Genomic DNA, 144,179 nt, shown 5'->3' on the forward strand with positions numbered 1-144,179 from the left:
CCCGCACTCGGTTCAATATTGTGACTTATTTCAACCATCCACTTTATACACCTACTATGAGGAGCCTAGGTACGAGCCATCGACTTCATACACATCCTATGAAGACCAAAGGTATGAACCTTCTCCCTCATACTCATATTTTGATGAACCAAGGTATGAGCCTTCATACTCATACTTTGCGGAGCCAAGATATGATCCACCACCTTCATATGCTTATTATGAGGAACCATGGCGTGAACAACCCACCTCATATGAGTATTATGAAGAACAAATTTACGACCCTTATCCATCATATACTTACAATGAAGAACAATGGTGTGAACCATCTACTTCCTATGAGTATTATGAGGAACAAAGGATCGAACATCCGAATTCAAGCTTTGAGGATCCCGATCCTTATTCTATCACCGACATAGCCAATAGGATAATAGAAACAATTAAAACTATCGAACGTTGCATACTAGAATCTCGCGCTAGGGAAGAGGAGTCCCGCGCAAGAGAAGAATTAAATAAAAAAGAGATAGTTGAAAATATAAAAATGGAAGAACAAGTAAGTGAAAAACCGACACATGAGTTAAACAATGAAAATGGTGAGTCCGACAACGTTAAAATTCAAGAAGAGTCTAATTTTGAAGAAGTTAATCTCTTGTCACCTTCTTTCGAAAATCATTGTTCAGTACCCACTCATGCTAAGTTTTTAAAAGAGTTGAACACTAACACTAAAATTGACGAAACGGTAAGCATTAAGTTAACAAATGATCAAACTTCGCTAATAAAAGAAGACCCATTTGAAATCAACATTACACCGGTTCCATGTTTTTTTTCAAAACTCCTTTATTAGTAATATCACAATTGATAAAGATCTTTGTGTTAATATAATGCCGAACTACATTTTCGAAAAATTAAGTATTAGTGATTTTTCTCCACTTCAAATACCCATTTTTCTATCCAATCGGAAAGTAATAAAATCAATTGGTATAGTTGAGGATGTCTTGGTCCAAATAAATCAAATGGTAATCCCAACCGACTTTGTCATCCTTGATGACACTCCTCTAGTGTTGGGACGACCATTTGTAAAAACCCACGAAGCTTTGAAAAACTGGAAGTACAACAATCTATCTCTTTAATTAAGGGCATTTAAAAAGAGTATTGATCTTGAGCGTTCAATGAAATATCTATTCGGCAATATTGACCCCCTAATTGAAGATGAAGATGAACCACCCGATACAAAAGAAGAAATTGACCACTTTGGTCGTCATAGAACAAACTTTTATGGTTCTTGATCGGAAGGAGCAACCTAATAAGGAGTCTCCTAAAGACCCACCTCTTGAGCTCAAAGAACTTCCTAAAGGTTTGGAATATGCTTTTCTAGACAAGGATGGTAAATCACCTGTAATTATTTCATCAAAATTAAGTAGTTTAGAAAAAGAAAAATTAATTAAGCTTTTGAAAAAACACAAAAACGCGATCGCTTGGAAGCTTGTAGATATTAAAGGAATAAGCCCTTCCATGTGCACGCACAAAGTTTTAATGAATGATGACTATAAATCGGTAATACAACCACAACGTAGAGTAAATCCAAATGTCCAAGAAGTGGTTAAAAACAAAGTCATCAAATTACTTGACGTCGGACTTATTTACCCTATCTCCGATAGTCCTTGGGTAAGTCCCGTCCAAGTAGTTCCAAAGAAAGAAGGTATGACGGTAATAACTAATGAGAAAAATGAATTAATACCAACGAGAACCGTCACATGATGGAGGGTATGTATAGATTATAGGCGATTAAATGAAGCAACAAGGAAAGATCACTTTCCTTTACCCTTCATTGATCAAATGTTAGAAAGATTATCCGGTCATAAATTTTATTGTTTCTTGGATGGTTTTTCAGGTTACTTTCAAATCCCGATAGCACCCGAAGACCAAGAAAAGACAACCTTTACATGTCCCTATGAAACTTTTGCTTATCGACGCATGCCATTCGGTCTATGCAATGCCCCCGCAACCTTCCAACGTTGCATGGTGGCCATCTTCCATGATATGATAGAAAAGACAATGGAAGTCTTCATAGACGACTTTTCTATCTTTGGAGATTCATACGACCAATGCCTCGATAACCTTGAATGAATGCTATCCCGATGTGAGGAAACTAACCTCGCCCTTAATTGGGAAAAATGCCATTTCATGGTAGCGGAGGGAATAGTACTCGGTCACAAAATCTCGAGCGAAGGAATGGAGGTTGATCGAGCAAAAATAGACACTATTTCTCGATTACCACTCCCATCCTCCGTTAGAGCTATCAGAAGTTTCCTAGGGCATGGCGGATTCTATAGATGATTTATCAAGGACTTTTCTAAAATCTCAAGGCCTCTAACAAAATTACTTGAAAAAGATACCCCTTTCATCTTTGACAAGGATTGCAATCAAGCGTTTCTATCACTAAAAGAAATGCTAGTCAATGCACCTATCATGATAGCGCCTGATTGGAAATTACCTTTCGAAATCATGTGTGATGCAAATGACTTTGCAGTTGGAGCTGTCTTGGGACAAAGAAAAGAAAAGCATTTTCACCCAATTTATTATGCTAGTAAAACACTTAACGATGCACAAGAAAATTACACAACAACAGAAAAAGAGTTACTAGCCGTGGTATTTTCTTTTGATAAATTTCGTTCTTATCTTGTTCTTTCTTAAACAATAGTCTATATAGATCATGCAGCCATTCGATATCTCTTCAAGAAATAAGATGCTAAACCACGTTTGATTCGGTGGATTCTACTCCTCCAAGAATTTGATTTGAAATCAAAGACAAAAGAGGAGCAGAAAATACCGCAGCGGATCATCTTTCACGCTTAGAAGACCCAGCTTTGGAGGCAACCAGGGATGAGCAAATCAATGAAAAATTTCCAACGGAGTCCCTGGAAATGGTGGAATACGAACCATGGTACGCCGACTATGCTAACTACCTAGCTAGCGGTATAGTCGCAAAAGGATGGCCATATCATCAAAGAAAAAAATTCTTTGCCGATGTGAAGCATTGTTTTTGGGAAGATCCTTATCTTTTCAAAATGTGTGCCGATCAGCTCATCTGCCGATGCGTACATGGTAGTGAAGAAATAAGAATTCTCCGCCATTGTCATGAAGGTCCATACGGAGGACATCATGGTGTCGCTAGTACCGCACGAAAGGTATTTGATTCAGGGTTTTATTGGCCAACCATTTACAAAGACGCCCAAAGTCTTGTCAAGACATGTAACGCTTGCCAAAGAACAGGTAATATTTCTTCCAAAAACGAAATGCCATTAAACGGCATTCTTGTTTGTGAAATCTTTGATGTGTGGGGACTCGACTTTATGGAACCCTTCCCACCGTCAAAAGGAAACAAATGTGTACATGTGGCGGTAGATTATTTGTCTAAATGGGCCGAGGCCGAGGCAATTCCAACAAATGATGGAAGAGTCGTAGTAAGATTTCTGAAAAAAATATTCTCTTGTTTTGGAACACCAAAAGCATTAATAAGTGATAAAGGTACCCATTTTTGCAACCATCAACTTGAAAATTTTTGAACAAGATATGGGGTCTATCACCGGGTCTCAACGGCATATCACCCTCAAACAAACGGACAAGCCGAAGTAACAAATAGAGGTTTAAAATGAATACTCGAATAAATCGCAGGGTTAAATAAAAAAGAATGGGCCGATAAACTAGATGACGCTATATGGGCTTTTCGAACTGCTTATAAAACAACAATAGGTACAACCCCATATAAGCTCGTCTACCGAAAAAATTGTCATTTGCCAGTAGAAATTGCACACAAGGCCTACTGGGCAATTAAAAATGTAAACTTGGATTTAGAATTTGCCGGTAAAAATCGATTTTGCCAATTGAATGAATTAGACGAATTAAGGAATTATGCATACTCTAACTCCGAAATTTAGAAGGAAAGAATGAAAAACTTGCATGATAAACACATTAAACCTAATGAATTTCGAGTAGGGGATCAAGTTCTATTGTTTAATTCACGACTTCGATTATTTCCAGGTAAATTAAAGTCTAGGTGGTCAGGACCTTTTTCCATCACCCATATTTTCCCACACGGTGCAGTAGAAATTAAATCTCGGAATGGAATTCCATTCAAAGTCAATGGCCAACGGCTGAAACTCTATCAAGGATTCATTGAGGATGAGGAGGAAGAAATCTCGCTTCAAATGGTCAAAGAATGAAAGCATCAGCATCATACCTGGTAAGTTACGAACAAGCGGGTTGACATCTAAATCGGTAAGTCTTCTAACCAAGTTTTTGGGAAACAGGGCACTCACACGAGCACATAAAAAAAAATTAAAATTGCCCGCCCACGGGGCCGTGTCCGCGCAACTGTCGGGATAAAACCCCCTTTTCAACACAGTTTCTTCATTCCACACGCCCCGTTTCCCCGAAAACTCTCTGGTTCAGGCGATTTTTCTGCAAGATTTCAACGTCTCCTCTACTTCTAACAACATCAAGGTATGATTCTATCATTATTAGTAGTTAGATTAAGCATTTGCATGTAGTTTAACATCAAGATTTGAGGAAAAATCTAGGGTTCTTCAACTTGAACCCGGATCGAACCTCAAATTTTTGCATAAATCTGTTAGCATTAGTTTAGATACATGTTATAGGAAGTAAATCAACTTGTATTGTGTGTAGATTTGCCCGATTTCTCACAAAAACCCCAAACCCTTGTTTTTGAACCGAAAAACATAAAATTGAAGGGGTAAACGGTTTATTTTGAGAAAAACGGCACTTGGGGTTTCATTTTCGGGGAAAACCGGCCCTACTGCACCAAAAATTTTTGAGTTTTAGGGGCCGGGTCGAAAAATGGGAATTTATGTAAACAGACGCCTGGACTTGGGGTCGTGCTCGCTGAGCATGGGGGTGTGTCCAGCCAAAGTCAGTCCAACTCGGGGCGTGTCCGCTGAACACGGGGGCGTGTTCAGTCGACTGTTTTCAGTTTTCTCTGAAATTTTTACTGTTTCTTAATAATTATTTGGTGTTTTCTTTCAGATGACCAAGAAGTTCACCTGATTCAATGCAAATGAGTTGGATGCTAAAGCAAGATACGATGTGCTAAGAACTAGGCCGGAGGAGTATCCACGACAAGTATGCACGGAGCTTCTAGAAACAGTAAACCAGTTGGACCGTTTCAACAACCTTGTCACCGGCCCATTACGAGCTGCCCTTTGCACTCGGCTTCATTCTGTACATGAATACAACATGGAGTTCTACAGCATGCTCGTCTTCAACACAAGGGCCAAGCCGTTTGACAATGAAGGGTTGGAATTTCGCTGTGGAGGAACCACATACCGAATCTCAATTGCTCAATTTGGGGCTTTGGTAGGGTTGTACTCGGAAGAAGATGTTGAGGATGAGGAAAACACCGGCGGTCTCCGCGTGATCAAGGAAAGTGACCGCCAAGCTGCTTGGGCTCAAATAGGAGAAGGCCACTACAACCCAAGCCGAACTAAGAGTACCCTCTTGAGAGACCCTCTTTACCGCTACATCCACAGGGTCCTCACCTACTATCTTCGTCAGAGGCACGACAGTAGCGGTGTTGTAGGTTTGCGAGATCTCCTGGTCCTTCATTGCATCCACAACCGGGTCAACCTTGATGTTCCATACCTCCTGCTCCGAAACATGCACTTGAACCAGCTCGCTACTCCCCCGACTCTTATCTTCTTTGGAGGGTGGATATACCGCCTCTACAAACACTTCGTGAACATGCCAAGGTCCTTCCACAAGGGGCCATGGTCGGGGAGAGTAGACATGGTCATTTGCTGCTCCATGAACTTGATTAATGAAGCAGATGATGGGACAGTCAGATTCCAAACGGTTCAAGGCCATGCATGGAACCCGCAAGAAGCACTCGTCTTACACGCTCCACCTATCCAACCTCCTCCTCAGTACCATTACCAGTACCACGGTGATCTGGGTCAATCCTCCTCACAAGGAGGCGGTTTTCCTAATTTTCAAAGCTTACATGATTTATTGCAGGAAAACCTCATGTGCACCAGGAACACCTACAATATGGCTAGTAACACATATACCCGGGTCGGAGCGATAGAGAGAAACATCTCCGATATACAGGATGATATCGAGAACATCCGAGAGTATATGGCGGGCCACGGAGGTGGTGATGATGGTGATGAAGACGAGGACATGGATTAAGCGGGAGGAGTAGAAGGTAGCATCCCACGGATGGAGGTCCCACAGGTTAACCCCCTTTTCTCACGAACAATTTCCGTCCTGCGTGCCGCTTTTTAAACAATTTACTTTCTTTAACTCTTTTTAATTACTTGCATTTTCTTTTTTTTAGTGATGTGGATGATTAACTTTGGTAATTTAGGTTGTTTGTTATTGTTGGTGTGGTATTTATTAGTTAAACAGGTACACACGAGGCTTAGAGCACTAAATATTAGTGCTACTAAAGCCGGGACAGGGAAACCGAAGCCAGAAACCTGTTTTTCACCTTTGCAGTTTGTCCACACAGGGTCGTGTCCAGCCAACACGCCCCGGTGCCCATTGCCCCAGACCTGCTGTTTGTCTAAATTATGCAGATTTTTGCCAGACACGGGGTCGTGCCAAGCCAACACGCCCCAGTGTCCACCTTCTGTAAGTTCTCGTTACTGGCAATCTGACCACAGGGGCGTGTTCACCCAACACGTGGCCGTGTCCAGATGCCCAGTAACATAAAAATTTGTTTTTAAACGCACTTTTACCCATTTAATCAACCTAAAAACTTATTTTTGGGACACATTGAGGACAATGTGTAATTTAAGTGTGGGGGGGGGGATGCTAAAACCTTGAATCTTGCAAGTCCTAATTACAAGCCTTACACAAAACTCTATTGGAACCGCTAATCACCCCAAATTTTTTCAAAAAACTTTTCATTTTTTTACTTGTCTGGGTTTAATTCGGGAATTTCAAGTTCTAAAAAGGTTATATTTTTACAAATTTACAACCGATAGCGTCGTGATAAAAAGAACCAACATAACAAAATTATGAAACGGCATGACAATTCTAGTTAAAATTTGATTATATATACTTGATCACATAAAAACCCATTCCCACAAAAAGTGAGTTTTGAGTCTTTATTGAGCATACAAATACACATCTTTAAACTAAATGCTCATTTTTCGTTTCTTGTGTGAATAGCCGCTTGGTTTCTTACGACTCTAGAACTTGCCACGTCGATACATTCCTGGTCCTTACCAACTTAAACCCAAGTAAGTAAATGATGGAGGCATTAGGACTAACCTTTTTTTATTTCTACACCATTATTTTTCTTTTTTTTACCACCTACCCAAAATCCCCCTAGTTAACCCCTTTGAGCCTAAAACTTTTCATTTCTTAACCCAAAACAAACACCCTTTACCCACCAAAACCTTTTTTCATTTTAAATCCTTTGTTTTAGCAAATAGCTCGGTTTTTCATATGACATTCCTTATAAAAAATGATGATGATAATGAAGCCAAAAGAAATAAACAAACAAGTCTATCAAAAAGAACTTTGTTTGAAAAATTGCTTCATTGGAATAAAAAGTCATAAAAATAAAAAAGTCTTACGAAAACCGACGCTTTTTACGCCTTTCGCCATTTTCTACTAATCACTAACCCAACTACCTAGCTTTAACCCAAGCCTACCCTTTCCCCAAAAGTCCTCTTGATATTTACAAAGGTTTATAGTTAAAAAGGAGGAGGATTGATTGTTTGGCAAGCATATGGTAGAAGTAAGTTCTATGCCGCTCTCGAGTGTTTCATAAAAATACAACTTCGGCCGAGTGTTGAGTGATCTCCCGTGAGGTATGCGAACTTGTATATAAATGGAATTTTAAAGAGGCATGTTATGCCCAAATAAGTAATTTATTTTATGTAATGTTCTAAATAAATCATGACGAATAGGATTGTAAATAAAATAAAAATAAAACCTAATAAAAATCTTGGAATCCCGACACTCTATGACAAGCCCAAAAACCTTCTCTTCTACCCATTCCATTTGGGAGTGTAAAGTCACATTATAAAGAGTTTTGCTTGAGGACAAGCAAAGATTCAAGTGTGGGGGTATTTGATGTGCGTAAAATGCAACATATAAATTACATTAAATGTGGCATAAAACTAACCCCTTTTTTAGTACTAATGTTGGAAAAAGTGTGCTTTTGTCTTCCTTTTGTATTTTTAGGATTAAATGAGCTCAAATGAACAAAAGAAGTAAAAAGGCAGCTAAATCTAACAAGAATACAAGAAAAGGAACAAACGTGGCATGCCCGACCCCTCGACAGCATCCTCCCAAGCAAAAACAAGAGAACAGAAGGTTGAACACGCCCCATGCTCAATGAGCACGGGGGCGTGCCCAAGTGTCTGCAGAAAAGACAAAGTTGTAGAAGCTTCTATCACCCACCACGGGGGTGTGTCCAGCGGACACGGGGCCGTGGTCAACTCTAAGATTCGCAGAATCTAGGCAAATCTTGATAGTACAGATACGCTTCTACACACGAGGTCGTGCCCAGCGACACGGGGGCGTGGTCAACTAATGCAGAAAAACTGCAATTAATGAAGAAAGAGAAGATGGGTGGACACAGGGCCGTGTCCGGGCTTCTGTGCAGACTATAAATAGGGGTGTTTGGCTCATTTGCAAACCATCCCTTGGCAAACCACCTCTCTCACACTTCACCCACCCACCACCACCATCATAACCCACATCTACCACCATCATCCATCATCCACCATAGAGTGTGTGAGTAGTCTCGGGATCCAAGATTGATCGTAAAAGTTCTTGACAATCAAATGCCATGTTTGCCTAAGTCTCTTACATCACTTGGTGAAGACAAGTGTTTAGTGTAATACTTTTTATTTTTAATCTTTTCGCACTTTTTATTTGGTTATGTATTAATGACTTTAATAACTAGCTTCTTATGTTGAAGGTGAATCTTTCTTATCATTTGTCCGTGGTGTCTTGGCATTATTTTACTGTCTATATAAAATAAAAGATTTTCACCATTCATATCTCCACGGTCTATATGGAGATATGTTGCCTACCTGGTCGGGGGTTAAGGGAATGATTTGGTAAGAGTCTTGCCTTGTTCAGTGTATAGATCCTGCAAGGACCTCCTTCAATACCCACTGGGGATGGCGGGGGTCCGAACTCCTTGACCCCCTCATATGTAAACTACTATTAAAACTTTAACCCGGCTATTTAGGATTGTATCCCTGCTGACTCAAACTACTTAGCCGAGGGTAACGTCACCTTCAAAAGAGGGGCCTACAACATTACGCATTAATAACTTAATTAATTATCTTTCAATAATCCAACCCTTTAGGATTGTATCCTTGCTGACTCAAACTACTGGGTTGAGGGTAACGTCACCTTCAAAAGAGGGGCCTACCACTATAACTAAGATAATCTCTTAAAAATTGCAAAAGTGCGAAAGTAATCAAAGGTTACACTAAAGGCGAGCCGGATCCAAGTGATTCATCTTGTCTATCTGTTTTTATTTTTATTTTTATTTTCAGCATTTTAGTTTTTATTTTCTAGTTTAAAACCTTTTTCTAAATTTTTGATTTGATTAGACGTTGAGGATAAACCGGTATTAAAAGTTATTGTGTCCTTGGACGACCTCGGTATCTTACCAACACTATACTACGCTCACGATGGGTGCACTTGCCCATATGTGTGTTTGGTGTTAGTGAAATATCGTGTTTTACAAATTTAAAACTTGACTAAAGTGGTTAAAAAGGGCTAAAAATATATATAAAAATATATCACACCACACGCGCATCACACTGCTGCACCAGATGCAACATCTGCTCCTACTCCCATTGAGCTTTGGAGTTTATTTCAACCTCTGCTTCACCAACAAAGGGCATATGCTGATTAGCAACATGAAATACAGCTTCAAAAGATCAGAAATATGATGGAAGCTAGGTTCATGGATACACAAGCAGACATAAAGGCAATCAAGGCCCACTTGCTGAAAATCACTGATTTTGCTTCTTCTACTATCATCTTTGTGGACAACCCACCACCAGCTGATGCCAAAAAGGGGGAGAAAATGAAGCGGCTTAAGAAAAAGGGATATGAAGATGGTTTGTACATTGCACCAGACAAATCCAGTATGCTTGCAGACATCCCTAAACCAGATGGTTCTAAAAAGGTTGATGTGACGTTAAATGCCATTGCTGATGAAAATGCAAGGGTGAAAAAGGATAGAGATGCAAAGGGAAAATCAAGGTTTGAATAGGAGAAGAAAGTTTCTATGGAAATGGAAGTGCAGGGTGTTTCTGAGCCCAAGGATGAAGAAAATCCCGAGCCTAAAAGAAAACAGCCCACTAGAAAAGTGAGGCAACCCAAATCCACACCTCCCAAAAGCTCCACACATCAAATCTCCAAACCAGCAGATGTTAAAACACCTGTTGTATCAACAGCTGTTGGTACTTCAGTGGTTTCAACATCTGTTTCACCAACAACTGCCACCACTTCAACACACACTCAATCCACTGCCTTACCACAAATCACATCACCACCAAAAACATCCTCATTACCACCAATACCACCTGCCAAAAAGCAGAAGACTACAGGTGACACATCATCTGTTGTAATGGCAACAGTGGTTGAAACACCAGTTGTTTCAACAACTGTTAGTCAACCATCTACCACTCAAATCACCACCACTCAACCCACCAAAATACCACCAACCTCTCCAAAACCTAAAAGGAGAAGGATAATTCGGAATGATGACCCTTCACCACCACAAACATCCACACAACCACTGTCCCTTGTTACCATTCCAAATCCTGTCCCACTCTCTTCAGCACAAGTCTCAAATTCAAACACTGCCATTTTTCCTGCAGGAGTCCAGTATCCATTAGTTCTTCCAGCAATTAGAGAGGAGATCAAATCCTTCTACTCTGAAGATGACCCTGCTAAAAGGAACTTGCCATCTGTTCAAGGATATCCAAGGCCTAATAACATTGAAGAATACTTGAAGTTAAAGGCTCAACAAGCAGAGGATATCTCCAAAAGAAATACAGAAGGAAAATCTGACAGAGAGATTCAAAGATACTACCAATATCTACTAACCCAAGTCAAAACTTTGGAGCAGTTTTCAAAAGATCTCTGTCAAAAATTATTAGAAAGAGCTGATGAAACCTTGAGGAAAGATTATCTTGATAATATCATGGCTTACAAAAAATACAAGGGAGAAAAGTACCAGTACAAAGAATGGACCATCAGTGAGCTAGAAAGTGAAACAACCAGAATTCAAGATATGATCAAAAACAAGGTGAAGCAGACTCCTCCTATCTAGGCAAAGTTTAAGAAAAATGTACCAGAAAGGACTCTGCAGCTGAAGAGAATGAAAGAAGAGTTAATAACAGCTAATTTTGGGTCAAGGAACCAAGTGACAAGGTGGTCAGAGGATAAAGTGTTGGCCTCTTACAAAAAGCTGGAAGAATTAAGAAAGAAAAATCCTAATGTTCCACAAAAGCCTGTTTACCCTGAAGCAGTGGTTCCAGCTAAGCCACAAAAGCTATAAATCAAGAGATCCACTGCTCCATCTGCTGCCATCCTTTACCAAACAAGGAAACAAAAGCAGATGGATGCAGAAACAGCAGCAGATAAAGCAGCAGGGGATTACCTTGTAAAAATAGGCCTTAAGCAGATGATAGGAGAAAAACTTGAATTGACACAAACTACAAATTCAAAGGGCAAGTCAGGGAATTATTGATGAGGCAATAAAGATTCACAATATAGACATCATTGATCGAAATGAGCCTGACTACTTTGGTGAAGGTTGAATAGGGATGTCTGTATTGGAAAGTTATTGTATAACAATGTCTATTTTTGTAATTTTCGTTGAATTGGTGTGAATTCTTTAATACTACACGGGAAATGTGATATTTGGGTTTGTGTTTTACATTTTATAGCAGAGTTAAGATTATTAGGTGTGTTAATGTTTGCGGTTATATAAGAAATTTTATGTACTTGTGAATTTGGTAAGTAACTGATTTGACTTTGAAAGTCAAAGGTGAAAGAAACATGGTTGACTTGACTGTTAGCATTGTTGGTAATCCTGATTTGCAGTAAAATACACTTTGAGCTTTTTTTGACCCGTTTAATATGTTATCCTTTTAGTGAATTTTCTTTTCGAGTTGTCCCATCTAAGATAAAACACACGATTAAATCAAATGGTCAAATTGTTAAGGGTCTTGATGATTTAAGATGCTAATTGTGTGTCGTCTATTAGCTAATTATTTGTAATTTATGTTAATAGTGTTTATATGTTAACAGATGTTGACCAAAAGTCAAACAGATGTTGACGAATAGTGAAACAGATGTTGATCTTAAGCAGATGTTTGGTTTCAGGCCAAATATCTCTTTATGGGCAAACATCTGTTTAAGTTCAAACATTTGTTTAAGGCCAAACATCTGTTTATTGCCAAACATCTATTTATGGCCAAACATCTGTTTAAGGTCAAACATCTGTTTAAGTCCAAACAACTGATATAGAACGCCAAACATCTATTTAAGCCCCAACATCTATTTAAGTCTAAACAAATGTTTAAACATCTGTTCAAAACACTGTTCAATCTAACATGGGTTTCCATCCGACTGTTGACTAAAAGTCAAACAGATTTTCAAACCACTGATTGAGTTATTCAAATTTCTGTTGAATACTAAATGAGATGTTGACCAAAACTCAAACTGGTGTTGACCAAAAGTCAAACAGATGTTGACGAAAAACTAAATGGGATGATCCGACCCGGTTACATGGGATATTTTTAAACCTTCTAACTTTTTAAAGATCCTCACAAAAATCTCGGTTCGTTTCTCTCTCCACGTTTCTTTCTACACTTTCTCCAAGAAACTCTGTCATTTTCTTCGATTTCTTCCGATCTTCATCATTATCATCTTGTATAATAATAAAGGTATTGTTAAATAATCTGCTTTGTTTTGTGTTTTTTCATGTTTATTCTTTTAGTTTTGAATTCCATAGCCGATTATGGTTCTTGCTATTTTAATGAACAAGTTGTAATTGACGGTGGTGTATTCATGTATCTCCCTGTTTTTTTTTAATCCATTGTTGGTTATGATTGCGTTTATTATTGCGGCTTATACTGGAACAACTTCTGATAGTCCTAATTTTTTTGTATATCCGATTACTATGTAGTTATTATGCATGTTATGATAGACATATATGATTCTAAAAAAAGTGATATGCATTTCGTGTATCTACCATTTGTCTTATCCATTGTTGATTTTATTGGATTTTACTTTGCTCATGTATTTATTTTATTCTGATTTATGATATAAAATTTTGATCTTTACTGTTGTATTCTCATTTGTATTTGTAAAGTTATTTATAAAGTTATTGATGTGATTCTGATATATGATATAAAATTTCAATCTTTACTAATGTATTGTCACGTTTATTTGTAAAGTTGTTTATAAAGTTGTTCATGTAACGATGTTATTCTGAAGTATAATATAAATTTCCGATTTTAACTGATGTATTCTCATGTGTATTTGAAAAGTTGAACTTATTTTGATTAGTAGTTGGTATACTGTTTTTAAGTTTTTGTTTGGAATAGACACAAGTCACTATCCTGTTTTTCTATAGAATTTATTCATGTTGGTGCACTACATCTGTTGATTCCGTCTAAGGGTCTAGGATCAGATCTTACATTGTATTGTATAGCATAGGGCACGTTTTATGAGAAAACGGGAGTTTGTATAGGTTTTATAGGCTAGGATCGCTTATAGGGTCTTGAGATGTCTGGATCGCTTATTTGGCATCTGGGTCGCTTATGTGGACTGACCTGGACCGCTCATATGTCAAATGTCATATGAGCGGTTCCAAACCACTATATATAGGTGTGCTTAAGCGATCCTGAAGGGTGATTGATGGTATTCCACGCCGAAGCTCTGTCGGTGTGAAGATCGAGCTGTAAAACGTTTCAAATCAGTAAAACAAGCAGTTAGGAAGAAGAACAAGCTATATCTACTTGCTTTTCTTATTATTCCGCATCTGAATTGCAAGAGTTAACCTCTGAACGACTCGTTCGGGTCTGCAATCGATCCTACAAGTGGTATCAGAGCTTGGGAGGAGGTTTTCTGCAGATTATAGCCGGATTTCATTGTTTCTTCTCATTTCTACACCTTCTTTTCTCATTTCCGGGAGATTTCACGGTTGAAATTCGTTCAAAAACTCACATACTGTGCGCAATAGTACTTAGACAAACCCTTGGAAGTTTCAGGTCGAAATTTAGTTTAAAAACAGATCAAATCATGTTCGTAATATGGACCGCTCGTAGTGACGTCACTGTGAATCGCTTTTAGGTCATGTTCTGAACCGCTCATACGTACAAATTTTAATTGGTTCGCTCGAATTTTACCTCTGGACCGCTCCAAAATTAATTTCTGGATCGCTCGTAGTACATTCTTGGACCGCCCGTAAGACAGAATCTGGATCGCTCAAATTTACAGTTCTGGACCGCTCCAAATCTATTTCTGGACCGCTCGAAAAGCATTTTCTGGATCGCTTATATGTTCATTCAGAATCACTTATTTGGATTATCCTTGGTTCGCTCATTTGTCATTTGTCTTGAAAATCGTGTTAAGTCAACATGAATTCCGAATTTTACAACGCATTTGCAACATCGACTACTCCAGCCGCAATTGCTCAAGTTATGAACTTAGAAAATGAGACGGGAACGACTCAAAAGCCCCCTAGATTGATGAGCATTGAGGAGTAATATGGGTGGAAAGATAGGTTTGAAAACTGGGTTCAAGCAAATCATCTTAGATCATGGGAGTGCATATTGAAGAAGTACACATTACCTAGAACAGAGTTGCAAGTTATTAAAGAGATATCCGAGTTTACTGAGCAAGAACGAGCAATGTATAGAGCCGAGAAAATGATGATTAGTTTGTTACAGCAGGCGATTAAAGAAGATATTCATTTTGTTGCAACACGACAAAACTGCTAAGTCTATTTGGGATGCATTAAAAGTAAAGTTTGAGGGAAGTGAAAATATGATCAAAAGTAAGAAAGCTTTGTTAAAGAAAGAGTTCGATTTGTTTAGTAGTTTGCCGGGAGAGGATACTAAAAAATTAATCGAAAGATACTGTCACTTGGTGCGATCATTATCGATGTTAGGAGTTGAAAAGGTCGAGAGGAATGGGTGGATAAGTTGGCGGATGCGTTACCTCAGAAAGAGTGGGGAACGTATTTGATGATCTTAAAGAATACTGGTGTGTATGATGGGCTGACAATTTCACAGTTTATTGAGAAAATTGAAAGTCAGGATCTTGAGCAGCAAAAGATCGCTAGAATGAACAGTCCGAGTGGTCAACAGGATGTGAAGATGTATTATCGTGGTAGTATTCCAGCGACTGAGTCTGAAAGAAGTCCGAAAATTCAAACCGCTTTTAGTGCTGGTAACTCATCTGAGAAAGCTGATCAGGGTTCTAACAAGAGTAGCAGCGGGTTTTCATCGTTTCCGAGTGTAAATCTAAAAGAGACTAACACTAGTTTTTAGTCTCAGAGTACAAAAACTGGAAATGGATATGTGATTCAATGCAACATAGCTCTCAACCTTCCAGAAGGTCAAAGCTTTTCTGAAGACACTGCGAAAGATCATATGGCACTTCTGGGTTCAGTTCTGTTATCCTATGAAGGTCTAGTGGCTGGTCGGATCGGAAATCCTATGCTCACTAAAGAGGATTACGATCAAATAGACGCTGAGGAAATGGAACTTATGGATATCAAATGGTGTCTTGCAAGTGTTCTTCGTCGGGCTGAGAAATTCAAAACCATTACCGGGAGAAATGACTTTTTAGATGCTCATGTTTCAACTTTAGGTTTTGATAAATCTAAAGTTACTTGTTTTCGATGCAGGGAGAAAGGCCATTTCAAGCGGGAGTGCAAAGGAAGAGAAGCTAGCGGAGCACAGAATCCATTCGGGAAAGATGATTATTATCGCAAAGCTATCTATCAGCAAGTTGGACAATCCCAAGAACCTCAGACTGCTCATGGGAGAAAGATTGAAGATCCTAAGAGAGCATGTTTGGTAGATTTCAGCTGGAGTGATTACATATCATCTGAAGCCACAGAAGCACGCATTATCGATCAAGATGATGAGAAACTACCTGAAGGTTTCAGTTGGGATATGTTTGTGGATAAAAAGGGAGAGTTCAAAGCCTTCATTGCCAAAATTGTCCGAGAACCAAATTTGTTTGCTACTTGGATGAGATCTATCGGAGAGAATGTGAAAAGTGAAGATGAAAAGTCTGTGTCATCTGATGAAAGTTCAGACAGTACTGATAAACTTTCAGAACACTCTGGAGATGTTTCAGATAACTCAGATGATAACATACAAAGTGTAGATGAACTTGAGCAAAATGAAAATGTTCCAGAAAAGGAAGTTGTTTTTGACAAAACACCGTCTGATTCTGATATATCAGATGGTGATTCTGATAAATCTGTACACTTTGATAAATCACCTGATAACAGCAGCAGTGATGATGAGAAAGAGAAACACATAAATATTGCAAAATCTCATTTGTCTCCTGAAAATTTTCATTTTTATTTTGCAGAAAGAATGAAGAAACTGAAGGAGATACAAGTTGCAAAAGAACAACAATCTGAATCTGAAGGTGATGTTCAGAATGTTGAAAGTGCTAATGAGAAGGTTATCAAGGTAGAGAAAGAAGTAGAAAAGGTGATTGAAGTAGATAAAGTGATTGAAGTTGTAAAAACAGTCGAAGTTGAAAAAATTGTTGAAGTCGTCAAGCCATGTGAGAAGTGTTTGGAAGCATGCAAAGAATGTGCAGCAAAAGATGACATCATAGCTGAGTACGAGAAAAAGAAAGAGCAGTTATTGTTCAATCTCAATTATGTGAAAGAATCATACGACGTGTTGAACAAAACAGTAACTGGTCTCCAAAAAACAAACTCAGAAGAGAACAGGCGCTGACAATGATGAATGCAACTTTAATGTCGAAACAAAAAGCTATAAATTTTTACATTGAAGAGAGTGCCAAATGGAAGCAAGAGTTGGAAACTGAAAAGATTGAAAATGAGAGAATTAGGAGGTTATTGTTGAGTTATTCTACCTCTGATTATCTTATTGATCGTGTTTATCCAACTGTTGCAGGTATGGAAGCTTTTCAAGACGAGAAGCAGAAAGAAAAGAAAGACTGTGGTAAGAAAACAACTGTTAGCTATAACAAGTGTCCGCCTCCAATTTGGGATGGGTATTCACCTAGGAAACCAAATGAGGAGCAACTTGCAAAAGCAGTCAATATAAAGCTTAAAATCGACACAACTGATGTCTTACCAGAAAACATTGATGTGACGTTTACCTCATCCGATACTGATCATGAGTCTGAATTAATCAAAAAGGTGGTCGATCAGGTGTTGGATACTGATGAGGAGACAGAGTCGAAATCTGAGTCTGAAAGGCCAAAGTCGTCAGTCAACAGTCAAAATTCGTCGGTTAAACGGTCTTATAGTAAAGAATTTTTATTATCAAAGGCAGATTTGAATGATGAAACATTCGAAGTTGTGTATACTTTGAATGGTTCTGACAAATTATATTACAACAAAGAGTTTCCGATAATGAGTATCAAAACGGAATTAATCAACAAAACTTTTAAACTAATAGAGGTTAATATTCCTAAATTAAAAGTTTTGAAAAGTTTTGATAAAACTAAAAAATATACTTCTAGAATTCAACAACGTATAAACAAGAAAAAAGGTTACAATTCTGGTTCTGGTTTTTCAAAGAAACCTAATCAAAATCGTAGCTACAAAAAGAAAGGTTTAGGTTTTATTCCACCAGAAAATCACAAAAATGAGAAAAATTCTAAATCAAACACTGAATTTGTATCAGGTGGAAGCTCGGAAGATGAACAGCAGAAACCATTTTGGAGACAGTCTAACAAAGAGTTTCTTGCTGAGAGGAGAAGGAATGGAACTGGAGTGTTTCATCCGTGAAATACTCAAACCTGTTTTAAATGCAATGAAGCTGGTCACATTGCATCGGATTGTCCGAAAGATATCAAAGCAAAACAGGGAGCTTCTCAGAAGTTGAAAGAAAAAGTTGTTGAAAAATCTAAAATTTTTGAAAAATCGAAAAATGAAGTTGGGGAATGTTCAAAGAAAGTGTGGGTTGCAAAAAAAGGTAGAAGAAAAAGTCGGCGATGAATCTGGTTCCACAAAGCCAGAAGAGCCACAAGTTGTGGAGAAAGTTTCAATGAATGATGATGTTTTTCCATCACTAAAGTTTGAGGAAGTTAAAACGAAAATTGGTAAAATTGAAATTTCAAATCAGTTTTATGATGATGAAAAAGAATTTGATGTCGAGAAAACATTCAACGGAAATGTTAAGAAAATATTTGGGAAAATGTTGAGTGGGAAAGCTAAAGGGGTAAAAGATTTTTACACAACTAAAAAGGCGACATACAACCCTACAGCTGAAGAGTTGAAAGCCCTCAAATTTGAGAAGACTTGGAGGGAAGTTTGTTTCCCAGAATAGTCGAAGGACTATGCCGGAGATCCCAAGTTTATATCGTGGATCAGGAATCGGCATCATTCTAGTTTATGGTTGTTTGAATGATTGTGATTCATGTTTGGATGTTTTTACAGGTGAAAGGACTATGCCGGAGCTTCCAGGTGGGTAATTGCGAAGCAGGAATCGGCATTTTGATTGGTGAAATGGTGATGTAGATGTAACATTCCTACAATTGGTAGTTTTTTGGATATCTACAAGTGGTAATCTTGATCCCACAAGTGGTATTTGTGGTTAAATTTTGAGATGCTTGGATACTTTGAAGTAATTACATTTTCAAGTGGTACAGAAGGTTATTAAATGCAAATGGTAAATCAGGGACATTAAATTGTACTTGATTTACTATTCATGATGAAAGATAGACAAGATGATAAACCACATCCCCATTTTTTAATTGATAATCCTACAAGTGGTTGTTATCAACACAAACTCATTTTCCGGAAAAATCATTTTTTGATTAAAACAAACTTAAGTGTTTTGAGATCTAAAATGAGAAAATGGTTTGTGATAGGGGAAGTTCAGATTGTTTATGCTTAGTGAATGGCGATTTGATGTGGTTCAGTGTCAGTTGTCAAGTTTATGTACAGTTTGTTTTTATATTTCTAGTGGGTCAAGAATCTAGTTATTTTCAAATTTCCTTTGAAATGTGTTTGCATTTTAGGGGGAGTAGGGAAATTTCAGAAAATCCAAAAACATTTGAAAATTTGAAAAAGCCAAAAACATGATAAAATTCAAAAATGAGTTTTGTTGCGAAAAAGAGGAAATGATAGTACATCAGTGGACTATCACGGCACGCTAAAGAATTGAATAGTCTACAAAGTGTTAAACAATCTTACTGCGGATGTGTCAGTAGTTTTTCGCACATTTAGTAAATTGAAACGAGATATAAACCTAATTCAAACTTGCTTGATTCGTGGGTAACTATTCTTGAATATATGGGTAACCCCCGAAATCTTGTTTGAAAGGTCCCATATTCTGAGATACTAGGTCTTTATACTCAGTGATATCTGGGGTATTATCCCGGGACTTCTGCTGTATGGAAATACTGACCTAGTCCCCGGATAATACTTTATGCAAATGCTTGAAAAAGCGTCGCCCTCAGCATGCTGATGAAACAATAAAATTGATAGTCGCTGCTGTTGAAATGCAAAAAGATCCTCTAAAGGGGACCCACCAAAAGTCGAGCCGTCATCTCTCTGCTGAACGGAAGTTCTGACCTGAGCTGTCACGGTTTCGCACCTAACCCCTTTACAGATATCAGCTGTGGTATACTCACCTGTAAGACTGAATATTTGGGATCTGGATACAGGAGTATATTCAAGTGGAGTGATACACAATTAAGTTTAAGTCTCTAAAACATTAATATCATATCTCGAATCGATTGAAATTTGTGTTGAGAATTTAAGAGGACAAACATACTGACAATCTAGGTAAATTGTTTAGAGCTTAAAATGAAATCAAGCTTAACGGTGTTGATGATTTGTCTCATAAACTGATATGATCCTCTTGCACGAACTCACAAAAATATTGATTGTAAATATTATATTTCTGTATAATTTTGTTTTTCAAGTGGTGTCAGGTAATATCTCTCAGAAAATCCAAAAAGAGTTTGTGTGTGTTTTAGCATAAATTTTGAAAAAGTCAAAAAGATTTTCGACAACTGATGTTGGAAAACTGATTTTCAAAATTCCAAATGCTAAACATGATGAGCAGAAGTTGAGGGGGAGTGTTTGTGTAAATCTAACTGTATTTGTTAAATCTAACCTTCTTCAAGTGGTTCATCATAAATATTTGAGAGAAAATTATTAGTGCATAGTGATTTGAAATGTGGGTGAAAGAAATTTATTTCTGGGTTGAGATTGTGCAGGTAGTCAAGTTTCGATCCTAGAAATCAATTCTGAAAAATGAGTAGAGTCAGATTCTGTTTCTGAAGATCACGTTTATTGTTGATGCTGATGAACTTAAGGAATCAAGAGATCTGATCAAGAGAATTTGAGTGTTTTAAAGCCAGACAAAGATCCTAAAGATGTTACTGAAGAACAAATGAATGCCAGTAAGTAAGTCGAGAGGGGGAGTCTGAAGATTGAAAAAAGAGAAAGCCCAGAGTCTGATCAAGACTGAAGATGTGAAGACACAGCTTTGAAGTCAAGGTGTGTTGGCGACTCCATCAACATCTGAGGGGGAGTCTGTTGGTGCACTACATCTGTTGATTCCGTCTAAGGGTCTAGGATCAGATCTTACATTGTATTGTATAGCATAGGGCACGTTTTATGAGAAAACGGGAGTTTGTATAGGTTTTATAGGCTAGGATCGCTTATAGGGTCTTGAGATGTCTGGATCGCTTATTTGGCATCTGGGTCGCTTATGTGGACTGACCTGGACCGCTCATATGTCAAATGTCATATGAGCGGTTCCAAACCACTATATATAGGGTGCTTAAGCGATCCTGGAGGGTGATTGATGGTATTCCACGCCGAAGCTCTGTCGGTGTGAAGATCGAGCTGTAAAATGTTTCAAATCAGTAAAACAAGCAGTTAGGAAGAAGAACAAGCTATATCTACTTGCTTTTCTTATTATTCCGCATCTGAATTGCAAGAGTTAACCTCTGAACGACTCGTTCGGGTCTGCAATCGATCCTACAATTCAGCTGATGATCCTCAATGTCTATTTGTGATACTTAATCGGAAAAGTAGGATTTTAGTTTTAATTATATGATTTGCTGTAAAAAATATATATATTCCGATATGATAAGAAATTACATCTATTCTCACCTTTTCGATGTTGTCTATTGTTATTTTGATATATATTAGTTGTATCATCTTTTATTTACATGTATTGCATACCTTAATGGATTGTATTCATTTGTTTCTTAATGTTATTGATTTTGATTCTATATGATTGATACTGTTACAGTTTTACGTGAAAATGATTTATGGATTTCCGTGTTACCTTGAAGACAGTAAAAGGAAATGTTCGGTTAGTAATTTTATCCGATCTTAGTTTAACACTTAATTTTAATTTTTTGGGTATGATATTTAGCAATAAAAGTGTTCCTTTTATTTATGCTTAGATTTTGCCAAAACAGTATCAAAATTGGATTCAACAGTTTAATTATCCAACTGGAAATTCAAACATCCGGACCACAACTGGAAATGTTTTTAAAGTCAAGATCTATCCTCTAAGCAATGACAGATACTATATCTCTAACGGTTGGTATCACTTGGTAGACAGTTTGAAAATACCTTCATATTCATGGTTGATATTTCATTATGAAGAAGCATTAGAAAGTTTCAGAATATTGTATTTTTATCAAGACATTGCTCTTGCTCCTTGTGAAGAATTTTACTACAAACCATCTGGTAACGAAGATTATGTGGTATGTAACTTCAAATATTATTTATCATGTAATTTTTTTGGAGATACAGTTGTTTAATTGTTGTTTTTTATTTGTTTACTTAATTTTCTGATATATTTTTACTAATGTACTATATAATGTGTTTTATTCTGATTGTAGAGTATTAATTGTTCTTTTGTTCATCACAAGATGTTAAACACTATTCCTTCATATCCGGTTCTTATTAAAGGATCTGAAAACCAGAACTGGTCTGTAAGGATGGAAGATATCAACAATGAACTTTACATAACTACCGGATGGAAGGAGATAAAGAATGAGTTGTCATTAACTACTGATCATCTCATTGTCTTTGAGATGATAGATCTTCAGACTTTTCATATCACGGTTTTCAATTGTGCTACCTGTGATTTAGTGCTTCCACCGGAGGTTTGTGCTGTTGTTAAAGAAAAGGTGATAGAAGAGATTGTCTTGAGTTCAGATACTGAAGCTGTACAGGACATCGTTAATGTCAATGAAGGTGGTATGGTTGTTGTGAATGAAGATAATCAGATCGTACCTATTTCTTTCCGTGTGAACGGTCATTTTGTAAGTTTGTGATGATGGGTTTACTAATATAATACTTTAGTCAGATTTTAAAGATGTGTTAATTGTTTGTTTATTGAATTGTTCGTTGTTTGTTACATCGCCTTTTTAAAAAAACATGTTGAAGATCTTGGACTGAATCGTAAGATGGGTTTGAAGATTGTGGACGTGGCAGGTGATGTTTGGAATGTTCAAGCTGCTATAGGTTCATCTCGAGGTCAACCAAGATATTATCTGCAAGGAATGAGAAAGTTTGTGAGAGATAAATGCATGGCTCCAGGTCAAGCATTTACACTTAACTTTGTGAAAGGTAAAAAGCTTTTTATGTTCGGATGAATGTTCGTGGGTTGAAGAAGGCAAATGCAGAAGGATACATTGAACCAAGTTTTTGGGTTATAGTTTAGTTTTGAAGTTGTGATTCTAAAACTATATATGTACATGTAAATTATTAGGCCCATGTCTAACGGAAACAATGCGGAGATGTAAGCTAAAGACAGTATACTCGGTTTGACTTTTGGTCAACATCCATCTGATTGAATTTTGGTCAACATCTCATTTAGTATTCAACAGACGTTTGAATAACTCAAACAGTGGTTTTAACATCTGTTTGACTTTAGGTCAACAGTTCATGGAAACCCATGTTAGCTTGAACAGTGTTTTGAAGAGGAAAACAGTCCTAAAATATAAGAAGACAGTGGATCTGGTTGAACATCTGTTTCACTTTTGGTCAACAACTGTTTGACTTTTGGTCAACATCTGTTTGCTCGATCAGATTGGGTGTTAAAGTATAGTTCTTTAAGTCATTGTTTTGTTTTCTTGAATTCTATGTAATTTTGTTAAGAAGTACAAGAACAAACATTTTTACAAAATCCCAAATCACCCGATCATGTAAGTGCATTGAAGTAAAATTGGAAATGATGTTATTCATGTGGTCCTGTTGTGCTTTTGTTTGACCTCTAATATGGGTTTATGATCTAATCCGGTGATGTGAAGACATTGTTGTTGAATCCAATGAGATGCTTGATGTAATGAGTTCGTATTAATAACAAGTAATAATTGATATAACTAAGTTTCCCGAGCCCGGGAAGCAATCCCGGGTAAAAACCTAGTTTATGTATAAATAAAATTGTTATGTAATGTCATTATTTAAAGGTGTGGAGACAACAAAGAGTGAAATGTGTCAAAAAAAGATTTTCATTTATTAATATAGGAAGATTTTTGCATATATCTTTTTCTCCATGAGTAAGCAAGTATACATGTATTTTTTCATATCTCAATGCTGATACTACATGAACGCCACTCAATTGTTAATTAATTTTTATTATGGCTCTAGCATGACTTTGACTTTACTAAATCCATAACACATAGCCTAATACAAACATGTATAATGGTTAGAATAATCTTAGATCGTGACTAATATTTGATGGTTCTTAGTTTAGATGGTGACTAATATTGATATTTTTCAAGTTCTAGATGATGACTTTTTATTCGATCTTCACTTAATGGAAGGAACTCAAAAGTAAATCCTGTTGTCCGATCAGCCCAATCATTTTCAGCTACACCAGAAGACCCGTTTGTAATGTTTGACAGATCGCAAGGGAACAACTATCAAGTAAATAATGGAGCTTCTGCAGCTGATGATTATCTAGATTCTCTTTTCAGTCAGTGAAATACAAGATCAAACTAGAGCTCTAGAACTGAGGATTTTGTGTAAGATTAAATATATTATGGTGTCGTATTTAATCCAGTAGCCATTATAATTATTTACATTATATAGATCAAAATATACAACAACCTATTAAATAATTAGTTTGTAATTGTTGATAGACCATATTACCCTTATTAACTAATTAGGTTTCCTCTTGGGTGCATATATAAGGAGACTAATGTAGAGGTTATAAGGTTACACAACCTAATTACTCAATAACATCAATCTCAACCTCCTCTCCATGACCGAACACCCTATTTGGTTTTTATCATCACCATCATTAGATTGCACCCTAAGGAGGAACCAAATCACCTTGACAAGCATGTCGACCTCGATGGTCACTTACTTGATTCTCTGCTGGTCTGTCTGCAATCACGGGTATGTTTTCATGTTTTCCATTATGTATAAAACAGAACTGGTCAACATTTTGTGTATGATGCTCTTTTAAACAACAATGTTGTTCCTAAGAAACAGAACAAGGCAGTGAGCACAAAATAGGCATCCTCAAAAGCAAATAGTATTGATGACTTCTTTTATCTTTTTTGAATGGGAGTTGCCCCTCCACAGGAGAATTCCAGGAAATTGAAGGGGAAAGCGAAGAGAGACGAAAAGCAAGATACAACCACCACATGACTCTATATAGGGTCACGGAGATTGCTTCGGAAGGATAACAATCGAAGCTATGGCATTTTAGCTTCATGCATTGGTATAAATTTAAATTTTTTTCTCGACAATACACTTATAACCTATTACTGATCAAACAAAATGGCATTCATATGTATAAAATGGCATGGAACATCAGCAGGAAGGACTGCAAAGATTGTGGTTAATGGATCAACTGGGTTTCTTCATCCTGCAACAAAAGTAAGGTGACTCCGCTTGCCACAAACATGCTGAAACTAGCTACACATGTCTAGGGATGGGTCACACATATGTTTTCAGATCATCATACGGCTTATAGAATTTTGATGCTTTGAAGGATATTTTGCACAAAGGTAAATTTCATAATTGATCCTTACTTTTAAATGATGTAGGGGCTATTTGGGATTGCTTATGAAAAACAACTTATTGACTTTTCCATCTCCTTTTTCAAAAAGTCACTCTCTCTTAACTTTTTCATTTCTCCTTTTGAAAGCCTTAAAACCTCCTTTTCAACCCATTATCCAAACATCATTTTCTAAAAAACTCCTTTTTCAAAAAGTTAAAGTCAACAAGTTGTTTCATAAGCAATCCCAAACACCCATGTAGTGTAATTAGATTACCCTTTTGTAGTTTGATAACACTGATTTCCTGCTTTTGATCTGATTGTTACTTCACCTGTTCTGTAATAGGTGTTGTTTGTACAAAGAACATAAAACACAAACGAATGAAATCACAATATAAGAATGCAAGATTACTTATGATAGGAATGATAGGAGGTGCACTTGAGTACGATAATTACAAGATCAACTATCTTTTATTGAGACACTACTTCAACTTGTTTATTACTTTTCTGTTGTGCTAAATCCATTCCTATATGGTTTTGTGAACTCTGTATCTTATTTTTCTTTCTATTAGGAAATGGATCATTTGAAGATGATTGTTTCAAGAATTGAAGCGCACTGTCCAAATGTGTTGTTGGTGGAAAAGAGTGTAGCTTCATTGGCACAAGAGTATCTCTAGGCCAATGTGAGCTATTTAGATTTGAAAAAGTCTCAGAAGAACATGAAACTGTTAACCAATCTAACAATAAACCTTTAAAACTTTGATGTTTTTGAGGGTTGTCCTAGGCGTTTGGGTTGCATGGTGAGCATAATGTTCAACTTTTTTTCTGGGCCCAGCCTAATCATTGCGTAACTATTCCATGTGAAAAGTCAAGGGCCACCATATTCAGGCATTGAAGAATGCTAAACTTTAACTGTCAACTCATCTTTCATCTTTTGGAGAAAACATTTGTTGGAGTTGTATGTTACTTGTGATCTTCACTCCTTAAGAGTCATGTTATTCTAATCTTTTTAATATGTTAAACTATGAACTGTTACTTATAACTTTGGGACCCATTTTTTATGTGGTTTGATATGTAGCCTAAGAAGGCATATCAAGAGGCAAAAGATTTGGAGGTAATTGCAGTTTTATATTGTTTCAAACCTTCATTTTTATGTGTTAGGGATTTGAGTTCCGGTTCGCTTTGTGGTAAGCCATAAGCTTATGGGTTTCTAATGTGGCGTGGGCAAAAGGGGGTCAACCATTGCTAGAGGCCTTACATTTTATATTTATAGTTTTTTTTTTTATTTTTTACCAATAGCTCTTAATGTTAAAATGATGATTATGTGTATAGCATGTTACCCTTAATGGGGCTAGTCGATTTGGTTGCAATGGGCTTTTACCAGATTTGTAAGCTTATTATACTAACATAATTGAAGATCTGTTTTTCATTTATGTTTATATTTGTTTTATTAAAAATAGCGAGGAATGCTTCTAATGCTATTGGTCTCATGTCTTCGGTGAGATCTAAAATGCACGATGTATTACAGTTTAGTGTTGGACAGATTTTGCGGAAAGACTTCAGAAAGTAGTCTACAATCTGTGGGAGTATATTCTTATCTTTTTTTCGTGTATAGAATTTGTTTTATGCAAAAATAATGATTATGTTTATAACATGTTACCCATTTTTCTTTGTTTTATTATGTCGATTTTATTGTAGTATTCTCGGATCAGTGATGAAGATGTATTGCTCTTTAAAGAACCATGATAAAATGTGCTAAGATGATAAAATGTGTTAGGATGACGCTGGAAGACGTTTTCCTATGTTGAGTTCAGATAAGGGGATAAATACAAGATTGGAAATTCAATGAAAATGGAAGTAAGTTTACGTGAAAGAGGGTTTAGGCAAAGTTATTTTTACACAAATGGGTTATGTGTTTATATCTACTAGTTTCGTCTTTAGATACTAACTTTTTTAACAGGTTTAGGTTTTATGGTTTCAATTTTGTAATATCTTTGGGTACTAAGACCAAAATTATCAATATAATGACTAAAATACCCTTCCATTCTTTTTAATCAATGTAACACCTACGGGCTGTTTGTTTACCTCTTAATGAGGCTCTTAATGGTTCAGACATCTTACTGGTTCAGCACTTAATGGTTCAGACTGTTTGTTTCACGAGAAGATGTCTGAATGGTTCAGACATTTGCCTCTGAATGATTAAGATTTATACAAAGTCTGAATGGTTAAAACCTCTAATCTGAATTGGTCAGACATTTGCTTCTGAACGGTTAAGTATTACATAGGCTCTTAATGGTTCAGATCTCTTACTGGTTCAGCACTTAATGGTTCAGACCTCTTAGTGGTTTAACACTTAACCATCCAGATGTTGCCAAATAGCCCCCTAATTTTATTTAAATTTAAATCAATTTTTTTTATTTTCATCTTTTTATTATATCTCTTAATTAACATAAAATCTATTTATTTTATTATTTTTTATTTATAAATATAAATTAAAAAAGTCAGAAAAATCCGCTCCATTTTTTATTTATTAATAATATTACTAAATAATACTAGATAAATATTTAACTAATATTATGAATATATAAAAACTCTTTAAAATATAAATTAAATAATGAAACAAATGATATAATAAGTATCTATTAAAATCCATAGCAATCTTGAAAATACACGAATATAATATCTGAAAATTAGTTAAATTAATATATCAAGATATGTAGCATCATCGAGAAAAACTGTTTAAAAATAACTACAACTAATTTAATATATTTTGTAGTAAAATCGTAAAAATGTATAATCTAATCTGATTTGTTTCTCACGATCAATTACTTGGCACATTTTGAGACGGTGTGATTAAACCATGACGTCTCTATTTTATTTGTATATCTATGTGCTTAGGAAACACTTTAGTTCCGATGAGATACAGTCTTTAATTGTTATTTTTATTTGTTTTATATTATTTAATCCCATATATTTAAAATTGCAAAAATTAAAACTAAGTTTTATACATTAAACAAGTGTAATACACGGAGTTTTAACCTCATATCGTAATAATAATTTATTTGCACATTACCAACTATTATTATACTTATTGAATTTTTAATTATTTAAGATTTTGAGCAACTTCTATCGTGCTAAATTATTTATCATTTCTTAAAAAATTATATATAAATATCTATATCTATACTATATAATAAAAGAAACCAATTTAGGGACACTTGTCATTATTTTAGACTATCATTAGTTGTGGATAATTATTATTTAATTTAAATTTATATTATTAAATTTAATTAGTTGATATCACGATTGAATATATATATTATATTTAAAAAGTTAAAGTAGATAAAATTTACATATATTATTTATAATTACAGGATTTACGTTTTTTTCTCTTTTCTAATTAGGTTTGTTTGTATATGCTTCATTTTCGAATTGACGTATGCCCACCTGTAGTGTAAAAGGACGAGATAGGTTGACCACTTCATTTATTTTCGTTGAATCTTATTTTCTTCCGTGTGTATCATTTTTTTTTGTTAATAGGGTTTTGGTAAATGAAGTTAAGATGCATTATGTAATTTAAAAATAGTAAGACAGATTTTTTTATTGTTAATTAATTGAATAAAGGGTTAAGATTGATTAGAGAACTAGGTTAGAACCTCGTGTATTACACAGGTTAACTAAATGTAATTTTATATAATAAACAATGAAAACAATACCGAATAGTTGCAAAACATGAACACATTATCCACAAGTAAAGCTATCTATCAATATAATAGTTAGCAACCAAACTATTCCTAAAGTGATATAAGTAATTAAACTGAGTAAGAGAGTATATATAAACAATATAATACTTTAGGCTTAGGGAGTTATGGAACAGTGCATTAATTTCATTAACGTTTTATGTAAGTCGTTTGGGAAGTAGGATGACGCCAAGACTTTTTTTTTATAGTTTATTCAATCCGTGTAATGCACAAGGTTTTTAAAGATATGACTTTTTATTATATAGTATATAAAATTGCATTTATTCAACACATACAATACAAGGGATTCTTAAACATATAACTTTTTTTATTATTCAATATATAAAATTACATTTATTTAATCCGTGTTAAATAAGGTTTTTTAAAAATATATTATTTTGTATAAAAATAAATTTGTTTAGCCCGTGTAATACACGGGGCTCTAACCTAGTTTACTTATAAAAAAATAAACGTCAAAAAAGGATTACGACCACACAAAAAAAGTGTGACAACACGCTTTTTGCCACACTTTCTTTTTTCAACTCAAGTGTGACCAAAGGTCGAGTCATCGTAGGTATCATACGACCACATTATGGTTTAGTGGCTGTAGCAACTTAAAAGTGTGGCTAAAGGGTACTACTATTTCTTGCTGGAATCAGACAAAATTGTGGCTAAAAGGTAGCAACGGCCACTTAAGTTTACTTTACATGTGACGGTTTCTATTATATGGTCACATATATTTACTAAAAAGTTTGTTTTAGCCACATCAATTAAAAAAATGTGTGACAAAAAAGGTTGTTAGAATCAAGCATTATGTTCAGTGAGTGTGGCTAAGGGGTAGCAACGGCCACATAAATTTATCGTAAGTGTGACTAGTTCTATTATGTAGTCACATGAATTTATTGTAAGTGTGTCGAAAAAGCATTACTAGACACACAAAACACTTTTGTAATTTTAAGTGTGGCTATTATCTAACATTTGGTCACACATAGTTGTTTTTCCCATGACGTTTGGTACCATCCTGTCACACAAATAAAAAACAAAATGACTATGTTGTGGCTAATGGTTACTTATAGCCACACGAAATTGTGTAATTTTAGGTGTGGCTATTGTTTAACCTTTGGTCACAAATATTTTTTTCCCATGACGTTCGGTATCCTTTCGTCACACAAACAAGAAACAAAGTGACTACAGTATGGATAACAGTTATTTATAGCCACACGATATTTTGTAAATTTAAGTGGTGGCTGTTGTCTAATTTTTGTCACACATAATTTTTTTCTAGTAACATTTGTTATTCTTTCGTCACACAAAAAAAAAAAAAAAATGACAAAAGTGTGGCTAATGGTTATATATAACCACATATATTTGTGTATCTTTAAGTGCAGCTATTTGCTAACTTTTGGTCACACATGTTTATTATCATTCAATGTGGCCATTTTTGTGTAATAGGCCATTTTATTTTCATTTTTTTTGTAAAATTAAAACAGTAAACTTGAGACAACCGAAAAACAAAATAATATTAAAGATAAAATCCATACATAGGTTTTCAATTCAAATACTGAAGACAAACTTTTAATAAAAATTTATCTACAAAATTTGCAATAGGAAATGACTATACACATAAACTGTAAACTATTTCTGTGCTGATTTTTTTTATTACACCACAGTAGTTGATGTTGATGATGAAACTGTTGCTCAAGTTGATCTTGAAACTACTGCTCATGTTGATCTTAAAACTGCTAGGAGACATAAGTAAACAAATGTTGATGATGAAACTGTTGCTCATGTTGATCTTGAAATTGCTGCTGATGTTGAAACAGGAGACAAAAGTAAACATAAACTGTACAGAAGCAGTCTGTCAACACATAATGTAATAACCAACACTACAAGATGACTTAACTGTATTACAGTATCAGCTTGAACAAAATAAAGCAAGAACCTTATTATGACATGTATAAGATTATAGTACCTCTTCTAGTGTTGTATAGCGAAACAAGGTTTCTATAAATTATGCACTATACCCTCAACAATAGCTTGCCATCTAGCAACTGCTCCAACTGATCCATGGGGTTCAGATGTTTGATAGCAACTGCATCTCATGTGTTCAGATCACATACAGGGTACCGAATAAACTGTAAATCAGAACATAACATCCCGATTTGGGATAATAAGAAAAGGATATCTGATTCAAGTAACAATGAATACTAATCAAATTTTGAAGAGAATTTTACAAGATATTACATGCTATCCATATTCCAGTTTTGATGGCCATAGCACCAGCGCTTGATAGCTTCTTGTGGCAGACATGACACTTGAAATGCTTAGGCTTCTGGTGCTGAACCAAGATCTTCTCACCATCGAATTATTTGTCGCAATAATAACACCAATACACCATACATTTGACGATACTCTCTTCTTCTTCCCCTGTGATTGTTATATTTTTCAGCAAATCTAACAAACAAATATATGCAATGGAACAACAAATACATAAGATTACCAAATTAAAAGATGCTTTTATAAAAAAAAAAATTAAAAAAAAGTGTACCAATGGTAGGGATGGTAGTCACAATCTCCCTACTTGGGCTTGTACAAAATGATTGTCTTACCAGCAACATCCAAGCCCAGCATCAATATACCCATTTCTTTCTTGGTGAAAAGCCAGCTAAAGAGTTTGGTAGTAAATGTAAGCCCCATTGTCTGATGAGGACCCCTGCACATAAAGTCATATCAGTCATACTTTACGGCTTTTAACCTGCTTGACACCCCAACCTAACCAATTTTCCACCTCTATGTAAAAGATAATGAGCTTTAGAGACAAGGTCGTCCCTAAAAATCCTTAAAAATTATGTTATGTCCGTATTTGCGTCTAAAAGAAATGACATCCAAAAGGCGCTAGAAACATAAACTTCTAAAATGCACAAATCTTTCACAACTTAAAAGGGTAAAACGCTAGTAACATTAACACATGATTTTGAAAAAATTTGGGCATGACCCGTTCATAAAATGCGTAAATCCCTGTTTGAACCATAACCAAGACAAATACCATTCTACAAGATACTATTGAAACCAAACATCGAATACAAAACAAACTGCGTCTACTAACAAATTGTACAAAAAGTTATTTTGACCCAAAACATTAGTATCAACTAGCGGAAGCGCTTGGCATCACATATGAAGAACACGTGCTCGCTCCAATTCGCCGAGTCGCCTAAATTGAGGATTTACCTACATTTGACAACAAAGCTTTAAAAAGTTAGTCGTTATACTTGTTTGCTTATAAAACCGTCATTTTAGTTCCATTCGTGTACATACTTTCATTTCTCTTACGCATTCGATTATCCAATTAAATGGGCATGACATATACTTTCATACAACTAACCCGTTAGTAGGTGGTGACGACCAAACATGAAATATCGTATAAACCAAAACGTCCATAGCATAATCTAACCTCTTAAGTTACTTCAACCCGATTATCCTTCTAACATTCAACCATTCCATTACTATATCAACACTTCGAAAGTCCGACATTCATAACCTGCACTTTTAAACATACTCGATAATAACTTGGTTAGCAAACCCGTAATCTCAACATATTCAAGTACTACATTTTCGTAAAAAGGTCGCCAACCATTTATATGCATCTATTTAACTACAACACAATGTACGCCTTTCGCATAATTATGTACATGCGTGTATATATATATCCTATATACACATCACGCATACTAGTTTCTACGACTTAAACTCACCATGACTCCAATTATTCATACCTACATACCATCCTATTCACTTAACTTAATTAACACACCTACCTAATCATCATTACATACATCTATCATACTCTTATACAAATTACATGAGACTTAGACTTGGGTTTATAACTTATAATCGTCAAGGGAACACTCGAAATCATGTTTGGGAGGCCCACCGTAGTCCACGGATAATATACCTATGCCTACGATGCATAAATCACATAAATAATATTTTTCACAGAACCTTCACCCGGCCGTGTCAGCTCACCACCCGGCCGTGTCAGCTCTGCACTTTTCCTAGTCATTAATTCTTACCGAAACGGACATAACTCTCTCATTTTTCATCCGTTTTGCGTCACGTTTCTTCCTATATAATTGTAAATTAACATTCTATCATGTGAACTTGAAATCCAACATCCGAGTTAAGGAATTTCTTAACTTATACATGTTTGGCTTATTATTCGTCTACGAATTATTCAACCCGTTCATGCATTTATCAAAATAATCTATTGATTTGACCTCAACTTCATATGAACTTAATAATTAAACATTATATTACTTAAATAAACCAAGAAGTGATTATGGAAATCACTTACCTTACGCATCCATATTCGCTCTCGTTTCCTCATGTCCTCGTGACCCGTTAGCCCTTTATGCTTCCATCCATCTCGACATGATCCCTATACTTTTATTTCGTTGCATCCAAATTCTTGTTAGCATACAAAATTATACATATGAACGATCATATCAATTTACATTTCACATTCGGCTTCATTAACATTTCAACTAGCATATGGTACTACCTTCTAATGCGTGTTTCTTACTAAATCATTTCATCAAACTAACAACATCATTCAAGATTAACTAATTTAGTACTATTCTTGAACCCAACATTATCCTTACTAGAAAATCCACATATCATACAATGACACCACTTTCACCCCTCGATCACAACTACATAATCAACTAAATGCATTAGGAGTGCCATATCTTTATGCATAGAGTACAAGTTCATCATACTAACAATCAACTTTTTCCACATGATTTCTATTTTAAATACACATTTCGTGTTAGTTTGATAACAAATATATTATTACTTCCCTCTATACTTATTTACCCACAATTTGCATACAATTTTTACATATTGTTGTCATTTAGACATTTCATCAAACACTTGGTGTGCATACACCATTTAATGCACAATGTACAACTATTTCATGCTAAATCTTTAAAGTTCTTACTTCCAATCATCAACACAACCAAAACATTAAACTAGCTTCATACCATATTCCACCTAACTTGCAAGAGTTCATCTTATACAACATAATCAATCAAATTTACACATGATTTGAACATGGGTGATTCACCCATGTTACTACCTTCACTATCAATGGTGGTTTCAACTTTAATCATCAAAATTACTTAAAATCCTTCGTAATTCAAGTCCTATTTGATGCTTCTAACACATATTCATGAGTAATTTCACACAATTTCGTGGATTAAACATAAACCCACTTTATACAAGATCATAAAATCTGAAATTACAACTTACCACATGTTTCATATAGCTTTTTGATGTAGAATCTCTACACATGCAAGAGAATTAAGGCTGGATTTTGCTTCAATTCTTCAACATTTCATCATCATGAGAAACCCTTCTTGGCCCTTGGCTTGCATCGACACCAACATCAGACTTATGTCTGATGTTTGTGATCTTCCACTACTTAACCAAACTTTATTTAAAAGGTACAAGATTAACCCTTGTAGTTTTGATAATTTATTTATTTCCTTCTTGTAACTAACATAGAAAAACAAACTAGGTTAACTAATCCTAGTTAAGTTATTTCACACATAATTCTAGTAAATGCCTTATTTATCAACTATTAGATTTTGGGGCGTTACAGTTATTTATCCTCACTTGTTTTATTGAGTTTTCATTTTTGGGGCGTTACAAATTCCTAGGCCGAGCGACTAGAAAAAAGGGCCCCTAAGTCACAACCCAGCTGGCTCATCTACAAATCTGAACTTGAAAGTTGAAACTATTTATAGGGAGCGTGAAAGGCATTAAAAACAAATTTGAGGAAATAAAGCTATAAAAACCAATTCACATGTGCCATCAATTATATATATAATACATGATGCTAACGCCTAGATGAGAAGATAGTAAATAAAGTCCAAAAAAGCCACATCAATAAGGAATATGTATATATTATGGACATCAATTGTGACAACTGTCAATTTTCCGTGTATCCGTACAATAATTAAACAGCAATGCAGATTTCAAGGAGGATATATGTATATATAATACATGATGCAGATTCCGCTGTCGTTACTGCCGCAAATTCAACTGCTCTAGAATCTTCCAAATAAATTCAAGCAGCAATGCAGATTTCAAGGAGGATAGATGGGTTTTAGATTTGGAAGTTATTGGGTGTGTAGATGGCAGGAAATGAAGTTACTGGGTGATTTTTTTTATATTTTTATATAATTCTGATTAATTGTTATGTAGTTTTTTGTGTTTTTTGATCCGGAAAGCCACTTAGCCAAGGCTGGTTAGTGTGCGAAAGGTTTTAATCGCAGTTTAAGTCATGAATGAAATCTTAATCACAATGTTACTTTAGAGGATCCTTCTCGATTTTTTGAATGGTGAAAAAGTTTCGGGCACGACGAAGGTACTGGTAGTTTGACCGTTAACTCATTTGGTGATTTTTATTTAATGCAAACTTACAATATATTTTTATTGGAAAATGTAGGGAGGGTCATCACTATTTTATGATCTATCAGCTCTGTACGATCAAGCTAGAAAGGTTTGTACAAGCTACCTCATCAATGATTCTAGAAATTTTAGTATATTGTGACATATATTTATCTTTTATAGGCCACTATCCTTCAAAAATTGGTTCTTGGCTTGGAGGAATCACTTAAATGGAGAGGTCGATACCCTCGAAGGTACAACTGGATCCTAAACTTTGCACATTGCATCCCATTTTTGTGGAAGCTCAATGTGATATATTATTGTTTTAAATTAAATCTTATAGATTTTTGGACGTCGTCCAATAAAAGATTAGATCCTAAAATTTATATAAGAGTTTTCTATATGGTTTCGGGTTTGAAAGTTAACTACAACAAAAGCCACGCCTTCGAAATAGATAAGGAGGGGAAAGAGGAGGCACATATGACATAAATTTTGCATTGTAAAGTGGAGGCACGATTCAATAAGAAGTGTTAGATTTGAAATGATTAAATAAGTTTCAAATTAACAGAAATTAATATTTCTGAAATAAAAGATTTAAATCTTAAAGCAAAACCTAAAAAGTACACTTCAAGAGTACAACAACAGTTAAACAAGAAAAAAAGGTTACAGTTTTGGTTCTGGTTTTCAAAAGAAACCAAACCATAATGGTAATTTCAAAAAGAAAGGATTAGGTTTTATTTCACCTGAAAATTATAAACATGAAAAAACTTCTAAAACAAATATAAAATTTGTTGCAGGAACAAGCTGTGAAGAGGAATCAAACAGCTTATTTTGGAAGCAATCAAATAGAGAATTCATTATCCAAAAGCAAGAGAGAATGGGGACTGGAGTTTTTCATAGAAAGGAGACTAGAATCTATTACAAGTGCAATGAAGTTGGTCACATTGCATGGAACTGCTCTCAAGCTACAAAGACAAAACAGGAAGTCTCTAAAAAGCTCAAAGAAAAAGTCATTAAGAAAAATGAACCATCAACTGAAAAATTCAAATTTTTTGAAAATTCAAGTTATGAAGTTGGTGAGTGTTCAAAGAAAATTTTTTACAAAAAGAAAGCCAAAGACAACCAAATGTGGGTTGTTAAGAAGTTTTCTGAGAAATTCGGCGATGAATCTGATTCCACAAAATCAGAAGAGCCACAGGTTGAGGTTAAAGAAGAAAACTCAGTGCCTTCAATGGATGATGTTAATTTTCCACCATTGAGGACTGAGAATTTTAAATCAAAAGTGGGGAAGGTTGAGATCTCAAATCAATTCTATTCTGAGAAGAAAGAATTTAATGTTGAGAAAGCGTTTAATGGAAAGGTGAAAAAGATTTTGGAAAAATGATTGAGGGTAAAGTTCAAGGGGTTAAAGATTTTTATGCAACAAAGAAGGCAACTTATAACCCAACTGAAGAAGAGTTGAGATTACCCAAGGCTGGTCAGGCTTGGGTGGATATTTTCTTTACTTGAAAAACCTGACTTGTCGGAGCTCCCAGGTTGGTAAGAGTGGAGCAGGAATCGGCATCATTCTTTGTATCAGGTTTGATTGGTTTGTTTTACAAGATTAATTAGGGACATTAAATTGTACTTGATTTATTTTTCCTACATGTGGTTAAAGAAGAACAATATGATGAATTCCGAACCTACAAGTGGTTTTAAAATCAACAAAACTTATTTTCCGGAAAAACCATTTTGATTAAAACAAACTTAAGTGTTTTGAAATCATAATGGGAAAATAGTTTGTTGTAAGGGGGAGTTTTGATTGTTTATGCCGAGTGGATGGCGAATTGAAATTTCTTTAAATATGTTTGCATTTTAGGGGGAGTAAAAATTTCTTTAAATATGTTTGCATAATGGGAAAACAGTTGTCTCTTTGCTTGTACAGTTTGTTTTCAAATTTCTTTAAATATGTTTGCATTTTAGGGGGAGTAAAAATTCCAGAAAATCCAAAAACATTAGAAAATTTTAAAAAGCCAAAAACATGATAAAATTCAAAAAGAGTTTTTGTTGTGAAAAAGAGGAAATGATAGTACATTAGTAGACTATCACAACACGCTAAAGAATTGGAAAGTCAAATGTGATAAACAATCTCACTGCGGATGTGCCAGTAGGTTTTTATACATTTAGTAGATTGTTTTCGAGATATAAACATAAATTTCAAACTTGCTTATATCGTGGGGAACATTTCTTGGATATATGGGTAACCCCCGAAATCTTGTTTGAAAGGTCCCCTTTTCTGAGATACTAGGTCTTTATACTCAGTGATATCTGGGGTATTATCCCGAGACTTCTGATTTTGCGGAAGCAATGGCCTAGTACCCGTATAATACTTTATGCTTGCTTGAAATATAGCGCCGCCCTCAGTACAAAAATGATGAAACATTGAAAAATGCTAATCATGTGCTGTTGAAGAAAAGATTCTCTAAAGGGAACACACCTAAAGTCGAGCCGTCATCTCTCTGCTGAACGGAAGTTCTGACCTGAGCTCTCACGGTTTCGCATTAAACCCTTTACAGATATCATCTAGGTATATTCACCTGTAAGACTGAATATTGGGATCTGGATACGGGAGTATGTTCAAGTGGTGGGACACGCGAATAAGTTTAAGTTCTTAAAACATTAATCTCGTATCTCGAAACAGTTGAACTTTGTATGAAAATTTAAGTGGACCAGTATACTGACAATCTAAGTGAATTGTTTAGAACTTAAAATGTTTAAAGCTTAACGGTGTTGATGATCCTCTTACACAAACTCGCAAAAAGATTGTCTGTAAATATTTCTTTACTGCATTTCATTAAATACAAAAATCCAAAAAGATTTTAGTGTGTTTTAGCATAAATTTTGAAAAATCCAAAAAGATTTTAGACAACTGTAAGACTGAATTTATGTACAGATATCATTGTAGTACACTCACCTGTAAGACTGAATATTGGGATTCTGGATACGGGAGTATATTCAAGAGGTGGGACACATGAATTGAGCTAAGTTCAAAAAACATCTTAATCGTATCCTGAATAGATTGAAATCTGTATGAGAATTTAAGATGGATCAGTATATCGACAATCGAGGTGAATTGTTTAAGTCTGAGCATGTAATTAAGCTTAACGGTACTAGTAATTTGTCTGAAAAGCTGATATGATTCCCTGACACGCTCGCCAAAAATAAGTTTGTATATAGTTCAATTTCTTCATTTTTCTGCAATTTAAGTTTTCTGCATTTCATTTCTTAGTTTAGAACGCAATATAAAATCCAAAAAGATTTTATTTCTGCTTTATTTTTGACAAACCAAAGTAGAGAGTTGATTGTTGGATTCTCAGAGATTGAAGCAGTTGCAGGAAAGTTCTGAGCTGAAGAATGAGGAGAGCTTACTTTGTTGGAAGTTTGAAATGCTTTCAAAGTTAAAACAAGTTCATTAAGTTGATGCTTGTTACATTGTTTTTAGAAAATGTGAAAATGTTTTTACAAAATCAGTTTGATTCGTCAAATGATCAACCAAGGTCATTAAATTGAACTTGGTAGATTAATTGAGTATCAGGGTCATTAACTTGGACCTGAATACTTGAGTGGATTTCTAAAGTTGATTGAGTTTGTGATTTTTTTTATTGAAAAGATAGAATTGTAATGTTATTGGTTGAGTAACAGGTTTGGACTTTATCATTCCAAAAGGAAACTAATTGTCAAAGCTTGAATCAGATCAAGACATCAGATCCCAGCATACTGAGAGGGGGAGTCTGTGAAAAGGGGGATTCTGGATCAACAGTCAAAGGGAAGATAGAAGTTAGAGCCAGTTTGTGTTCTTAAACCTGTGAAGATAGATTGAATGATTTGAAGACAGAGAGTTGGAGAAAAGACCAAGACTGAAGACTTAGGAGCTGAATACTACGTCAACATCCAATGGGGAGTCTGTTGATGCATGGATTGTCTGTTGACTTCGTCTGCATCTCGTCTTAGGTCAAGATAGGTCAACATAGGGTCTAGAATGTCAACGTTAGATTTTATGTAATAGATCCGCTTATATGAACATGTGTTAAGTTCAGGTCCGCTTTTAGGGTTTAGATATAGGTTCGCTTGAGTGTCATTAAGTTGGTTCGCTTGTTTGTCAAGTTGGGTGGTCCGCTTATATGTCATGTCCATATAAGCGAACCAGACCACACTATATATACTTGTGTAGTTGTACGTTGAAGCGGATCTAGGAATTTGCTTGTGTAACGAAACTCTGTCAAATTTACATCAGAAAGAAATAAAGGAGAAGGAATTGAATAGGAAAAGCTGTGTAACTTCATTTACGTTGATTCCGCCTTCGTACGTGAAGATGAACGTTCTCTACTGACTATTCAGGGTCGGAACACGGTCCAACAAAGAAAGAGAAAAGAGAGCAGTCAGACTGATAAAGACTGAAGACATTGAAGACTCGACACTTAAGACTCGTCAACATCTGAGGGGGAGTCTGTTGGTGCATACGTCTGTCGACTTCGTCTTGTATCGAGTCTTGCTTTGTTCATGGCACGAAGATCAAGAAATCAAGTCAAATGCTAATTCCGCTTGAAAGGGTATCAAGTAATTCCGCACGGAATTACTTTGTAATTCCGTTTGAGTGTGTTAATTTCGCTTGTATGTCTAATTCCGTGTGAAGTTGTAATTCCGTTTGGGACGTTTGGAGCGGAATTACCATGTCTATAAATAGGTGTGATTCCGTGTCATTTGGCACGAAATTACTTAGAGGATTTCCGACGGCGAAGCTCTGTCGAAGTGTCGTCTTGCTGTAAAACTGTTTCAGATCAATATAAACGACAGTTAAAGTGTATATCTAGCTGAATTCAACTCCTCATGTCTGTTTCCGCCTTTCATGTTGAGTAGAACACCTCTGATCGACTCATTTCGGGTTCGCGCACGATCCTACACAATGGCAATGGAAAAACGACCCGGATAACTCATTCTTGGTTAAAACAGTTGGAGTTGGGAGAAGATGGTCGGTGTGCCAGTAATACTAAAACATATATAAAACAACAACTGTCGTGTATGAGGAAGTGTTTAATGAGTTGTGATTTTTGTCTTATTTATTTCTTTTAATTCGGTGTAACTTTATATTCACGTTAGTATTTCAACGTTTATTCAATTAGAAGTTGTGATTTTTATGCTATTAGAAGAGAATTTTTGTTACAAACTAACGCTTATGCAAATCCTTGGCTTACGATGTCACGGGTCAAGCTACTAAACTAATAACTACGTTCACCACGACCTAAGCTTCATGATTATAGAGGGTAATATAGAGGGTAATACTCACAATAACAATATAGAGGGTTGGATGTGACCCTATAAATGTAGGTGTACTTTATTTTATCTAATTTTTTTTTCTGTTATAGAGATTCCAATGTGATGGTATTTTTTTTGTTTCCTCTATTATTTTCTCTATATAATATATTATAGAGGCTCCAATGTAAATGCTTTAAATATAGATGCGTACTTTACATTATTGCTTTTGTATTTTTTTTTTTTTGGCTCTTTACAACAAGAAAAAGTTTAAGAAATCGAATTAAAAATTTATGGTGGAGAAAAGGGAAAGAGGATACTTTAGAGGTTAAAAGTGTTATTTTTATACTTTTATTTGCTGTAAATTAAATTTTTCTATCCGGAAATTTTCCGGTTATAACCTAGTATATATATATATATATATATATATATATATATGTGGGGATGGATCATGAGAAAACTAGTTTAAATGAGAAAACCAAAAAACTAACTAAAAAAACCTAAAAAAATACCAATTTTTTTTTACAATTTTTTAAAGAAAAATCGCTACTTTTTATATATGGAAAAAAAATTTCAAAAAAAAAAAAAAAATTTGTTGTACTGCACATGTGCACTAATACGGAAAGCCTAAACCACTTAACCCACCCCCACCGACACCCCCCAAAAACCTAACCCCCCCCCCACCCCCACCCCTCAAAAACCTAAATTCACCCTCCCACCAAAAGCCTAACCCCCCCCCCACCCCCCAAAAACCTAAACCCCCCACCCCACCCCCCCCCCAAAAAAAAAAAACCTAAACCCCCCTCCCCCCACACCCAAAAACCTAAATTCACCCTCCCACCAAAAGCCTAACCCCCCCCCCCCCACCCCCCAAAAACCTAAAACTAAACCCTAAACATAAACCCGAAAAAAACCTAAACCCCCGAGAGAAGGGGATGGGGATTGGATTCGATTTTTAAACTAAAGGAATTCAACTTCTTTATATAATAGAAGTGAATTTTACAAAAGACCATTATAGCCCTTAATCAATCGTCATGGATTGCTCCAAGAAGAGCGTCTTGCCTATTGATAATTCTGTTATCAACAAGGGCCATTTTTATAGGAAAATTAATTCCATCTCTAAACTGTGCTTTTAGGAGGATTTTAACAACCCAACCAATTCTTCCCTACACGGCCTCCTGCCTAAACGGTACTTTTTATGGCTCCAGGGCTCCAGGTTTTGCAAAAATCTTTAAAGATAAACAAAGGGATAAAAAGGAAACTGGTATTTATTCATAACTGTTCTTCCCTAAGGAAGAACTTCTTGATATTTACATAATATTCTCCTTTAGCAAGGAGATTACTCACTAACACTCATACTAGTTTACAAAGGAAAAGTTGGAAAAGGAAAATGATACGAGAGAAGGGGATGGGGACTGGAAGGTATGGTGAGACTCATCTCCAAGGGAATGGGCCGCCACGTAGACCACCACGTAAGAGGGTGTGAGGATGGGCCTAAAGGGGATAGTTGTAGTAATTTCTTGATTACTAACATTTTTATAAATATCTCCTTAAGCATTTTTATAAACAACTGTTTTTACAAACAAACACAAACAAAATCGATTAACCAATATCGAAATCAAATGATTTATACTATCAAACGAATGATTCTTGAAATCAAAAATTTAGTCAATAAAAGACTACAAAAATGGATATAAAATTGCTATTTCCAAATCAATTCGGTTGGTCACTTGGAAAAATCAACTTAAAGATTTACTTAGTCGAAAAAAGAGGAAAAATCCAATCCCCATCCCCTTCTACTACCTTTTCCTTTTTATCCCTTTGTTCATCTTTAAAGATTTTTGCAAAACCTGGAGCCCTTGAGCCATAAAAAGTACCGTTTAGGCAGGAGGCCGTGTAGGGAAGAATTGGTTGGGTTGGTCACCTGGAAAAATCAACTTAAAGATTTACTTAGTCGAAAAAAGAGGAAAGGTATGGTTTATTCTAAACTGTTAAATTACTTCGAAATATTTATATTAATATCTCCTTAAGCATTTTTATAAACAACTGTTTTTACAAACAAACACAAACAAAATCGATTAACCAATATCGAAATCAAATGATTTATACTATCAAACGAATGATTCTTGAAATCAAAAATTTAGTCAATAAAAGACTACAAAAATGGATATAGAATTGCTATTTCCAAATCAATTCATCGACAAATTAACTCAAATTTGTCAATTCAAATTTGTCATCTATCGATTGGTATAGTAATTTCTTGATTACTAACATAGTCATCATATGTTGACTTTTTTGTTCAATCAAACAATCGTTCATAATTGTCCAAAGATTCCATACCAATCGATAGATGACAAATTTGAATTGACAAATTTAAGTTAATTTGTCGATGAATTGATTTGGAAATAGCAATTCTATATCCATTTTTGTAGTCTTTTATTGACTAAATTTTTGATTTCAAGAATCATTCGTTTGATAGTATAAATCATTTGATTTCGATATTGGTTAATCGATTTTGTTTGTGTTTGTTTGTAAAAACAGTTGTTTATAAAAATGCTTAAGGAGATATTAATATAAATATTTCGAAGTAATTTAACAGTTTAGAATAAACCATACCTTTCCTCTTTTTTCGACTAAGTAAATCTTTAAGTTGGTTTTTCCAAGTGACCAACCCAACCAATTCATCGACAAATTAACTCAAATTTGTCAATTCAAATTTGTCATCTATCGATTGGTATGGAATCTTTGGACAATTATGAACGATTGTTTGATTGAACAAAAAAGTCAACATATGATGACTATGTTAGTAATCAAGAAATTACTACAACTATTTGCTAGTAACCAAAAAATTACTACGACTATTGGTGTAGTAAATTTAAAAATTGCTAGAACCCACCCCTCAAAAACCTAAATTCACCCTCCCACCAAAAGCCTAACCCCCCCCACCCCCCAAAAACCTAAACCCCCCACCCCACCCCCCCCCCTAAAAAAAAAAAAACCTAAACCCCCCTCCCCCCACACCCAAAAACCTAAATTCACCCTCCCACCAAAAGCCTAACCCCCCCCACCCCCCAAAAACCTAAAACTAAACCCTAAACATAAACCCGAAAAAAACCTAAACCCCCCACCCATCCCCCCCCCCCCCAAAAAAAAAAAAAAAACCTAAACCCCCCCTCCCCCCACACCCAAAAACCTAATCCTAATTCTAAACCTCCAAAAAAACTAACCCTAAAAGCTAAACTAGACTCAAAAAGCTAATTTTAAGCATGTAATGCAATTGTAGTACATGTTATATTGCACATATGCACTACTATAATAATAGTGTTGAAAACAAGACGACACCATAAATCTTTTTTTATGTCATAAAAAATATGCTCGAATATACTTGAATGAAAGATAAGAAAATTTGTGATCTTATGGTGCCATTTTTGTTTTAAAATGATAACGTATGGAGAAATGGGAAATGTTTGAAAAGTTATATATTTTTATTCCAATTTTACCCCTCCTTCATTAAAAGTCCCCCCTCCTTCATTCAAAGTCCCCCTCCCCCTCCTTTTTAGTGGATTTTAGTTAGTTTTCTAGTTTTCTCATTTATATCTAGTTTTCTCATGATCCTCTCCCTATATATATATATATAGGGGAAGGTTCAAATGAAAACCACTAGTTATTGTGAAAACTAGAAAACTAACTAAAACCCACTAAAAAGGAGGGGGGAAGACTTTTAATGAAGGAGGGGTAAAATTGGAACAAAAAATATATAACTTTTCAAACATTTCCCATTTCTCCATACGTTATCATTTTAAAACAAAAATGGCACCATAAGATCACAAATTTTCTTATCTTTCATTCAAGTATATTCGAGCATATTTTTTATGACATAAAAAAAGATTTATGGTGTCGTCTTGTTTTCAATACTATTATTATAGTAGTGCACATGTGCAATATAACAGGTACTACAATGTGCATTACATGCTTAAAATTAGCTTTTTGAGTGTAGTTTAGCTTTTAGGGTTAGTTTTTTTGGAGGTTTAGGATTAGGATTAGGTTTTTGGGTGTGGGTGGGGGGGAGGGGGGTTTAGGTTTTTGGGGGGTGGGGGGGTTAGGTTTTTTTTCGGGTTTATGTTTAGGGTTTAGTTTTAGGTTTTCGGGAGGGTGGGGGTGGGGGGGTTTAGGTTTGGGGGGGGGGGGTTAGGCTTTTGGTGGGAGGGTGAATTTAGGTTTTTTTTTTTTTTTTTTTTTTGGGGGGGAGAGGTTTAGGTTTTTGGGGGGGTGTCGGTGGGGGGTGGGTTAAGTGGTTTAGGCTTTCCGTATTAGTGCACATGTGCAGTACAACCAAAATTTTTTTTTTTTTTTTAATTTTGTTTCCATATATAAAAAGTAGCGATTTTTCTAAAAAAATTGTAAAAAAAAAAAATGTATGTTTTTGAGGTTTTTTTAAGCTTTTTTAGTTAGTTTTAGAGTTTTCACAATAAAAGTGGTTTTCATTTGAACCATCCCCTATATATATATATATATATATAATTATATGTTTGATTCTTTATTTGTTTTTTCGTGATTGTGAGCATGATAGTGGTACTAAAGTGACTATTGGTTGTGAATTGACGACTAGTAATTAAATGACAAAACTTACATTTGACAAAATAATAAAAAGGTTAACTAAGCAAAATAATCCAAACTTGATTTATTAAACAATTTTTAGTACTCTGATTACGATTGAATTGAGGTTGTATGAACATTTCCCGAGTCTCATTTAACAGAGAGAGGGGAAGGAAAATGTATTAAGAGAGAAAATGAAGGAAAAGATATGATTTTTTTCGTGTTGCCAAGTTTAATGAAAAGTAAAGGAAAAGAAAAGAAATCAAGCATTTTATGTGTTCCCGAGTTAGGAGGAAAAGAAAAGAGAGGAACAATTTTACCATTATACCCTTTAAACATAAAACATTTTAATTAGATATCAGGGTAATTTAGTAATTAATAAGATTTTCTCCTCCTAATCTCTCCAATTTGGGAGGATAAATATCCATACAAATTTTCTACCATTTTCCCTCCTTTCCCCTCCTCTTCTATCCTTAAAAAGTCTCGGAAATATGGTTTTTTCATATTTTCATCCTTTTTCCTTTCCCCTCCCCTATTAAATGAGACTCGGGAACATATGAAGAAACCATAGTACCAACTACCAAGCTCCCCGTGTAGTGGCTAGATCATTGAAAGCCAAAGTCTAGTCTACATCAAAATTCATGAATCAAGCAATTATGAATAATTATAAACAACCAAATCCTTTGGATTCGAAAGATGCCCTCACCGGCCACTCGTATGCTATTGTATTTTATTTGAAATCCAATTTCCATATTCTTGGTTTTGTGAAGATGATGTGTTACTATTATGAATCATTGAATCTTGTTGATCAGGCCACCTAATGTATAGCTTACTATTGTGCTCATAAGCAGAAAACTAAAAATATTTATAAGCTATGATTCTCTTAGCCTTGTCTTTGGCAGGAACATTGAAAACCAGCACATCAGCACATCAACTAAAACATATAACACGAGTACCAATCTCAATATTTTGATAAGAAAAAAAATACGACAATCACATACTTTGAATTCAAAAATCCGTTTCAAACAAACAACTTTGACAAACATAATATCAGGTATGCATCGTGCCAACGTTAACTCACAACACAAACAGAAGTCATATATCATAGAAGTTATTATGTTTAGGAAGCACGGAGTGTCTATATGAAAGCTGATTTGAGATCCAAAAGAAGCCAACATGAAACTTTGAATCAACAAAATTAGTTTCACCGCACACCAAAGAAAATACTTGCAGCAGCATCCTTCAAACAAACTGGACTTCACCGCACACCAAAGAAAATACTTGCAGCAGCATCCTTCAAACAAACAAACTGGACACTGCAGAAAAGCATGTGAAAATGAATAAAACTGGACTTCTAAAGTTATTCATATTATAATATAGAGAAGATCTGCGAGACATTTCTCCTGTTAATACTTTTCTTATTAAGAGTAAAGGTTGCCTCTTACAACCTGTTTCCAAAGAAATATAAACATATGGATCATCTAACTCTTTGTTTTAGATGCTAATCATATTAAAATGATATATAGTGATATGCAAGGGCATTACCTAAAGTCACAGTATTGCTCGAATTTCTGTTTGATCTCATGATCCAATTGCAGCGTCTCCCATCACATCTCCTCAACTTTAATGTTACGCAAATTGTTTGCATTGTTTCCGTTAAGAGGCAGTGTCATTAGCATTGGACATTTGTATATTTCCAAGGTACTCATGGAAGGCCACTTCATATCCGAGCATATTTTCTCTAGCTTATGTAGATTGTGAACTATGAGGGTTGTTAGTGTTGGTAAAATATCACCGCAACTAGTTGATAACATGTTAATTTCTTCAATAGTTGGGCAATCTCTTATCTCCAAGTGCTTGATACCAACTTGTTGAGCTACATTATTTGAGAACAATGCTTTCAGTTGAGAACATTCGCTTAGAACCAAAGTCTTAAGATTAGAGAAGCCGTCAATTTTCATAAAGGTTTCAATGTTGTCACATTTATGAATCAAACAATCATGAATGACGTCACTGCTCGAGGTCGCATTTTGGTCTAAATTATCCATGGAATTAGCTCTCATCACGCTGAGAGCTTTTACCTTACCCATAACCTCATCAATTACAGTGTCACTAACTATCTTATCACAAGATAGTACAAAGCTGGTATTAGGGAAAAACTCTGGAATTTGAAGGGATGAAGTCATTTCCAAACCAATATAAACTTGTGCAGTGAAGTGCTTGTTTCGTCTTTCCTTCCAAATGTGTTTAAGGCTGCCTTGTTTTGGTACGAAAATTTTTAATCTATCACACAATACTTCAATGATATCTACAATGGAATTTTCAAAGTGAAACTTAAGTGTGGTTAATTCTTCTGAAGGGTCAATTTTCTCTAAGATATCTTTTATCACCTTATAGCACCATGTCTTGCGTGCTTTTACATTTACGTGGACCACATCTGATTTCACATATATGATCAACTCTTTCAACGAAGAGAGTTCAGTTGTGTTAAGATCACCAAGAGTACGGCCACAATCAATAGACACTAACAATCGCCTCAAATGCTTCAACTTTTTGATATCATGTGGTATCTCACTGAATACACAACCACGTATATCGACAACTTCAAGCCTATTATCAGCACCTTATATTTTAAAAGGAATCTCCTTCAACATTGCACAAGAATTCACATAGAGCACTTTAAGCATTTGCATATGGCTCATAGGGAGCACGGATTCCAATCCTGTCTTGTAAAGGTCCAAGACAAGCAACTTGCCAATATTCCTAAAAAATGAACTTGAAATGGCTTTAAGCTTTGAGTTGTTTTGTAGAAAAAGTGTTGTAAGATTTGGACAATCTACCTCTGTAGGTAAACCATCAATTCCGCTATTGGCCAAAGAGATCCAATGTATATCTTTGCAATCATCTTTTTGTAGTTTTGTGTTTGCTTCTGGTGCTACTAAACATTTGAGGTGACCATGTTCTCGCAAGATCTTCATTGCTGCTTTTCTATATACGTTGTCAACGGTAACATATTGCTTATTTGAACATTCATTAAGTAAAGCCATTTTTAAAAGACGACCCAATATTTGTTTCCCTGGAACGCCTTTTTGAAGAAGATTATTAGCTGCCCAACAGTCGAATAAGCAATCTATTGGAATTTTGTGGTCTTCTGGATACAACACACAAAAAAGAAAGTATATCTGTTCGTTCTCTGTTAGACTACCATAACTGAAGTTCAAGAATTTCTTTAGAGCTTCCATAGGTATGTCTTCTTTCATAGGTGGTCTTTTTAACATTTCCAAACCATTGGACCAACTTTCAAGACAATCTCTTAATTTGAAGTTATCTGCTACAATTATAATGATAGACATAAGGCCATCACAACAATCAACTACTTGCCGAGCAATGGCTTTAATATCACGTTGTAGAAGTAAAACATTCTCCTTACTCACAATATCTTCAAATATTTGCCATGAATCACCATCACTTAACCTTTTCATAGTTAGAGTGAAGGATTCATGATCCGGGGGTATACCAAATGGATACACTCCGAAATTTGTTGTGTAGACTATTTTACTACCTTGTGTATTCGGTGGTATACCTATTTTCTCAAGATTAATATTTACCTTGACATCGTCCAATAACAACAAATATTTTGCACCATCCAACTCTGCACGTATTTTATTTGCTATATTCTCCTCATCTTTGATACCGCTAATGCATATTCCTAATCTGTCAGCAATGCAACGTTGAATTTCAACCTCTATACTCTTTCTTTTGTCCTGATTTTTAAAATCGGAAGCTGGTATCCAAATAACTATATGAAACATATGATGATCATCTTCTCGATTGTTCAGATGTTGGATTAGTACTGTTTTCCCTGTCCCTATATGACCTTGCACTCGGACTGTATTGAATGTTTCATCTTTCACATACACTAATAGCCGCTAAAAGTTTTCCTTGAGTGATTCAACTTGCTATACTAACTGGTGTACACCACTTAATATAACGATCTATATCTCTGTTTTTTATGGCAACATCCAATTCTTTTCCCTCTTTTATAACTTCGTCTATTCCTTTGTACTTTTCATCAATTGAGTTTGTCAAAGTTGAGCGAGCTGCAAAGTTTATACCCGAAGTCTGCTTAAAATTTGAAAACTCGCCTTTGAGTGCAGCTACTTGAGCAAAGGTACTTTTCACTGCACTGGACCACCTATCACACTGCTTCCGTGGAACTCAATAAGTCCGTAATTGATCTTGTAATTTACAATGGATATCTTCTAGTTTGTCCCTCTTTGCTATCATACAAGAATGACTTATTTCCAATTTTTGATATTCATTAAGACTCGTGATTGCCAGGCTCGTCAAACTTGCAGCAGCACTAGCTACACCCGAAACAGCTTCGATCGAACCAGCAGCTACTTGGACCGTCCCTGCAACTGCTTGAATTATGTCACTCCTCATTTTGACGTTTCAAACCTGTGCATATAGAACATGACTAATTTGTTATGATCGATGCATATTCGGTGAAAACTGATTATTTTCACTTGGACGGTAATGGTCGAGAAAACACAGTCGATTAGAAGTAGTTTTGTAAGCACACATATATGAGAGTTTTTTTTAACTTCATTCCAACAAAAACATAACCCTAACTATCACTAGAGGCTAGAGGCTAGCGTGCACATGATTTGGAGTAGAGATTAATTGTTAGGATACTTACACACGCGGAAGCAACAACACACACAATCAACATTCAATTCAAATTCAAACTACATAAAATAAACGAACACAAAAAACTAAAGCAGGCTTAAACAAAGAGAACTAGGGTCGGCCCAATTGTAACACCCCATTTTTTTAAGGCCAAATGTTTCCGATTATTATTCAAAATATTATTAATACTAGTATTTTCCCAAGAACTAGATACCACAAAACATAAATATATTTATTTAATTAGGACACTAAATTATTTAAATTAATTAATTTGATAGTTGTATACATAAATAATTAAATATTTATTTGATGATTACATAGCAATTACACACAAAAATACCAAACAATATTGTATAACTAAAGCTTAAGTAGGCTAAGAACTATTGTGATTATAACATGTGACACTCGTTATAAACATGGTTGCAAAAGTCATTAGGCGCTCCCTAGTCGGTCAACTGGGTAGTTAAGAATACGGCCTAGGTGGAGAGTATACGAGAAGTACTCGGACATGTTAAATATAAAGAAATTAGTTTTTGGAAATTAAAAAAACGTCAATAACATAAATGTATGAATATTTATAACAAAATACGTGAAACTGATATTCATTTTTTAATATAATAGACATAGAAATTATGTTTTATTTTATTTTTAAGTTAAACGCGGCCTGAGTTGATCTGCTAGATTAGATTTTGGTTGAAGTTGACCGCGTTTGATCGATTTCGAGTAATTAGGCGGAGTTGAAGAAATTCGCGTCGGGAGCCTACCTTGTAGCTACTACTCGCCTTGGAGCCCTTGTTTTACAACCATGCTTATAAGTAAGAATGAAGGACATTTTGGTATTAAAACATTTTGGTCCTTATAAGTAGGAGTGTGAAGATGACATGTATCACCCTTTTTTTCTCAAAAATACAAAAAAAAATCCAGTAAAATATTCAGCAGAAAATATTTTAAGACAAAAAAATTCAGCACAAAAAATTTAGCAAAAAAATGTTGTACAACTTATAATGGTTAAGATTCCTTCTCATTTCATCTTAACCATTTGATTTGAAAAATGAATGGTTATGATTCCTTCTCATCCTACTTAAGGTAAAATCAACTTTTATTTGATCTTACCCCTGCATAATATATATGTAAAGAGAGTAGGGTTATTGTAAAAAGGGTGTGTTTTGTGAGAAGTAATTAATTTACAGTTCTAATAGTCGGGTCAGGTTCGCTAGAGCTCGTTTCACGTTCAAATATTACAAGTAAGACACGTAATTACAAATAACACGCATATACAAATGTCGAAATTCAAACGTGTGAATATACCTTCCAATACCTCGTTAGTGAACCGGGAAATTAACCAAACCGACACACACACGCCTCGAACTACGCGCTAATCAAGCCTGACCCGTTAACCGTTGTTGACCGCTATGACCAAACTTTGACCACTCAAAACTGAGTTGACCGAGAACCGACGTTTGACTGGGTATGACCGATCTAACAAATGACCAAACGAAACCTTCGATTTGCTAATTTAACTCCCGGACACCACTGGATGACAAGCACAACCACCACCTTCAGCTGCGGTACTCGTCAGCCCCAACACCACGGTCTCGGCCACTATCAACCACCATAAATGCAAGACGTCACCATTAGTCGAGAACCATCAAAGCTTTAGATCAAAAGATAAAACAAGCAGAATTAAAACATACTATATTCGATCAGGAGTTCACATGGATCCTCGGACCTCGTCGAGTCCCTAAAACCCCTTGCCGCTGTCACCGCTCTTCCCTGCCTTGAGTTGTCACGCAGTACCACCCCTGCGTCACCATCATAACGCCATTGAGCACCCCTTCCCCTGCCCTTCTACCACTGGGCTTCTGATGATGTTGTTCCCCTGTGTCGCCGCCCATCGGGTGTCTCACCACGCTGCCACCAGCAGTCCGCCGACTGCCACCGTCCACCCCGCCGCTAACCGCCGCCGCGTAACCTCCGCCGTCACCCCACACCCACGGCGTCATAGTGGCGGATCCACCACGAGTCGTCGTGGCTCCGTCATGGTTGTGGTCGGCCAACGATCTCCTCCTCTAACCTGTGTCTCGGTCTCTCTTTCTAGAATACTCAGGAGTGTGTGTTGTGTAGAGAAGAAGGAGGAGTGTGTGTTGTGTAGAGAAGAAGGAGTTATGGGGGCTAGGTTTTAAGGAGATGGAAAGAAATGAGGAGATGAAGATGTTAAGGTGTTTAAATACCTAGGGTTTAGATAGGTTAGGTGGGTTGGTGGCCCGTATCGCGTATACTAACCTGGTGGATATCATGTGTCTCGCGTTAATTATGGCTCGATCATAAAATAAATATAACGTTTAGATTATATATACTAATTTAAATCGAAACGAGTATATATAAATATATATACACACACAATAAAATATAAGTATTAAATTTGTGGCAAAGCGTGACCAAAATTGTTCGCTTGATTTGTGTGTTCACTCTACATCGACTGTTATTATATGCTACAAATTATATTTTCACCGGTAGCTTTACGTAATCACCCAGGGTCGAAAGTGCGGGTTGTCACATCCTCCCCCATGTTATAGGAATTTCGTCCTCGAAATTTAAGCTAAGATATATTATACGTTCCAGATATGGGTTCGCCAATAATACGTAGTTACACGTAAATATATGCGGTTTCACAAAAGTTCACAAATAAACATACAAGTCACATACATATAAGATCACATATTTATTTATATATATGTTCAGGAATATTGTTCCGATTGTTTATCGACGTTCGTGTACAAACCCATGTGTGATTCGGTAATTCCTCGAATTATCGTTACGTGAGTGTTTGAGAAATAACCGACACACTTAACTTACCCTAATTAGGTGTAATGCATGAGTGAGTGTATGAGATAACGGAGTTTGTGTTAACGGAATTAACCGAAAAATTTCGACTTAACCTCATACATCCGTGTCATCATAGTAGATTATACTAATGACATTATATAAATTTCATACTCATGATGCAATACACATTCAACCACATGGTCACCTAGTTATATGTACACACCAAACATACTCAATTCCGTCCATACTAGTAATTCTCATAATTCCACAACTAACACCACGACCCATGCTTAGAAACCCAACATCATTCCAACTTCATCCCCTTCTAATGATCTCCTATGCTTCACATTTAGTGTACTTTCACTTATCAAAATTGATTAAGCAATTATTCAAACATGTAGTAAACATTATAGAGTACAATCTTCTAATGCATACTTTACCAAGCAACATGGCCAACCAAATCCTAGATGAATTCTATCTAAAAATACATTTCTCATGTTTATTTACCATCAAATACATCATATCCTCATATTATACGATTTCATCCATTACTTGCATACCATATCATCTATTAATCTCACCTAGGCATTTCATCAAACACTTGGTGTGCATACCACAATTTATGCATAATGTACAAGTGTTTCATGCTATACTTCCTACTTAATGCTTTCATTCATCAATCAACAATTAAAATAACATTTCTACCATACCATACTTAATCTAATTGACAAGAAACAACTACATATTACATGATATATCATATTAGCACAAGGATTAGACATGGGTGATACACTCCATCATCCCAAATGGGTTTCACTTCAAAACATGAAATTACTCAAAATTATACACATAACAAGTTCTATTTGGTTATTCTAATACACAATCATGCTTAATTTCATACTAATTCACGGATTAATCATACACCCACTTCTTACAAAATCACCAAATCACAATTTACAACTTACCACATGTTTTGCATCCTTATATGATTGGAAATCTTCATTCATGAATGTTTTTCATTTGATTTGGACCTTGATTTGGGTTGAACTTGCATCCTTGTCTTGAGAGGATTTTCTTCTCTCCTTCTCTCCATGTACGACACACACACACATTACACACACTTAGGCTAGTTTTTATCAAACTTCTATTTCATTTACCAAGTTTAGTCCTTCATGTTTGTCATTCTTTCCACTTGTCACAAAACTTCATTCCTTACTACTTAACTTACCCTTTAACTAGGTTACACTTTGTGCCATCTAACAAGGAAACATACTAGTGAATTAAATGTATTAGTTTTGGGGCATTACATTTCGACTGTTTATGTATTTTGGATTATGTCATGTATACAAACTTATTATATAGTTAAATTTGCAGTTTTAGTTTATTTATATTCATGATTATTTATTTCGAATGTTTAGATTGGTTTGGTTGGTTACGTATAATGCATAATATGATATGACACGTCGCGATACGGTATGATACGTCACGATACGATACGATACGCCAACATAACATATAATACATAATACAACTACGATACGTCATGATAAAATATAATATAATATAAAATATAAATACGATACGATATGTCACGGTATGATACGATATAACACGATACGTCATGATAAAAATATAATACAATTAATAAAACATATAAAAACAAAAATAACCAACAATAAACACCAACAACCAACCAACCAACTGCGAAACGTATATAAGGGGGTCGGGGCGCCCCGTGATCACCCATCTTCCACGCGTTTTACAACGTGAAAAACCGCCGCCGCCCCCATTTTCCACGCGTGGAGTTTAAAACGCGTTGCCATGATCACGCGTTGATTTTGTTGTATGTGACCGTTAGGAGGAGTTTTATTTGTTACCGTTGTGGATTTGAGAGGTGGATGTGGATGAATCTGGGTTTAATTTGATGTTTATCGATGGAGATTTATGAAATTTGAAAAGTAACAAGGTGGAAGATGAGATTTATAGGGATGATGACATGGAGCTGCACCTCCATTATTTATGATTTTTTTTTAAATAAAGTGGTGATGTATGAGATAAGGTAAGCTCGTAAGGTTTTTAAATAAATATATACAAAAGGTTTTTATGATTTTTTTTGTGGTTAAATTATAATTTAGAAAAAACCATCACTAGCGATGTACATTTCTACTAAAATCAATCATTAGTGACGGAAAAAAACTCGATAACGTGACGGAACTTAATTGGATGTTGTGAGTGATGGAATTCCATCACTAGTGGAGCGTCACTACCCTCCTAAAAAAACAAAAATTGCGGGCATTTTGCGTAAGTAAGAAAACAAGAAAAAAGTGGCTAAATACCGACAAACCAACCAACCAACTACAGTGTCATATTCATTTTTTTCTAAAATGATATGTATAACAAATATATGCATCAACCAAATTGAAATCAACTGGGGTAGAATGGTAGATAGTCAAAATATATATATAAAAATTGGAAATAGATTCACGGTTCACCCAATAAGATCACAATATACAGAAAAAAAAAAACAAAATAAGAAAAAAATGATGACATTGAAATTGAAATACAATATAAATATCAAAACACACAACACGTCCAAACACATTAAGATAATCTGTATTTTTTGAAATTATTTCGAATCAAAGTCACCCCGTCTACTTGTGCATCAGACATCTGAACTCCAGTAGCAGATGTGTCACTATGAGATGTTCCTCGTGGAGCTACATCAGCAAATGTGTGACTCTGAGATGTTCCTCGAGTTACATTATTAAACGACGGTGCTTGTTGACCATCATAAGAACCGCCACCACCAGACCACGGTTGAGAAGGCACAAACGGTCTCACATCTCCAATAGACGGCGCTTGCCCACTCTCTTCTTTGTACCTGTTTAAAACCATATCTTGACCAACGGAGATAACATTGACCGGGGGGCTTTGGTCAACGCCAGTAGCCTTAAGAGATTGTTAGTTGGCGATAGCATCATTGACTTGCAACTTTTGCTGATCAAAGTTAGACAAATAAGAAGTTGGTTTGTTGGATACATTTTGCAGATGAATGTCGAGTTGAGGACTTGAATATGGAGTTCAGATGAGTGGATGATGGTGTTAGTTTTATACACTGTATTGATATATGTATAATTCAAAATTGACAATATACGTATATGTTTATATTTAAAAAACGGCTTAGAGAAAATGTGTAGTCCAAAATTTTTCTTACGTTTCTCAATATATGTATATAGGGTAAGGTTAGTGTAAAAAAGACATTTTTCCTACAAAGTGTAAGAAGTCTATGTAGGCATGGTTGTTTTAAATTTTAGGTATGATGTTTTATTTTCTTTTGATATGGTATAATATAGAAAAACACGAAACACAACAATTTATACCACAATCATATGTATTCTAGGCATTTAATTTAAAATATACTGGTTGTGAGTGGTGTACTACTATACATATATTTTAAGGAATGGTTGTGAGTGAATGAGAGAGAAAATGTTACTGTTTATCTGTAAATATAAACACGAACACTATTCACCCCTATTAGTTTTTAATATTTTTCAAAAGTGGTTGTGAGGGGAGAAAAGAGAAAAAGTGACGATAAAGATGTAAAAAATATTATTCAATTGAAAAGTAGAGAGAAAAAAATAGTGATTTTTAGTGTAATTATAGGAATGCGGATAAGGAATTCAATATGAATACTCTAACAAACGAGACTTAGAAAAAAAAAGTACCTTCTGTAGGAAAGAGTGTTTCTTTCCCTTTCTCCATTGACATCTCAGCTGACGATTTCAGTTCATCATTTTCTGTTTGGTAGAAAATTTACTAATAATGTAAAGATGGGAATACTAAAGATATAAAAATACAAAAATAATTGAAACTAGCTTAGGAAAAGGCAAAATATGAAATTGATGTTTCTTTTCTCAATCATAGGATTACAAGACAATGCACTATATATGCTCACCACACACCCTTTATAATTACCCACTATACGACAATAAACAATAAACAATAGGTACTGATTTCATTGAAATTCATAGGCAAAGTTGATTACAATAGAAACAAAAAACAATTCAGAGAAGGGGATGGGATGGGATGGGAAGAGAAACATTATCAATATACTCATAACCTTATTTGGGCTAGTTGATTTGGGTTGCTTGATTGATTAAGTTGGGCTTGGGTTGGTTGACAACATATATGTGCACAATGCGCCTTGAGAAGTTGAGGCACGACCAGAGAGAAAGAAGTGTCACACAAGGGGGCAATGGCTGAAGTTGACTACCGAAGAACAGGTTGCAGCAACACAATGTATTAATCAACTATATACAATATACCATATGGGTAGTTATAATAAACCCTATATATTATCTAATAAATTATTGTTCCTAAAGTTATGGTTGGTTTGGTGGCTAATCAACAGTAAAAAAGTCAAGAGTCTATTTTCTAATTACGTTTAGACCACAAAGTGTTGCACTTGAGTCAATATTTTCTATTTGTTGTACTAATATTCTAGTCCAGCAACAGACGAATTTTAGGCATAGGACTAGTGTATAAAGAATTTAATATAGTATGAGCATCGGTGGATAGAACCTTTGAAAGTTTATGATAAATGAGATGTAATATACGTATTGAGTTTTAACAGAAAGTTTTACCTTCAGATCGAATGTTATGGAAATGGTTTAGAGAGTCTGTTGCTTCATATAGTTGCTCAATCAGATCTCTCCCTTCTTTAAGTGGCACGAAGATATTTTCCCATGGGGATTTGTCACAATCCAAGTCATTCCACCATTCATTCTCTCCTTCAATTTTCTTTATATGTGGTAACTCCATGATGGATAACCGGAGTTTTAGGCAATTATAAATTAGCAAAGTGTTTAATTCCTCCAAGACATATAGACCACCAAAAATATTGACCAACTCAGGTAGGTCTAAAAGGAAAATCCTCTCCAAGCTTGGAAAGATCGGACCATGTTTGACGTTATGGTATTCACTACTAATGAGGCTAATTACTTTAGGGCAATCTTCAACAATTAGCTCTGTCAAGCATAAGAGATTTTGAGCAAATCTTGGGCTGAAACTTGAAGTCAGCTGCGGACATGTATGCAATGCCAAGATTTTTAGTTTGGAAAGACTATCTTTACCAATTGCTCCCTTCCAGATACTTTGTAGTTTGTACATGTGATGAATACTCAAATACTGTAGCAATTCAAGTCCAACTTTTTCACCATCCCTTGTTCTAGTTTCTACATATTCAGACGGGCCACTTGCGTCAACAAGAGTTTCCATCTCGTTGCGTTCTGCAAGTAAGCAATACTTCAGCTTTATAAGGTTGGAAGTCGAGAGCTTCTCAAGAGTCCAATGGCGAAATTAGAACAAAGCTTCGACACTTACCAATATCTTGGATACGTCATCCATCCCTCCTTCGGCATGTATCCATTTAAGGCATCTTTTGAATTCATCAAACTTCATTTCAATACCACGTGGTAGACATGATATAAGTCGTGCAGATTGACCAATGGTTAACATCAAATTGGATAAATTTGTAAATATTGGAACTTGATTTCTTTCAAGTAGTAAAAACTGTTGCAGTACTTCGTTCGTTGGCAAGTACCATCTCAGAGTTTGAAGGTTTTCTAAATCACATAACTCGTTTTGAATATCTTTTACTCTTCATTCCACCACTCAGCCTGGAGGTACACTAATGCACAACTCACGCAATTTTCTGAGTTCCGATATCATCTTTCTTGGTACTACAGTCTCTTCGGCATCATTCCGGATGCTTATATAACATTTTGCATATTGAGACAAAGAAACGCGCAAAACTTCTAAATGCGCAAGTTTCCCAATTTCCTTTGGAATAAACATGAGCTCGGTACCATTGATATCAAACACCTTGAGTTTTGTAAGCATTCCAATATGGGTTGGTAATTCATTTAAATTGGAACAATCTCTCAAGTAAAATTCCCGAAGCGATGTTAAATTGGAAATGGATGTTGGCAAAGACACTATGTTTGTATTAGAGAGATCTAATACTTGAAGCATAGGCATGCGTTCAAAAAAATTAGGAGGAATGACTATCAAACCAGGAACCTGCATGAACAATTTCTTGAGGATGGGCTAATCTGGACTATCTGGCAATTGAGGGAGCGTCGATTGCAGAAGCGGCTGATTTTGGTTCTCATAAACGTTAGCTTCTCTGATACAACATCGAAGACTATACGCGTTGACTTGGAACATCTAGATCTACATAAGGAAGAGAGTAAATTTTCATTTTAGTCCTTGGGTTAGACAAAAATTATCATTTTAGTCTAAATACTTTTTTTCTTGTCATTTTAGTCAATATAATTTTGTTTTCTGTCATTTTAGTCCCTAACTTTTATCATTTTTTTCCATTTTCATCGACCACCCCACCACCCAACCCATCACAACATTCTATCATCGCCACCACTTGCCTGCACCGTCACCACCCATCCACCCCACCACCACCAGCCACTTTTCCGCACCCACATCATCAACCAACACCGCCGCCATCATCGTAAAACCAACAACCACCGCCATCATCTTCACTGTTGATCGGTGCATTTTAGGTACACTATATTCTATATTAATTGTGTTATAAATGCATCGATTACATTATAAAAAATACGGTCTTTTGATGTGGTTTTATTATCATGCGGGCTACGATGAAAACATGCTAAAACGATGTAATTAATTTACAATATAAGATTAAAATAAAAACAATAATGGTTGCTATATAAAATCTCGTGTATACATTTGCAACATAAATGGTTTTAAATAAAATAGTTGTTGAAACACGGAATCACCACCGGGATGATTGGACCGCTTTCTCAATGAGGGTGAAGAATCACACCTTGTTCAGTAGAGTTTGTTCGCGCGGAGGGGCTTGTCCACAAAGGTTGGAGTTTACTTGCGCGGTAGAACTCGTTTGGCGCACGGCGGAGCTTATCCGGCGAATGCGGAACATTGCGCGGCACAACTTCCGGAAAATGTGCAGTAGGATTTGTTCGCGCGGAGGGGCTTTCCGCAAAGGTTGGAGTTTACTTGCGCGACAGAACTCGTTTGCGCGCGGCGGAGCTTATCCGGTGAATGCGGAACACCCCGTGCGCGGCGCAACTTCCGGCAATGTGCAGTAGAGTTGTTCACGCGGAGGGGCTTGTTTGCGCGACAGAGCTCTTCCGGTGCGCGTGGAGCTTATCCGAGGAATGCGGAACATATGGGGGTAGCAGAGCTTACTCGCGAGCCGTAGTTTACCCTTGAGGCGGAGCATATGGCGGAGCATATGTCTAACCATATCGGCGCTTGTTACCAGAACTTCTTGTAAATTATTACCCTCTTTTAATGATAAAGAGGGAGAGGTGATGTCCTTATTCTTGGGTAAAGACAAAAAGTTGAAAGGACATGTCATGTCAGACAACTTTATTTTATTTAGCTGTTTACAGCTGTAAAAGTTTTTTAGCGTTTTTTTATTGAAAAAAAATTTAATAACGGAAAATAGATTTAGTTGTTTACCTGGTCAAAAAATTTATTAACTTTCTTGTGCCTTTTAAAGTCAAGAATCATGAAGAATCATGATGAGCATTTAGACCTTTAGGAGATGACGTGGCATTTTGCACTGTGTTTTCTCTTGTAAAAAACTTTTTACAACAGGAGATTTCATATGACCTTTTGTCATCCCTTTGGTTTTGACTAAACGCGCATAAAGACGAAAGGTAAATAACTTACTTGATAACATGTGTAAATGACGTCAATTTAGGTATAGAAACACGCAAAATATGGATCTAAAAGCATAGCTTGAGAGAACCTTGTATAATAACAGATCTGCACCCCATTAATCTGCCTTCATAAATTGCTCATTGCCGATTCATAGTTCGGTTCCATAAATCCGCTTTGATTTTGCATTTGGAGCTTAAACGAGCGCAAATATGAAAGTTGTTGATGAAATACGTGATGTATACTTAAAAAGAAACTCAGATCTGGTCGTCTTCCTTGCAAAGAGAGTGTGAATTCCAGATCTAAAACATCTCGTGTGTGGATTTCCCTAGAACACAGATCTGGACGTATTTGCATTTAACCCAAAAGGGTAAATCTGGTCTATTGAACTTCGATAGAAAAGATCTATGAAATGTTGTCAATAACCCTCTTTTTGAGCTCCATTAGAAGTTAGAACAAATCTGAAAGTTTGAACCAGGCAAGCATATGTGAAGAACACAGATCTAAAGATCTGAGGATAAAACAAGATGTGATCAACAAATGTATAACATAAACTCGGTGGGCGCCAATGTTGAAACACGGAATCACCGCCGAGATGATTGGACCGCTTTCTCAATGAGGGTGAAGAATCACGCCTTGTTCTTCCTCTTGAACCTAGATCTGCAATGGAGAAGACAAGAAAGTGAAGTTGTAGAGATGACCGGTAGGGGAAAGAATCCCCTGTTTCCAGTAACAAAATTGTGGTGGCTCCATATCTTGTGCCCTAATAATGAGGTGAACACCTCTTTATATAGGAGATATGGGCCTCCCCTAACCTCAATGGGCCAGGCCCAGTTAGGGGTTATCTCTACAAGCCCACAACCTAGTGTAGTGTAAACTACAACGCGCTAGGCTTCGCGGATTAGTACGCAATAATAATAAATATTATAATAAAAGGTGATAACTAACGGATATGTCCGGTCGTTCGGGTTGGGTCTAATACCATACCCCATCAATAGTCATGAGAATAAAGAAAGAAAGGTAGGAATCTAAAATGAAAGTATTATATGTTTTCGTCGATGTGCAGTAGTTACAGGAAGCAATTAGAGGCTAGTGGGATTAATATGGTATTTGGGCTTCAACTTGAAAGCATGTGGTCGTTGGAAACGGGAATTAAAAGATGGCCAGGCCCACAATTGAAAAATTACTAGGCCATATTCAACGAAAAATAGAGAGGGGGCAGAGAAGTCAACAGGCGGCAGAATTATTAATATATCTGGGGGTCGCAAGTTTTAGGGGATTTTTGGCGGACGGCAGAATTTGGTGGCAAGAGGTGGGACGCACGGAAGGCAGCCGCCTTTTGGTGTGCACAGAGGCATGAGCAACTAGGTGGCTTTCTTCAAGTGAACGATTTGTACGGTTTGACACTTTTCTCGGTTTTAATTATATAGTAATTCTGGGTGGTATGAATCTGTAAATGGGTGTTATGAATCTGTAAATGGATTTTTGTGTTAAACTTGCAATCGGGATTCTGGGTGGGAGTTGCTTTTCTTTAATATATATTCTCTAGTTAAACACTAACCACATATTCCCCGTGGATACGATACCCTACTTACGCTATCTACGTAGTTTAATTAGGTTTTTGATTGACTCTGACGACAGTCATCAACTGTAAACCTGCATAACACCATCCCCATACCATCGCACTTGCAAAAAAAGAAAGAAAAATGTGGTTTGGCCAAAATTCACCTAAGTTAACTAATTTTTTTGAATGGAGTTGGTGGGTTGGATGAAAATTGAAAAAAAAATGACAAAAGTCAGGGATTAAAATGGCAGAAAATAAAACTATTTGGACTAAAATGGCAAGAAAAAACTATCTGGACTAAAGTGGCAATTTTGGTCAAATCTCAGAAACTAAAATGGCAATTTACTCTAAGGAAGGAGTGGTCGAGAATTATTTATGTTTACATGTAGACTATTCGTACAAAACAAACATATTAGGGTAAAGTACAGTTTCAGTCCCTGGGGTTTACACTCAATCACATGTTTAACCCTTATTTGAAAAAAATTAATAGTCTAATCCCTATAGTTGTCGACTGTAGCAATCAGGTCCATCCCAGTAACAAGCGTTAGTTGACCATCATTTGACTTAACGGTAAGGATGGCAGAATGGTCATTTTAGTATGTCTGAAAGTTCACCAACCTTTTTAATCCCCAACCTTACATGATAAGCCACAATTCACTCCTTCCTCCCCAAAACCCTCGCTTGCTCAACACAACTCCGATCATCATCAATATCAGCTCTGATCATCATCAACATCAGCTCCGGTCATCATCAACCAATACGTCATTATTCTGATCACATTCCACGTTATTGTTACTGCATTATCTTAATTTTGAATTTGAAATTTCATTTCTTGATTGGATCCTTGTATTGTTGTATAGTAGTTAAAATGTGGTTTGTTTTTCATGGATTTCTAGTAGGAATCAGGGTCCAATTCACAAGGAGGAACATTAGGATCCAGTATCGGGTTCTTATGAGATCCGGTAGGGGGTTTCGGGTTGAGCTCTATTTTGGCCGTCGCCTGTGACAGCTTCAGGGTCTTTTCCCTTACATATATGATGCATAGCTAATTGGTTAACTATAACTATTGTTTTTGGATTGTTTGGTCTGGTCATTTTGGGGTTTTAGTCGTAGATGATCAGAGGTAGTTACAAAAGTTAACCGGGTTACTTAGGGTGGTCAAGTTTTGGGTTTTAGTTGTTCATGATCAAGGGTAACCCAAGTGGTTTATATGTATGAATGTTATACAAACTTACGATATATATGAATACTGATGAATGACATATTTGAATTGTAAGTTTTTGTTTGGAAATCTGTTTGTTTAGATGAGTTATTTCTGTAATTGGATGAACTAATGTTTGACGGTTTATGGTGTTAGATGACCTGTTTTAGCCAATTTAATGTGTTTAGTTTTGATAATCTGTTTGTTCATTTAAGTGAATACATGTATTTGAGTGAACTAGTATTTGACAGTAGATACATGTATTGGTTTTACTCATGTTCAAACATGAGCCAACAAAACAGAGGTCAAACAGGTGTCAAAGAGAGGTCAAAACCATTTGCATTTCTATAAGTAAAACACATGTCAAGTTGGGAGGGATAGTGTACGGTCCTCCCAACCGCCGGAGTGATCCCACTCCGGGAGCCGCTACCCGACCAAGCTAGCTCCGCGGTGAATTCCACATGTCGAGTTCTTACCCTGGGAGACATATGACACTCCCAAGACTCGAACCCGGTACCTCTGGGAAGAGGTGAGTGTCGGTGGCCAACTGGGCTACCCCAGTTGGTTAAACACATGTCAAGTTCAAAAAGTCAAGATTATAAACTGCATTCCAGTTAAAGATTATAAACTGCATTCCAAGTAGTCAAATCCAGTTCAAGATTATAAACTGCATTTCAATTCTGGTTACATATGTTCAATATTATAAACTGCATTCTGATTACAAACAGGTTGAAGGGCAAAAAGTCAAACCCAACCCAACTCCAAATAGTCAAAACCAGATCACTTTCTAAACGTATTTCCAATTCTGCTTACATGTGTTGATTTCTTCTTGTTGTTGTGTTACTACCTTCTTATTGCTAATTAATTAATGGCTTAAGGTGGCTTACTACTAGATTAGGAAAGAATTTTGAAAATGGAGAGAAATTATGAAATAAAACAGTAGGGACTGAAGTTGTAAGTATAGTTTTGGGGGTTATTTTAGTCTTTTCACTGAATTACAAACGGCCAGTTACTGGGAGGGACCTGATTGCTAGCAATCGACAACCACATGGACCAGACTGTTATTTTTTTTTCAAATAAGGGCTGAACCTGTGATTGGGTGTAAACCTGTGATTGGGTGTAAACCTCAGAGACAAAAACTGTACTTTACTCAACATATTAAATGCATTGATTTGATAATTAAAAGGATAATTAAATTATATTTATTTAAGACTACATAGAGTCATAGGCAAACGCCTATCATATAGGCACTACGTAGACTTTGGGGGGTCTTCTTTCCACATCACGAAGGGTGATAGACAACGGGGCATATCCTTTTTTTAATTAAATATTTTTTTATCCTTATTTAACAAAACAAAACAATTAAATAAAAAGCCATTTATATGAATTAAAACAAAAGAAAACAATAATCTTTTTAAAAGTAAAAAATTACATAAAAAGTTAAAAATAACCAAATTACACGGCCTGATTATCATTATCGTCATCATTGTTGTACGGTTGAATACGCCAAATGTATGACATCCGGTATTTTTCGGTTGGAATCAGTACTATTATAAAACATGTTTATTGCAAATTATGCATCATTAGACTTAATTATAGTTAACTAAGGTCTTTTAGGGTCTAGCAAGCCCAAATAATGCAAAGATTTGGATTTGGATTTGGTCAGAGCGATAATTATCCAAAACGGACGCTGGTGACGACCCAGTTAAATTTAAAAGTCCAGAATTTGGTCAACGTTAGTCCATTTTAATGATAAGTGTTGAAAAAAAAACTCCAAATAGAACGTTTGCAACTGAGAAGTAACTGATAACAGAATGAGTTAGCTGAACTCAATATCAAAGCGTCTGAAGTCTATACAGCCGCAGTTGAAGATCTCTAGAAGCAATCGGCCGATGTCGAAGAACTTCAAATGAGGAACACGTGTAAAGACATCAAACGACTGAACCGTTGAGTAGACGACTGAAGTTGAACTTCAGACGTCTGATGATGAATTCAGATGATAAAGAAAATCACTAGACGATGAAGGGAAGATTCAGATGACTTCAGTACTTATCTACTTACCTGAAGCCATCAACTGCAGCACTAAGGTTAAAGCCATCCACCCAAAACCTAGGAAAGGATAAACAGAAAACTTAATTGCTGTGAGAAAACCTAAGAAACTCTCTATCAACGATTGATGTAGATCATCTAGTGGCTCATAATTAAAAGTTCAATTTAAATTTACATTGTGGATTATTTAAATGATAAAAGGCACAATAAGGTTATATTGGGAATTTGCCTTAAGTCAAAAGTACATGATCAGACAAGTCCCATCAATAAAATCCTTTATCATCACTCTCTTATCACAATTGAAATTCATTTAAAAAAACAAGATGGTTTCTTTTCATTCTCCCCCCCTACACAAGTGTTCCACAAATCCATAAATCAATAGGTTTCTCAACGACCGCCGGCAACACAAGCAACAAAAAATGGTTTCATGTTAGTTCTCTCCCTCCCTACATCCCGGGAGGTGGTACTGGCGGCAACTTTGTCAGAAACATATAAGAGAGACAAAGAAGATAGGGCGTCCAACCACTTCCCTCACCATTTTTCCGGTTTCACATCGTAGTGACTGGTTTTTAGATCTGAAGCTATGCTGACCAATTTTCAGATTTGGAAACGTCCCGTACCAGCAACTATTGATGATTGAAACCGGATTCGGCAACACCCCAAACAGCCACCATCACAGCTGTCTTCTTCTTTATCAGCGGTAAGTGAAACCACGATCGTTAAACGTTGTCTTCTTCCTTGTCGGTGGTGGTGCACCAACACAACTGTCTTCTTCCAACAGCCACCGTCGCATATACAAGGTAAACAAACAATCAAAAAACCAGAATAAGCACAACCAATATAAACAAACAAACAAAATAATATACATATTATGTTAACATTAAAGTCAAATAGATCCATTACTACTTAATAAGACTATCATTACATAACTCTACTTAAAGAAAATACACAACAAAGAACAACCAACTAAAACAATAACATCTTTAAAGCCATCACCTACTTAGCTTTGGTGATTGCCATCTCATCTTTCTTTTCCATGATGCTTAACAATGCATGGGATTACCTTCTCACACCATGAACTAGTTGTTGATTGCGTGACATTGTTTTTTAATCGCCTATGAGTATGAGGAGGGGGAGAGACAACTTAATCAAGTTCAGAGCATACATATGTAGCATTATGCTAGTTAGGGGCTGTTTGTTTACCTCCTAGGGGCTGTTTGTTTACCTCTTAATGAGGCTCTTAATGGTTCAGACCTCTTACTGGTTTAGCAGTTAATGGTTCAGACTGTTTGTTTCACGAGTAGATGTCTGAATGGTTCAGACATTTGCCTCTGAATGGTTATGATTTATACAGAGTCTGAATGGTTAAGACCTCTAATCTGAATTGGTCAGACATTTGCCTCTGAATGGTTAAGCATTATACAGGCCCTTAATGGTTCAGACCTCTTACTGGTTCAGCACTTAATGGTTCAGACCTCTTACTGGTTCAACACTTAACCATTCAGATGTTGCTAAACAGCCCCTTAATGGAGCTCTTAATGGTTCAGACCTCTTACTAGTTCAACACTTAATGGTTAACATTGTTTCACGAGCAAATGTCTGAACGCGAGCAAATGTCTGAATGGTTCAGACATTTGCTTCTGAATGGTTAAGACCTCTAATCTGAATTGTTTAGACATTTATGTAACACTCCGTGTTTTCGAATGTCAAAGTCAAAGTCAAAGTCCAAGTCAACTTTGACTTCTTTGACTATAATTAGTCTATTTTATGTTTTATTTGTATTATGTGGAGTAAGTGTTATAATCAAGAAATAATCGAATGTTTGATCGACGCGAACCGACTTACGACTGTGAATAGTAGGAAGTAACAATGCGATAAAGTTAATCAATCAGTAATCAAGCTAATCAAATCATCAATCGAACTCGAATCTCGAACTATGCGAATTGGTGTTATATTACTTGTGTGTGTGCCTTATGTGTTACCTGTGCTTGCTTACTTTATGTTTTGTGTGGTATTCAATCGAATCAATCGAAGCTCCAATCAAAACCTGAGACTCAAATCGAATGCAATCGAAATTAAATTACGACGAATGGTAACGTAAGGATAGGGTGAAATATAGATGATTGTATGTTAGATATGGTAGTTGGGACTGAAAATAATTTGAATAGGAAACTCTGTCGTATTCGTATCATCTTCAATTGAAATCGAAATATCAAAAATCGTCGCACCGAACACTCGAACCAGGCTGTTGATCGATCAGGCTGTCAGCCGATCGAACAGCCCAGCCGATCGGGATGCCTGGCCGATCGGCCAGCCCTTTCCTCTTTTGGAGCCTATAAACAGGGTTGTCATTGTCATTCTTTCCACTTTTGGAAACTCTCTGATCGACCAGCTCGTGCTCCTCACCTTTTCTCAGATTTCTTCCAATTTCGGTAAGTTTTCATCCTAAATCTTGTACTTTCTTGATCAAAACATACCCCTACACCTTTCTATCTTTCAAATCTTGATTTCTAACCGTGAAATCATCAAGATCTAAGCATTCTAGGATGATGTCAACATGGTGTTCTTCAAGAACATCATGATTTGGCCTCAATCCACCATGAATAGCTCGGATCTAACCGATTTCCACATAAACAAACTAAGGTCTATTATAGATCTAAACATTCTCATGGTGTGAAGGATTGAAAGAGGGATTTCCAACTTTCTTTCAACTCTTTTACACTCAATGCCTTCAACACCGGTAGAAACGGGGCTTGAGCCAACTCACTAATCATTCCAATGGTAGTGTGATTCAAGACCCGGGTTCTATCTACGAGGTTCACCGACTTCGGGTTAAACATTAAACCATAGTTCCGAACCGTTCACCATCCGGACTTGGGTGGTTCCTGTCCGAGCAGGGGAAACAAGTAAGAACGAAAGTTCCATGGTTCAGCTTGTTGTCAAACTACCTCAATATAACGCCAAATAATCAGAACAACCAAGTGTTAGACAAACAGGTCGACCAGGTCAGGATGCTGGCCGAACGGTTAGGCTGTTCGAACGAACAGCCCAACCGATCGGACATGCCAGCCGATCGACCAGGCCAGCCGATCGGCTAGCATATGGCCCCACACTTCGACAATTTCATGAAGTATAGTATTGAACGAGATGATGTTCGATCGAACAAGCTGTTGGATAACATTACTCCTCGGATCATGAGATACTATGCTTCAACACTTAATCGATTTTCAATTCGTTCGACGTATTGGAATGCCACCCGATCGAGCATGCTGTTCGATCGAGTATGCTGTTCGATCGAGTGACATCCTGCTGAGGACTACTACTGAAGTTCCTAACCGATCGGTTAAGCCGGCCAATCGAACAGACCGTTCGATCGATCGACCTGAAAGGTAATAACACTTCAGTGTTCTCAAATACTACAACGAAAACTTCAAAAGTTCAAACCATCATACACTAACACATCCTACTCAAAGAAAGAAACAATCCACTCGAACAGTCTAGCCGATCGAGCCTACCGGCCGATCGAACAGACTGTCCGAACGGATTGTCTAACCAAACGAACAACCCGTCCGATCGAACCTGCTGTTCGATCGACCAGGCTGTTCGACCCACTTGCACTTGTTCCCATTTTACGCATTGCTCATAATTATGCTATCGAACTATTCAGGCTAACCCTACTCTCAAAGCGCTCCCTTCAATCCATCAATCAACCGCTGTGAGTATACTCGATCCCTTTTTGCTTTTAGCACTTTTGGGTGTTACATACGTTACTTATCAAAATCACAATCGAACACACTACTCAATTATTTGAACGCTAACCGATTACGCATGTTTTACGTGACTAAATGAATGCTTGTTGATTGTGTTTACACGTGGAATGCTGTCTACCTGCCTTAACGACGTAGTACTATAGTTTGGACTCAGCACCCGTTCACACGGGGGTTGTTAAGGACAATTACTTGCATGGATTACGGTGGTAATCATGTATTGCGAACTGTCTCGGACAATCAACCCGCAGTCATTGGTATCGATAGGTCCATTTCGATAATTAACATGCTTCGTTTTTCTCTGTGTACGTGCTGGTTATGCGTAAACTATTTCGAACTCTATATGCTATTATCAAACTTGTATGCTCACGTTTACATTATATGTATTGACTTTATTTTAACGTATGTGATAGATGTTTAAGATGTTTGCTTGCTAGGAAAGCGAGGCTAGAATAAAGCTCTAGAGGCCCCCAACAAATAGTTGTCTGTCAGGAACGAGCAACTAGAGCATAGTTGTCTGTAGATCTTGTCAGGCTGGGTCTTTAGGAGCCTTTGAACAATATTTATGTTATTTATTTAAATCTGAGTTGTCGGAACAGGGTATTTGCCTAGTTGTTATCTGTAATAATATATTGTATTATTTGGGATACGGTATGGGACGTATCATTTAACTGAATAGTATTAATAGTTGTTGTGGAAACTTCTGGACAATCTGTTTCGCTCAGTGCCATGCCCCGATGATTCCGCCATCGGTTGGGGTGTGACAATTTACCTCTGAACGGTTAAGCATTATATTGGCTCTTAATGGTTCAGATCTGTTACTGATTCAGCACTTAATGATTCAGACCTCTTACTGGTTCAGCACTTAACCATTCAAAAGTTTCCAAACAGCCCTTACATGTGTAACTAGAGCTCTTTTTAGTAATGTAACACGTGGCAAATCATTGAGAGGGATGGGGTAGCCTTCCATTTATTTTCCTACGTGGTAAATCGTATTCCAACCATGACCCCTATACCCTTCAGCCTAAAAACTGTTTGGTTTGACGGCTTGTGATGGTTTTTATTCTCAAGATTATTTGCATTATTTTATTAAAACACAGGTAGTTAGAATATATATAATTTCATATTCAAAATTAAGAAAAGAAAATATAAAAGACCAGTTAACTCGGCTTATGGCCGGTTCGAAGAGAGAAACCTTTGCCAAACCATTCATTCATTCATATATGATAATTTTCAAACTTAATGAACATTCATATATGATAATTCATATTCATATATGATAATTTTCAAAGTGAATGAACAGTAATATTATTATTAAATTTAAATTAGAATTTATTTATTATTTAAAATTAGAATTAAGAGATGAGCAAATGGTATCGGGTATAGGTACCGGTCTTAAATTTACCAAACTGTTGTATTTTCGGTACCGGTTCTGCACATGTATTCACCGGTTCTTACCCACAAATACCGGTGCCGTACCAGTACCGTCCGGTACCGAACCGTACCATACTATGTATATTCGGTACCGGTACCAACTTATGGGGATTTCGGTAACGGTATTTTCGGTACCGGTTGGTACCGAGCTCACAAATCCTGTAGCAACGCAGCAATGCAAGTAATTGCACCGTTTAGATTGCTTTTCATACACACAGTAAGTAAATTGTTTTTCGTTTGAATGAGGTTTTATATACACAACAACTTATTTTGCTTTTTTTTTTGTTTTCTTCTGTAATGAATGAATTGTAGCATGTAAAATTAACTTGGATATTTAGAATATTGATGAGCAAATCGTATCAAATCCTGTAAACGAACCGGTATCGTATCAGTACCAAATCATTTTCGGTACCAATTTGGTATCCACCTTTTGGCGTTTTCAGAATCGTTACTTTAGGTTTGACACCGGTCTAGCACCATACCTGTATTTATTGATTTTTACCTTCAAATACCATACCGTATTGTACCGAGCATTTTCGGTGCCGATACCTAATTTCAATAATTTTCCAGATCGGTACTTTCGCTGCCATTACCGGTACCGAGCTCATCCATATTTTAACGTGTTAGCACCGTAATAACTGAACTGAAAACAACCGAATTTTCAACGTGTAGGACGTGTGGGTCCTATTATTATATATTAGGTTATTTAAAATCGTTTTTTATGACGGAGTGACTATTCTTACCACGTTATTTTATTTATGTTTTGATATTCGGTATCTGTTTGCCGTTGCTTATACGCCTTTTGTAGTCATTGGGTCTCGCCGCAACGCGCGAGCGGAAAATAACTAGTTATACACAATATTTCAAACCCTAAACAGTGAGATGAACGTACAAACTCCAAAACCGGCAGATTTGCTTCAGTTTGGACGGTTTACAACGGTTTATGACCACCTAAAATTTATATAAAAGAGTCTAGACTTTGATTATTCCATAAAGTTCAATATCTCATAAAGTAAAACAAACATGCAATTTTTATAGAGAGAGGTTGTTTCAAGAGTTATAAGCAAGTAGATTTCGACATCGACGGCCCATTACTTTGACTTTTGAGTAGACTTGAGTAACTTCTTTAAAGTGATCACTATGCTCTTAAAGCTTGGACGCTGCACCGGGTCACTATTGACACAAAACGCAGGGCGTTATAATTTAGAAACGGCGCAATTTCATATATCCCACTCTAAACTAAAACATAGAAGTTTCTTACTCGGCCCAGCAAGATTCCATCAGTGACGTTAGTGCAGGAGATGCATTAGAAGGTATTGTAAGTTTCCTCTTCTGGAATGCCACAGCTCCAACCACCTGAAATTTCCATCCATATAAAGTCAATATTAAAGGCTGAAAGTCTCCAGATAGGCCGATTGGGTCAAAATGGACCACTTATGGGTATGAGTCAAAATGGGTCGGATTATGTTATGACACCTAAACACTTCTATACAAAATATTAATTTTTTTAGAGTAAAATGCCATTTTCGTCCTAGGTTTTGCCAGTTTTAAGACGTTCGTCCCAATGTTTGTTTTTCCGCATCTGGATTCAAAAGGTTTAAAATCTTGCCATTTTCATGTTAACTCTATTTTTTCTCTGTTAATTCAGGGGTATTTTTGTTTTTGTTAAGTTAAAGGGCAATTCGGAATTTTTCACTTTATGTGCAAGCATTTAGCATAATGTACAAAAAAAAGACAGAAATACCCCTGACTTGACAGAGAAAATGGATGGAGTTAACGAGCCGGATGAAAATGGCACGAACGTTTTGGATCCAGATGCGGAAAAACAAACCTTTAGATGAAAGTCACAAAACTGGCCAAACCTCATGGACGAACATAGCATTTTACTCGAAATTGTTTTTTGAATTAAACACTATGGTTGACATTCAAGTAATCAGCAGGTTTGACAAACATAACCCAAATTGGCCCGTTCATAAATTCATCTACCCGAACTTTTTTATTTTTGTTTTCAAAAAGAACAAATTTGTGGTTGAGCAAACAACCTGAGCCGCATTAAGCCCCTTCCAGGGTTGTTTCATGGTCACGAGTTCCCATAGAATCACGCCAAAACTGTATACATCAGATTTTTCATCTGCAGGTTCCCCTCGAAGGACTTCTGGAGCCATCCACTCAGGCTGAACCCGTAACGTAAAGAAAATGATATTCAGAACAAGAAATGAACATTGCTTGCATAATGTATGCGCATGGGACATAGACAGATGACATGATCAAAGGATGAAGAAAGCTTACAGTTCCAGTAATGGCTTTTGATGATATAAAGGTATCCGTTTTGAATCTTGATAACCCAAAATCACAAACCTGACACTCAGATATCAAAGCTGATTATGGTACATGTAAGGTTGAATTTGTGACTAGAACGAAATATATGTTGTTTATGTATTACCTTTACGGTCCAGTTTTTGTCAACCAATAAGTTTAGAGATTTAAGATCCCAGTGAACAATAGGAGGACTGAGACAATGGAGATAATTGATGCCCTTTGCCTGCATGTTAAACATATTCGTGTTAAACATATATAGAAAGAAAATACATATCGACTTTGGAGATAAATAAGTTATAATTACAGAAAAAAAAATTGTACATACCGCATCCAAAGCCATGTGTATCCGTCTCTTCATGTTCATTATTTCTCCGGAGGCCGGGTGGTGTAGAAGGCGAAACAGACAACCCCTGTTACAAACACACGAGATAATTGAGAATGCTGCAATATAAGAACACAATTTAGAAGATTGGTTTCACTAAAAACCAACTATGGGTGGCTTTCAACACATTTGACACGTTTGACCTATTTGACCCGTTCCCATTTAGCTAACTTTTTTTCTCATTTGACCCATTTAAGATAAATCGACCCATTCATAAGTAAACTGGTCGAAAAAGCCTCACCTAGGAAGATACTCAGTCACAATTGAAAAACGTTGGTGCATTGTAACGGCGCCCATGAAAAGAACTAAATTAGGATGGCGCACACGTCTCATGATTGAAACCTTACAAGACAAGTTAAACACATGCATATCAAGCAATAGTTTCACAAAACAAAAAGGAAAAAAAGAAACAGGCAGAAGTCAAAGATGAATATTGTATTCTAAAGATAATATACCTCCCTCAGAAATTCCTTCAATTGATTATCATGGAGGTCCTGGGCTGTCAACACCTTAACAGCAACAACCTACAATAAAAAATTCACTTTGTTTATAAATCTGAATTTATATAAGACCTTAGGTTTGATCAGTTTTGCAACTTTCGTCCAAAGGTTTGTTTCTTCGCATCTGGATCCCAAAAGTTTGAAATCTTGTCATATTCATCTGGCTTGTTAACTCCATCCATTTTTCTCCATTAAGTCAGGGGTGTTTTCGTCTTTTTTATTAAGGGTATTTTGAATACTTGTACATTATGTTAAATGTTTGTCCATAAAGTGAAAAAGACCGAATTGCCCTTTAACTTAACAAAAAAGATGAAAATACCCCTGACTTAACGAAGAAAAATGGATGGAGTTAACGAGCCGGATGAAAATGGCAAGATTTCAAACCTTTTGGATCCAGATGCAGAAAAATACACCTTGGACGAAAGTCGCAAAACTGGCCAAACCTCAGGGACAAAAATGGCATTTTACTATTTATATAAAATACACTGAAATGACCATTAAAACAGTAAAACACAGTGTGCATTATCCAGTACTAACCGAACTATGCCACTCTGCACGATACACAGTCCCAAATGAACCTGAAGATCAAAAGGTATTGTCATCACATTGAAGTTTTATTTTTATGTAAAAATAAACACTAACAAGTTAGGATAAGAAATAGGTACCAGAACCGATACGCTCCTTGATATGCAAATCATCCCACGCTATCTCAAGCCAGTCCATTGCAAGAGAAGGCTCGAGCGTCTGGTGTCCCGGAGTAGTTGCGTGACAGTTTCCTCTATTTTTTCCATCACTCTTAACTTCCGCATCTGATTGACCGTAAAATTTTATTTGTATATTTTTTACATCAATGTTAATCAGTACTAAATATAGTTGATATGGAGTTAATCACTATTAACTGAGCCGTTTGTCATGAAACCATAGTAGTTTTGCTGTGTGAAAACACAGAATATTGGTTCAGTTAAGAGTATTACAACTATTGTATGCCTCTAGTATATCTTCTTGGTGGTAGTGAATTGATAGCAGCCTAAGGGTCCAGTGGTTTTTGTTCTTGAGAGGGTTTACACTTTACACGCTAAAAGCTCTATATATTTACGTTTAGAATATCCTATTTGTTTGCGTCCTCAAATGTTCATACGAGTTGGGAAAGTTTTGTCAAATGAAGGTTACTTCCGCTTATGTTAGTTTTTACCATTGTGGAGTATTTCCCATCAGTTTGATATTTTACCATTTCCATGCTAAATGAAAAATGACCATTTATGTCTAACATCAGCAAAAGATAACATACCCGAGTGTAAAGTTTTTCCAGTAGGAACATGCATACTCTTTTCTTCAGAAATGGATGCATGTCCTATATAAACTTGTTGAGCATCTTTTAAATGAGGAAGTATATCTCCGTTTATAGAGGAATCTGGATTGTAGAAATTTCCCGGTTGCCCAACTAGATCAACCACGTACTCCCTGATAAAAGCGGAGTTTAAACACGTCACATTTTTAAAGATTATGTATTAACATGATGAGAAAGTGAGAAGAGGTATGATATGTGCGTGTGTGTGTGTATATATCTATCCATAATCTCCTATGATAAATGTTCCTTGTTCAAACCATATTAAATGTCATGAAGGCATATTAATATATTATCATCAGAAAGTTTATTATATAAACAATGTACAACTTTCATTATTCGCTGTAAATAAATATGATCTCTTAGGAAGTAAAAAGTTTAAGGCTGGACCTTGTCAACTTATCGTCTTTAATTCTGATAAGACACGTGGACCTATGCTCTTCATCACAATACCTGCAGCCTCTTGCTATCCGACAAGGCAATCCAACATAATCAGCCAGTTTCTGCAAATATAAAAGTTTCATTCTCCATCAAAATAAGCTAGAAGTACACAAAGAAATCTTCACAAGGGGACGCATACTAAACAAATCAACACCAACTAATAAGAAAGTACTGTGGTCTGTAATGAAGTTGAGGTTGAGGTTGATAATAACCTTAAATAGTATCGCTCGGTGTCTACAAAGTCCGGTAGACAGGCTGCCAATGGGAACCAAAATGTCATTCTGAAGTTCCTTTATTCTCTTGCTAGTCGACTCCCATTGTGCATGGAGATCGCCTTGCTCGACTGGATACGATCCCCTTAAATGAAAAAAAAAATTCAAAATATCATAAAGAAGAGGTTGATGCAGTAAACATTAGTAAACGAAGCATACCCCATACTTGCAGCAACAAGTTTTGCAAGCTTTTCAGCTAACATGAGAGCGTTTTCTGCTGAAAAGTATAACTCCTGTACTATATCCTCCAGGTCTCTTAGCCGTGAGTCCTTGTATCTATTAACAAGAATCACTTCCATGGATGAAGTAGAGGCCTCAACTGCTTTAAGTTCCAACAAAGATGGCAAATGTTTACCCTCCACCGAGTCATTACACATCATCCACATATATGGATCCATTCCAAGGATGTCGTAGAAACCATCTGATATCTTATCATCATAAGATAACGTACCATTAACCTGACAACATATTCAGAAATGTAAAAACTTTCCAAAATTTTGTTTCAAGCCTAGCGTAGCTTCTCCCCCCCCCCCCCCCTATTTTATACGTGATACAGTGTTGTATATGGCTAATCTTAATATGCATACAGGGATATGATAATATACCTCTGTCACATCAGTTATGTCATATTTGAATTTGCAGATGACATGGAGTCTGTTCGTGATCACTAACATGGCTAATGTATAGTAGTAATGCATGATGAACACCTTTGTAATTAAGATCTTATGTGGATTAATTTTCTGTCAGCAGCATCATAGAAACTACTTGTAAGTTCTAAATAAGTAGAATCATGAGTGCCCACAATATACTTATTAGCTACAGTGCTACACACTTAATGGTATGTATATAAGGGCATTCAGTGAGGCCACTCAAGATTTTTAATAAATGTAATGGTATGCATATGGCACGTCTAGCTTTCGTATTTGGTGGGATTTACTGAGTATGATGATGATGATGATATCTAGATCTAACATCAAGGATTAATAAGGTAAAACAAGCAAGAAATTGTACCCAAAGACGGTATGAAACTGCCTCTGCATCATAGCTCACAACACCATGCCCAATGTCTTGAACAAGAGCAGGCTCCTCACTAATGGTACCTTGTTGCGTAAGACGTTTCGCTAGATTGAGCTGCAAGTAATAGGCCTTACACCACTCCCGCACTTGGCTCCATCGACTATCTTCTCCTGTACCACCATCAATAACACCACCCCCTTTCTCCTGTGCAATTTGATGATGATGATGATCATCATCATCATCTATGATATCCTCCATCACATCATCATGATCACCAAGCTTGCTGAACCTCACATGACCCCATCCACTAACCTCCTCCTTCTTCTTCTTCTTCCCAAGCTTCCTATCATTTCCATCACTTCCATCACTTCCATCACCAACACACCGAACTCCGTCTCTTGTTCCATCATCATTCATCAATGATCCAGAAACCTCCCCAAACACCTTCCCAATATCTCCCCATTTCGAGATCACACCTCCAAAATCCCTCGGAAAAAAGTATGCTCCTCGATGCGGCATCCTCAAACAACAACAGCAGCAACAGCAACAGCAACAACAAACCTCTAATCTAACCTAGATCTAGTACAATGCATATTGTCTCGTTCGGAAATTAGCAACGCTAGTAAACGAAAAATCATCATACTTACTAAGCAGCTTTTTCCGTGTCGTAGACTTAATAAATCTGAGCAATGAACGCATTTTGACTAGATCTAAATTAACCTAATCTCTCAAATCCACAACAATTCGTCAACAAATCACAAATACAATACGATTTAACTTCTAATTCTCCAGTAACTAACCTTCCGACTTAATTTTTCGCCAAAACCTTTCGAATCAAACCGCAACAACAAACTGAACATAATCAATTCGTAAACAAATCACATCCGATTCAGTTTTTCAACAAAACATTTGGAATCAAACCGCAAAAGAGTGAACATAATCAAATCTGATCAATCGGCCACCATAATCTCAACGATCTGGATCAAAATATGAAGAATCGATAGGAATATTGATAGAACAACAGACCTGAGATCGATGGAGGTAGGTTGAAGGAAGTGTGAAGAAGGAGATTGAATGCGTCTGGTTTAGGGTTTGATATAATATAGATGATGAGTTAAACACGGAGAGTGAGATAATGTAAAGAAATTGGAGAGAGAGAAAGGGGGGGGGGGGTTGTATGATGTACACTGGCGTACGTTAGCCGCAACGGAAAAGGCGGGGAGTTCGCCGGAAAAAGAGCCGGCGAAAGTAGTTGGGAGTAGTGGGGGAAAATATATATTAAGTAACGATCTTTCAAATTTTGAAAGAACAATTTTAATTTAAAGAGAAATTGGTTATTTTATTTTATTTTTTGTTTATGATTTAATTTAATAATAATTTCATAAATATTTATGTAAGTTTTATTTTTAATAACCATTAAATTGAGAATGAAGTACCCGACATTATTCAAATTGAGAGAGAATTATTAGTTTATTTCAAGAGTAATAGTTAAAAGTTGTGATGTCTATTTTTTAAGTGCTGATGGGCTCTAAGTCAATTTTAAATTATTGTTATTAGTGTTAGGATTTAATATTGTATAGTTAAGCGCATAAATTGTTCATTATAAATTATAATTATAAATCTTTATAAAACAGTAACTCGAGCCACATGTCACATCATAATTTGCTTCTTTTTTCCCTTTTCTACGTTCTAATAGTGTTTAAATATAACTGATTTTGAGTTTATAATGTGTTATAGATGTTGGTAAATTGGTTGGTTATCTCAGTGTTAATTCATTTGGCAGGGGTTCAATTCTTTGGTGAGTATAGTTTTTTTTCTTCCATTTTGACTTTTTTTTTACCTTAGGTAGCAGTGACTTTTTTTACCTTAGGTAGCAGTGCTGGACAAGTGCACGTTTTAGTGGCCTTTGATAATTGGACTGCCTTTTTATTCCTTTAACGCGTGCCACCTTCTGCTTTCTCTCCCATTTTGATTTCATCCTTCTCAAACCAGTTTTCCAAAACCTTTAAAAGATCCTACCTCAACCCTCTGCCGATCCCTCCCACGCATCCACCCTCTTTCCACCGCCACCGCCGCCGCCTTGAATAGTTTAAATTGGAAAACTAACACACTGTGCTAACTTTAAAAGAGTTTCATATTTTACTTTTAGACCTTCAATTAAAAATAGGCAAATTGGATTTAAATAATCCCCCAATTTGGTCGAAAATAATCTAAACTCAGCTATTGGTCGATGATAATCCGAACTGCTCCACTTTTGGCCGATAATAGTCCGCCGTTAAAAATAGCTTAACGGAGTTAAGCTTTTTTCCGAATTACAAACCGATATTTTGGGGGGTCATTTTCTGTGGTTTGTTATCTAATTCTCCACAAATAAAATACATTATTTCTGTAAATTGCTTATAAAACACCAAGATGCTACAAAACACCAAACGCCTAAAAATGTGAAAACTGTGAGAACGGATCCTGACCAAACACGTTGTTGCTTATAAAACGCCAACATGCCACAAACACCAAACACAAAAACTTATAATAAAATTACTTTAAACAATTATTATTAAAAAACTCCAAAAATTAATTGAAATGTATAAAACAATGTGCATGAGAAATAGAACAATGTGTCATCTTTATCTAAACGCCATTAAATACAAAACACCAAAAGCTAAAAGATAAGACGTGTTAAAGCCTTAACAGATGAAGCTGAACAAACAGTAACTACAAATAGTAACTCAAACGATAGAAACTTTATTACTAACATTTATTATATTAAAAGGCACGCCATGGTAATTGAATTTATTTATCTTTTCAAAACGTCATAATTACCTGTCACATTATAGGTCCTCATCCAACATGGCACGACAAAAGATACAAAAAATACACATCAAAAAAATATAATTACTAATGTTTTTAGCGCCAAAAACATATATCTACCTCGCGCCAAAAAATGGTCATTATATAAGTAGAACAGATAAACAAACTTAACACTCCACACATTCTATAAACACGCCACACATTGTCTAAAACGCCATACAACTTAAAAATGGCTTAGGTTATTGCATGGAGTTTTGAGATGTCGGAGAGACGTTTCGTCCTAAAGTTCGCTGACAGGAGAAGGGTGAATGTCAAAACAATCAAGGCCATACTTAGTATGGATGAAGCCGTTCAGAGGGATATTCTGGCCCTTGGAGTAAAAGGACTCAAACGGTAATAAAAATATTGAAGAGAAAATTTCCAGCAGATGATGATGATGTTGACAATACTGATCTACCAACAGTTACCAGTTGGAGTTTGGATGAACAATCAAGAACGGTGAGTGTGACTTATCAACACAGGGTGGATTATTCATTGACGATAGACGAAATGCTGAACACAGATAGACTACGTCTTCTTGAACAACTCTGTGATTTAGCACCTTCGAACGATGCAAGATCCAGGGTTGTGATGATATTTAAGTATAGGATGCAACAAAGACGAGACGAGATTATGGCGTTATACGCCAATACACAAGATGATGATGAGTCTGAAGAAAGTGATGAACAAAGCAATGGGTACATCTCTGATGTAATACCATCCCCAGAAGACTATTAGTTTGGTTTGATTTCGTCTTAGTTGTAATCTTTTAAATTATTAATGAATTATAATGAATTTAAAAACGCCATAAACGCCAAGAAATTTACCTTTATAACATATATGGGATTAATTCTACTAGTTAAATCTACAAAAACGCCTAAAAACTTGTAAAGTTTGAATTATTAATTGATTTTAATGAATTTGGGAACGCCATAAACGCCAAAATATTTTCTTTGTAACACAAAAACGATTATTCATTGAGGAAGATCTAAAAAATAATAAAACGACAAGTGGTTATTAAATCTAACTAAACGCCAAAAAATCTTACACGCCAAAAAATGAAGAGGTGTTGTGAGACACGCATGGGAAAAAGAATATAGAAGGACAAAAAGCCTCTCCGCCTTCATTATATCGCACGACACGTGTCAGGACAGGATTCATTCTCACCATTTTCATACTTTTAGGCGTTTTCTCCCGATCCCGTTTATATATATATTGGGGGGTTTTGAGTATATTTTATGGTTGACATTATGGTGTTTTATGACTTTATACACTTTGTAGGAAAAATGGACTTTGTAGCCAACTCTCACCCTATATATATATATATATATATATATATATATATCTTAATTGTTTATTTTTTTAAGACTTAGAAGGTTTAATTGATTACATATTTGTTTTTAGATGTATATAACATGTATATATATATATACATAACTTTATTGACGATGTTGTTACCGATTTTTTTTCTTTGCCTTTAGTTTTAGTCTATAATATTTGTAATAACTCTTTCTATTTACTTTTATTTTAGATGTGCCACGACACGAGAGAGGCTACGGATAATGGTATAGATGTTTTGTTAATGATGTTGATGCCGAAGTTTTTTAGCGAGTTAGGTATTTCGTTAGTTTAGCTTTATATATAGATTATATGTAGTTTATTTATACAATTTAACGTAGTTTGTTATGCATTCAACAAATGATTACAATTTGACGGGTTTATTTCCGAATTGGATGTCTACGAGTTTACTTCCGAATTGAATGTGTATCGGTTTGGTTTGATTTGAAAATGTTCCATTGGTGTATATAAGCTTGATGTGTACTTACGGAAAACCTTTTTTACTGTAAATGTTTTTTTTTTTCAGCAAAAGTTTATAAGACGGTTTTAAAAAATATTTGAAAATGTTTTTATATTAAAAGACGGTGTTCATCAAGTTTAACCGTCTAATAAGACTCGATTTTAAGACGCGATATTTTAAGACGGTGTTGAAAACACCGTCTTAAAATCCATATCACCCCGTCTAATGCTCTGTTTTTGTAGTAGTGTAAATCGGCTCGGGCTAATTCAGAGAGCGGTGACAATGACAGTGACAGATGATGGTTGGGGGGGGGGTGTTGGGGTTGGGGGAGGGGTTAAAATATTCTCAATGGTGGATTATTACAATGAAATATCGGCATTAATAAGGGTATTGATGGTTGTGTATAATTTGGAATTGAGATTCGAAAACAATGTCAACGCTTTAGTTCATTGAAGTTTTGTGAATCTTAGGGGTGCAAACAAGCTCATTTAATATACAAGCCTGACCCCGAGCTTGAGCTTCGTTTATCGAGTTCGAGTCGGCTTAAAAGCCTAAACAAACTTTCTGTTTATATATTTTTTATTAATATATTAAACATATATTTATATAATAATAATTACCATTTATATAAATATAAAAAATAACCAAACTATAATAATAATAATAATAATAATAATAATAATTAATATAAATTAATTAATAAATACTAAACGAGTCGAGCCCGAGCTCGAGCTTTAGAAAGTTACTGAATCTCAACTCGCATGGTGGCCACCAACTTCATGATGGAGATTATCATGATTTAGGGGTGAAAAGTTTTTGCGAATAACTATCTAAACCTATTTTACTGATCGATAAGTGGAATTCTTTTATGCACTTTCTCGTTAACTAGCCAAGCAGTCACTAGCGGGATATTTGTCATGAAATCGACCAAATGCGAAAGATGAGGTTCTCATGGTGTAAAAACGCTAAGCTTCATTTGTCCAACGTAGCTTTCTCAACCAATGTCGTCCACAATGCTAACCCATGTTTTGCCCAATCTTATCATTTTATGTTAGGTGTAAATTTTGTATAGACTTTTAGATGAAAAGTTGTACAAATCTATTAGATATGATTGTTGTATTGTTGTCGCATGTCGACCTAAGACTACATGGTGTGGGATACAATGTTTGCGTCACGTAGACACAGGGGCTTTATAGCTCCTCACCCATAACTACCATGAGGTGGGATAAAACCCCTATAATCATTTATTCAATCATTAATTTTATTTTAATCTAGATTTGTTTTAAATTTAGAAACATTAGCATACAAAAACTTACGAATATGACACGTATATTTTAGGGCAAAGATATACGTATCCGTTAAATTACAAATAGTCTAGACGCACCCTTGTCATGAGTTATATACTTGTCTGTACGCAAGTCCAGGACAATACGAATACATCGTTATAATGTTAAAATTTTGATACATAATAACAATTTATTAAAATTTTGTAAAATGTCGTTTATTTATAAAATATGTATCAATAATATAATCAAATTAAAGCTAATAATTAAAATTATTGATTTTATAGTATATTGTTTTTAAAATAATAAATATAATAAAAATTTTAAACTAGATTTAAATAAGATAAATCTAGAATGGGATCAGTGATTTTTTTTTTCTTTTTCTCATTTCAAGTATATCTTGCTGTCAAGTACTATTTTCCCCATCTCAATCTATACATATAATAAAAGAAACCTCTTTAGGGACACGTGTCAATCAACGAGGCTATTAAAATTTGAGTTTTTTTATAAATATTATTTAAGTGTGATAATACAGTATCTTTTGTTCAATATTTGAATAATTCATGGTTGTTTGTTGCCTGATGATTTAAAGATAATTTAATCCATTAAAATTGATTTCTTTTATAATAATATATATATAGTATAGATTCGATTAAAGCTATAATATGTAATCCTTAATTGTAAGTGGGTCAGTTTGATGGTGGGCTAGGTTGAAACAAACAAAAATTAGGTCTAAGCCCATATGCGGTGTCAACTTGTTAAGTAATCGAAAGAATAATTTGACACTTTATTTATTTATTTATTTATTTATTTATTTATTTATTTATTTATTAGAGTTATTATGAGTAAAATATTTTAGCCACTAAAACTTGAACATATATTTTTGAAAATTTCATAATCTACACGTTAATCCTATTTTGGGAATCTTATTGTTTGTTAAGAAATCAAAATAATAATTTGAAATTATTAATTTTCTCAAGACATACCTTGAGCTTGCAATGGCATTGAAATTGTCTACATTAACATTTGGATCCCGTATTTTAGATATTTTACTTGATAAAGTCAGGTTTGCACAACAAAAATTGAGTGATCGGATGTGCATTCATTAAACAATCTTTAGACATGATCTTCTTTGCTAGGGTAATCGTTCAAATTTTCCGCCAATACTCAATCTCAAACGCAAAAATACTGATCTACTTCTAGGCAGGTGATTAGGTAAGTTGCGCGACTTCATATAACTAAGTTTTTTCATTAGCCGTTTTGGAACAGAATGCTTCCCTATAACGAAATCGTTTGTTTTTTTATGCTATAACTTTTTCTTATTATCACGAAAACCAAACTTTGTATTAATATGTTATTATTAGTTTTTTATTAGTTTTTTATGATACAGCTTTTTTTTTCTTATTTGGTATATAAAATTAGGTTTATTCAACCCGTGTAATACATAAGGTTTTAAAAAAATAACTTTTTTTTATTATTTACTATACAAAATTACATTTATTTAACCCATGTATTACACAAGATTTTTAAAGATATAACTTTTTTTTTTTAATATTTGGTATATAAATTACATTTGTTAAATCCAAACAATACACGAGTTTTTTAAGAATATATTATTTTTATTATTTAGTATATAAAATTACAATTAGTAAACCCGTGTAATACACGGGGTCTAACCTAGTGTTAATATAAAAATAATGTACTCAGTGGTCTATAATGCTTCACAAAAAAAGAAGATTTTAGCACATAATGTATTGTATATTTTTTTTGTGCACGCCAATTGGATTGGATGTACCTGGACACTAAATATAATTAACAATAATGCTTATGTGCTTGTATGTTTTTTAAGCAGTAAATTGACAATGCACCTAACCTAACCAACTCTGGAGTTTAATAATAATTTAATGAGTAAACTATCAAAATATTCTCTGAGATTTGGTCACTTTTGTTACTTTAGTCCAAAACTTAAATCTTTTGAATCTGGGTCCATGTGCTTTCAATTTTGTTGTCATTTTTATCCAAAAGCAAAATCTGGTCAGATTTTTCAGTGAACATCTAGCTATTTTTTGTCTTTTTCCTCCCTTTAATGAAGGGTAAAATGGTTAGATTTTTTTAATTCGTTATAATAAAACGCTAAAAGACCATTTTACCCTTTACTAAAGGGAGGAAAAAGACCAAAAAACTGGATGTTAACTGAAAAATCTGACCAGATTTTGCTTTTGGATGAAAATGACAACAAAATCGAAACCACAGGAACCCAGATTCAAAAGGTTTGAGTTTTGAACTAAAGTGACAAAAGTGACCAAACTTCAAGACCATTTTGATAGTTTACTCTAATTTAATAGTCCCTACTTATCAAGTGACTTATTTTCAAGTTAACTCAAAACACACATGAGATAGTTACCATATTCTCATTAACTTATTATCATCCTCATTAAATTCTTAATGCTATTTGTTAAACATGTAACCAGGTTGTTTTAGACAACGTAAGGATTTTTTTTTTTAGTTTAATAGAACACGTGTCAACACATGTCTCGTGGTTACGCTCTACCGTTTTGTATTGTATTGTATCATTTGCTTTGGCCATCTATAAGACTATAACTATTTAGGGATTTTTTCACATAATATAATTTTCTAGTGGTCCGTATAAATATTTGTTAGGCCTCACTCTTTTGTATTGTAATATTTGAAATATTGAGAAAAAAACTTAAGCATGAAAAACTTCAGAAGAGAGCGTAAAAGAAAGTTCGGAGTCCTTAAAGAAAAGGTCGAGAGACTCAACCACTAGAAGATAATAAATACAAACACTCAACGTTTATATTGGAAAAATTCTTTCGATGTCACCCCAAAGCCTAATGAAAGTACATGCAAGATCATTCTATGTCCTAAGGCTGATAGTACGATGTATATACTCCATTAGCTACAAGCGTCAATATCACAACCGTCCGAGCATAGTTGCCCCCTCATCGCAGTACTATTTAAGCTGGCATCTAGGATTGGTCGTCCGCGGCGGCGTTGTCGTCGTCGTCCTCAGTAAATCTCACCAATAGCAAAGCTAAGGTAGGGTCTGAGGAGGGTAAGATGTAGACAGCCTTACTTCTACCCCGTGGGAATAGAGAGACTGCTTCCAATGAGACCCCGGCTCAACATCTAGGATTGGTATGACACCTTAATTCAAATAAAGCATGTGTGTGAAAGTTGTCTCTCGCAAAAAAACAAATTGTTCTTCATACATTTCTTTATAGTTATTGTTTGAATATTTGAAAACTTTTGATGGTATAAGTGATCAATTCTTATATGAAAGATTACCAAGTCTTCCAGTTACATGATTGTGTTCGATCTCACTTTCTGTAAAGTATTATTGTTTATACTAGGAGAGAAGGATGTTGGGTAGGCCATCAAATAAAATTAAAAGAAAGGGACATGAAGGTGAAAAGAAAAAAAAGGTATAAATACGTATCAAGTACAGGAAGTACATAAGATATTGAGCTCGGGTACCCACTATCTGACCGGGAACACCCTTGCCGGTGTCCCGGTAGGAGAGATGCACAAGAGAGAGGTGACGGGTATGTTAGGCAGGTAACACTGCCGATAGGAGGGGTTGTCGGGTGGTGATGTGCAGGTAGTCGAGGTGGCGGGCTGCGATTGGTGCGTGGAGGATGTTCTCAGCTTACCTTAAACTGACCTATGTTCATATGGTGCAGCTTGTTGCCCGTAGACCTTCTATTTCTAATTCTCATTAATTCAGAATTGATATGATTTGATATGAAAAAGAACAAATAACAATATTGCTGAAGTCTAATTCATGATATTGAATTAAATTTCGAAACAGTAAACATATATCCACAACTTTGACACGACATCATGCGTCATGGTTGTAGGTATTTCATTACGTTTATTGACGATTTATAATCCAATATAGAGGCTTGTGTAAAATCTGATTGTCTATTTTCCTTCCGGAAATTTAAAAAGGAATGTTGTATGTCGAATGCGAATGCAAACTACTTCAGTAAAAATGCAGTAGAAAGGCATAATGTCGAGATCTGATTCTCTACTAAACAGCATCACTCGGGACATCAGCACCGCTTGGAATTTTCCCAGGAAAGTTGGTCTTTGAAGTGTCTGATCCGATCATGCTGCAGAATACAAGATGATTCGTGAGGCGGGCTTTATTTAAAAAAAATGAAATTATAAAAAAAGATATTCTCGTGTAATTTAGATTACCTTCGATCAACAATGACCATTGAACGAAGCTCACAGTTGCTGAAGCTGAGTACAACAAAATTGCAATAAATAGAGTTATTTTTTATCTCTGATCGGGATTAAAAGGAAATGAGTTAGATGGGTCAAGTGGGTCGAAAGTCGCCCACTTTTTTAATGCATAAAACCTATCGAATAACAAGAAAATTAATGAAAGTATTTGGCACACTAACTATTTAAACAAAGAGAAAATCACGAAAATAATCATTTTCTTTGGTGTGTTATACCTACATAACCATGTCAGAAACAAATCAATCATTTCAGCCATGAGAAACAAACAACTTCACGCGCGTATCATACTCTTTTGCATCAATATTATGATATGCGGCACCAGATCGCGTATAGATTCGCGTATACATTGCTACCTGAGTACTTGAGTAGGCGAGTATAGATATGTGTATGTGTTATTATTTGCATATTGAATGAAAATATTTAGGGTTTAGGCAAGTAAAAATAGATACACCACCAAAGATATTTTCCTATCTCATTGCTATATGCGTGAAATTGTTCTACCATGACCATAGAGGTATAACACACTCAAAAAAACCATTTTGGGGTCCCATATTCACAATTTCAAAAATTTTTACCCCAAGAACAGAACATTTACAATCAAATTGCAATAACTGATAAAATATTAAATAATCAACTTACTGTTTGGACATTTCTTTCTTTAGTGTGGGATGGCAATCATCTCCATATGCACCAAGCATATGATATAGAAAACCACTGTGAGTAACAACCGCAATCTCCTTCTCTTCCCGTGTCAACAGCCTGCATAATTTTTAGGTCAAAACAAAATGTGTGTGAGAGACAGGGCAACGAGCTGATTTTTTAAATCATTTAAAAATAATTAAATGTTTAAACATTCCAAAATTATTCTCAAACACCCAATCATGTGAGACTTCAAATTCTCATAATATCTTAAATAGGTTTAAAAAAAAATTAGAATAAGAAGTCACCATTGCATAAACTTCACACCCCTGGCTGCAAGGTCTTCATCCTTTTCTCTAATATCCTTGGTCCACAAAACATCGTCTTCATTTTCTATCTGAATAAAACATGAAACAGAAAACAATATACGTTTAGCAGGCGAAATAACCTTAGACTACATTGTAGCTTAGAACGGATAAGATTATATAAGAAGAGATGTGATGCATTTTATACTCAAGTAACATACCAAAGAAAAATCAATTGCTGGGAACATGGGTTTGTATTCGCTTATACTTCTCCTCCTATCGCAAGGATGAACACCCTACGGGAATTGCGATGATATGAGTTCAGAAACATATAAATAACTTTGAAGCTCACTAGAATGACAAATTGTGTAGGTGGAAGAATGTGCTAGAATTTATAAAGTCGCATACCAGATGTTCTCGACAAAGCTCCATAGCAATGAACGGAGGACAATTTAGGCTTGAAATTGCAGGACGGTTACTACTGCCCGTATTTTCTGCCATTAGCAGAGGCACATCAATCCCATTAGCAGACGCTTCACCTCCAAACGCACCAACTGCTGTTTGCATAGTCCTACAAGCACAACAGTTAGTGCGCTTCTAGCCTTTCAGAACATGTTACAGTTATCTTCTACTTCAATTTTATACAGTAAATTAATCTTAGAGAAAGGGTCAAAATGGGTTCACAGGTAATTTTTTGTAATATTTTGCTTAAGTTTCAAAACTTTAATTTATAATTAATGCATTAATTGTTTTTACAGAAACAATTTTATTACAATAATAATCTAAATCCTTCAATATAAATATAGCCACATAGGAGGTTGTATAAGCCATACAAATGGATTTTTAGGTGACGCTAATCCTGTTTGACTTCTTCCCTTTTAGGTAAAGATTTTAGTTTGACCCGTTTGAGATAAAATGCAACCCAAATCAAGCCCATCACAAATAATAGTGCTAAAACTTCCTCCAAAGAAAAATAATATTGAAATGCCTTGGATAATAAACAATAAACCTCATTCTTATTCATGTGAAATGATAGGGGAGAAAGTACCTGAGCAAAGGTGAAACTACAACCAATTCAATATTTTTGGAAAGTCCAGATGCATGAACGTGCTTCCGTAGATTATCTACCTGTTGGACATATATCAAAGTTAATATGGAGGTTTTACAGATAAAACTGCATGGATCAGAACCTAAAAATTGTAAAATTCTAACTTCAAGTTGTTTTTAAGATTGGGACCTTTAAAGGGGATTGGCAGTTGTTACATTTCATTATAATTTTCTGGTTATTGTTTATGTAACGAATTTAATATTCATATGACCCCCTATTTCCACCAGCTGCATACAGCATACGTCTTGACTTGCTTAAAAGCCTCAAGGGAAACTGGTCAAACAGATTGAAAGTCTCCTGAAGTCTACTTTTATAACATACAACATCCTAAATAATTTGTGTTAAAATATTATAACTATTACTGTAATAATATTGCATTGTAACCATTAAAAACGCATTGATGACTTCCAAAATTTTGGATAAGTGTGTGCAGGTCAACCTAATCGGAAGCTGTCACTTTCGAAGGGTACTAAATGACCCATCCAGTCATCATGCCACCACTAGTAATCACCTACAAAAGTAACATGCATATCAAGGTGCTCGAACCTGTTTCCAACCAAGAGGGGTAAGATGTGCATCAAAGAGTTCCTCAGACATATATGCACTATGGTCCTTCTCTCCTGCCACATTGTGAACTCCTTGAGCATGCCTCACCTAGTACCATTAACCGTTAACACCACAAAATTTATGACCAGATCCATCAAAATACACCATGGAAGACAGGGGATTTGGGAATAAAAAAAAGAATAAAAACATACCAGATGAATTGTTTTCGAGCGATGCAGGGGATATAGACCTTCATTGGCACTGGACGTCATTTCTGCAATTCATAGATAACCCAAAATCATAGGGATAACCACCAAATACTGAATAATCATTCTTTTATTGATGATATAGCAACCACCTATGTGCTAGGTTCGGTTTAAACAAAAGCAAGATGTGCAGCGTTTTGGTCCCAAAAGCCGTTGCTGTATGTGGGGCGCACATCTATTTACAACCATATAGGCTTTATTAACAGTCGGAAACAGCATATCTCTCATATGTTTTACATATAAACTTATTTATCAAGTAAACCTTTTAAAAATTATGCATCCCTAAGATTGTTTTTACATAGAAACCTCCTACAGACCCTAAATCTGACCAATTTTTGACCTAAAACTAAATGACACGCGCCTTTTGAAACCAAGGTGAATGGAACTTTAACAAGTTTACACATGAAAAGATGTCAAAATAATGATTTAATCAAAGGACTAGAATACATATAGCACGCAAAGAACGCTCTTCAATAATGGAACCAATAAGAACAAGGTGCTACAATAAGGCAAAGAACAATAACACAAACTGCACATCTAACTATTCATTTGCGGCCAACCAAAACCCCTAAAATCTTCCAAAATGACTTTCTACAAATACGTCTAATCATAAATTAGGTCACTGATTCACATCAAACAATGAAACTAGAACCAAAACACATCCACTATCCATCCAGTTACTTAAAAATCTACAAGTATCAACCATACAATCCCTAAAATAGTTTACTAACATATTAAAGTACTCTACAATTATTTCCGTTCACGAAGAAATATGTCACCAATTCACATCAAACAACGAAACTAGAACCAAAACACATCCACTATCCATCCAGTTACTTAAAATCTACAGATAACAACCACATAATCAATAAAATAGCTTATTAACAGATTAAAATATTCTACATATACTTCTCTTCATGAAGTACGTCACCGATTCACATCAAACAACTAAATTAATAGAAAAAAACTTATTAATATGTTCATATAACACATCACTAATTCACATCAAACAACGAAACTAGAACTAAAACGCATCCACAATTCATGCAGTTACTCGAAATCCACAAATATCAACCATACAATCACTAAAATCACAATTTCATCACATAAACTCCAACAAAACAAACACAAACACATAGAAAATTCAAAAAATAGTCAGATTAGAAGTTCATACGAAGATATAAACACATCATTAAACATTAAAATCACAAAACACAAACAATATACACTTCGATTCCAAAAATAGTCAGATTAGAAGTTCATACGAAGATATAAACACATTATTCAACATCAAAATCACAAAACACAAACAATATACACTTCGATTCCAAAAATAGTCAGATTAGAAGTTCATACACAGATATAAACATATCATTCCACATCAAAATCACAAAATATACAAACAGATACATTTCGAAACTAAATATTGAATCAATTCACGAAAACAGATCAGATTACCAGAAAGTTCAGAGGATGAAGAACAGAGTAACCGCTCGGAACGACGTCGTATCGAGGGTGGTGGTGGAGAGAGACGTACACGTAGTTGTCCGATATTCAAGGGCAAATGCTGTTATTTTTCCGCTATTTAGAGATTTATTTATTTTATTAATTAATTAAATTACATAAACTAAATTTGAAATTAATATAAATAATAATATTATATTACTAAATACGCCATTTGCTTCTGCAACTTGCTTGCGTGCGCCGTGTGCGATTTGTGCTCCCACACCCCCTTACTATGAAGGTAACATGGTGTACAAGTGAATAAGCGTAACGTACAACTGTTTGTTACTTTACGTGGTGGAAGTTTGTTGCAAACTGTACTGATGCTGACGTGCGCCGGATGTTAAGTGTTCCCCCCATGTTGTTGCTAACTTGCTATTAGTTGGCAATTTTTTTTTTTTTTTTTTGAACGGCAAATTTGGATCACTGACTGACCACTGGAGTATCATCGTGCCACCAGTGGAACCACCCGATCATATCCATCTCCACTAGGCATAATGCCTATACACCAATTCAGGAGGAAACCCAATAAATATGGGAAAACCCCCTTGTGGAATCGAACCCAGAACCTATTGGTTCCAAAGTCTTATCCCACCACCAAGATGCCACTAAGCTAGTTGGCAATTAAGTGATAAACTGCTAGTTGATAGTTGGTACGGCGTCGTTTTGTAACAGGGATATTCTTTTTTTTTTTATTAGTTTGATTCGGCGTCGTTTTGGTAACAGGCATATTCTATTATTCTTCAAGCATGTGTGTATACTGGTGTCAAATCGAATATTTTGAATTCCTTGTTTATAGGTAATTCTATTAAAGAATGTTTTTTTCTTCCGATTTTATGGGTTAGAATTTTTAATAAAATAATAGTTTTTTATTTTAGATTTTATTGGTTAGATTTTTTTAATGAAATAATAGTTTTTAATTGGATGATAATTTTTAATAAAATAATAGTTTTTTATTTTAGATTTTATTGGTTAGATTTTTTTAATGAAATAATAGTTTTTAATTGGATGATAATTTTGTTGTTATTATATCTTTAAGTAAAATAGGGTAGTAGTTACCCGTGCGTTGCGTAGGAGCGCGATTAGAATTCATAACGCCATGACAGCCGATAAATAATTTGTAAAATGAAGTAACATGAACATCAAATAATAACAAAAGGTAAAACGGTATAGTAAATAACAAAGGTAAAAATAAGGTAAGCAAAAAAGAAAACGATAGAAACTTGGTCGGTTTCGACGTCCTCGTTATAGCAAAGAAAAAAAGTCAGGAAAAATATGTTAAAAAAAGTATCAGCGTGTTCATTAAAAAATTAAACTAAAAAAAATCTTTGCTACACTCGTTATAGCAAAGAAAAAGAAAAATTTAAAAACATGTCTCAAAAAGTATTAACGTGTTCGTTAAAAAAACTATTTAGGGATAGAAAAGCAATTTAGTTAAAGTAAAAGAAAAACAATACAATAGTTAAACTACATGGATTGTAAATAAAAAAGTTTACACAAAATGAAGAAATAAAATAAAGGACAAAATAATTCATAAACTTGTAAAACATGCATTAGATGTTTTACAACACTATTCATCTTCTCTTTTTTTATATTATATACTAGGGGGAAAGCTCGTGCGATGCACGGCATGCATAATAGCTATTGTTTGTTCGTGGTAAGACGTCTGACACGGCTGGTGCATAACATGTAAGACAATACGCCTACAAAGGGGCGTGCTTAAACTTTATTAAACCATGGACCATAAGTTGTTTCCTTGGCAAAACTTGCCGGCCAAAAAGAAGTGAAAAAAGATGTCTTCCAAGAAAAAAAAACATAAAACAGAAAAAGAAAAAACGCATAAACTCTTGCACGCCTTCCTATCTTATTGGATAACACATAGACCAAACTTTTGCTAACGCATGCCAACGTCATCCCCAATCCCATCAACAAAAGATTGCTTGGGGTATTTATTCATCACAACTACAACCACAATGGTGTATAAAACCTCTTACATACCACATTTGAAAACTCAAGATAACCATTTTTGTTTCAGTTGTCTTATTACACAATATGTAAGCAGGAAGTAAAAGAAGTCCACCAAGCATATGCGTTTACTAATAGGCTTCCAGCATCCTTTCCCTTAACATGGCTTCTGTTTTCCTCACTTGCTTCACTGGCTCAATCACAAACAGACACATAAAGTAAAGAAGCCAGTTTGTGTAATGGGTCAAAACAAAACTCGGGTAAATATATGTAACTTTGGGCAGGTCATGTTAGTTTCATAACATACACCGTAGGAGTAAAACCCTATATAAGAACTAAGAACATAAGATATGATGTAGTGGCTGGTGGTCCCTTGTCACCTCTGTTAAATATTTCAACAACCCATCAACAGTTAAAATAAGCTGAAATAATAAAGACAAAAAAAGAATTACTTGCAAGACTCTTTAATAGCCAAAATAGAAGCTCCTTTTCTGTTGCCCAACTTTGATCGAAGCCCGAACCGCTCGTTGCGGCGGGTGCGCTTGTTTACATTTGCTCCCCTTTCTAGAAGAAGCCTTATTATATCTAAATTACCTTTCTTTCATTCTTATTTGATTTAGATGGTGGAAATTAGTTCACGCCCGTCCTCCCCTGGTTCGACCAGCCTTTACCTGTTTGCCCAACTTTGATCGAAGCCCGAACCGCTCCAAAATCTATCAAGAACGAACCCAACTTCACCTATGATGACTTTGATAGATGACCACGTCCCTGTGAGGTGACAGAATAATCGATAACAATATGATAATGTCATTAAATGCATTTTGAAAGGAAAACAATTGTACCTGGCACAAAGATTCACATTTTAGTTGTCATACCAGCAACAATGATACCCTAACAACACTTTTATTATAAAGGAAACAAAAATTAAACAGATTCAATGTTTAAATATATCAATTAAACACCACTCTATAAGCTTGAAGTGTGTTTTTACCACTTCTTTTGTAACAAGGCCAACATGATCGCCTTATAAGCTAACCACAAACCAATTGTCTTCCGTGCTGATGCATCCAATGTCAAAAAATGCCCTTGCGTGGCTGTAATTTGAAAACTAACATCAGAACTCAATTTTGATCCAAATACATATTCAAGTTTAAACACATTCCACAAATTGCAGACACACATACTCAATATATCAATCAATGAAAATATTTAACCTTTCAAAACCCTAGAACTCAATCACAGATCCTCTTGATCAGTCGTACTAACATTTAAGAATACATATTAGATGTGAGGAAGGTTACATGAATTCGATGAAGTCTCGGGTCATTAGCATCCACCCATGCCGCACCCAGTATCCATTCGTGCAACCCGAACCCATGAACTCGATCACTAATCGTTTTGATCAGTCGTACTAACAATTAAAAAAACAGATTAGATGTGAGGAAGGTTACCTGAATTCGATTGACTGAGTTTTCATGTGAACCACCGGTGCCCCCTAAGCCCTAATCACACACGCTTCAATTTTGGCATCCAAATATGAATTAAAACCCAGGGCAATGAGGGGATGTGGAAGGACCCTTCAATTTCGTCTGAACGGAGGCAGTAGATACATACCGCTCAAAAATCCCATGGTCGGAAACCTTGCCAATGATCACACCGCCGTCTAAATCATTGCTCCGACATCATCTTCGTGCTCGTGCCAAATCCCAATGATCGGAAAAATCATCGGTCGCCAGAGGTCTACGATCTCTCCCTTCTCTTTGTTCTCACTATTTCATGGCCTCCAAACGTAGATGGTTCAATTGCAGGAGGAAAAAGAAACGATTGAATTGCCTAGGAGTTAATTGTAGGGTTATTGTATGGATGAAATCCCTGAAACACCCTTAAGGTGTCTTAAAACTTTGGAAAAGGTGCAATTAAAAAGGCTTCATTTTTTTGTACATATTGTTGTAAAGTTTGTACGCCATGTAAAATTACAATTTTGTACGTCACTTTTCCTTTATATAGTATTATAGACATATGGTAAGGTTATTGTAAAAAAGACCAAAAGTGTGAGAAAGCTAAGAAAGAATCTCAGCCATTAGATCCAAATTAATTGAAAAGGGTAAATAAGTAATTTTATCATTAATTCAATTAATTAAAAACTTCTCATAACCGCCACCTTAATTATAGGAAGTATATAACACCATTCAACAAGTATATAACACCATTCAGTAAGTATATAACACCATTCAGCAAGAAATATAACACCATTCAGCAAGTATATAACACCATTCAGCATTCAGCAAGTATATAACACCATTCAGTAAGTATATAACACCATTCAGCAAGTATATAACACCATTCAGTAAGTATATAAACCATTCAACAAGTATATAACACCATTCAACAAGTATATAACACCATTCATTGACTAAACATCTGATCGAAACATATTTTTTTCTCTATATAAGTATAGCAAATCCCATGGTCGGAAACCTTGCCAATGATCACACCGCCGTCTAAATCATTGCTCCGACATCATCTTCGTGCTCGTGCCAAATCCCAATAATCGGAAAAATCATCGGTCGCCAAAGGTCTACGATCTCTCCCTTCTCTTTGTTCTCACTATTTCATGGCCTCCAAAAGTAGATGGTTCAATTACAGGAGGAAAAGAAACGATTGAATTGCCTAGGAGTTAATTGTAGGGTTATTGTATGGATGAAATCCCTGAAACACCCTTAAGGTGTCTTAAAACTTTGGAAAAGGTGCAATTAAAAAGGCTTCATTTTTTTGTACATATTGTTGTAAAGTTTGTACGCCATGTAAAATTACAATTTTGTACGTCACTTTTCCTTTATATAGTATTATAGACACATGGTAAGGTTATTGTAAAAAAAGACCAAAAGTGTGAGAAAGGTAAGAAAGAATCTCAGCCATTAGATCCAAATTAATTGAAAAGGATAAATAAGTAATTTTATCATTAATTCAATTAATTAAAAACTTCCCATAACCGCCACCTTAATTATAGGAAGTATATAACACCATCCAACAAGTATATAACACCATTCAGTAAGTATATAACACCATTCAGCAAGTATATAACACCATTCAACAAGTATATAACACCATTCAGCATTCAGCAAGTATATAACACCATTCAGTAAGTATATAACACCATTCAGCAAGTATATAACACCATTCAGTAAGTATATAAACCATTCAGCAAGTATATAACACCATTCAACAAGTATATAACACCATTCATTGACTAAACATCTGATCGAAACATATTTTTTTCTCTATATAAGTATAGCAATATGGTACTCATATTAAAGATAAAAAAATGCTCGTTATTATGGTGTAATTTTTTTTTAAAAAAAAGTTACGTATAAAAAGTTGTTGACGTTTAAAAAAGACGGGGGAAGTTACATGTGCATTACCTAATTTCTAGTGGGTTTAAAGGACTATATTGCCCCTAGATATTTTGAATCAGTCCAAATTAATGAAAATATTTTACAATTAGGTCCCTATTGATCTCAACCATTAGATCAAAACATCTAATGGCTGAGATTCTTTCTTACCCTTCTCACACTTTAGGTCTTTTTTACAGGATCCTCTACCTATAGATACAAATGTATTTAAGAGGCTCATAATGAAGGTTGTAAAAAAGTTAATATAACTAAATTTTTAAGTATATATATAGATAATTGTAAAAATTAAACACTTATGATTTTCTCACCAAGACAAACTAGTTTAATACTCGTCTGGTGGATGGGTTACGCTAACAGCGTAACAATGCCCACACGTGTCATCCACTCCACCAGTATCCATTTTTAGGGCATCCACACCGCTTACTACCACAAATCACCGTCGCTCTTTCCCAAACATGCGTCACCTACCAATATCGACCACCACCGCTTTGCCCCAAATCGATGTCGGCGGCATAACCACCGCCCATTCGAAAGCGCGTAGCTTTATCTGCTCATCAACCAAAACCCAAGTGATGTTTTCCGTTTGAAGTTAGGGCTCCAACACCTACGCTTGAATCTGATTTTCGTCTAAAATTAGTTCTATACCCGTCCGGTAGACATACATATTAATGGTATAATAAAATAAAAAATATATCATAATAAATACACAAGTTTATGATATAACCATAGTATTTATAACACATTAAAACCATAAATATTAAAGCAATAAGCCCACTCTTTAGGGAAAGACCAAATAGTGGTGATTACGTTTCGTGCCCTAGTTATTACTCATTTAAACTAACATTTTATAAACACGATTTATAATGAGCATAAAATGAGATTCAGATTCTATGTATGCAATGCAGCTGCATAGGTCATCATTAAGTCGCGTTTTGTAGAAAATAATGAACCTTTGATCAAAGATAACCAGCGCACCTGAGGGTAGAAAGGATGAGAAGAATCCTACATATGCTTCAAAAGTTGTAGAAATACTAGAGCCTGGTTACAATAAAACAATGTAAGTTATAAGACTAAATTCACTTGCAGCTATAAGTACTCTGTTTGACTCCTCACACACAACTTACGAATACGAAATTACCAAAATATACATTGAGATTACCTAATGAAGGCCCAGTAGGTTGGTAGAATGCAATTTGTCTCTTGAGATCACCATCTATAATGAATTAATGATGCTTCAGAAGATAGTTTTCTTGATCTTATGTTAGCCAAAAGTCGAATGAATTATAACTATGAGTAACATAATCCATTAATAGTTCAACAGAAAGTAGAAGCACCATTAATACATGTTATGTCATTAGTGACAAAACATTTTCCTTCAAATGAATAACTCACTGAAAGTTATAAAAAACGCGACCAAACATTTTACTTCAAATTAATGAACTTGATCTTGATCTACTCTTTAAATTGATTGGGCTTCTACAAACTCCTCAGTCCTGAGCCTCGAGTGCCAAGACATACCTGCCATTATCAAGCTTACATTGAAAGAGTTAGCTTCATATTACTTGTTTAATGCCAAATCATACAACGGGTAAATGGTCAGGCTATCAAAACAAAATTAACCATAACCAACAACTTGGTATTCCAATATAGTTTTAAGGAAATTTGAATAAAGTATATCAAATGAGTATAACGATACAACTTATGAACATGATGCAGCACGAGCTCCGTCAGCATGTCTATCCACAAGAACCATACCAGCTATTTTGAGTAGGTAGAGCGTCTCTTGACTGTTTCAAAATAGTATAACAATTCCATATCATTGATCAAATACCATGATAAAAGCATTGAAAGAGTAGTTAATAAAACCACGATGGGCACTCATAAACTATTAAAACTTAATGAACCACCCAATGAAAGTGAGTCGACAGGTTTGGTTCACTATTCCGTTTTGGTAGTTTAACAACTCGGTTGGCAGTTACATGGACGGGACTAAATTAAAGATAGAGAGGGCACTTTTAGTCAAGTTACATTAAAATCAGTTAAATGGACTATATTATATTGACAAACGGGTCAAGCAGTAAAATTAAAAAAAAATAACTAAATAAGAAACATGTCAAAATGATTAAAAGTCGCTTCAAGTATACTCAACTCAAGTGTTGATTCGAGAAAATCTGAACCAAGCCATTTTGACCCATTAGTAAACATATCCGGCCAACTCATTTTGCGAGAGGATAAGTATCTTAAAAGCACTTGCATTGGCAGCCTGTAGATTTGACATGCCTTGAAATGGTAACCTGTGTATGAGCTCCCACAATATAATTACAATAAGATTAAACTGCCATTTTGGTCCCTGAGGTTTGGTCACTTTTGCCACTTTAGTCAAACTCAAACCTTTTACATCTGGGTCCCTGTGGTTTCAGTTTTATTGCCATTTTGGTCCAAAGGGAAATCAGGTCATTAGAGTCTTATAAAATCCTGCTATCTTGTCCTTTTCCTCAGGGACAAAATGGTCATTTTTAATTAAATAAGATAGAGAGAGGAGGCACAACTACCCTCCATCGAAATTGTAAATGATATATACATATATAATATATATTTAACCAACGACGGTGAAAGATGAAGATGATGGGTGTAAACTGGTTTTCAAACGGAGATGTTATCGCCGTCACCCTATTCCCCTCTCTCCCGTTGTGGGGCTACGGAATCCGTTCTCTCACCTTCAAACTCTACATTTTCAGAGAAGACTCCGTCATCAATCTCATTTCATCGTCAATCTGGGTCGCTCTCGAGAACTCGCTTAACTACGCCCGAAACTACCTGGGCGAAATACTCAACCCGGGTGTAGAACGAGTATGTACCTCGACTCCGACGTCGTTTTGGTGGATGACATAGAGAAGCTTTGGAGCATCACTTTAAACAACAACCGAGTGATCGGAGCTCCGGAATACTGCCACGCAAACTTCACCAAATACTTCACACAGAGCTTCTGGTCCGACCCGGTATTATCTCAGGTATTCTCATCGAAAACCCCGTGTTATTTCAACACCGGTGTAATGGTAATGGATATGGTGAAATGGAGAGGCGGAAAGTACCGGCGGAGGATTGAGAACTAGATGGAACTTCAGAGGAAAAAGATGATTTACGAGCTGGGTTTGTTGCCTCCTTTCTGCTGGTGTTCGCCGGAAACATTGAGCCGATTGACCACCGGGTCAGACTGGATGAAGGGAGACCTTGTCCTTTGGATTATCTATGGCAACCGTACAATCTTTATCGTCGTAATCATCCCTTGGATTCCTAAAATATATTTGTTGTTTGTAATTTTTGGTGTGTACAGAAGAAAAATACATACGATTTCGGAGTTGTGTGTGTGAGAGAGAGAGAGAGAGAAAGAGAGAGTTAGGGGGGGGGGTGGTTGTTGTGACTAGTGGTAGTGGGCTGCAGTGATGGAGTGGTGGTGGTGGGGTGAGGTGAGTGGTGGCAGGTGTAGATCGAATTTTATTTTATTATTTTAACTAGGTTAAAACCCCGTGTATTACACGGGTTACATAAATATAATTTTATATAATAAATAATAAAAAGATATATTTTTAAAAAATTTCGTATATTGCATGTGTTGAATAAAATATAATGTCATATGTTAATACAAACAGTCATCAAGATTTATCTTTTAAAAATGAACTTTAATGTACTATTTACTTATTATAATATTTTACTTTGATAAATATGTATTCTTAACTAAATTTTTGTTTAAAATTATTATTATTATTATTATTATTATTATTATTATTATTTAATATGATCATAATAAAAATAAAATTTATATTCTAATCTAATTTTTTGTTTAAAATTATTATTATTATTATTTAATATGATCATGATAAAAACAAATGTTTATTTTTATATTTGTTTAAAATTGTTAGAGTAAATTTCACTTTTTTTTCCTTTATGTATTACCTGAATTTTGAAACGTGCCCTTTAAAAGTTTTAGTTTTAGTTTATGTCCTTAAATCACATGTCTTATATCACTTTAAGTCCTTTACACCAAACTGAATTAAATAATTCAGTTAGGGTTATTTAATGCAAGGGTATTATTGGTATTTCACCTTAGTTATTATGTTTTTAAAAATAAATCAACGCAATTAAAGTGGGACCAACTTTACAAAGTTTCAAGGCTTCATCTTTCCCACACCCCCATGTTTTCCGGTCATCTTCTCCGGCTCCGGTCATCTTCTCCGGTGGGCTCTTCATTTTCGGCAACAATATATTAAAGGACAGCCGGTAACTACGAAAGACTCGGTTGAAATCGATAAGTTGGATACAAATTACTGTTAACATGGCGTTTACAAAAGCTAGAAGGGGCCCTATAGTTCATTACACAGTGAGGATATTAGACAAGATCAACAGAAGTTATAGGAAGGCCCCTGCTGTTACACACACACATACCTCAAGATATATAAACTAACATATGTTTGTCAACATCTTAATTGAATGAAATAACATATTTGATCAGAGGAAGGTTGTAACACCCCCAAAATTTCACCTGCGGAAACCCCGCAAGGCGTGTTACGCATCAGAGTTCGAGCCACCAATCACATTGAACCAATGGTAAATACTTATATAAAACATGTCATTAATTACTGAGATAAAATGTCAACATGATATCAATTCCCAAAATGTTGTGTAGCGGAAGCATGTAATCGTTTAGCAATCGTTTCATAATAATAATCAAATCAATGTATTGTTTATAAGTGAATCCAAGAGTCTCGATCCATGACCACTCCCGCACTCCCAGATAGCAAGTCCATGTTCCAAGGTTAATGACCTACAAGCATGCAAACAAGTGTGTCAGACTATGCTGGTGAGTTCAAAGTGTTGCTTACGTGTTGTGTTACCAGATATATGTTAATGCGATTCAATGTTGTGTTACGATGTTGCTCATGTTAGTTACCCTAGGGACTACGCCCTTACGTAACCGAGGAGTGTGCCTCTTAGCAACCCACTATGTTGTTCACGCTAGTTACCCTAGGGAAAACGCCCTTACGTAACCGAGGAGTGTGCCTCTTAACAACCATAGTGAAACCCAGATAATTAGTTCACCCCCGTCCTTACGGCCCGGTGTGAGGTCTCCCACCTAATAGCGCTATCAACTAATTACCCCCATTGCCCTCCAGGCAATAACCAAAACCGATTAAGTTGTTTACCCAATGTTTCCCTTCCAAATGTTTACCAGCTGTCCCAAACCACTGGGACGCATGCTTGAGAAAATGCATTGAACTCACCTGGGATTGCTCGGTATGATACACGAAAAGGTTCAGTTAAGCTACAATGTGATCAACCACGTCCTAGCAGGTTTATCATACAGGTCAGGTTTGTATTCAAGTATTGCACGTATAATTACACAGAGTTAACACGTTACAAACACGTAGAGATCATGGCAACACTTAGCAGTTAAGCAATACTAGTTAACAGTCATAACATATTCGAACTGGTACGATTTAATAAGCCCATAGTTCCTGGCCCAACATCATAAGCGATTCAATGGCATATACGGCCCAAATATCAATTAACAGCCTTGTACGATACAAACAGTTGTGCGATTACGATTTGGGCTGCTCGGCCCAAATGACGTGTCAGTGTGTGTGTCCCAACATGTAAACAGACATTTCAACTTGTGCGATTTAAAGGTCTAAGCCCAAAGATAGTCAGCCCAACGTAACAACAGTCCCATTTATTTAAACGTGGAATTCTTGTGCGATTAAAACTAGCCTGGCCCCAAACAGATATACTCGGCCCAACTAAACAATGTAAAATTGGTCTGTGCAATCCGATTTGTGTTGTGCGATCGGGCTAGCCTAACCCAATTAACTGTCCGGCCCAACAACATGTGCGATCCAACACTTCACTTGTGCGATTGGAGACCCCTTGTGCGGTCAGGGCCTCTTGTGCGATCCATCAGCTTGTGCGACCGACAACTTGTGTGATTGGGGCTCTTTGTGCGATCAGGGCCCCTTGTGCGATAGATTTAATTATCCGGAACTTATGGCAATTGGTTACACAATTAATCAGTTTCCAACTTTACAAATCAATCAATAGAAAATCCGTTTCAATCATGATGATTCTCGATCAAACAAGATTACAACTATCCCCATAACCCTAAGCCAAGTATGAACAACAATCTAACGATTCATATGAACATGTATCCGATGATTATCAACATAAACCATTCACTAACACAAACCAACAATCCGATAACAAAACATAGCAACCTAATAACGTCAATTCGGTTCCAGCTTAATATCATGCAATACCATTTACAAGAACAACACATATCCAAATCAATTTTTGATTATAATCATGCAACCCTATTGTAACGATTTCACAAACATGAACCCTAAACGGATTTAATCAATCATAGAACCATAACATCAATCAACAAGAAACCAATAACAAAACACTAACCGATTTGTATTCGAAATAAGGAAGGAACAATCTGAATGAAGACGAGATCTTCGAGGAGCTAAGGTTGTTGTCGTCGGCTATGAGAGGAGAGAAAGAAGAGCTAGGGTTTGTGTGTGTTAGGATGTTTGGTAAAAATGTGAGATAGTTACCACATCTCAAGTGTATACGAGTAGGGGAAATGGGCCGAACCCAAACATGGGCTGCCTTAAAGTCCGGTTACAAGCTTTACGGCCCAAAGGGCTTGTGCGATTTGTGGGTGTTGTGCGATCGGGTCGTTCTTATACATGCATACCATACACACAACATAAAACGCATAACACAATAGCATTCAATACATCAATCATATTATTCACATAATCAGTCAAGTTCATAAAGTAATCAGTCAAGTTCATAAAGTCGTGTCGTGTTCACGAATGTTACACAAAGGTAGGTTCGGAATTACGAGTTGTCACAGTATCCCCAACTAAAAAGAAATTTCGTCCCGAAATTTGGTACGCACTCACTGAGAAAGCTAGATAAGTTAAAGCTAGGTAAGTTATATCGTTTGCTGGTTTTCCTGGGGTGTCACAAAGGTTGTTAGAACCGATGTAAGGGCCTGGACCAGTGGACCTTTAAATTAACGAGTAAACTCATGCTGTCAAAAAGTAACCGATGAAAAAGTTGTTTAGAGTGTTAAATAATTGCTGCATATAACAACCCTCGGTAAAACCGACACCCTCATAATATTTCTGACACCCTAATATATCTTTAAATGTATCAATATGTCTTTATATGCACCCCGTATTTGAAAACCGAGCCCAAAATACAATATAACATGTTAAATAAATTAAAAACAATAATTATTAAGCTGAGGCGGGCCGCGTAAGGCCTCACCTCAAGCTCATGCGGGCCGCATTAGGATGTAACTGGACTCCGCTGAATTCTTAAGTTCATGCGGGCCGCGTATGGTTTCATCTAAGTTCATGCGGGCCGCGAGCGTTCTAAAATCTGGCAAAGCCCGGTGCCGCCACGTGGCCCAACACCCGGACAAGCTACATAGTGACTGGGCCAAGCTATACGTTGACCACACATTGACGCGGGCCGCGTAAGGCTTAGCCTTACTTTACGCGGGCCGCCTGGAAGTGCGATTTCAGCCCTATAAATAGAAGGCAACGGGCCTTCAGTCTGTCGTTCATTCCTTTCTTTCTTTCTTAATTTTCTGTAGTGGCGTTACTATACCCGGGCATTATACCCCCTAAAATAGCGAGGTTCTGCTACGATGTAAGTATTATAACCCCTGGAGACGTATTAGATACGCTGCCCGATTGATCTAGGGTTCCGTAACGGCTGTCGTGGTTCTGCCCGACGTAGTCGTTGGAATGCCGTCTCGGGGAGGGTATTACTAATGTTAAAATGGGTTATTATACTAACACACGTGCATTTGTGTAAATTATAGATATTCACCAGGAAACCCTAAAGAATAACCTAAAACAGCAATGTGAGTGATCCTTCTTTTTATATACTCATTTTTGTGAGTAATCCTCTTTTTGTTAACTGTTTTTACAAAACCTTACATACTTTTCCATGCGAATAACAGTTATTGAGTATTTGTAAGAATACAATTATCGTGGGTATGTTGGGGTTTTGTATACAAAATTGGTTACAACCTGGTTAAGGAGTAACATTTCCACAAGTCGGGTTTCGACAGTACCAACGGGTGATAATTGATATAACTTGGAAACAAATGTAATTGCGGGATCGCCCTCAATACTGTTCACTGTGAATTTTATTTAAACTTGATTAAACTGGGATTCACTCACCAGTATTTCCCACTGACAAAAATGTTTTTAAAACGCGTTTCAGGTAACAAAATGTGAAAGCCAAGTAGAAGCCAGCTGGACAGCACTGGAGGCTTGGAAAAGTGGCAATAAAGTTACCTAAAAATAAAACTGATGTTTTTATTAAATAAATAGGATTTATTCCTATGAAATGCGTGTATTGAAAACTTGGATTTTACCCATATGTTTAATGTTATAAAACATGGTGGTTTACTCTGATTAAATATTTCCTAACTACGGTCCTGATGAAAATTTCCGCTGCCAAATTGGATAAATAAATGTGATACCACCGAAACTGGCTCACGGCCGCCCGTTACCGGGAACTAGGGACCGGGGGTTGTGACAGAAGGTGGTATCAGAGCTATGCCACTGATTCAGCCACAGAAGTGTTCTGCTGACATCGAAATTCAAAGTGTTAGGAAATAAATTATGGAAATACGTGTATAATTGTATTTCTTGCTATGTGTTATCTGACTATTTGTTAGTTACAGTATGAGCGACCAAGGACCTTCTGACGCCTATCGTCAACTGTCTGGTTCGCCTAGGAGCGAAGGCACCTCCTCTTCTCAGCCTGCCCTCTCGGGGTATTCTGCTGACACAGAAGAAGGAATCTTTGTGTTTAAGGCTCAGTCTGAAGAGCCATTTCCTCAGAAAAAGAGGGGATGGTTCAGTAGGGGAGCGCACGAGCGTAGGAAAAGAATGAAAAAGTTGCAGGAACAACGAGTGTTAGCCGCAGCAAAAAGAGAGACTGATGCTTATAATCAGGACATGCTCAATAGGGGTATCGCTAATATCCATATTTTAGCAACCACTGCTGCTGACCCAAACCTGGAACAAATGCTAGCACCACAACCACAAAATCCTGACCAACCCATGGAAGTAGAAAACCAGATAGAAATGCCTGATTACAACCCGGAGGAGATACCTAGGGTACCTGCACCAGATCCTCTAGACCCAAACAATTACGACCCCTGGTGGGACGATGTTAGGGACTACGTGCAACAAAACCCAATACAGGAAAATGTGCCAATGCCCAACTTAGGAGCTTATCCAGGATTGGATCCTCAAGGTCCCTACAACATTAGTGATGCATATGTTAGGGAAATTTTAGAGAATCCATACCCGTACCAGGCCCTATGCCTCCGTATCAGGAACCCGTACCCCAGTTTCCAAACCCAGTCCTAGAACCTGCACCCCCAATGAGTGCAGAAAATGTCCAAGAACTTAGGACTTTTGGGGAGGAAATTTTAGAAAGCAGTGATCGAATGCGACAGGTGGGAGAACGCCTCGTATGGAAATACGATGAGCGTAATATGGATTTTTGGATGAATCCATATCAGTGAAGGTGATGGCAGAAACGGTAGTAGTAATAATAATAATAATAAAATAAAATATATGTGTGTATGTGTTAGAAAAAAAACAATACGGATGCCTACTATTAGTATTGTAGCTTTACATTTCAGTCAGTATTGTAATTTAAATTTCAGTACTAGTGTGTAATGATGCATACTATATAAATAGAGTAAAAGTCGCAATGCTCGACGCTTTTGGTTAAAAGTGCGTGTCATGTGAGTGGCTATATTCAAATATTATTTGTGATATTAATATTTGGTAATTGTGTAAAATTCAGATGGCCGACGAGGGAAATCAAGATAATCTGAATAACGATAACCAGAGTAACAATAACGTGGTTAATGAGAATTCGAACAACAATAACAATGGAAACCAAATGGATAATAGTGTCGTTCAACACATAGTGGCACAAGGAATTATAGATGCAATGCCATTTATTATTCAAACAGTTCAAGAAGCGAATAATAAAAGTAAGCATAGAAGTAAGCGACCAAGTGAACCGGAACACAGCGTGAACAATGGACCCGTACTTCAAGCGCCCATTCCCAAAAGAAGAAGAACCATGCCATATGGTTGTTCTTACAAGGAATTCTGGTCCTGTAAACCAATAGAATTCTCGGGCAATGAAGGACCCATTGCAGCCTTACGCTGGATAGAGAAAACTGAGGCTGTTCTAAAAATAAGCAAATGTGCTGAAGAAGATAAGATAATGTTTGCTTCAAATCTGTTTAAAAACGCAGCCTTAGAATGGTGGAACACTATCCTCCAGTCAAGAGGAAGTGATAGGATTTATAACATGGAATGGGAGGAATTTAAAAATATGGTAGAAAGGAAATTCTGCCCTCCCAATGAAAAAGAACAGATAGCAAATAAGTTTCTGAATCTTAGAATGACCGGGGTAGACAGTAAGGGTTACACTACCACATTCTTTGAATATGCTAGGATAGTACCAACCCTTGCATCACCTGAACCGGTATTAATCTCCCGTTATATCTGGGGATTAATTGGAGAGATTAGACATGTAGTCAAGGCAGCTAGACCCCAAACTATAGAAGAAGCTGTAGAACTAGCCAATACCTTGACAGATGAGTTAATCCGTACTAGAGAAGAAGACCAGAGGAGAAACCTAACCCAAAGGCTTACCCAAGAATTCCGTTCTGGGAATTCCAACCGTAGAAATATAGGTTCTACCTCTGCACCATACTGCAGGAACTGCAAGAAGAAGCATTCTGGAAGATGCTCTACTTACTGCAATTACTGTAAGGCGCCAGGACACAAGGAAGAAAATTGCAGAAGAAAAGCCAGTAATGGAATGTGCTACAGCTGTGGAGAAAAAGGTCATATTAAGACAAACTGCCCAAAATTGACTCCAGCTGCAAACAACAAGAATACTAAAAATGCTAGAGCATTCGTTCTAAATGCAGATGAAGCCAGGATGATTCCAGAAGTAATTGCTGGTACGTTTTTAGTTAATGATATTTTTGCTAAAGTATTATTTGACTCTGGTGCAAACCAAAGTTTTATTAATACTTCATTTTGCAAACTCCTAAATCAATCATTAACTAAACTACCACAAGAATGTCTAGTAGAAACCGCAAATGGAGAAACCGTTAGAATTTCTGAAATCTTGCAGGGAGCAAGAATAGAAATTTTTAATCAAACGTTTATTGCAAACCTTTACCCAATGAATCTGGTAGGATTTGATGTCGTGTTAGGAATGGATTGGTTAATAGCCAATAAAGCCAATATCCTATGTGATCAAAAGTCAATTCAGGTAAAATCACCAAGAGGTGAAAAGATCACAATTAAAGGAGATAAACCATCTAGACCCACTAAATTCATCTCTGTGATGAAAACTGCAAACTATATAAGAAAAGGATCTATAGTGTATTTGATTTCTATAATCACTAACACTAAAGGAAAAGAGTTAAAAGACATTCCAGTAGTGTCCCAATTTTCAGATGTCTTTCCAGAAGAATTGCCAGGACTACCACCAGACAGGGAAGTTGAATTCAGAATTCACCTGTTACCAGGGACAACACCGATTGCCAAAGCACCTTATCGTTTAGCACCCGCTGAAATGCAGGAACTGAAGAAACAATTAGACGAATTGTTGGAGAAAGGATTTATACAGCCAAGAAGAAGGACCGATTTTATTTGTCAAGAAGAAGGACGGATCAATGCGTATGTGCATTGACTACCGTGAATTGAACAAAGTCACGATTAAGAATCGGTATCCATTACCAAGAATCGATGATTTGTTTGATCAACTTCAAGGAGCTCGATTTTTCTCTAAAATCGATTTAAGATCAGGATATCATCAATTAAAGGTACAGGAAGAGGACATTCCTAAAACCGCATTCAGAACAAGGTATGGTCATTATGAATTTACTGTCATGCCATTTGGTTTAACCAATGCCCCAGCCGCATTTATGGACATGATGAACCGAATATGTAAGCCATATTTGGATAAATTCATAATTGTTTTCATAGATGATATTCTAATTTACTCTAAAAGTAAAGAAGAGCATGCAAATCACTTGCACTTACTTTTAAGTTTATTGAGAAAGGAAAAGCTTTATGCTAAATTTTCAAAGTGTGAGTTTTGGTTAGAACAAGTATAATTCATCGGACATCTAGTTAACCATGAAGGAATTCATGTAGATCCAACAAAGATCGAGGCAATTACCAAATGGAAAACCCCAGAGTCACCAACTGAGGTTAGAAGTTTCTTAGGATTGGCCGGTTATTATAGAAGATTTATCCGAGATTTTCCTAGAATAGCCATTCCTTTAACTAAGTTAACCTGTAAATCTGTTAAGTTTGAATGGGGACCAAAACAAGAAGAAGCTTTTAGAATCCTTAAGCAAAGATTAACCCATACACCCATACTAGCGTTACCAGAAGGAACTGAAGACTTTGTAGTCTTTTGTGACGCTTCTAAGTTAGGATATGGATGTGTGTTAATGCAACGTCAAAAGGTTATAGCTTATGCATCTAGAAAGCTTAAGAGTCATGAAGAAAATTATTCAACCCACGATTTGGAATTAGGAGCCATAATTTTTGCCCTTAAGATTTGGAGACATTATCTTTATGGTAGTAAGTTTACTGTTTTTACAGATCATAAAAGTTTAAGGTATGTCTTCGGGCAAAAAGAGTTGAATATGAGACAGAGACGCTGGATGGAGTTACTTAGTGATTATGATTGTGATATCCAGTATCATGCAGGAAAAGCCAATGTGGTGGCTGATGCTTTAAGTCGAAAGTATCATGAAAAGCCAAAAAGGGTACGTTCTCTTAAATTAAATCTATAAGTAGATTTAAACAATCAGATTAGAAAAGCACAAGAAACAGTAATCAAGGAGGATACTGAAAAATTAAAAGGAATGATTAAGGAATTAGAACAAGGAACAGATGGAATTTGGAGGTTCCATAAAAAGAGAATGTGGATACCTAAATTAGGAAATTTACGTCACCGTATATTAGAAGAAGCTCATAAGTCTAAATATACGATGCATCCAGGAAGTGATAAAATGTACCAGGATTTAAGGAAAAATTTCTGGTGGATAGGAATGAAAAAGGATGTAGCAGCCTATGTTTCTAAATGTTTAACTTGCTCACAAGTTAAAGCTGAACATCAGAAACCCTCAGGATTGTTACAACAATTAGAAATACCAGTTTGGAAATGGGAATTGATAACAATGGATTTTGTTACCAAATTGCCTAAAACAAGGAAAGGTAATGATACAATCTGGGTGATTGTAGATAGGTTAACCAAGTCAGCTCATTTCTTACCAATGAAGGAAACCTTTAGTATGGAACAATTAGCCAAATTGTATGTAAATGAAATCGTTTCTTTACATGGCATTCCTTTATCAATTGTTTCCGATATAGATAGCCGTTTTACTTCTCATTTTTTGTCAAGTTTCCAAAAAGCAATGGGAACCAAGTTAAACCTAAGCACAGCTTATCATCCTCAAACAGACGGGCAAAGCGAAAGGACAATTCAGACAATGGAAGACATGCTTAGAGCCTGTGTAATTGATTTCGGAGGTAATTGGGACGAACACTTTCCTTTAATAGAATTTTCTTATAATAACAGTTATCACACAAGTATCAATGCTGCACCATACGAAGCACTTTATGGACGAAAGTGCAGAACCCCAGTCTGTTGGGCAGAAATTGGGAAAAACAATTATCTGGACCCGAGATAGTACAGGAAACAACTGATAAAATCATTCAAGTCAAGGAACGACTGAAAACAGCACGTGATCGACAAAAGAGCTATGCCGATAACAGACGCAAACCATTAGAATTTCAAGTAGGAGATAGAGTATTATTAAAAGTCTCTCCCTGGAAAGGAGTGGTAAGATTCATCAAAAGAGGAAAGCTAAGTCCCAGGTATATTGGACCTTTCAAGATTATTAAAAGAATAGGACCTGTAGCCTATCAGCTACGACTGCCAGAGAAAATGACAGGAATACATGATGTATTTCATGTATCTAATCTCAAAAAGTGTATAGCTGACGAATCACTCATAGTATCTCTTAAAGATATAGAGGTAAATAAACAACTCAATTTTGTAGAGAGACCTCTACAAATTGAAGATAGGAAAATTAAGAATCTCAAGCATAAGAGATTAGTTCTGGTCAAAGTGAAATGGGACTCTAAAAGAGGACCTGAATACACATGGGAGCTTGAATCAGAAATGCAAAAGAAATATCCATACTTGTTCCAGTAGATCTCGAGGACGAGCTCTAAAACAAGGTGGGGAGGATATAACAACCCTCGGTAAAACCGACACCCTCATAATATTTCTGACACCCTAATATATCTTTAAATGTATCAATATGTCTTTATATGCACCCCGTATGTGAAAACCGAGCCCAAAATACAATATAACATGTTAAATAAATTAAAAACAATAATTATTAAGCTGAGGCGGGCCGCGTAAGGCCTCACCTCAAGCTCATGCGGGCCGCATTAGGATGTAACAGGACTCCGCTGAATTCTTAAGTTCATGCGGGCCGCGTATGGTTTCATCTAAGTTCATGCGGGTCGCGAGCGTTCTAAAATCTGGCAAAGCCCGGTGCCGCCACGTGGCCCAACACCCGGACAAGCTACATAGTGACCGGGCCAAGCTATACGTTGACCACACATTGACGCGGGCCGCGTAAGGCTTAGCCTTACTTTACGCGGGCCGCCTGGAAGTGCGATTTCAGCCCTATAAATAGAAGGCAACGGGCCTTCAGTCTGTCGTTCATTCCTTTCTTTCTTTCTTAATTTTCTGTAGTGGCGTGACTATACCCGGGCATTATACCCCCTAAAATAGCGAGGTTCTGCTACGATGTAAGTATTATAACCCCTGGAGACGTATTAGATACGCTGCCCGATTGATCTAGGGTTCCGTAACGGCTGTCGTGGTTCTGCCCAACGTAGTCGTTGGAATGCCATCTCGGGGAGGGTATTACTAATGTTAAAATGGGTTATTATACTAACACACGTGCATTTGTGTAAATTATAGATATTCACCAGGAAACCCTAAAGAATAACCTAAAACAGCAATGTGAGTGATCCTTCTTTTTATATACTCATTTTTGTGAGTAATCCTCTTTTTGTTAACTGTTTTTACAAAACCTTACATACTTTTCCATGCGAATAACAGTTATTGAGTATTTGTAAGAATACAATTATTGTGGGTATGTTGGGGTTTTGTATACAAAATTGGTTACAACCTGGTTAAGGAGTAACATTTCCACAAGTCGGGTTTCGACAGTACCAACGGGTGATAATTGATATAACTTGGAAACAAATGTAATTGCGGGATCGCCCTCAATACTGTTCACTGTGAATTTTATTTAAACTTGATTAAACTGGGATTCACTCACCAGTATTTCCCACTGACAAAAATGTTTTTAAAACGCGTTCCAGGTAACAAAATGTGAAAGCCAAGTAGAAGCCAGCTGGACAGCACTGGAGGCTTGGAAAAGTGGCAATAAAGTTACCTAAAAATAAAACGGATGTTTTTATTAAATAAATAGGATTTATTCCTATGAAATGCGTGTATTGAAAACTTGGATTTTACCCATATGTTTAATGTTATAAAACATGGTGGTTTACTCTGATTAAATATTTCCTAACTACGGTCCTGATGAAAATTTCCGCTGCCAAATTGGATAAATAAATGTGATACCACCGAAACTGGCTCACGGCCGCCCGTTCCCGGGAACTAGGGACCGGGGGTTGTGACACTGCAACTCCCCAACTTATCGATTTCAACCGAGTCATTCATTTTTACGGGCTGTCCTTTAATATATTGTTGCCGGAAATGAAGAGCCCGCCGGAGAAGATGACCAGAAAACATGGGGGTGTGGGAAAGATGAAGCCTTGAAACTTTGTAAAGTGGGTCACACCTTTAATTGTTTTGATTTATTTTTAAAAACAAAATAACTAAGGTGAAATACCAATAATACCCTTGCATTAAATAAACCTAACTGGATTATTTAACTCAGTTTGGTGTAAAGGACTTAAAGTGATATAAAACATGTGATTTAAGGACATAAACTGAAACTAAAACTTTTAAAGAGCACGTTTCAAAATTCAGGTAATACATAAAGGACAAAAAGTGAAATTTACTCAAATTGTTATTATTATTATTATTTAATATGATCATGATAAAAACAAATGTTTATTTTTATATTCTTATCTAACTTTTTGTTTAAAATTATTATTATTATTTAATATGATCATGATAAAAACAAATGTTTATCCTTATCTAAATATTTATTCTTATCTAATATTTTTGTTTAAAATTATTATTATTTAATATAAGAGAAAAATAGGAAAAATAAGGTAACAAAGCACCAGGAAGTGACATGTGTCCAATAAAGATTTTTATTTATTAGTATAGGAAGATTAAAAATGACCATTTTGTCCCTGGGGAAAATGAAAAGAATAGCATAATTTTATAAGACAAATATGACTTGATTTCACTTTTGGAACAAAATGGCAATAAAACTGAAACCACAGGGACCCAGATGCAAAAGGTTTGAGTTTGGAGTAAAGTGGCAAAAGTGACCAAACCTCTGGGACCGAAATGGCAGTTTACTCTTACAATAATGTAGGCATCTACTTTGTGATAATGTTTTTCCCCATGCCAGGTAAAGCTACATAAACACCATTACGTTTTTAGTTTATGATGCAGAATCAACTGGAAAAGATTTACCTAAAAATGCATTTGATTTAGGTTATATTTAGTCTCTAATAGGATAAATGAAGAAAATAAAAAAAAAGTAGCAAAAAAAAAAATAGATATCAAATAAGTTGAACATGTTAAAAATCTATCGACCAAAATGAATTTAAGTTCTTACACGTCTTTTCAGATGGCTACATTTTTATGATATAGCTTCCCTAATCATAGTACATAATTCATTAATATAATTTTATAACGAATAAGTTCTTATGCCTTATGGCTCAACCAACCTAGCCTGTTTCGACTTACAGTTACCTTGACAAGTTAACCGATTTACTAATTACCTCGGGAGCCATCCAGTGATAGGTCCCAGTTTTTGCAGACATTGTCTCCGTTAACGATTCTTCTTTTTCCATAGCAAAATCAGCAAGTTACTGACTTATGATCAACGATAATTTCTGGAAAATAAAAAGAATATAGGTAGAGTAACACATTAAGCAATCGGTAATCTTACCTGTCAAGCAAAATAAATTGGAGTGAGACTTGATTTAAATATCAAAAACAGAAATTAACAATTGTATACCCTGAAATATAAAGAAAATCAGAGCTCACAATGAGCCAAGATCACACATGATTGATAAGCGAGGTGTAACCGTATCAATAGCGTGTATAGTAGAAATAATAGCAATATGAATCAAAGGAATTAAAAATATTCAAACTAAGTAGCTATAATAGGAAGTGTAAACCCTATTGAGGGAGTCTTAACAAATAGACCATTGCAATGCAATTAAACGATGAAGTTTATTCTGCATCAGGGACGGATCCAGCTTTGGAGTTTGATTTTGAGTACTAAGAGAAATCTTTATCTCAAGTACTCTATATCTTTCCCGATCTGCTGATTGCTCGTTTCATAAGAGATTGGTAATCTTGATTTCTTGACCTCTTATTAATCTCACAGGCTCTTAGTACTGGAAAGGGATGCGAAAGTGTTTTGTTTGTGCCATTCTGAAGTAACGACAATGGATATAGGAGTGAAGTTTGGGTTATCCTATGTCTCTAAATGTAACACCTCGTAAAATCACAACCAATATAATAAAGACACGTGTCATGGACTTTAAACGTGTAATGGATTGATCTGGAGGGACTAAAATTGTCAAACAATGTAAATATGTTAGAAAAAGGATCCAAAGTGTCAACATGCCATTCTTGTGCCTCTGATTGACCTCATACGACGTTCGTATTCTTTAATGAATAATTTATCGAACATTGGAAGTCGTTTGTGCTTAAATTACGAAGCATAGGGGTTAAAAGTGTCAACATGTTGAAAGTAACCTCTGAGTGACCTTTTAACAAACCCAAAAACATTGTAATAATTATATATTTTGCTCTCAAGAATATCGGATATTAATTTTGTGGAGTTTCGAAGAAAACAAGACTTTTCGGGTGATCGTGCAACTAACCGGGAGCTTAACGGAGTTAGTTTAAGACCCAAGGCCCTTAAAAGTTAACTATGGGGGTCATAAGTGCAATAAATGATAGTTAAATAAACTTAATATGGATCAGGGACCAAAACTGCAAAGATTGAAAGTTGTTTTCCGGTGACAAAGGAGCCACGCGGCCCGCGTAGACTTCTTATAAGTCTTACGGGGCCCGCGTAAGAGTGTCAGATGCAGAAAAACATGACAGCTGCATGTTCAGCCAGTTCCACCGCCTTTGCATGCCTGAATTCGATACCAGGGATTGTGCCAATGGTTTTTCATGCACTAGGGACACCTGGTAACATCTGGGATCAATGTAGGGACATGTGGATTGATCATATGAAGTGGGAATTGCTATATAAAGACCCTTTGTTTGCACTTGTTCACTTGCACACTTGAAAACACTTCACAACTCATTCTCTGGAGTCCCTTGGAGCTCTAGGAAGCTTTCCTCAGTTCATATTTCATGCTAAGTACTCTAGTAAGTGTTCTTAGCCTCTCTAGTTTAAGTTTTATTAGTTTAATGACCAAAAGTCAAAGCTATCGTAATTAAGCTTTGACTTAGTGATTAATCACTAATGGTCCAGCCATTATTCGAGTTAAAAGTGGCTATGAGTTGGTAATTATGTAGGTAATAAACCCTTAAAAGGGCACCTACTGATTTTCACTCTAACTTGGTCAATTGTCGGGTCAAACTTATTATTAAAAAGTCAACATAATCCATTTTTGCAAATAAATTCATAACTGATAATGTAGAAGTTATGGAACATGTTTAAACACTAAAATAACTTGGTAAATAATATAAGAACATGTCTAAGCATGTTCAACCCGACAATTCTGAGTTTAGGCTCGGTTCGGAACCGAAAGTTGCAAAAGTAGACTTTTGCTTTGACTTTCAGTTCTGACCCGATTTAGCTTAGTTTAGATATGTCTTAGGGTTCCTTTAGGACCATATTATATGTTAGTATAACCCTCCGAGGTTATAAAACTTGGTTCCATAGAAATCCTAGTTCATTACATGTTTTCGTTAATTGCTTAAATGTTGACCATTATGCCCTTTTGATATTAAAACGAGATTTTTGAAAATGTGAGAGGACAAAAACCTTTATTACTGATATTTAAGTATGTTCTAAAAGTTTGACATCAGATTATGGTCTAAAATAGAAGTTATGCGAGATATCGTAAAATGCAAGCTTTTTATTAATTAAACGGCATTTTTGGCATAAAACCATTTAAACCCAAATTTGACACCAAACTTGCCACCTACTGTTAAGATATAATATTTAGGGATTTTTGGAAATTTTTGTTAAATTTTAAACTGATCATAACATAGGGTTCTTACATCGACTCAGTAATTGACGGTTATGTCCTTTTTGCTAATAAAATGAGTTTTACATATCAAACCTTTTTCTACTGATTTTATACATCAAGTAAATTATTTTAAACAGTAAAGGCTGACCAAAATCTCAGATTTCTTTATTTAACCCGAATACCGACTTTTATGCGATTTAGGCGCATGGTATGGTTTAAAACCATATTTAGCACCTAAGACTTGTTACCTACTGATGTTATGAATAAATTTTTATACTTAAATAGTAAGTAAAAGTTTTAAACTCAGATTCCCAAATTTGACCCTTAAAGCATATGTGAAATGACCAAAACGCCAATTCGGTGCATAGTTTGGTCATAAAAGATAAATTTCACATATATATGATATCTTACTGATATAACTTATTAAAATAAATATTTTTATTAATTATTTTAGACGAGAACCTCAGATTATTATTTAACCTCTTTTATAAGCTTTAAAATGACCAAATTACCCTTTCGGGGCTTAAATTGGTTTTAAATCCGTTTTAGGCATAATGGAAGATATCCTACTGATATCATAACATATTTTAATCATATTAACTTGTGGAACCTGTACATGACTTATTTGGTTACCCGTTATGCATATTCGCGTTCGGTACGGTTTATGTGACTAGTTTGCATAAATTAACCGAAACGGGTCAAACCTTATCATTTTCACTTCAAAATCTAGAATGTGTTTAGTTTACCGATATTATACAAGTCTTCATACTTGTCGGGTCTAAATCACATTCTAATCCGGTCTTCGCTTAATCTTGCATTTTGAACCGTATACCTTTCTTGAAAACTAACCGATCTAAGTTAAGACTTAAATAAGACCCGTTAGGAATCTAATAGGTTATTAAAACCTTCGTTCCAGATTTAGGAGACCAGTAAAAGCTACGGTACTTGCTGCTTTGTTATACGGTTGGGATTAAAATTTATATTTTAGCTCAGGTAAATAATTTTAACTTATTTTCCCTTATACGGGCTTGGGGTACGGTATTTAATAATACCGCTTGGTCGGGTATTGAATCTTTAATCAAATAATGGTTAAATCATTGAGATAACCCGTTTAATCTGTTTTGTTTGTTTTAAGCCTTTGGGGGGTTAATGACCATGTCCTGGACATCCCCGGCTCATTCATTGAAATGGCCACGACTTAAGCACGGGGTATAGGCATACACCTGCCGGTGGGTATGTAAAAAGATATACCCGCTTGCTGAGAATAACTCACCGTGGGTTTATATTATGTGGTGTGTCTATTAATCTTTAACCCGGTACTTCTAACCCGGGCTACTGAATGTATGACAAACATATAATTCTTTTACAAGATTATTTTTAAATAATTATCCCAAGTTATAAAAGAATTTTGGTGCCTTGTGCATTTAAATCAATTTTATAAAAGAATTTTGGTGCCTTGTGCATTTCAAAAAGAGTCAGTTAATTGTATTTACCAGTGTAAACTGACGTATTTTCCAAAAAGGTTAAGTGCAGGTACTAAGCGAAATAGGCTGGCTACTCCTAGTATCATATAAAGAGTCTTGCAAGCTTTTGATGCTTAATTATGTTGAACAATATTTCTTTTATTTTAGATCCGCCTGTGGATCCTTTTACATTCCGTTGTAATATTTTATGTTACTTTCGAATCGGTTTGTAATTATTACTTTTAGACTTCCGGTATGCATTGAACTGTGATTATTTGACTATGATGATATCAACTACGTCACGATACTCTCCACCGGACCCACCGGTAATACGTGGAAATATCGGGGTGTGACAGGTTGGTATCAGATCCAACATTGAGTGAATTAAACACTAGCCTTTTGTGTTTAATCTCAATGACACAGTTACACATTCCTTGACCTCCGAGTCTAGGTAAAGGACTTAGGATTAATCCTAATCTTATTTATTTTTATCTTTTATGGTTTTTCCTTTGTTTGTTTTGACCAGCTCGGTTTGACCCGTTACCAAAAAATACCCATTTTGCAACCTCTACCCATTATAGAGCTTTGATTTACCTTATATGTCATCCTACTGAACTTGTTTATATGATCGGGGTTGTTATAAAGTAGCATCCACATTTAATTGATCAACCAATGATGTGCATCCTCCAGCAAGTTACATTAAAACAAAAATGACCACCACTTGTAGGACAAAGAAGAAGAATAAAAATACAAAAATATAAATATTAGTTATAAGAAAAATACTTGCTTATTGGATACATTTGGTGTAACGCCCTGCTATTTCGTACTTTCTATGTTTGGAAACCCTTGTTTGTAATTCCATTTTTGGAAACTCTGTATTCTTGTAATCATCCTTTCGTTGTAATCGATGTAAAATCTAAGACTTGGATCATAATGAAATTCGTGTTTTCGTTACATTTATGTTATATACACTCCGTACATGTTCATACATTCAAAAACATTATTCATGTGGCACTTTATCCATATTTTGTACTAAAAATGTCAAACTTGCAAACCTGTGACCTATGCGCTAAATGACGCAAATTCGATACTATTTTTTGACAAATAAACATAATTATACTTATTTATATCCATTTTATGATTCAAATGCATATCATACCTTTACATACGAGTCTTGTACCAAAAACACCCTAATTACAACTTAAAATAACATTTTATGAAAGTTTAGGGGCCAAAATGAACAAAAATCAAAATTCAGCCCAACCCACACCCTCTGGCGGCCCGCGACCCGGCCCAGAGAAGTTGTTCGCGGCCCGCGAGCCCGCTGGTTTCGAGAACAGTGCAGATCAGACTTGTTTTGGGCGCGAGTTTGTGCTTTGTTTAAGTTTTAAACTTGTTTTAAGCATTTATTACACACAAACCAGCTAACCTAATCCTCCCCTATAAAACCCAAGTGCTTTCCAAGCATTTTACACTTTACAAATCATCCACAACACTCTCAAATCAGCTCTCAATCTGCTGTTAATCAGAAGTTCGAGCAGAATCATCACACTTCACTAAAGTGTGCATAACTCACTCAATACTTAATCTTTTTCATCCATTCTTTTTCCCACTTGCTTGGAACAACCATAGGAACATTTCCACAGGTTTTCCATGGAAAACCAAGCTCTAGAATGTCACCAAAAAGGCTCCAAAGTGGACTGTTACTTTCTACTTTCACTTAAACTTTGTTAAACTTAGCTAAACTTGAGTTTATCTCATCTCAAACCTATGTCCTAATGCTCATAACCAATTGAATGGTTAGTTGGGCTTAAAAACAAGGCTGAGACATGTTAAATCAGATGTTAAAACTTCACAAACATTCTGCTTTACTTAGGATTTTACCCACAAGTAGTGTTCAAGCTTGAAACTTGATGAATGGGTGATAGTTGGACTAGCTTGGGCTATCCTTAATAGAAATCCACTCACTACTTAATGTTTTTCCATAGATTAGTTGTTATTATTTCATTAATACTTGTAAGTTCATGATCCTCCTTGTTGTTTATGACAACAAGTGTAGTGGTGAACAATGGAGGTACCTAAATGGGAGCTTTGTTCTTCCTACCTCATGTATGATTTGTATGAATTCTAAAGAGGTTCCTAAATGGGGGATTCATCCCTCTACCTCATGCTTGACATATATGATATAATATACACTATGTACTACTTATGTAACATTCAAATAATCGAACTCTTGGTGATGAACTAATGAACATTCATCAAGCTAGTAGATTATATCATCTTAGGCCTTGACAACTTGTCACGATTCTAATGGAACCTTGTTCCATGAACACATTTAACTCTTTTGGAGTTTCATAGTGTCAAGAACAAGTGTCATAGGTGTTAGATGACTATTTTCTTATGTTTATTTTTCATGTTATTTAAATTCCAAATCTATAATCTTCCGATTCCCCAAACTCACACACCTATGTTTTCTTCGTGCAGAAGGACAAGGTGCTCCAAACTAATCCATCAACCAACATCACTCGCGGGATTTCAAGTAGGAAAGCTTGCAAAACCATGAGTATACTCGATCCCGTTTTCCTGTTATCACTTTTGGGTGCAACATGTATGATTACAAAATTACACTTCACATGATACTATTTTAAACTCTATCCATGCTTAACATGAAACTACATAATGCTTGTTTAGACTTGTATGCTAATGTAAACTATTTGTGTCAATTATATGCTTCATTAACTTTGCTAGCCTACCTTAACAATTATAGCGCTATAGGATTAACGCACCGCCCACGAAACTTGGGGTATTGTTAAGTTAAACATGTTAACCTCCCGTTACTCTATTTGGGATAGGCTATTTTAACGCGTTGGAAACTTGGGTTTAAACATATAAGTACACCGTTTCGGCTTGCTAGTAAACTTGCAAATTATGATTCATTTTGGATATGAACACTTAAAATATTTTACGCTTAATTATGCTATGCAGTGGCGGATCTTGCCCGTTGAACGTGCCAGGGCCGAAAGACACGGGCACTAAAAAAAGCCGGGGCAAGCCCGGGCCAAACATAGTATTTTCACTACGGCCGAAAAACTTGCCTGGGCCGTGATGCTATGTAACAAAACTTGTATACTCGCCACCTTTTGTTGATATATTTTAATTCATGTTGCAGGTTGATTGATGAGTTGATGTTGAAGAAATGCAATTTAGGTGGACTTAGATACACACCTAGATTAATTTATCATTTGTTGTTATGTTTGTTTTGAGACAATGTTGTACCTTTTATTTGAATCTTGTATGACAATCTAGTTTTGAAATGAAATTTGAATTTAATTATTATTGTCACATAGTGTTATGAAGTCTCTCGCAATCTCGTTTTCGTCTCATCCCGATATTTCCGCCATCGGTTGGGGTGTGACATTTGGATCTTGAACTACAAGAAGAGCAGTTGGACCACAAGTAAGCCCTACAGCTCGAAGCCAATGAAATAACTGTTCTTCCATATCCTGGGCTATCAAACCTCCAATCCCTGAACAAATAGAACAATTTGTTAGATTTTTTTCACTCGAGTTCTTCAAATTTTAATATTATATGGCCAAACCCACCAGGTATCATATAGGCTCCAATGGTAAGAATATTTGCTTTTGTTGACTGGACCGTTAAGGGAAGTGATGAAGTTCTGAAAGCTGACATAAAACAAAACTCAATCCTTCACAAACTTCAAAAGAAATATATAATTAAATAACAAAACTGATATATAGTAAGGGGCTGTTTGTTTTTTTAGAGAAGAGCTTCCTGGCCTCTTTTGTCTACACGACGTAGACCACGTGCAGACCTTTTGTTTTGCAGATTGTTTGTTTTTAAGAAGTGATTTCATTTAAAAAGGTCTGTATGTCCTCTTCCCCAAACAGATGTGGACTTCCCACTTCTAAACACTTCAAACCTCTTCTTCTTTTCTTCTTGACCTCATATCACAAAACACTCCAAACCCTACACCCCTCTCCTCTCCCACCGCCATCCGCACCTCCACTGCCACCCTCTCCCTCCGTTGGCGTCCTCACCTCCATAGCCAACCTCTCCCTCTGTTGGCGTCCTCACCTCCACAACCATCCACTTCCTCCGTCTTCGTCTTCACCCTGTCACATCATCACCTATAACTTTTGGTGGTAAGAAATAAGGAAGAAGAAATGAGATAATGAATAGGCCTTGGGTTTCGTATGATCTTTTCTTATTTTTGGTATTAATAAATAAAAGTACTAATAGTAATATGTGTATAAGACTTGTGATATGATATGACTACTCTGGAATCCCCTTTTTCTTCTTTTTTAATATTATTTATTATTATTATTAAATAATAAAATGTATTACCAGAATTAAAAAGTTTTTCTTTTTCGTTTTTATTTTTTTATTACTTTATTATGTATTTTTATTTTCTCTATTTTGCTTTAGTATCATCACTTTATATAATTTTTGTCATACTTTTATCATATTTTAAAAAGAACATGTATTAGATAATATTATAATGTAGAGATATATTTTTAGGAAGAAGATTATGTAAACAAAATCTAAAACCAAACATAAAGGGGTTAACAAATCGGTTATATTAATAATCGTAATTATAAAAAGAGTTTGAAAACGAGTTGATGTTCATAGTAGATTATTTGATTTATTTTCTGATTTGTTGATGTTCATAGTAGATTGTTTGATTTATTTTCTGATTTGTTGATGTTCATTGTAGATTGCAGAGGTTTAAAAAACAAACAGTCTTCTTCTTGCAGACTACAGAGGTTTGGTCCACATCTTCTGCTACAGATGTCTGCAAATGTGGTCCACAGACTGCAGACATTTTTTCTCTGAAAAAACAAACAATACCTAAATCTATGAAGAAGATTTAGAGGAGCACATTGAGGTGGATTTCAAAACTTCAGATAAGTGTGTGAAAAAATAGTAAGATTATATATGATATGATGCTGACAATACTCACTACATCATCAACACATCCTGTCTGATCATTACTGCTTGAATCTCCTGATCACCAAGTATTGAAGTAACCTTTTGCAGATGCTGAAACTTTTCATTTGCACCTATATATGCATACGAGCATGTTAATAACAGGTTAAACTTACTGAACATTAAACTGGTCAATTACGTTGTGTGAAGGCCTTCATCTGGATCGAGTCATCAACTACAACATCAAAGTCCTTGCTCCTCGATCTCTACCTCATCTTGTTTTGTACTTACCCTGGTGATACATAGGTGAAAATAAGATGGCCAGAGAGCAGTCTTTGCCGATGGTGGGTGGTGGGTGGTGGAGGATTTATAATGGGTGTCCTAGGGTGGTTGGGGAAGAGAAATCGGCGAACGTGGATGGGAAACGTGAACCTACAAAGATGGGATGGAGAAGAGATCTAGCTAAACTGCTAAAAACTTCCGTGAACTGCATAAAAAACGGTGTTTTGGAAAAATTAGGATGTAACCACCAAAGTTGTGGAGATCATGTGTAGAAAGAGGTGGAACAAACTACCTGCTCAGAAAACCGAAAATAACCTCCCTAAACCGCCACAATTACAGTTTTTTATATACTATATATTAATAACCTAAGTGAACCTATAAACACAAAGAACAGTACACAAAACTAAACAACATGAGAAACAAAGATACCATGTACTAAGCACACACAAAATTGATCAACGTGATAAACAAAAGAACCATTCTTTAAGTTATAAAGGAAAACGAACACTAAAATTTTACAACCAAAAAACGAAAAAAGTAGAAATGATAAGAGTGTTGAAACATGAAATTGTGACATTTTGATGAAAAAAATAAACGGTTCCCTAAAGGCATGCATGGTAAAGTACATCAACATGTGCGAAATGTCTAAAGGCACATGTGGTAAAGTACATCAACATAAAGTATGCTTGTATCCATTACCAGGCCTGATGAAATCAGAAAGACATAATGGTTAAATACAAATACTTTATAAAGTGAAGAAACATATTCTAAAGCACAATTAAACATGATTGGGGCCTTTAAAAACATGCTAGCATGAAAGTTATAAAACACAACCAACAACGGGTGGGCAAATTTTAGTCTAGACTGACCAGACCAGTGGCCTGACTTTGCATAACGGAGTATAGAATCAGGAGCTCGCTGGTATAGTCATAAGAATCCTCAGCATAACATTTTCCGCAATCAAAATCAATCAAGTGTAAGTAGTTTAGAAGAATAATCATGAGTTATAGGGAGGGATTCAGATCACTTAAACAAAGAGACTATAGAAAGTGTTTGATCTTAAGTTGCAAATAAAATCAACAAATCAAGAGAAAGTGTTTGATTCTAACACGGGTGACGATTATTCATAAGTTTAGATGCAATGAGTTACCTCAATAATTTTTCAAATGAGAAGGTGTTGCTAACAAGTTAGTATTGTAACATGAAAACAAAGTATATAGCAGATATTAGTTAAGCTTATCAAACAAACTTAATGCTATGTTGGAATTATAGAAGGGTATCACCAGAATCGCTAGCTGGGTTGACAAAGGACTTGTGGTTCAAAGAATCACCAATCATCAAGCCTCCCTTTAAATCTCATCGAAAGAAAGGAGTTGTGGTTCAACAAATCACCAATCATCAAGCCTCCCTGTTAAGGAAGAAACAAAATAAAAGTTTGTATAAAATGGTTAGTTGAAATTAAGAAACACAGCAGAGTCTTAGCCACTACATCATCCAATTTAGAATACAATTATGTTGTTCCTGAATGAGTTATTGAAAACAACTTATTCTAAGGTACATTTTTGAATTTGAAAAATACTAATATACTGGTATATGTTATGCACCTGGAATACAGTTTTCAAAAGAGGTTTGCTTGCAGCCTCCTTAGGTCCAATACCATGGCACCACCTGCATAATACATGTACCGATTTCGTCCAGGAGTTTGCATGTACCTAAATAAAATTGAAGAAAGGACTGAAATCAGTATCAGATTACAAACAATCGATTACATAAAACGTTGATCTAACTTAAACTTAATATGCTCAAATTAACGGATTCGAGTTGGAATTTGCATGTATGTAAATCAAATCTGAAACAAAGATCGAAGATGTTGGGAACATATTGAGAAATTACATTAGGCAAATGATATCGAGCTCTTGAATGTAGCTTTGAGATTGCGACTGAAGAACGCTTGAATGTAGCTTCGAGATTGCATTGAAGAACGTTGTATGGTAACATCTTTGGGTTTATTTGTGTATATATCACTATATATAATATATGCTACAAATATGGAAGTTACTTGCTACGTGGGGAAAAAAGATCTAGTACAAATGCGGAGGTTACTATCTTAATGGGGAAGGGGTTCGTACAACTATTAAAAACTACCTTAAAGCAGTTAAAATACAGAGTTTAAATGGTTGAGAATGAATTTCAGCTTGATTGGATGGATGAGATTAATTTGGTAAGTGGTTGGAGATAATGGGCAGGAAAAAGGTGAAGATAACCACCAAAGTTATGGAGATAATGGGCAGGAAAAGGTGGAGGTGGGGAAACCACAAACAACTGCTCTAAACCGCCATGGGAGCGGTTATTTTTGGGAGTTTAAACGGCTGAGATTTCATCTCAGCATGATCCGACGATGGATTTAGACTTAATGGAACAATATATATATAAACAGTGGTTAACCAGGGGAGGTTAATTCACTGGTCTCATCAAGTAGGGTTAATCCCTTCTTTCCAAGGATCGGTGGCTGGATCGTCCGCTGATCTAACTCCTGCACAAGGAAAACACCGTGACTCGTAACAAGGAGGATGGGGTGGGGGGTGCTCCTTATTACCACTCTCCAGCGTGAGAATCAGTATTTGCTTGAGAGCAAAGTGTGTGATAGTAGTAAGTGTGAGAGAAAGTTGATAAGCGATACCTCAAACCTGGTCTGGGATAGGTATATATAGCCGAAGAGTGAAGGAGGGTAATTAAGTGGCTAGACTGACAACGCGCAGCCCTTTGCAGGTGTGTCAGGCGCGTAGGTCACGGTGGTGATGCCACGTCCTACTGTGGCTGTCAGTCTGTTCGCCAGCGTTGCATATGTGTGGGCTAGACAGGTGACTGTTGTTAGTGCCACTTGCTGTTTTGGACACTTGAGCCAAACTGTCAGTCCTACTTGCGTCGTCAACAGGATGCGGTGCTGGCCGCATCCCCGTCGTGCGGTAACTGTGGTTGTGTCCGCGTCCCTTGCTTTGACGAAGATGTGTATAGGATGTTGTGCTAAGCTGTATCGCTATGTGCGGTAACTACCGCTGTTCCCTTGTCGTGACGAAAACATCCGTTTTCATGCACAAGGTAAGTCTTCTCATCACTTGACAGATTGGAATCGCCAACCGCGTTCGCGCGTGCCTGCACGGACGCAGATAAGTCCTTGCCGGTGGGAGTATTTGATAAGGGTGATGGTCACTCGCGAGTGCTTTGGTGCGAGATTTGGGACCATACCCCTTCAAGTCCCCCTGTTCCAGTGTTGTTTCCTCATGCAAGTTGCAGGTGGGAGAAATACTGGATTATTAGGTCGACTGGGTACCTTTGAAATCGGTTTGGAGAAGATTCTAGGCCCGGGCCGTTGCTCCTGCTTCAAGTAAATCAATTCAGAGATCTGGTAGAGTCGTGTGACGTCTCTTCCGGACCGTTGAGCAAGTTCAGGCTGATGCTGAAACATCAGCTGATAACTCTGGGCTGGTAGTGTGGTCTACCTTTTTTTGATGTCATCAAACATGATCGCCACCTGTTGGTGTGCCGAACCAACCTTTGAGACGGTGATGGAAGATGAGTATGAACTCGTCGTTCCCCGCAACTCTAGTTGTAACCTTTGCGGTTGCGGATGCAATGTTCTTGGGGCTTTGTTCCCACTTTATGTTCATCAACTGGACATGAAACGATGATCCCTGTTTTGTGGGGTATTCGTGTTCACTAGTTTTAGCTTTCAAGTAACCACACGTCCTTTGCGGTTACCTCGTTGCCGTGCATTGTTTGCCATGTTTGGTCGAACAATTTGAGGAATTGCCATGCATTGTCAGTCGTGTTTGGTCGAACAATGCGAGTAGTTGAGGTGAACTATGGGCAAATAAACATGTTATAAGCAGACTTATGCCCCCCATTGTTTGTTCTATGCGATCATTTGGTAGGTAAACAAAGTCATAAGCAGACTTGTTACCACCATTGCTTGGCTTGTTGCTCAATGAGATCACCGTAGTTTATTAGGAATCTGGGTGAAACTCGCCCGCATTCGTTCTGTAGCCACTTCAGGTTCATGATATTGAACATGTTTTCCTTGAAGTAGCTTTGATCATCTTTGTGATGACTTAGTCGTGGCTCTTCTGTAGCCACCGTTTCCATAGTCATGGATCGGCCGTTGTTTTCCTTGAAGTAGCTTTGATCATCTTTGTGATGACTTAGTCGTGGCTATTTCGTAGCCACCGTTTCCATAGTCATGGATCGGCCGCAGCACCTCATGAGTGTCTGCGATTTGCAACAGAAGACTCGCTTTAAAAGAGCGTTGCACTTGATATGGCTCTTGAAGGTTCAGGAGTCAGGGTTGCTGATGTGCGATCGCTCCTCAGAACCATCCTTTCCCTAGTGAGAAACTATTTATATCCCCTCTGTTGTTGTGAACCGGAGATGAGAGATTTGAAGCTTGAAGAGGCTCTAAGGAGTCTTGCTTTGCATGTTCCTAGGATGCGGTTTTCGTAGTCCAAAGAACATTGCTGGTTCTGAGTATCTGACACACCTGTGCAGGCTCGTGTATGTTACTCTCCGCATATTCCACGTGTGGAAGTAAGGCTATGAAGAGCTTGGTTATCCCCCTTTACTAAGTGTGTAGATATATTTTCTCTTTTTTGAGGGGGTATGTAAAAAACGACATGCGGTACAGGTTGTGGTATGAGATACCAGATAAACCGCATGCCGCGTACAAGAACTTTGTCTTCATTTTGTCACTTACTGTAGACGTTGTAGGCCACACGTGCAGGTTGGTGGAAGTTGGTGAGATTTAGCTGGCATGTGCTGAAATGAAAGGACGTTTGCACTGCCCAAGGCAATAAATGCACTGTAGCAGGAGTGCAAAAGGTCGTGTATTCTCAGGCGCGTGGGCGGCCACGCGCGCGTGGTAACCATCAGAGAAACCGTCGTGTGACACGTGGCGGTCTGTGATGGGCTCCAAAAGCGCACGTCTGTTCGGTTACCGTGATCGCATTAATTGCGATGAGTATAAAAGGGGAAACCTTTTAGGGTTTCCCCTCACTTGTTCGAAATTTCAAAATTTTCCGGTGAGAAAATCTAGTTTTCTTTATCTTCTCCGACCAAAAATCTTGAGTTTTCCGGTGAGAGTGTCGAAGTTTCTTATTATTTTTCATTGTTCTGTAGTTTCGATGGCTAGTCCCTCTAAATGACCTTTTAGTTCTCCGGTAAATCCTGATCCGCCGTCGTCGCCGACAGCGGAGGAGACGGAAGTTAATGCTCCTGGCAAGTTTTTGCCAGTTTTGAAGTGGAAGGAGTCGGAATTCGTTCATTTGATGACGAATATCCAAATGCCGACAGCATATGGGGCCAGGTGTGACACCCCAGGAAAACCAGGAAACCACACAACATAACTAGCTTCCTTAGTGATTACGTGTTAAATTTCGGTACGAAATTTCTTTCAAGATGGGGATGATGTAACAACCCGCATTCTCATGACTAGCGACGTTTAATCTCGTGATCTTAGTTTCCATTTTTTTTCCCTCTTTTATGATAAACGCTTTGGTCGTATAACTACGTCTGTTTGTATAACTACGTTGAGCTCGGGCTTCCCGAGCCCATTGCACACTTTTTTCCCACTTTTGTTAAGACTGGATCCTGGCCCACTGCCTAATTGTTATTGTATCAGAGTATTACACTAGGTATGCATGGTCCCATGCATGGTCCTCTTTTCCTTACGGTTTGTGTGACGGCCCAAATAGGTGGGCTTGAGCCCACTTCGGCTGATAGTTTAAACCGCCCCAAATTATCATTCTCAATTGTATATGAATACGTATTTGGTGATTGAGGAGATAAAACTTAAAACACAAGTTAAAAACCCTAAAGCCTTTCCCCTGTGATCATACGATTTCAGTAGAGACCCCCCCCCACGGAAGTCAAGATCTCGGTTAGTCATATCTTTACTCATTGGCCAATACTTTATAATATTGTATGTGAAATACCTTCAAAGTGTTAACAGTTGTCGGTTTTTGTGTCTTGGTGCATGTGAATTGTCAGATTGAATATATGTGTGCAAATTGTTAGGATTTTTGCATGTGATGTTGTTGCTGTTGTATGATGATTGGACCGAACATATATGTGCTATATGATCATTGGACCGAATTATCAATATTTAGGTGTGTTTGTTATTGACTTTGGCATGCTAACAAATAGAGGACTCATGATGTAACAAGTAGGTAAAGGTCCAATAGTATTTGAGGTATTTGAAAGTGGTGGCCCATGTTTACAGTAACTTTTATGAAAACATAAATCACCACATGTGAACTACTTTTGTCAGGGGTATTATTGTGCATAGGTTGAAGAAATAATTGTGTGCATGTGGTGTTGGAAATGTGTAATTATGTGGGTTATCATCGATGTGCATGAATAGTCGCAACCTTAGTTATGATGTGGAAATCACGTACAATGAATTCTTTAAACTAATAATGAACCAAGTGTGGTAAGATCTTATGGGCTGTTGTAACCGAATAAAGCTAAGTTTGTAACGATAAATTCATATTAGGTATGTACAAAAAGGATTACATATGTGTATGAATTATAAATTACTTGGATGATCAATTGGTAGTTCGATGCATATAGGTGATTGATTTTGATGGTTATTTTGTATAGAAATCCATGGTAAAATTGATATAACAGTGCACATGATATTGAAATGTTTTGTTATGGATTAAATAATAACAAGGGTCTTGATAATAGGTTTGTAATCATGTTAAGGGTTTGATGTTAAACAGGAATCGTTTGTGTGGAATTATATAATTATTCATAACAAGAATTAGCTCATTAATACAAGATCAATTGACGATGATTATGTGTTAAACTTAATTGATTAAATGAGATGTGTTAAACTTAATTGACAATGGTTATACCCTCGAACCAACATACACACATGTATTACTGGACTACGAAAATAGTTGGGCCCGGGTAATGTTATAAAAGATGTTGTATATATATGGGCCCTATGTTTGTTCGTTTAAGTGTAACAAGTTAAAGGGTATGATTCATTAGATGTTGCTTTCTAAACTGCCATTGACTTCTATATGGATTCCTAGAATGCATAATGATATGTGTATGATATTTGCGTAATATGTGGTACAATTTACGTTATGTGTTTGAGAAACTGACTGGATCTGGTAACCACAATAGGACTTGATTGACCAACTGTTTAACGAGCATTTAATCTAACCGAGCAAACCAAAGGTGAGTTCACTGCACTTTTCTAAGCATGCGTCCCGGTGGTTTGGGACAACTGGTAAACATTTGGAAGGGAAACATTGGGTAAATAACTTAATCGGTTTTGGTTATTGTCTGGAGGGCAATGGGGGTGATTAGTTGATAGCGCTATTAGGTGGGAAACCTCACACCGGGCCGTAAGGACGGGCGTGAACTAATTATCTGGGTATGGCTATGGTTGTTAGAGGCACACTCCTCGGATACATATGGGCACACTCCCTAGGGTATCTAACGAAGGCAACATAGTAAACGGTCGTTAAGGGGTACCTACTCCCCGGATACTTATGGGCACACTCCCTAGGGTATCTAACATGAGCAACATCGTAACGCAACATTAAATCGCATTAACATACATATGGTAACATAACTTGTTAACAAAACCTTGAACTCACCAGCGTAGTCTGACACACTTGTTGCATGCTTGTAGGTAATTATTGAAGGAACTTGGGAGCTTGCCGTCTGATGCTGCTGGAGTGGTTGTGGTCATGATAAACAATTACATTGATTTGGTTTTGATACATTTACACACTTATACATTTATGCTTCCGCTCAATACTTTGGTTTTGGTTTAACTTTTCAAACGATACATTTCTTTCAATTGGGTATTTCAATACATTATAACTTGTGTTTGATATGATTGGTGGCTCTTTGTTGGATCGTTGCACCTCCAATAGTGACATGCCCTAGGTGGTTATTTGGGGGTGTGACAGTTTGGTATCAGAGCCACTGGTTATAGAGAACTCGGTTTTAAAAATGTTTTCATAAAACCAGACTATAACCGAATTGATCCAAACGATGACCATGACACTCAGCTTCAGACTGCAAGGTTCGTTCCTCATTAGTTTACACATTATATGCCTAGTAAACGTAACTATATTTATAGCATACACGATACGACATGGTAGACATCATGACACATTGATAGTGTAACATAACGCTTGCATCTAGTAAATCCTAATCTTGTTGGTAGTGCATATTTTGTGTTGATTGGGGTGGGAGAAACTTCAAACATAAGTTAAGAAGCATCGAGAGGAGCATGCAAACCGCCTTATTATCATGGGTGCACACATAATAATAACGCGTGGTGCATGCAAATCCCAATGAGGCTTAACGAGTGTAAGAGGGGTTCTTCCCTGTTTGTGTATGAACATGGTAATTAATCGTCCCTAGCGTGATAAACCTGAACACTTTTCTCGTTCTCGACTCCTAAATTCGTTCCCTTCTCCTATTATAGAGCCATGAGTGGACGAGGAAACGGACGTGGCAACATCAACATGACTCAGGCTGAGTTGACAGACTTAATCAACACCCGTGTGGCTGAGGCTTTAGCAGCCTATCAAGCTGGTACGGAATGTACCAAGTATTTTCCTCTTATATTGCGTACACGTCCTTTCACTCCTATAATGCGTTTCCTTTCGTCGTTTAGGTCAGCAAGTGCAACCTCAACCCAACCAGCCTGCGTGCACATTCAAAATGTTTATGGACTGTAAGCCACAGACCTTCACCGGGACCGAAGGGGCTGTGGGACTTCTGAGATGGTTCGAGAAAGCAGAGTCCGTGTTTGCTATCTGTAACTGCCCCGCTGGGGACAGGGTGAAATATGCTGCGGGTACCTTGGCGGATGGTGCCCTAACGTGGTGGAATGCCCAAGTGCAGTTGCTGGGCATTGAGGCAGCAAATGCCACAACTTGGGATGATTTTAAAGAGCTGAGCAGGGAAGAGTATTGTCCTCGGGATGAGATCCAGAAGTTGGAAAACGAGTACTACGACTTGAAGATGGTTGGATCTGAAATCGAAGCGTATGTGAAGCGATCGTATGAATTGGCCGACATGTGCCCGAACTTGTCCCGGCCTATGTCCCGGAGGATTGAGCTATTCGTCAAGGGGCTGCCTTCGCGTGTAAAGAGTTTGGTCACCGCAGCCCATCTCAATGACTTGACACAAATTGTTCGTTTGACCCACAAGATTGTGGATCAAGAGGTGGAGAGTAACTCGTTACCACCGCGTGTTTCAGCCACTACTACTGCACCCACTGCCACTGCGTCCGCTAATGATAACAAGCGGAAGTGGAATGACTATGACAAAGCATCTAGCGCGGGTCAGACTCAGAAAAGGCCAGACAACAGTAGCAACCGCAGTATCAGCCAGTCGTTTCCTGTCGATCAAGGCCAGGGAAGTAGCCAAAGTCAGGGTTCGTATGCAGGGAAGAAGCCGCGATGTAACAAGTGCGGCTATCATCACTTCGGGCAGTGTGGACGAACATGTAACAGGTGTGGTGAAGCAGGCCACGAAGCCAAAGATTGTAGAGCCCCACAGCCCAGACATCAGCAACAACAGAACCAGCAGCAGCAGCAACAGCGAGGCAACAGGGGATGCTTTCAGTGTGGTGCGGAAGACCATTTCAAAAGAGACTGCCCCCAGCTGAATCAGAATCAGAACAACAACAACCAAGGAAATGGGAACAACAATGGAGGTAACAACGACGACAATGGTGCTAGGGGACGTGTCTTCGTGATCGGTCAGGGTGAGTTCCTACCTGACGACTTTTGTGTTACTGTTTTATTTTATTCGGGTGCCGATACTAGTTTCGTGTCTTTAAAAGTTAGTCAAATGCTTAATCGTACCCCAACACTTCTGAACACCGAGCACATAGTAGAACTAGCAAAAGGTAAAAGTCTAGAGGCCACACACATAGTTTAGGGTTGCAATCTTGTTCTTGCTAATCAGACCTTTTCTATCGACCTCATTCTTATCGTTCTGCGGAATTTCGGGACGAAATTCCAAACCAACAGGGGGATGATGTGACACCCCAGGAAAACCAGGAAACCACACAACATAACTAGCTTCCTTAGTGCTTTCGTGTTAAATTTCGGGACGAAATTTCTTTCAAGATGGGGATGATGTAACAACCCGCATTCTCATGACTAGCGACGTTTAATCTCGTGATCTTAGTTTCCATTTTTTTTCCCTCTTTTATGATAAACGCTTTGGTCGTATAACTACGTCTGTTTGTATAACTACGTTGAGCTCGGGCTTCCCGAGCCCATTGCACACTTTTTTCCCACTTTTGTTAAGACTGGATCCTGGCCCACTGCCTAATTGTTATTGTATCAGAGTATTACACTAGGTATGCATGGTCCCATGCATGGTCCTCTTTTCCTTACGGTTTGTGTGACGGCCCAAATAGGTGGGCTTGAGCCCACTTCGGCTGATAGTTTAAACCGCCCCAAATTATCATTCTCAATTGTATATGAATACGTATTTGGTGATTGAGGAGATAAAACTTAAAACACAAGTTAAAAACCCTAAAGCCTTTCCCCTGTGATCATACGATTTCAGTAGAGACCCCCCCCACGGAAGTCAAGATCTCGGTTAGTCATATCTTTACTCATTGGCCAATACTTTATAATATTGTATGTGAAATACCTTCAAAGTGTTAACAGTTGTCGGTTTTTGTGTCTTGGTGCATGTGAATTGTCAGATTGAATATATGTGTGCAAATTGTTAGGATTTTTGCATGTGATGTTGTTGCTGTTGTATGATGATTGGACCGAACATATATGTGCTATGTGATCATTGAACCGAATTATCAATATTTAGGTGTGTTTGTTATTGACTTTGGCATGCTAACAAATAGAGGACTCATGATGTAACAAGTAGGTAAAGGTCCAATAGTATTTGAGGTATTTGAAAGTGGTGGCCCATGTTTACAGTAACTTTTATGAAAACATAAATCACCACATGTGAACTACTTTTGTCAGGGGTATTATTGTGCATAGGTTGAAGAAATAATTGTGTGCATGTGGTGTTGGAAATGTGTAATTATGTGGGTTATCATCGATGTGCATGAATAGTCGCAACCTTAGTTATGATGTGGAAATCACGTACAATGAATTCTTTAAACTAATAATGAACCAAGTGTGGTAAGATCTTATGGGCTGTTGTAACCGAATAAAGCTAAGTTTGTAACGATAAATTCATATTAGGTATGTACAAAAAGGATTACATATGTGTATGAATTATAAATTACTTGGCTGATCAATTGGTAGTTCGATGCATATAGGTGATTGATTTTGATGGTTATTTTGTATAGAAATCCATGGTAAAATTGATATAACAGTGCACATGATATTGAAATGTTTTGTTATGGATTAAATAATAACAAGGGTCTTGATAATAGGTTTGTAATCATGTTAAGGGTTTGATGTTAAACAGGAATCGTTTGTATGGAATTATATAATTATTCATAACAAGAATTAGCTCATTAATACAAGATCAATTGACGATGATTATGTGTTAAACTTAATTGATTAAATGAGATGTGTTAAACTTAATTGACAATGGTTATACCCTCGACCCAACATACACACATGTATTACTGGACTACGAAAATAGTTGGGCCCGGGTAATGTTATAAAAGATGTTGTATATATATGGGCCCTATGTTTGTTCGTTTAAGTGTAACAAGTTAAAGGGTATGATTCATTAGATGTTGCTTTCTAAACTGCCATTGACTTCTATATGGATTCCTAGAATGCATAATGATATGTGTATGATATTTGCGTAATATGTGGTACAATTTACGTTATGTGTTTGAGAAACTGACTGGATCTGGTAACCACAATAGGACTTGATTGACCAACTGTTTAACGAGCATTTAATCTAACCGAGCAAACCAAAGGTGAGTTCACTGCACTTTTCTAAGCATGCGTCCCGGTGGTTTGGGACAACTGGTAAACATTTGGAAGGGAAACATTGGGTAAATAACTTAATCGGTTTTGGTTATTGTCTGGAGGGCAATGGGGGTGATTAGTTGATAGCGCTATTAGGTGGGAAACCTCACACCGGGCCGTAAGGACGGGCGTGAACTAATTATCTGGGTATGGCTATGGTTGTTAGAGGCACACTCCTCGGATACATATGGGCACACTCCCTAGGGTATCTAACGAAGGCAACATAGTAAACGGTCGTTAAGGGGTACCTACTCCCCGGATACTTATGGGCACACTCCCTAGGGTATCTAACATGAGCAACATCGTAACGCAACATTAAATCGCATTAACATACATATGGTAACATAACTTGTTAACAAAACCTTGAACTCACCAGCGTAGTCTGACACACTTGTTGCATGCTTGTAGGTAATTATTGAAGGAACTTGGGAGCTTGCCGTCTGATGCTGCTGGAGTGGTTGTGGTCATGATAAACAATTACATTGATTTGGTTTCGATACATTTACACACTTATACATTTATGCTTCCGCTCAATACTTTGGTTTTGGTTTAACTTTTCAAACGATACATTTCTTTCAATTGGGTATTTCAATACATTATAACTTGTGTTTGATATGATTGGTGGCTCTTTGTTGGATCGTTGCACCTCCAATAGGGACATGCCCTAGGTGGTTATTTGGGGGTGTGACACCAGGTATCCCCAAGAGGGCGATACTGCTGGTGATGCTCTGGCCGGGTACGTCAGCATGTTTGCTGACTGGTTCGAGATCTGTAATCTTCGGCTTCCACTGACCGTTTTCATGGTGGATTTGCTGGAATATTACAATATCCACATTTCCCAACTGAGTCCTTTGGGAATGGTACGTGCTCGTAATTTTGAGTACACATTTCGTGCCCAAAATGTGGAGCCTTTGGTAGAGGATGTTCGACGTTTCTACCAGATGACGGAGCAGCTTGGCTTCTTCTCTTTCTGTGTGAGGGATGGTGCCCCCAAGCTTATGAGCCCACCCAAGGGCATCACTAAGTGGAAGACCAAGTTCTTCTATGTGAAGGCTGCCGTGGTCACTGCCATGCTGCGTTTTAGAAATGTGAGGGATCCCATTGCAACCGAGCAGCTGAGTACCCCTGAAAAAGGGAAACAAGCCTGGTTTTCACATCTGCATGTTATTGCTTCCCAAAAATTGGATAACAGGCAGTTACAGATTCTGCGGATGATGCTAGGGGGCAGACCGGTGAAGAAGATGAAGCCTGTGTTGCGGGAGAAGAACGAAGGTAAGTGCCTGTGCGTTCTGCTATTTTGTTTACCGCTTTGGTTGTTTTAATGAGTGGTATAGACTCTTTTGTAGATGCTCCATTGTGGAGAATGTTTTGCCGTGATTTTGAGGGCAAGATTGAGATCGTTGAGTGCGGTCCGGGCGAGGAAGGATGGTATGAGACCATTGTTGGGAACTTCCGGGTCCCTGATGAAGCCGCACTGAATGCCTTGTTACCGCAAGGCAAAGGTACAGTGTTTTTAATCTTCCTGCATTGTTCTTCCTTTAGTAATGTTTAACTCATAAAAGATTGTATGAACCGCAGGTCATCTTGGGGTGCTGGGAGACCCTGCTGCGACGGGTATGCCGCCCGCGTCTGTGACAATGGTAGTTGGTAAGCACAAGCGCAAGAAGAAAACGCATAGTCCTATTACCCTTCCTCCCTTGGTGCCGGGTGCATCAGGTACCTTTCGCCCTCGTTTACGCAAATATGAAGATTACGTGGTAGTGTCTGGCACTCTTGAGGGCTTGAGTGTTCCATGTGGTTCTTCGAGCGCGGGTGGCGCTAGAGGTGTACAAATCGGTTTTTTTCAAAAACCGGTTTCGGTTTTTTCACCCAAAATAAAAACCGGTTTTTTTATAACCGGTTCCGGTTACTAACCGGTTTTTGAGGTCCAAAACAATAACCGGTATAACCGGTTGGGACCGGTTTTTAACCGGTTTTTTAATAACCGGTTCGGTTAATAACCGGTTTTTGAAGTCAAGAATAGTAACCGGTATAAAAACCGGCGGTTAAAAAAAACCGGTTAAAAAAACCGGTTAAAAAAACCGGTTTCGGTTTTTTTCTGGTTTCGATTCTAAAACCAGTTTTTTGTACACTTCTAGGTGGCGCGGCCGCAGGTACTAAGCCTGTTGATGATAAAAAGAGGAAGGGAGATACCGCGGTTGCTGGCGGTGAGAAGGCGCCTAAACTTTAGAAGTTTAGGAAGACAGTGATTTCGAAACAGAAACCTGCGGGCTCTGTTGGTAAGTTGCTACAATATTTTGCAAGTTTTGTGCTCGTATTGTACTTGATAGATGCTCTTTGCTTTGTAGAAACTACAAAGGAACCAACCTCCGCATCTACTTTACCGTCTTCCCCATCGAAGGTTTCAGATGCGGAAGCCAGAAGAAGGCTGGGGAGGACCCTGTGATTGAGGTGTTGAGTAGTGAAGGTACCCCTCCTGCTGTGCGTGCCGAGCGGTTGTCAAAGAAGACAGAGGGTGATACAATCTTTGATACGTTGGACTCGTCCAACAACTTGATCGACCCGTTTGGTGCTGGAGATAAGGGGGCGAAAAGCTAAAGTCCCCTGTTCATGAAAACGCTTCCGGTTCTACTGCCGCAGGCAAGGGGGTGAAGGAAGATCAACCTCCAATTCAGTCAGATGAGACTGAGTTGGACATAGTTTTACTGTCCACCATCCCCTTGGGGTATTTTGCAGGGGGATGAGGTGATGAATGATCCCTCTGCTTGCAGGAAAACTTTGAGGGGTTTGGGGACCCCTGTTGAGACCGCTCGTGCTCGGGGTTTTGGTCGCCAAAACTTGCAGAATCAGCTTGCCTCTATGCCTGTTGGGGGTTCCATAATCGCGAATGCGATTTTGGAGGATTACACCGCCTTAGCTCGCAGGGAAGAAGAAACTATTCAGCTAAGGGCGAAAGCTGAGGCTATGATGAAGACTGCGCAATCGGCTGAGAAGCACTTGGAGAAAGAGAAAGCTATGTTTGAGAAGTTGAAAGAAACTGAAATATATATATATATATATATATATATATATATATATATATATAAAATTTTGGTCGTAAACGAATAGAACAAGTAGATTTTAACAACTTTGATTATGTGTTCTCAATGTAACACTTTTTTTTATTCTATTTGCATTTGATTTTTTAACAGATAACTCAAGGTACACGTTTCAATATAATATGAATATATGTCTAGCTCTGAGCGAACCGGGGAATCGAATTGGAACCTCCAGATTTGAACTGTATTGTTGTATTTCGGGTCCGGTTCCGGTTCTTAAGTTTGGGAGAAAATGGTTCCCGGTTCAATTCCGGTCATAACCGACGGTTCCGTTTAAAGAACCGCTAGAACCCGTTTGGGTTTAAACTTTAAACAATATATTAAAAAACCCTATTAATTCATTTAAACTTAAAATATTATTTTTAAAAAAATGTATCTAGTATTAAAGAATATTAAATTGTTTTGACATAATGTTTGAATGAATTTTTGTGATAGTTAACTAAAAGTTTTTTAGTTAACTTTTGGTTTTCTAAATTGTATATTTTCGGTTTAAAACATTTTATTGTTGCTACTTTTACTCTGATTAATTTGAATTGTGAATGTTGCAACTCTTAGTTATATGTTTTAAACGGTTTATTGGTTTCATTGTTTTTATTTTGTTATTAGTTTTAGGATTTAATTGACAACCGGTTCCGGCAAGAACCGTTTACGTTAGAACCGTTTAACCCGGTTCCAAACCGAACTAGAACCGTTAGAATACGGTTCGGTTCCGGTTCTTATATTTAGAATTAAAAATTTTCAGTTCAGTCCCGATTCGGTTCGGTTCAGTCCAGTTGGTTTGGTTCGGTTGAGTCCAATTCTGAACGTGGCACAACCCTATATACGTCTAACAAAAGTGAAATTCAAGCAACAAACAGATTTGAGCATTAATGCAAATCGACATTCAAATGAAAAGCTAACTCTCGAAGGTTAGTGATTGTGAAATCTGACCTAAGTTTCACAAACGCATTAGATTGGTGGGTATGGGGTGTGGGTTGTGGCATTCAAGGGGGTTTAACGCCGGCTACACCACCCCAGCTCGGCGTTGGGCTTGAGGGGGGGGGGTGAGTGACGTGGCGGGTTGTGGTTGGTTGGTTCAAAGTGTGTTATTTTTATGAAATGAAATTTTTAATAGTTTATACAAAAAAAAAAAAAATTCCACATGGCTGGCTACGCCCAGCTAAGCGACGCCTCACCACACTCCTAGTTTTTGAGTATTAGCTTGTGGATCCCACCCTCACCATGTGTCGAGCAATGCCCCCTACCCATGCCCCTCCACACCCCATAGTCTTAAATTCGGATTTCATAAATAGGTTACAACAATAAACGATAAACGATAAACACTAGAAGATGGTTTTGGCTAAGAAAATTATGAAGATAAAACAATAGGACAGGATTTGTAATTTTGTATAGTCCTTCAACATTTCTTATTATATCCCTATATGAAAGTTAAAAATTCCATATTAGAAATTTGAAACTAGAATAACATGTTCGATACTAAGTTTATTCTCTGCTATGCGTGTTATTTATGCACATATTGTTCTACTTTGACATATGCTCGTATATATTATTCTTATCTAGACCTATATCTGATACAAAAGTAGAGTAATAAACTTTTATATAAAAATTAATGACTGAAGAAGTGAAAATTACATTCTAGCTATACATGAGAGTAGTAAGGGGCATCTCATCACATCGCAATCCATCAATTAGTAACCAAGTTTTAAAAATGTTTCAATTAGGTCACTCAAGTTTCAAAAGTGTTCTAATCAGATCACTCAAAATTCATTTTTCATTAAAATTAAGAGTTTTTTCATCCATTTCATAAGTAACGGTGGTGATGTGGATTTTTGTTTCTTTTTTCTTTTTTATTTGATGCTAACGTCGAGTGATGACGTGGATTGCAACTTGTTTTTTAGATTTTTCTAATGTAATTAAAGTGTTTTTTTAATAAATATAATTTCATATATTAAAATAATCCGACCCCACTATCTTATGCTCTATTTTTTTCTTGACACATGGAAAAAGGACATAGCTCGACTTGAATGTTAAGTTATCTAACTGGGACAAAAACGATACAAGTGATCTAATTAGAACACTTTTAAAACTTGGTTACTATTCTGTGACATTTTCCCAGTATTATGTACTTTTAAATTATATGTCAATGAATTAAAAAGACTATATTGCCAATGAATAAAAAAACTTATACGTTTGTATTCATCTTGATTTGCAAAATGCTACTTATATAAAAAAACACTTCTAACTTAAACGTTAATTTTTTTTTTCAAAGCAATGGCAGGTAGTCGGTAGGAATAGGAATGAAAGATGCTTTTAGCAATTTCAAATATAAAATAAAATAAAATAATGATAATAATAAAATAAAATCATGGAAATTATTTGAGAAGAATGTTATGTGTCTTAAGTTTCAAATTTCAATTTCTACATATAAAATATTCCAGAAACACAAAATTCACGTGAGTTTAAGAATCTACTATTACGATTTCAAAATTACATTATTGAATTCTAACCTGATTTGTTTATAATAAATTCTTATCCAAATTGAGTTAATATATATTAAATTTGAAAGCTGTGAATTATTATTGGACCAAAATGTTAATGATCATATCAGCAAATATCCAACTTTATGTTCAAAATTTTAGTTTATACTTTATACCATCCACAGAGCTAAGGTGTCACTATTATAGATATCAAAGGCTAACTAATTCTAATTGCTTAATTTAGTTATACATCTTGTATTTATTTAATCGAAGAATAGGTATATTGATATGAGAAAGTACTTGGGAAAAAGTATTAAAAAGACTTTTTATAGCTAACGGTATGTTTGTTGTAAGATGAACATGGCTATGTGAACTTCTACGTAGTCGTGAGTTTCAGGATGTGCAAAAGCATATGACTACGTGAGTTTCATCTACGTAGTCATCATGTAGTATTCAGTAAAAAACTAAAAATTAATAAAAAGAAGTGTGTAAAAGCACATGCTATGTTGATAGTTCATATAACCATGTGATATTTTGACATTTATAAAGAGTTTTTTACTTTTTTTTTTTTGAAAGAGGGCGATTTATTAGAAACATTACTCAAGCAAGTTGCTCAAGTGGTACAGTACAGTAAAGGAAAAAAACATAAAAGGTACATGCAGAGCTAAGTCAAAAACAATGCAGCCAAACATAAAAAAGTGCAGCAATATCTGTCACCATGCAACCTTAAAATTGCACCAGGTCTTCCATTCCAGCTGCAGTTTCTTTGCTCTTGAGTTAATCCAAATGGATGATAGTGCCTTGATCTCTCCTATTAACTTTCGTATTTGTTTGGGCCTGCTGTTAAAAATCAAATCATTACGCGTCCTCCATAACGACCAACACACAGTTGCTATAATCGTGTAAAGCGCATTCTTTTTATTATCCAAAAGCTGCAGATTTTGCGCAAATTCAAGAAGTTCCACCACACTAAGTAGGTACCTAGGTAGGGGTATTTTAGTCCATAATGATATCGACACCCATATCTGTTGCGCATATTGACACGTCACAAGTAGGTGGTCTGCGGATTCCTGTACCAGATTGCATAGAACACATAACACTGTTGGTAATGTAACATTTCGTCTTGCAAGCGCCTCCCTTGTTGGTATTCGGTTTAGAACGACCCGCCACATAAAGCAGTTGACTTTCTCTGGGATCCAACTTAACCATTTTAACGCCTTAGTTTCTGGAATCACTTGCATTTTGTCCAACTCGTCTCGCACGTCTCCCACCTGATATAATGCAGTTGCGTCGCCCGTATACCACAGCCATACATCGGAGTTTGTCCCAATATTTTGACTGTCTAGCAGCCGTAAACAGTCACTCCATTCCGAAATTACCCCTGGATCTCCTAAACTGTTTGTGCTGCCCCAGACCCAAGCAATGTTACCGTTTATGAGGTTATATCTTTGTTGCACGCTGCAGTGTTTATCCGACTCCAAAGCAAAGAGATTAGGGAACCGTGCCCGTAGAGTGGTATCCCCAATCCACTTATCCAGCCAAAAATAAGTGTTATTACCACAGCCCATCTTCAGTTTCAGCTTGTTTTGAACATCAATTTGTTGATTGCCCGATGCCCGCCCCATGTGTACTATGTTTTTCCATACTCCGCCTATTGAGCTCTTGAGTGGTATAGAAGATACTCCCCTTTTTCCTTCGTGTATAGCCTTAATGACTTGTGCCCAAAGTTGGGATGATTCGTTTTTGAAACGAACACACCATTTCACCATGAGTGCCTTGTTTGTAGCCATTAAACTGCCGATACCCAAACCCCTATGTTCTAACGGAGCAACCACTTTGAACCACGGCACCCAACTTATCTTATTGTTTTCAAGACACCCACCCCATAGGAATTTTCTTCTTATTTTCTCCAATCTTTTCAATACCTCCACGGGTGCGTTAAATAAAGAGAAGTAGTAGGTTGGTAAGTTGCCTAGCACCACCTTTATTAAAGTCACCCTACCCCCAAAAGAGAGTATCCTTGCTTTCCATAGTGAGAGTTTATTTTCGAATCTCTTAACTATCGGCTTCCAATTTTTAACAAGCCCCATGTTTGCCCCAACCGGTAGTCCAAGATAGGTAAAAGGGAAAGAACCCGTTTAATAATCAAGGATGGAAGACATATGCGCTAACTCCACATTATCCACACCCACGCCATAAAGTTGATTTTTTGAGAAATTTACCTTGAGACCCGACGACAAGTGAAAACATCTCAACATCCTTGCTAGATTATGAAAGTTTGACTCGGTCCATTCGCCCACAAAAAGGACGTCATCCGCATAAAGAAGGTGAAAGATTGTCGGACCCGTATCCGAATCTAAAGCACTCCCCGTAGCCACATGAAGAGCTTCCATGGCTATGATGAAAAGCAGAGGAGACAACGGGTCACCTTGCCGCACCCCCCTTTGAACATTGAATTCCAAAGTTGGTGACCCATTGACTAGTATGGACATTCTTGCCGAAGATAAAATGCCCATCACCCATTTTCGCCATAAAGCCAGGAAGCCCATTTGGGAAAGCACCGAGTCCAAAAAACCCCAATTTATTGAGCCAAAAGCCTTTTCAAAGTCAACCTTGAAAAGCATTGCTTTTCGTTTTGATTTCTTTGCCCACGAGACAATCTCATTAACAATCAAAGGACCCTCCAAGATACTACGCCCTTCAATATATGCGGTTTGCACATGACTAACCACCGACCCAATCACCCTCTTTAGTCGAGTGGCTAGTATTTTCGAGATAACTTTAGAGATGCAACCAATTAAACTAATGGGCCGAAAATTATTGATGAGTTGTGGGTTTGATATTTTAGGAACAAGTGTGATGAAGCTAGAGTTACAACCCCGGTTGAGTTTACCATGCATATAGAAGTAGTCAAGTAGGGAGTAGAAGTCGGCTTCAAAAGTAACCCAAAAAGTTTTTAGAAATTTGAAACTAAAACCATCGGGGCCCCGTGCCTTTTCATTCCCACAACTCCAAACCGCCTCCTTTATTTCCTCCTTTGTGAATCTCTTTACAAGCATAGCCGATTGCGTAGAAGAGATTACCTTGAAGCCATTGCTGATGAAAAGCGGTCTATCATGAGTATTCTCCCTAAATATTGCTTTGAAATAGTCTTTGATTTCTGTTTTTAGTGCATCCGGTTGTGATACCCACACATCATTGAAGATCAATCCATTGATACGGTTGTTTTTTTTATGACCCTTGATTATACCATGAATGAAAGATGAGTTTTCGTCCCCATCTACCAGCCACTTTAGTTTCACCCTTTGCTTGAGATCCTCCATCCTACAATTATCAATTTCATTGATGGTTTTCAGCCATATGTCCCTTTCCTTAACCTCTACATCGGACAACGCCATTGTTTCCGCCTTTAAGTCAAGGTCTTCCACTTTCTTCGTAAGTTCTTTCAACAAACCATTATTTTTCTTGAAAACCTCTACACACCATGGTTTGATAGCCGCCTTGATTGCTTGCA

The 144,179-nt window shown here is 36.4% G+C and overlaps 4 protein-coding genes, 1 long non-coding RNA gene and 1 pseudogene across 12 annotated transcripts; 1 reads left to right on the forward strand and 5 right to left on the reverse strand.

The window, feature by feature from the left end:
• Positions 1-30,711: 30,711 nt before the first annotated feature.
• Positions 30,712-34,626, reverse strand: LOC110912084. 2 transcript variants are annotated; one of them, XR_002577676.2, is made up of 6 exons: positions 34,280-34,626; positions 33,324-33,412; positions 32,424-32,510; positions 31,521-32,200; positions 31,217-31,399; positions 30,712-31,107 (listed from the first exon to the last, which is right to left on the reverse strand). It is a non-coding gene; the product is annotated as an uncharacterized LOC110912084 (long non-coding RNA). The 2 variants fall into 2 exon arrangements; XR_002577679.2 differs by lacking the exon at positions 32,424-32,510.
• Positions 34,627-46,251: 11,625 nt separating this feature from the next.
• Positions 46,252-53,942, reverse strand: LOC110912062 (disease resistance protein RPS2). 5 transcript variants are annotated; one of them, XM_035984741.1, is made up of 4 exons: positions 51,694-52,316; positions 51,318-51,601; positions 46,853-49,768; positions 46,252-46,623 (listed from the first exon to the last, which is right to left on the reverse strand). In XM_035984741.1, the coding sequence occupies exon 3, from the start codon at positions 49,117-49,119 to the stop codon at positions 47,932-47,934; it is 1,188 nt and encodes a 395-aa protein (XP_035840634.1). In that variant the 5' UTR covers positions 49,120-49,768; positions 51,318-51,601; positions 51,694-52,316; the 3' UTR covers positions 46,252-46,623; positions 46,853-47,931. The 5 variants fall into 5 exon arrangements, 3 of the variants coding, with proteins under 3 accessions (XP_035840634.1, XP_035840633.1, XP_035840635.1); XM_035984740.1 differs by having other exon boundaries at positions 51,308-51,601; positions 51,694-52,314; XM_035984742.1 differs by lacking the exons at positions 51,318-51,601; positions 51,694-52,316 and adding an exon at positions 53,791-53,942.
• A 1,371-nt stretch (positions 53,943-55,313) lies between these two features.
• On the reverse strand, positions 55,314-60,155 carry LOC110912061 (disease resistance protein RPS2-like). Its single transcript, XM_022156734.2, has 4 exons — positions 59,688-60,155; positions 57,469-59,059; positions 56,551-56,622; positions 55,314-55,822 (listed from the first exon to the last, which is right to left on the reverse strand). Exons 2-4 carry the CDS (start codon positions 58,100-58,102, stop codon positions 55,803-55,805), a joined length of 726 nt encoding a protein of 241 aa, XP_022012426.1. The 5' UTR covers positions 58,103-59,059; positions 59,688-60,155; the 3' UTR covers positions 55,314-55,802.
• Positions 60,156-71,399: 11,244 nt separating this feature from the next.
• On the reverse strand, positions 71,400-78,129 carry LOC110912060 (serine/threonine-protein kinase CTR1). The gene is made up of 15 exons (XM_022156733.2): positions 76,833-78,129; positions 75,981-76,279; positions 75,762-75,906; positions 75,499-75,611; positions 75,052-75,224; positions 74,429-74,572; positions 74,301-74,341; positions 73,719-73,787; positions 73,505-73,605; positions 73,207-73,291; positions 73,006-73,104; positions 72,852-72,920; positions 72,605-72,736; positions 71,824-71,918; positions 71,400-71,735 (listed from the first exon to the last, which is right to left on the reverse strand). Exons 1-15 carry the CDS (start codon positions 77,355-77,357, stop codon positions 71,654-71,656), a joined length of 2,172 nt encoding a protein of 723 aa, XP_022012425.1. The 5' UTR covers positions 77,358-78,129; the 3' UTR covers positions 71,400-71,653.
• An 8,425-nt stretch (positions 78,130-86,554) lies between these two features.
• LOC110912059 (phosphoglycerate mutase-like protein 1) lies at positions 86,555-91,678 on the reverse strand. Of its 3 annotated transcripts, none has more exons than XM_022156732.2 (11): positions 91,569-91,678; positions 91,361-91,469; positions 89,849-89,910; positions 89,637-89,744; positions 89,031-89,110; positions 88,391-88,553; positions 88,204-88,278; positions 87,986-88,074; positions 87,678-87,797; positions 86,991-87,035; positions 86,555-86,902 (listed from the first exon to the last, which is right to left on the reverse strand). In XM_022156732.2, the coding sequence occupies exons 1-11, from the start codon at positions 91,578-91,580 to the stop codon at positions 86,821-86,823; spliced, it is 945 nt and encodes a 314-aa protein (XP_022012424.1). In that variant the 5' UTR covers positions 91,581-91,678; the 3' UTR covers positions 86,555-86,820. The 3 variants fall into 3 exon arrangements, with proteins under 3 accessions (XP_022012424.1, XP_035840636.1, XP_035840637.1); XM_035984743.1 differs by having other exon boundaries at positions 91,361-91,483; positions 91,569-91,638; XM_035984744.1 differs by lacking the exons at positions 91,361-91,469; positions 91,569-91,678 and adding an exon at positions 89,995-90,959.
• A 7,721-nt stretch (positions 91,679-99,399) lies between these two features.
• LOC110913953 lies at positions 99,400-101,555 on the forward strand (annotated as a pseudogene).
• The last annotated feature ends 42,624 nt before the right edge of the window (positions 101,556-144,179 follow it).

The sequence above is a fragment of the Helianthus annuus genome, chromosome 15 (assembly GCF_002127325.2).
Source record: "Helianthus annuus cultivar XRQ/B chromosome 15, HanXRQr2.0-SUNRISE, whole genome shotgun sequence".
NCBI lineage: Eukaryota > Viridiplantae > Streptophyta > Magnoliopsida > Asterales > Asteraceae > Helianthus > Helianthus annuus.

Bases quoted from the DNA above. Each gene is read 5' to 3' on its own strand.
- LOC110912059 (XM_022156732.2), bottom strand. The intron at 87,798-87,985 runs GTGACTTCTTAT...AAAATTATGCAG, and splicing joins GGTGTGAAGTTTATGCAATG to GCTGTTGACACGGGAAGAGA. The intron at 87,036-87,677 runs GTAAGTTGATTA...TGTTGTACTCAG, and splicing joins AAGAAAGAAATGTCCAAACA to CTTCAGCAACTGTGAGCTTC.
- LOC110912061 (XM_022156734.2), bottom strand. From the start codon at position 58,102: ATGGAAACTCTTGTTGACGCAAGTGGCCCGTCTGAATATGTAGAAACT. The intron at 56,623-57,468 runs GTAAAACTTTCT...TCTACCAAACAG, and splicing joins CCATAACATTCGATCTGAAG to AAAATGATGAACTGAAATCG. The intron at 55,823-56,550 runs GTACTTTTTTTT...AACTTTGATCAG, and splicing joins AACACTCTTTCCTACAGAAG to CAAAAGTTGCAAGTCAATGA.
- LOC110912062 (XM_035984742.1), bottom strand. From the start codon at position 49,119: ATGTTTCATATAGTTATTTGGATACCAGCTTCCGATTTTAAAAATCAG.
- LOC110912060 (XM_022156733.2), bottom strand. From the start codon at position 77,357: ATGCCGCATCGAGGAGCATACTTTTTTCCGAGGGATTTTGGAGGTGTG. The intron at 74,342-74,428 runs GTACCTATTTCT...TTTGATCTTCAG, and splicing joins CAAGGAGCGTATCGGTTCTG to GTTCATTTGGGACTGTGTAT. The intron at 72,737-72,851 runs GTAAGCTTTCTT...TTACGGGTTCAG, and splicing joins CAAAAGCCATTACTGGAACT to CCTGAGTGGATGGCTCCAGA.